This window comes from Sarcophilus harrisii, chromosome 3 (genome assembly GCF_902635505.1).
Source record: "Sarcophilus harrisii chromosome 3, mSarHar1.11, whole genome shotgun sequence".
In the NCBI taxonomy this organism is placed as follows: Eukaryota; Metazoa; Chordata; class Mammalia; order Dasyuromorphia; family Dasyuridae; genus Sarcophilus; species Sarcophilus harrisii.
The window spans coordinates 38,104,869-38,249,047 of NC_045428.1; the positions used below are offsets into that span (position 1 = coordinate 38,104,869).

Genomic DNA, 144,179 nt, shown 5'->3' on the forward strand with positions numbered 1-144,179 from the left:
TTCTAAATTGTTTTGGGTAAAATGTCTCACTCTGATCATTTCTTGACTCTGCTACTCAAGCATTTGATTTGAGGTGCTATTTTACAATTGTTTGGAGGGAAATGTTGGGAGGGTTCTGCTGAATTACTGTCTGTACTCCACCATCTTATGAGTAGAATTTCTCCTATCTTTGATATGCACATCATTTCTTAAAATGCAGTTATATTCCCTTATCTTCATGTACCATGATTTGTTTAACTATATCATTTGATGGGCATGTACTTTATTTCCAATTCTCAGCTAAAATAAAAAGTGCTGCTATAAATATTTTGGAGTCTATGGGGATTTTAGTAATGGAGTCTCTAGTTCAAAAGGTATGGTCATTTTAGTTACTTTAATTGCAAAATTCAAAACTAATTTTCAAAATTGTTGTATCTTTTCACAGCTCATCAACAATGTATTAGTGTGGCTTTCTTCCCACATCCCCTCCAGTATTAATTGTTGTTATATTTTCTCATTTTTGCCAATTTATAAAATATAAAGTGAAATCTCAAGAGTTGTTTTTATTTCTCTTATTATTAGGTATTTAGAGCATTGTTCCTGTTGTTTTGAATACTTTGCAGCTCTTTTAAAAACTATTTTTAAAAATATTTTTAACCATTTATTTATTAGAAAATGACAAGTTGTTTAGTTGGTTCAATCACGTTCAATTCTTTTTGATCCCATTTGGAGGCTTTGGGCAAAGATACTGCTTTGCTTTTTCTTTCTCCAGTTCATTTTAAAGAGAAGGAAACTAAGGCAAACAGGGTTAAGTGACTTGTTCGGCATCATACAGTTGCCACATAAGGCCAAATTAAACTAAGAAAGCTGAGTATCCCTAACTCTAAGCCCACTACTCTAACCACTGTACAACCTAGCTGTCCCTTAATGCTTAATAGTCATATGTATTTATTTATTGTTTATACATCTTAGATGCTAAACTTTTATCAGAAAAATATGATGCAAAGATTTTCCCCATTTCTTCCTCTCACTTTCAGCAATTCTTCAAGACTGTAGCACAGTTGAGAAACTGATAAACAGGTAAGAGTAAATCTTTGGCTCATCAATATTTCAAAGACATCTTCCAAATGCAAAATAGGTACAAATTTCTCCAGAATACTCCTCTTCCCCCTTGATTGTCACCATTCTCCCTCTAGTACTTTCTTCCTTTTCTTCTCCTTCTCCAGTTTCTTCTTGTTACTTACTCACCCATCAATGTGTACATCTCTTCGTAGACACACTTCCCCCTGCCCCCATTTCCTCAAACAGGAGAAAAAAGAATAAAAGGAAAGGAGGAACTAGCTTAAAGCATAGATCTTACAAAGTCACTTCCAGGATCAAAAAGCTTCAGTGACTCTTTGAAGTCCTTCAGAATTTGGTTCCAGCTTTCCTTTTCAGATTTTCAAGCTACATAGTACCAGAAATTGTCAATTACCATTTTCCCTACATGTTCCTCATTAACATTGTGCTTTAAGTTTAAATCTCTTCTTCCCATAGAAGTTACATGCACCACAGTTTTATGAGGGGAATGTTTTATAACAAGAGTTGTTACTAAACAGCTTAATAAATGCTTTTGCTAAAAAACTAATTAAGCCTAGAGGCTGGTTGTTAATGGGAAGAACATGGGTTGGAGCTAATGAGTTAAAGTAATAAGAATAATTACTAATCGCTAAAACCTAAGATAACAATCCAAGATAGTCTCTGTGGAACCAACCTGTAATTATATTTATTGTCAAAGTTCAATATGAATAATTGCTAAGTTTTAGCTATTCTTGATCCTTATGCCTGACAAAATGCCAGATATTATTGTAATAAAGTTTTCACAACTACAGAAAAGTTGGAAAATTGTTAATTATGTTACCAAACAAAGAGTCTATAAATTTAAGGTTTTGTCATGCTTCTGCTTAGTCATATTGATGTTGGTTGGGTTATTTGGCCTGAATCTCAGTTTCCTTATCTGTAAAATGAGTAAGTTGACTTAAATGATGCCCAAGTTTCTTTCCAGGTTGTAAAACTCACAATTCTCTGCTTACACTTTTCTTGTCAGTTTTCACAAATGTTATCGTTCCTGCTTTTATCAGAGTAGGTACAATCTATCAGTAAATTATAATGTGTCTTAATTCCCACAAGCATGTTTCAGTTTTGCACATGTTCTATTTTCAATTTGAGTGCAGGATCAGTCAATATCTTTCTATGTTGACAGCTATGCTAAAGTAATGGTTTCTTGCTTAGCTCCATAATAGAAGTCAAAATAGATTTCTGATTCACTAATTTGTGAGTTATGCTCTCTTCTTTTAAAATCCTATTTGGATCTTTGCTATAATCCAATCCTAATTCATAGGTTCATAGGACTGAAATTAATCTTGAGAGATTATCTTCTTGAACCCTTAAACTTCAGGCAAGTAAATGACTGACTACACAACATGACAGAATTTTTCTAGTCATTTACTGAAGTTCTCCATGGATCATAGCATAATGGGAGGAATTGTCAAAGAGAACTCAGTCCTTAGAGAACGAGTCTAACCCTGATGAGAATGAAAAACCCTAAAAGAGCAAATACCCTGTCGATTTCCTATCCATATGGAGGCTTGATGACTCTGCTTCTGGGTATTTGTAAAACAGAGGGTCATTTCCCCCATTTCAGAGCATACACAGGTATCACTTGACTGTACTTTTAAAAGTGTGCATATAGATGTGTGCATATAAAATATTCGAGCATATGATCTTTCCTTTGCCCTTGCAAAAACAAGGTAGATATGCAATGAACTGGAGGGAATTTACTTTTGTATCTGGTGGCCATGGGCTCATGAATGCATGGTACCTCTGTTGCTTTTGGCTATTGTGTTTATTCTTTCTACTTTCTACTTTCATTTATGTACTTAGGCACATGAGTATGTGGAAATGAGGCTAATCAGCTTATGAGTTTGTAAACTTTAGAAAGTTGAGAAAAACTATCAGACATCCAGCAACTAGAGTAACAAAAGTCTCCCAGTAGTTATAGCAATCAAGTCCAGTTAGATGTCAGCCCTCAAGAATCACCTGTTTGACCAGCTGAGCAAAGAGAGGAAGGGACCCATCTATCTGCTATGCCATACGCAAGTAAACTTTGAAGTTTTGCCAAGGGAAAAAATGACTCCTGGGGACAGGTGAGGATTGTTTTGTAGAATGCATTACAAATTTGAGTCATCTCTCCACTGGGACCAAGTAGATATTTAGAGGGAATAATGTATCCTCCCTATTTGGGAGGATATTGTTGTACTTCATTCACTCATATACTTTTTCAGTAAATGTTCTTTTTTAAAAAATGAATTGATCACATGAAATTACAAAGGTTTTGAACATGAGAGGATCCAAATTAGTTTCAATTGATCAGTGATGAATAGAACCAGCTACACCCAACGAAAGAACACTAGGAAATGAGTGTGGACCACAACATAGCATTTGCACTCGTTCTGTTGTTCTCTGCTTGCATTTTTGTTTCTCTTCCCAGGTTATTTTTACCATCTTTCTAAATCTGATTTTTCATGTGCAATGAGAAAACTGTATAAATATGTATATATATATATATATATATATATATATATTGTATTTAACATATACTTTAACATGTTTAACATGTATGGGACTGCCTGCCATCTAGGGGAAAGGGTAGAGGGGAAGGAAGGAAGAAAAAAGTTGGAACAGAAGTTTTTGCGAGGGTCAATGTTGAAAAATTACTCATGCATATGTGTTGTCAATAAAAAGCTATAATAATAACAATAAACACCTGGTATAAGAAAGTTAAGTATCTCAAAAAATAAAAAAAATTAAAAATAAAATAAAAAGGGTTTGCACAAATAAAGTCAATGTAGCCAAAATTAGAAGGAAAATAGGAAACTGGGAGGATATTTTTACATTAAATTTCTCATTTCTCAAAGATATAAGGAACTAAGCCAAATGTATAAATATAAGATCCATTCCTTAGGAGACAAATTGTCAAAGGATATAAACAGGAAATTCTCAGAAGAGATTGAAACTATCTATGCCCATATGAAAAGGTCCTGTAAGTCAATAGTGATTAGAGAAATGCAAATTAAAGCAAGATACCTTCTCATAGCTGTCATATTTACTAACACGACAAAAAAGGAAAATGTCAAATGTTACTGGGGTATATAGAAAAATTGGACACTAATGCACCATTGATGGAGACATGAAGTAATCTGATCATTCTAGAAAAGAATTTGGATATATGCCCAAAGGGTTATAAAACTGTTCATCCCCGATAGTGTCTATATTCCAAAGAGATCAAAGAAAAGGGGAAAAGACCTAAAAGTACAAAAATATTTATAATCACTCTTTTTGTATTGGCAAAGAATTAGAAACTGAGGGATGCCCATCAACTGGGAGAATAGCTAAACAAGGTGTGGTATATTATTGTGATGGAATGCTCTTGAGCTATAAGAAAGCAGGATGATCTCAGAAAAGATTGGGAAGGCATATATGAAATCATGCAAAGCAAAATGAACAAAACCAGGAGAACCTTGTACACAATAACAGCAATATTGTATAATGATCCACTGTGAATAATTTAACTATACTAATGATGATAATGACCAAGACAATTCCAAAAGACCCACAACAAAAAATGCTATCTATCTCCAGAGATAGAACTGATAAAGTCAAAATGAAATTTGAAGCATATTTTACTCTATTTTTATTGTTTTATTTTTCTGTATTTTTTTCAATACAGCTAATATGGAAGTATGTTTTCCATGACTTCACATGTTTAATTGGTGTAAAGTTGCCTTCTCAAAGAGAAGAGGGGAAGGGGAAAAGAGAATTTGGAACTCAAAAAAAATTTTAAAGATGTACCTTTTGTACATGCAAATGAGAAATATTTAATTAAATAAAAATATTTTTTAAAAACTAATTTATTTTAATTTGTTAGGTGATATTAGTAAAGATTAGTTGGTTGAAATTACTTAGAAGAAAATACCAGATGAAAGTTCATAATTTGAGAGACATGGAGAGAAAGAGGGAGGGGAAGGAAGAAAGGAGAGAGAAAGAAGAAGAAGGAAAGGGAGAGAGAGGGAGGGAGAGAAACAACACAAGCAAGCAAGATAGTCCCTGCCCTCAAGAAGCTTACATTCTAATAAGTGTAAAAATGTTTAAAGGAGTGCTAGAAAGCAGAAAGGGAAGTAACCCAGAAGGAACATAGAGGGAATGCTGGGAAATGGTGGAGAAGCCTGAGCTCAGGCAGCATATGACAAAAGCTCACCCATCAGAGGTAAGGAACCCAGGGATGGAATCCAAGTTTCTGTTGGAGTGGAGATGTAAGGGACATGGTAAGGAAATGGCTGGGAAATATGAGATCTGCAGCTATCTAATAGTGTTGTATCTATATCAAAACAAGCAGACATCTTATTCATTTTCTTTGCATGATTCTATTGTTTTCCAAAATTACTGAATCACTTTTATAAACTCCCAAGAACTTGAAGGGGTTTTGGAAGTAACTTAAGATCATGGACTTAGAATAGGAAAGAATGTCTACAACTTCCTCATTTTACAGATGAGGAAACTGAAGTCCAGAAAAGGGAAGTTATTTTTCCTAATTCACATTGGTAGTGATATCTCTAGGATCCAAAAATGGGGCTTCTGACTCCAAAGCCAATCCTCTGTCCAACATAGTTCTCATAACAAGTTACATAATTTTGTAAAATCCCTAGCCCAATTCAAGCACAATTTCAGTGCTATCTTCTATAGGAGACCTTTCCTGATCACTACATGCCTTATAATGTTGTCAGTTCACTGCCTTTTGATAAAACTTTTTATGATTTGGTGATCTCTCTCCAACACCAAAAATATACCATCTGAGTGCTCCCTCTTTTGTGAAATGACTTTGCGTTTTGTGGCAATTATTCTTCTGAGTTCATCCTGTATTTCTCCTAGTAATAAGTATGCTCTTAAAAGGCTTGGACTATTTGTTATTGTTGTTCTTGTCTCCCTTTTGTCTAAATCCTTCTGCGGAGTGCATATTTAATAAATGTTTGTAGAACAGGAAAGGATAAGATAGGATTTCTTCAGTGGATTATGTATACAATAGTACATATATGTACAGTAAGGGGGGAGAGCATCAATGAACCAACTGAAGATGGTGGAAGAGATACTGAAATTTGATGATAGTAGAAGTAACAGAATAAGAATGAGGAAGCAAGATCCCTTTTCCCAAAAAGAAACGGCAGGTGATTCTAAAAAGAGTGACTCATCTTTCCCCTTCCCCCTTTACCTCTCACTCAGCTTAGTGCAGACAGTTTGAAATTGGCTGCCTATGAAATGACAAGTGAACAGCTCCTTCTCCTTCAAGATATAACTGGCCTATCACCTTCCCTCAGTTCTACCGCCTCCCCATCTCTAGCTCTTTCTTCTTCCCCCCAAGATGTGCCAAAAAATATTTCCACCAGTTGTTTTGTCTGTGGGAGTTGGGTAAGACATATTCTCTCATGGTCCAATTTTTTCACAAATTCATTTTTTTTCTTTTCAGCAGATTCTTTATGAAATAACAATATGATTTTTTTCAAGTTCAAAAACTTTGCTTGTGGTAGTCTAGATTTTTTTTCTCCTCAGAAATATAACTGCTCTGAGTAGGTCTGATCATTTACCTCATTAGCATGAAATACGAATGAAATTGCTACATTAAAATTCTATGCCATGTGGTGATATATATATGTGTGTGTGTGTACACATATATATGAAAACATATATATATACATATGTATATGAAAACATATATATAATATATGTATATATATATATATATTAAAGCTACCCTCCAGTTCCCTCCTGCTTCTCAAACTCAGTAAGCTTTTTAGAGGGCAATGAGAACTATTTCTTTCAAAGAAATAAAAGACAGAGAGACAGAGAGACAGAAACAGACAGGAAGAGAAAGACACACACATAGAGAGAGAGAAACATAGAAAGAGGTAATCTTCAAGGATGATTAATATCAGTCAAGGTTAAGGGAGCACATAATAAGAATAAAAAACCATAAATGGATAGCCTTAGTGTTACAATGGTACTCCCAAGATATTAAAACACCTAATTATAGATAAAAGGATGTTTTTTTTTTTAAATCCCCAAGATAGTAAGAAAAAACTCAACAATATTAAGTGAATTCCCTCAAAATATTTACTGAAAAACATGGATGGATTATCCAGGATGGAAAGATTGGATTTCTGCATCATGGGTAAGAACCCATGTCACTGAGAATACAGAAAATTAATTGCCTCCAAATCAAAGTAGATAACAACTCTTGTCAGGTTTTATTTGGCATAGTTTGTTCAGCTTCAGACACCACATTTTTAGGGGGAACATTGATATTTGGCAGTGAATCTACAGTAAGCTGACTCACTCAGCCCTCTTCCTGGAACTCTTCAAAAACTGGGGGTGTTTAGAAAAGAAGACTTTAAATGGTAGTTATCATCAAATGCCTTAAAAGTTATTATATGAAAGAGGGTAGGACTTATCCTAAGTGACTTCAGATGGCAGGACTGGAAACCAAAGGTGGAAGTCACAGGGAGACAGATTTCAACTTCACAGAAGGAAGATTTTTCTAACAACTAGAGCTAAGAATGGAAAAAATGAAATGAACTACACCATGGAGTCCCCATCATTTCCTTTGCTTTGTAACAATGTTATACCAGAAATTCCTGCACTGGACAATAGATTAGACTCTCATTAGGAGATATTATGAAAGATCTAATAGTTGTAAGTGAGCAGGAGCGCATGAGGAAGCGAGCGGAAGCGCGTGGAGGTGTGAATGGAAGCATGTGGGGGAGATAGGAAGGGAAGTAGGGAGCGAGGAAGAAAGCAAGGTAGAAATGAAGGGAGGAAGCGAGATGGAGGGAGGGAGGGAGGGAGAGAGAGATGGGGGAGCGAGATAGAGAGAGAAACAAAGGGAGAGAGAGAGGGAGAGAGAGGAGAGCAAGGGAGGGACTGAGGGAGAGAGCAAGGGGAGATAAATGGAGGGAGGGATAGAGCAAGAGAGCGAAGGAGGGAGGGAGAGAGAAATGCAGTGAAGGAGAAAGGGATTGAGGGAGAGAGAGAGGTAGGGAGGGAGCAAAAAGGGTAGCGTGCAGGCAAGCGAGCAGGAGCATGAGAGGAAACGAGCAGAAACATGTGGGGAAGCGAGCAGAAGCACGTGGGGTGCGAACGGACGCGTGGGGGGTAGATAGGAAAGGAGGTAGGGAGCGAGGGAGGGAGGGAGGAAGAAAGCAAGGCAGGGAGCGAGGGAAAGAGTGAAGGAGGGAGCAAGGGAGAGCGAGGGAGGGACTAAGGGAGGGAGCAAGGGGGAGGCAAGGAAGGAAGGAAGGGAGAGATAGACGGATGGAGGGATAGAGCAAGAGAGGAGGGAGCAAGGGAGGGAACAAGGAAGAGCAAGGGAGAAAGGGAGGGAGAGAGAGATGGAGGGAGGGATAGTGGAAGAGAGGAAGGGGAAAAGCAAGGAAGGGAACGAGAGAGAGCAAGGGAAGGAGCTAGGGAGGGAGGGAGGGAACGAGGGAGAATGTGAGATAGAGAAAAAGAAAGGGAGGGAGAGAGACAGAGGGAGGGAGGGAGGGAGAGAAGGGGGAGCAAGAGAGGCAGAAAGGGCAGAGAGAAGGAGGTAGGAAACAAGAGAGGGAGAGCAAGGGAAAAAGCAAAAGAGGGAGGGAGGGAGGGAGGGAGGGAGAGAGGGTGAGAGGGTGAGAGAATGAGACGGAGAGAGGAGGAAAGGCAGAGAGGGGGAGAGGGGGAGAGGGCGAGAGAGAGAGGGAACAAAGGAGGGAGCAAGGGAGGGAGCGAAGGAGGGAGGGAGAGAGAAATGGAGGGAGGGAGAGAGGGATTGAGGGAGAGAGAGAGAGGTAGGAAAAAAGCAAAAAGGGTAGCATGCAGGCAAGCGAGCGGGAGCGAGCAGAAGTGTGCAGGGGAGCAGACGGAAGCCTGCGGGGAAGATAGGAAGGGAGGTAGGGAGTGAGGAAGAGAGCGAGGCAGGGAGGAGGGAAAGGGTGAAAGAGGGAGGAAGGGAGAGGGAGGAACCGAGGGAGGGAGCAAGGGGGAATGAGGGAGGAAGGAAGGGAGAGATAGACGGAGGGAGGGATAGAGCAAGAGAGGGCGGGAGGGAGCAAGGGAGGAAATGAGGGAGCAAGTGAGGGAGGAAGCGAGGGAGTGGGGAGGGAGCAAGGGAGAAAGCAAGGTAGAGATGAAGGAAGGGAGGGAGAGAGACGGAGGGAGAGAGGGAGAGAGAGAAGGGGGAACGAAAGAGGGAGAAAGAGGAGAGAGAGGGAGGAAGGGAACAAGAGAGGGAGAGCAAGGGAAAAAGTGAAAGCGGGAGTGAGAGGGAGGGAGGGAGCAAGGTGGAGAGAAGGAAAGGTAAAGAGGAGGAAAGACAGAGACAGGGAGAGGGCGAGAGAGAGAGAGAGAGAGAGAGAGAGAGAGAGAGAGAGAGAGAAGCAGCAAGGAAGAGAGCGGGGGAGGGAGGGAGAGAGAAACGGAGGGAAGGAGAGAGGGATTGAGGGAGAGAGAGGTAGGAAAAAAGCAAAAAGGGTAGCATGCAGGCAAGCGAGCGGTAGCATGCGGGGAAGCGAGCAGAAGTGTGCAGGGGAGCAGATGGAAGCATGCGGGGAGATAGGAAGGGAGGTAGGGAGCGAGGGAGGGGACAAGGAAGAGAGCAAGGCAGGGAGCGAGGAAAAGAGCGAAGGAGAGAGCAAGGGAGAGTGAGGGAGGAAGGAAGGGAGAGATAGATAGAGGGAGAAATAGAGCAAGAGAGGGAGGGAAGGAGCAAGGGAAGGAATGAGGGAGAATGAGAGGAAGATATGAAGGAAGGGAGGGAGAGAGAGAAGATCTTGTTTAAGGTCACTCAAAGATTTCCTCCAACAGTAAGATTTTTGAATCTATAAAATAGAACAAGTATGTACATGGGAGTAGGTTGAAAAGAGAAAGAAAAATTTTATTATATGAAAATTATAATTAGTTCTAAAATTAAAAACCCCCAAACTACCCCCAAGTGAAATTTTTACTACCATTCCATCTCACTGTCTCTATCTTCAAAGTTTTACCTCTATTATTCTAGCTGGTCCTCTTCTTTTCAAAAATAAAAAAGGCTGCCTAGTCCTTTAACACACAGAGGCTTAGAGACTATTTGAAGGCTATAAGAACATCACTGAACAACAGCATATACTCAGCACCCATTTGTACATCCCTGGAAAAGATGATTATCAGCAATTCACTATCAAGCAATTTAAAGAAAATGAAATGAGCGTTCTATACCCCTTTAATCTATCTTTCCCCTCAATGTCTCACTGCAACAACCATGCTGACTTCCCAATGCATACAATAAAATTGAAATGATATTCCTTAAGTTGGCTAATTTCTAAGTTCAGCTATTAAGATTGAAATGCATTAGCAGTTCATTTTCAAAACAGAATGAAGGACAATGATTTCTTTTTTCTTGTTAACAAGGTCTTATGCATCGAATTTCCAAAGAATCAATTGAGAGATGTACCCTTTTCTGACCTTCTACAGAAATTGCCTGTATAAAAAATATATAAATTTTAAAACACTTAGTAGCACATGGATGACATTTCCTGTGACTCTGACAAGAAAACGGATAACTCAAGCAGATGTGCTCACCATTGATCCTTTACCTTGAGAAGTAAAGTGACAGGACATTATTTTGGAGCCCAAGAATTGAAGTCATATGAACAGAATTGAACATGTGGGTAGGCATCCCAGCTCTGACACTAGGACCCTGTAAATTTAGGCAAGTCATTTTCACCTCTGTGCCTAAGTTTTCTCATCTATGAAATATGACTGATACAAAGAAAGTATATTACTTTTTCACAATATTGCTGTAAGGATTGAATGAAATATTGTATAAAACACTTTTTATATGGTAAAGTACTTGAAAAGGGCAGCTGGGTGGTAAAATAGATAGAATACTGGGTCTGGAATCAGGAAGATATGAATTCAAATCCGAATTCACACTTTTGCTAACTGTATGGCCCTAGGCAAGTCACAACCTTTTTGCCTCAGTTTCCTCAACTATAAAATGAGCTGAAGAAGGAAATGACAAATCACTCCAGTATCTTCATCAAGAAAACTCCAAATGGGGTCACAAAGAGTCAGACACGACTGGAATGACTAAGCAATAATAACATAGCATGAGAAGTAATGTTAAGTAATGGAAACAGGCTTTGGAGTCAGGAAGTCCTGGATTCAAATCCTGTTTCTGACTCCAAATTGACATGTAACTTTGGGCAGGCCTCTTAATCTTTCAGTGCAATTCTATAAGAATATAATTTGTATTATTATCTGTTTTCTCCATCATCATCATTATAATCCCCTAAAACAACCATCTATTCTTATTATTTTAATAAAACAAAAAATGGTTCAAATATTGCAGAAATATGAACTTCCCCCCCTTAATTATTCCTTTCCCCTAATTTATATGTGCATTTTGAGGGCACCACATCCTTACAGTCAACAAATCCCCAATTCAAGTCTCGTCAAATATGATACTGTTGAGAGAGACAGACTTTGGATTAAAAAGACCTAGATTCCAATAGCAAGAGATACATCGAGAAATTTCATTTAAAATAACTGTCGATAGTATAAAATATTTGGGAATCCATCTGCCAAAGGAAAGTCAGGAACTTTCCTGACTTTCCTGAGCAAAACTACAAAACACTTTCCACACAAAGTCAGATCTAAACAATTGGAAAAATATTAAGTGCTCATGGATAAGTTGAAGGAATATAATAAAGATGACAATACTATATAAACGAATCTATTTATTTAATGCTACATCAATCAAACTCCCAAGGAACTATTTTACTGACCTAGAAAAAATAACAACAAAGTTCATCTGGAAGAACAAAAGGTCAAGAATTTCAAGGGAACTAATGAAAAAAAATCAAAAGCAGCAGTTACCAAAACTATTTGGTATTGGCTAAGAAAAAAATTAGTTGATCAGTGGAATAGATTAGGTTCACAAGACAAAATAGTTAATAACTATAGCAATCTAATGTTTGACAAACCCAAAGACCCAAGATTTGGGGATAAGAATTCACTATTTGACAAAAACTTCTGGGAAAATTAGAAACTAGTATGGCAGAAACTAGGCACTGCCCCACACTTAACACTATATACCAAGATAAGGTCAAAATGGGTTCATGATCTAGACATAAAGAATGAGATTATAAATAAATTAGAAAAACATAGAACAGTTTACCTCTCAGATTTGTGGAGGAGGACGGAATTTGTGACCAAAGAAGAACTAGAGATCATTATTGATCGCAAAATAGATAATTTTGATTATATTAAGTTAAAATGTTTTTGTACAAACAAAACTAATGCAGACAAGATCAGAAGGGAAGCAATAAACTGGGAAAACATTTTTTATTTTCAGAGGTTCTGATAAAAGCTTCATTTCCAAAATATATAGAGAATTTATTCAAATTTATAAGAAATCAAGCCATTGTCCAATTGATAAATGGTCAAAGGATATGAACAATTTTCAGATTAAGAAATTGAAACTATTTCTAGTCATATGAAAAGGTGCTCCAAATCATTATTGATCAGAGAAATGCAAATTAAAACAACTCTGAGATACTACTACACACCCCTCAGATTGACTAGGATGACAGGAAATAATGACAAATGTTGGAGGGAATGTGGGAAAACTGGAACACTGATACATTGGTGGTGGAATTGTGAACAGATCCAACTATTCTGGAGAGCAATCTGGAATTATATTCACAAAGTTATCACACTGTGCATACCCTTTAATCCAACAGTGTTACTACTCAGCTTATATCCCAAAGAGATCTCAAAAAAGGAAAAGGGACCTGTATGTGCAAAAATGTTTGTGGCAGCTCTTTTTGTAGTGGCTAGAAACTGGAAATTGAATGGATGGCCATCAATTGGAGAATAGCTGAATAAATTGTGGTATATGAATGTGGTGGGATATTATTGTTCTGTAAGAAATGACCAACAGGATTTCAGAGAGGCCTGGAGAGACTTACACAAACTGATGCTAAGTGGAGTGAGCAGAACCAGAAGATCATCATACATGGCAACTACAACTACACCCAGAGAGAGAACTATGGGAAATGAGTGTGGACCACAACATTGTATTTCCACTCTTTCTGTTATTGTTTGCTTGCATTTTTGTTTTCCTTCTCAGGTTTTTTTCTTTATTTCTAGATCCAATTTATCTTATAAATAAGAGTATAAATATGTATACATATATTGGTTTTAACATATACTTTAACATATTCACTATATATTGGACTACCTGCCAACTAGAGGAAGGGGTAAGGGGAAGGAGGGGAAAAGTTGGAACAGAAGGTCATTGTTGAAAAATTACCCATGCATATATATGTTTTGTAAATAAAAAATTATAATAATAATAAAAATTAAAATAAGATTTAAAAGACCTGGATTCAAATTTTTCTTCTGATTTATACTCTAACTGTGTGAATCCACCTCTTTTCGCTCCTCTCAAACCTTTCCCCTCCTCTCCATTTGTATAGACATTCTATGTCAGGCCTTCATCCCTTCTCGTAGTCATAGCCTACTAATTAGTCTCCCTGCTTTAATTCTCTCTCCAATCCAATCCATTTTCCATAGTATAACTATATTAAGACTACAAGAATAGAAGTATAATTTAATAAATCTGGGAAGCTAGGCTGAAGTCAGATTGTGAAGGGCTTCAAATGGCATAAGACATTGCATTTGACTCTGGGAGCAATAGGAAGCCAATGAAGCTTTTTAAGCAAGGGGAGTGACATGAGTGAACTAATTCTTTAAGAAAATCACTTGTTACTTTGTTGAGGATGACTTAGAGTGATAGGAGATTGAAGATATGGAAAACAATTAGGAGACTTGCAAAATATTAAGCAACAAAGGGAAGAAGGTCTTGATTTCTATGGTGGTCAAAAGAGTGGAGAGAAATAGATGGACAAATTCTCTTGTTTGTCATTTAAAACGAATCACATGAGCCAAATGTCTTTAACAAATGTTTTCTCTTCTTGCCATTTTTCCTTTTTAGAAGATTTTTTTTGTAATATATGGGATGGTTCTTAGGAAAGAGAAATAGGAGAGAGGCAGAAGAAATTTCTGACGTTAAAAAATTTAAAAAATAATAAAGCCTATCATAATGTGACTCTGGTCTACCTTTCAAGCTAATTATATTTAACCCCTCTATCACAAACTCCACATTATAACTATACGGTCAATTTTCTGTTTCCCAATAGACATCCATATATCTCATAGAATCATAGGTTTAGAGCTGGGAGGGAACTTGGAGGCGACCTAGACCAATACCCATTGCATTACATATTAGGGACCTGAGGCTTTGAGGGGAGAGGAGATGACTTGTCTAACATTATATAGAGAGAGAGCCAAGATTTGAACCTCAGACATTGGATTCCAAATACAACACTCTCTCCACTCTTGTCCCCACAACAGTTGTTTAAGGACCCCATCTCCCCAACATGTACCAGAAAGGTAGTTGTTCAGTCATTTCTCATTCATCAGCAACCCTTGATGACCCTATTTGGCATTTTTTGGGTAAAGACACTGGAGCAGTTTGCCAGTTCCTTCTCCATCTCATAAAGAAACTGAGGCAAACAAAGTTATGTGACTTATCTAGGGTCATACAGCTACTAAGTGTCTGAGGTCAGATTTGAACTCAGAAAGATGAAAATTCCTGACTCCAGATCCAGAGCTCTATCCATTGTGCCACCAAGTCATCTCCACCAGGAATCCATTTTGTATTTATTTTTCATATATCCTGTGTTACGTCTGTGAACACTTTGTATTCCCAGCCCCATCATCATCCTAGAGAATGTAAACTTCTTACAGGGCAAGAACTATCTCACTTTTGTCTTTTATCCTTAAGACCTAGTATTGTGCTTAGCCCTTAATAATTATGTGTAGTTTTATTGATTGGTCGGCTAGTTCATAATAAACTTAACTACAAAGAGAGTCAGAATAGTGAGGACATAAGAAAGTTTATGAAATTAATTTTAATTACTATGAAAGCTATGATTTCTTCCATCAAACCTTACTCATTTGGAACAATTGGTCAAAGCAAGCCTGATTTAATAACAGATGTGGGTACAAAGCCAGTACTAGTGGGAAAAAGAAGGTTTTGGCTTCCTGTCACCCAGATGTCTCTTAAGTTTTTTTTTATTCCTTCTTTATGGGCACTTCATAATAATGAATTTAGATGCTGGATCTTCCCAGTGGAATATGAATTTCTGAAGGAATGACAATGGTTCATTTTTTTTCTTCATATATCCCCAGTATTTATCACACTATCAATGTCTATTAAACTGAACTGAATTGAATTCCAGACCATTCTCCTCCTCTCCGCCCCCTGTTTTCTCCCCCATGCTGCTGCCCCAGCTACAATATTCTTTTTCTGGTCAGTTCCCCAAATCCAGATGTGATTCTCCTTTTTCTCTCTTTTTTTAAAAAAAATTAATGTTTTTCCACAATTTGATGAAAAAAATTTACTAACTTTTTCATATTTTGAGATGGAATACTTTTAAGTAAAGGATTATTATCACTTTCAAGTTAAGTAAAGGCTGGCAAACAGGCTCGTACTGGAACTGCTTCATTAAATAAAGACCATTTGTAATTGGCACATTCTGTCATTCTGTTTGGGGAATATACTAAAAGGTTCTCAAAAAGATTTTCTCTCAAAGGAGGTTAAACATTTCCCTTGCAATCTGATTTACATTGCCCATAGGACATACATAAAGAAGGGATCTTAGAGATTATGTGGTATAATTCCTTCACTTTACAAATGAGCAAACTGAACCCTAAGGAAGAAATGGTTTGCCCCAAATCACACAGGTCTTAAATAGAGGAGTTTAAATTTGAGCTTCATCCCAGCCCTTGTCCAAATTATCACAAACTCTGAATTAATTAATGATGTTCTCTGGCATGAAATGAGTTGCTAGGCTCAGACTCATCCTCAGGAAGGTATTTCAAATCACTAAATTGTCCCAAATTAATGCCGTTTGAAACAGTCACAGCTGAAAGAGCTGGGTCTGAGTGGGTCACCTTTCTCAGAGATCTGGGACAGGCAATACTTTCATCACAGATGACAAAGCCTGACTAGAGATGACTCTGACAGAAGCCCAGGATACAAAGCCAGCCCTGGGAAAAATAGTGAAAGAAACAAGGTTTTGGCTTCCTGTCACCCAGATCCCTCTTAAGTTCTTTTATTCCTCCTTTATAGGCACTTCATATTTATTTAGATGCTGGATCTCCCCAGTGGAATATGAATTTCTGGAGGGATGACGCTGGTTCATTTTTTTCTTCATATCCCCAGTATGTGCTACATTATTAATGTCTATCAAACTGAATTGGACTGGATTCCAAACCACTCTCCTCCCCTCTGGCCCCTGTTATCTCCCCAGTGCTGTTGCCCTAGCTACAATACTCTTTTCTAGCCAACCATTCCCCAAATCTTACCTCCACTAAAACATACCTGCCCTATATCCCATTTGTAAGACCATTTATTTAAATATTCAGGTATTTCAATGCATTTGTGATTTTATGAGTCCAATGCAGATGTGCCCTATAATGACACACAGGAGGAAGCTTGTCAAATCCTTTGAAACTCTCATTTATGTTTTATCATGAATTTCCTCAGGGAAAATAAAATTCATATTTGTTTGTTTTTTAGATCCCACAGTTCACTTACTGGATTGAGGATGAGTCCATTTGATGCCAGTGGAGACCTGCAGATTTTCTAGAATGGCCATCTGGTGTTGGGCAAGTTGAAGGTTGATGCACATGACCCCACACAGACATAGCCATTTCTGAACTCTGTATCCCCAAACTGATTTGGATATGGGAGAGAATGTGGGGCTACTCCTCTCCTTCCAGAACTGCACTACAGAGATACCACACCTGTTCCAGAGCCTTGGGAAGCAGTGACCATTAGCACTAACAATTTCCCCGCTGGTCTAACTTAAGTACTTGTTTTTCTTAGCTTTCTTGGAGGATTGTTTTGAAGAATGGCTGGATTGATTTCTGGAAGGAGAATGAAAGCTAGGGAGAGTTTAATGTGACAAAGAGACAAGATTGCTTTCTTCAGTTTTGCTGGGCTCAGATGCACTGATTGAAAACGTTTATGCTTTCTTTATTCTTCGGGAGCCTGGTTGACTCAGAGAACACCCTATTTTTCATTTGTTCTGATTTTTTAGGTCTCACAGTTTATTTATTGATATAACATTGGTTAGTCAACAATAAATTTAAGATATGGCTGATAGTCTAAGGTTCTTATTTTTCCCCCCAGGAATCAGCAGAGCCATGGAGGTGACCTTTCTTCCTTCCTCTTTACAACCTGAAAATATCAATGGTAGACACAGGCTATCTTTTGCCCTTGGTTATCCCCCCCATCTTGTTTACCACCATTTCTTTGATGAGATTCTTTACTATGATCCTTCTTTGAAGTTCCATAATTGGTAAATATTAAAGACTTTGTTGCTTTCTGGATAATACTTAGTTACGATTTTTTAGAAACTGAAAATCATGGAAGATAGTTTTTAGCTTCAAAATCCTGTGATCCTGCAACAGCAAAACATTACTGTTGGTAATCCCCTCCTTTCGCCTTCAAACTCATCTGCTGACTTTAGCCACCTAGGACCAGTCCTGCCTGTGTGAATATGATCTCTGGCTCTCCAGTCAAATTGAGCATGAGATTGTGCAGTCTGATAGAAAATATTCTAGATGTTACTTTTGCAATTAGTTAATTGTATGATCAATTATGTAATGATAGCTGACATTTCTTTTGCACTTGAAGATTTATAAAATATTTTACATACCTGACCCCATTTGAGACTCATGACAATCTTAGGAGGTAAGTGCTATTATTGTCCCCATTTCACAGGGAGCCAGAGAAATGAAGAGATTTGCCCAGTAGTACATAGCAAGTGAATATCTGAGGTAGAAATTGAGTTCAAATCCAGCTCTCTATTCATTATTTCACGCTACATACATACATAGGTATATGTTTGTATATAATCCTCTCGATTTTCAGTTTTTACCATAGGCAATAATAATTATGATGTTACTATTGAGTCATGTGTCTAACTCTTTGTCATCCCATTTGGAATTTGTTGGCAGAGATGCTAAAGTGGTACACCATTTCCTTTACCAGTTCATTTTGCAGAGGAGGAAACTGAGGCAAAAAAGGTTAAATGACTTGTCCAGGGTCACCCAGATAATGTGTGAAGCTGAATTTGGACTCCAGTCCTCCTGACTCCAGGGGTGATCCACTGCACCAATTGCCCTCAGTGAAGATGATAATGATAATAATAGCAATAAGGTGATTACTTGGCAAGAATGGAATACTGATCTCTGTTTTATTTTATTTTTTCCACCTCTAAGGGCAGTGTCTGACATACAGCAGGAGTTTGATAAATATATGGTGACTTGACTTGACCTTGTTTAATTAAAGAAGTTACACAGGAGAAATAATAGTGATTCTGGTGTCAGAGGTGCTTGGTTCAAATGCTACCTTTTATACTTCCTACCTGGATGATCTTAGGCACTTAACATTTCTAGTTCTATTTTCTCATCTCTAAAATAAGGCAAAATTGGTCCAGATGGCCCCCAAGATCCCTTCAAACTTTAGATCTATGGTCCTTGAGGGTTGATAAATAAACCTAAAAAATGATCATAGACAAATTATATTATGAAGCAGTAATCAGGTAATCTATTTGGTACTGATTGGGAAGTAGAAAAGTAAGTCAGTGGAATAGATTAACCAAGCAAGCATCAAAATCATTAAGCAAAATACTCCAGTATTTAATAAACCCAAACATAAAGTTCTTTGAGAAGAACTAATTATTTAAAAAGAATTTTCTGAGGATACTGCAAAGCAAGTTAACAGAGGTTTCAACTACCATAATAGGGGCAGCTAGGTGATACAATGGCTAGTGCTCTAGACCTGGAGTGAGGAAAACTTGAGTTCAAATCCAGCCTGAAACACTAGCTATGTGACCCTGAGCAAGCCACATCACTTCTGTTTGCCTTGCTTTCCTTACCTTGCTTTTCCCTATGATTTCCCATAAAAAATGGTAATAATAATAGGACCTGTCTCCCTGGATTGTTGTGAGGATTAAATGAGATAATTGTAAAGTGTTTAGCATGGTGTCTGGAACACAGTAAGCACTATATCAATGTTAGATATCATTACTACTAATTCGATTCCACATGTCACAAAATGGATGGCAAAAATCCCTGAATTTGAAAGGACATGCCATAAAATGATTAGATGAGAACTGAGTTACCTTTTACAACTATGACTTGAGGAAAGATTTTTAAATTCAATGGAGGATAAAGATAAGGAGATAACTCAAGTTACCAAACAACTGAAAAACAGTTTCAACAATTAGAATAAAAAGAGAACCTATCAACTGGAGAAAAGCTTTGCATCAAATATCTCTAATGAGGGTTAGATAGCCAAGATATATAGGGAATTAACACAAATATATAAAAGTGAAACTTACTGTCCAATGGATAAGTGATCAAAAGATATGAACAAATAGTTCTTCAAAAACAATTATTTTGTATTTCATAAATATATAACATATAAATAGTATATATAACATAATATATATTAAACATTATTATTAAAGATTCTTCAGGATCACCAATAATACAAAAAATACAGATTAAAACATTTCTGAATATTTCCTTGGCATCCAGGAACTGATTACAAATAAAGATAGGAATAGTCAATGTTAGTGAGGCTATGAAGACACAGTTACACTACTCCATTTTTGGTAGAACTGTGAATTGTCTCATTCAATCTGAAAGGCATTTGAAAATTACATTGTCCAAGAAAAAAATTGACAAAGTTGATTAAAAAGGAAAGGAAATTGTCAAATGTTGGGGGTAGAAGGTGCTGCTATGGAGACTAGGGCACACTGATGAACCATTCATTGGTGAACATGTGAAATTTGGAAATACAGACCTAAATAATTGGAAAAATATAGGCATAAGCCAATATAATTAAAATGACAACACTACCTACATGAATTTACTTACTCAGTGCCATATCAGTCAAACTTCTATCAATGGGACAGATTAGGTATACAACTTAGAGAAGAAAATTATCTTGATAGCCTAATTTTCAATAAACTCAAATACCTTAGCTACAGAGATAAGGACTCACTAACAAAAATTGATGGGAAAACAACAGGAATTTGGTTGAAATTAGGTATAGACCAATACCTCTCACCAAAAGATTCCAAATGAATATGTAACATGGGATATAAAAGATCATATTACAAACAAATTAGAGGAACAAGGACCATGCATTTGGTTACTAAGTCTTTGTTTTTCTTTTTCTTTTTTTTTTTTTTTTTACCATTAGGGATGAGTAGTATAGAAGGAAGGGAAAAACAGGTTTTGGTTAATTAGGAAAAAATGGAATTAGGAATTAGATGTGATTATAATATGACATCAATAAAAAAAGAAAATTGAGAGAGACAGAGAAGGGGAGAGAGAAAAGACAGAAGGAGAGCGAGAGAAGCACCATTGGTAACTTTGGAAAGAAAAGTTTCAAATAAGTAATGAGGTCAGAAGACAGACCCCAAAAAAAAAAAAAAAAAAGATTGAAGAATGAGAGAAAAGTGAGTGGAGGTAATATACTATAAATGGCTTTTTCCAGGAATTTGCCTGAGTAGGAGAGGAGATATGGGGCAGATAAGTTAAAGTGAGAGAACATCTTAACAAAAAGAACTATAGATTGCAGAAAAAGTAGCTAGAAAAAAGTTGACTCTCCTGCCTGCACTGGACAGCTCATCAGTTTCTCCTTCTTCCTTCACTGCTCAGATCACTAAGCTCTATTTATAGAGTTAAGAACTATCAGAGTTCCAACAGATGTCAGAGGACAAATGGTATAACTTGTAAATAAAGGGATTATTACTCTACACAACATCAGCAATACTTAAAGGTCTCCATTGATGAACATCTCACAAGGAGAGCTCTTCCACCTTGGGATAACTCTAGATACTAGCAATTCCCACTTCTGGCACGGTTCACAGTCAAGCTACACATGTCCCTACTCTCCTGGGTACTTGATAGATGATATGCACCAAGTACTATGAGATCTCTTAGGGAGAAAGAGAAAAAATAAGGTTTGTAATACAGAAATTCCCCCACAGCTTCCATCACTTCATGATAATATGGTATTTTTATTCTCATTCCAGTACACAGAATGGGTATAGTAAGGCCTGCTATATTTTTTGTTTTCAGCTCACAAAAGGCTTCTCACACTTCTCTATCTGTATCATATTCATTTTCTTAAATTTCCTTAACATTCATGTTCTTTATTCATTCCCCAATTGGTGAACATCTACTCGATTTTCAATTCTTTTCTTCTAAAAAAAGTTATTGTATGAATATTTTAGAGAATACCAACCTTTCTTTTAAATCACTAACTTTCTTTTGATAAATACCTGGCACCAGAATCTCAAGATCAAAGGGAATTCATATTTTAGTCACATTCTTTGCCTCATTCCAAATTTATTTTCATAATGATAGGATCAATTTACAACTCCCCCACCCTACATTTTAATATTTAAGTATATTATGAAAAAGGTTTCTAAAAAACAAATCAGAAAATTCTTGGATCACTGTTCAGTAGTCAAAAGCAGCTGAAAAAATCTTTATCTAATTAACCTCAGCACTTCTAACATTTTCTCTAGGGAAGAAAACATTCGAATGAGTCTTGTTTTAAACTGTTTTATTAAGGAGAGCATTAAAGTGGTTTTGGCAAAAAAAAAAAAAATTAAGCAAAACAAGGTGATAGAATGGCAATTACCTTAGGGAAATGTATCTGCTCTCCCTCAACCAAATGTTCAGTAGTTGTTCGGTTCTAATTGCTCTTTAGTGACTATTTATTGAGTACATTACATGAGCTGCGTTTCAGAATTGCTGACTCAAGGAAAAATGGAAAACAACAAACCACCAAGAAGGATGTTCACCAGGCCAAGAAAACCCTTAAATCCTTAATTATTTTGGATGAATTTCTGAGAAGTTGGCAGTGTGAATCTAAGTCCATGTCTTTTCCATTCTTTCTGGTTTTCAGAAATGTGCTCAGGGGTCGAAAATATAGCATTCAATTCAATTCAACAAGCACTTATTAAGTGCCTATTATTTAGATCCAGCACCCAGTATATTTCTGGGTACATGGTAGGTACTGAACATTTACTTGCTTGATTACAAAGTGCTATGTTATAGTCTAAGTACATAAAATAATCCTCATTATTATCATAATAATCCCTAATATCAAAAGGTTTACATTGAAATATAGAATGAAGTAAATTTAAACTAATTTCTAAAAGTGAAGTATAATAATATGGGGAATGGGACTGAGCAGTCAAGAAAGATATTGCGTAGAAGATGGCACTTAAATTATGCTTTGACTGATATTAATCATATAATTTAGAGCTGTAAAGGACCTTAGTAACCATTGGATTCAACCTCTAATTTTCCAGTAAAAGAAACTGAGACTCAGAGAAAAGCTATAGCTTGTCCATGATCAAAAAGATAGTAAATTAGCAAAGTTAAGATTGCAGTTTAGACTTTCCCACCCCAAATTGATTGTTCTTTCTACTATAACATTCTGCCTGCCTAAATTTGCAAAGTTAGGATGGAAGTTTATCCTTTAATCCTTTTTGAAACACTGAAACAAATGCCTGAGAAAATGATCTTTTATTTTTGAATACCTAGCCCAGGCCTTTGCAAGTTAAATTAATAATAAGTTAATAATCATTTATGAGTACTACCCTAACTACCGGGGATGCAAAGAAAGGGGAAAACATTCTCTATTGAAGACAGCTCAAAATCTGGGGAGACAGGGGAGACAATATGCAAGCAAAATATTGACATAATAAATTGGAAATTATCTTGAGGGGAAGGAACTGACAAGATTTAGGAGATTCAGGAAGGACTTCTGGAAGAAGACGAGATTTTAGATGAGACTGGAAGGAAGCTAGGAAATGCAGGCAGCAGAAGTTAGGAAGGAAAGAATATCAGGAATGGGAGACATCCAGCAAAAATGTATAGAGTTGGGAGCTAGAGTAGAAGTATCATTGAATCATACAATATGTGTAAGTTGTAAAAGTCTGGAAAGAAAGAAAGGGGACAGATGATGAAGGGCTTAAATGTCTTACAGAGGATTTTATACCTAATCCTGGACATTATCAAGAGCCACTGGAGTTGGAGAGAGGGAGGAGAGGAAAGGGGGCAGGGAAAAGAGCTAAAGAGTGACTTGGTCAGATTGATGTTGTAGGAAGAATAATCTGATAAGTTGGGTGAAGGATGTTCTAGAATGGGGAAAGACTTGAGCCAGGGAGATAAGCCAGAAGGCAATTTAAAATTGCAAGTATGAGGCAATGAGGTTCTATACTGAACAGATAGCATTCTCAAAGTAGAGATAGGGGCACATTCAATGTATGGAACATGGTTAACATAATTTTACTGAACTGAATTAATTGAAAAATCTGATGCTTATTATCCTAAAGAAATTGTATATCTATGTTTGTGTGTTAACATACATTTTAGGATAAGGGAAGAGGAGAAAAGATATAAACTATAAAAGGAAGACAGGTTAGAAACAATAGATATGTGTATATATGCATACATACGAATATATAATACAACACACACACACACATAAGATGTCCAAAAAGTACAGTTTGAAGAAGGAAGAGGAGGAAGAGGAGAAAAAAGAGGAAGAGGAGAGGGAGGGAGGGAGGCAGAAAGAGAAGGGGAGGGGGGGAAGAAGAGCGGGGAAGGAGAGAGAGAACGTGTGTGTGTGTGTGTGTGTGTGTGTGTGTGTGTGTGTGTGTGTGTTGCTTTTTGGCTATATGAGAGAGCTTAGGAGAGAAGAGATCCTTGTTATCCTGGCTTCTAACTTCAAGAAAAAAAACACATTTGGTTTCAAATTCTTTCAGGAAGTCATCACTATAGGAAGAGATGATGACTCTGAGAAGCCAACACATAAAGCAGTTGTCTTGATCTCTGTCCCTAGTTTACCATACTAGAAATTTCTCCCTGGGTGAGAATGAAGATGTTCTTTCTTACATGAGCTGAGACATTTCATTCCAAGAGGGAAAACTCATTCACTTTTTGTATAGTTCAGCATATTCTAATCTGTATAACTTCTTTGATTTCTACTTGCTATCATCTTGGATAGACGAGTTTATTTGTTGATCACTATATGTGATTATCATTGTGTATCTGGCATTTAGTGGGAAAGAAGCAACACTTTCAGATACCTTCTCCCATGAAAAAAATAAGGATCAGGATAATAGCTTGAAGAAAAAAAATTATTTCTCATAGTCTAACAATGTTGGGGAGTTGGGAATAGATATCTTGGAATAGATATCTTTCCAGCCTAGTAATTCCTCTCTGAAAAGAACAGAATGGCTGCCCTCATGTTACCATTCTTCTCCTGGCAGGAATCAAGTATCTCTTGGAAAAAAGTTGGCAGAGCAGACTCTAGAGATACTATTTATGCTTCCCAATGAACCATATCTAAACAGACTTATGTGGATACACTAAACTGCAAGGGCTATACTCATACTTCTCTCTCTCTCTCTCTCTTTCTCTTTGTCTATCTGTCTGTCTGTCTCTCTTTCCCCCATATTCAATTCAAATCAATTAAATAAATATTTGAGAGTCATTGGATGAGGAACAGGGATTATTATAAGAACAAAAATGAAATTAATTATTCCCTAAAGGAAATCATTTTATGGTGGAATGCATATGTACAGAAAAATAATTCCATGCATATATACAGAAAAATAAACTCAAGTTATTTTCAAAGTAATTCTTGGGGAATAGACACAGAAAAAACCTTTAAAGGCACTTGAATAGGTCCTTAAAGAGAGCTGGAGATTGATTCCAAGACATAAAGTTGAAAAGCCAAAGCATCTCAGGAATGATGAATACTCTATCTTATGTAAAGGCACAGAACAAAGATAGAATGTTGTGTATAGAGAAAATAAGAAAGCCCTTATAGCTGTTTTGTAAAGTGCATGAGGATGGATAAGGTGAAAGGCCCAGGAAGATATTTTGATATTAGATTGTGAAGGCCTAAGTAAAAGTAATAGGGGAAAACTTAAGCTTCTTAAATAGGGGGAATATATCTTGACAAGACAATTCAAATGAACAATGAAAGGGGATAAGAACCGAACACAAGCTAAGTGTTCTTGTTAGTACTTAAAGAGTTATCCACATGGCAAGTGTTCCTCAAATACTTGTGGAGTGAATGAATAAATAAATGAAAGGATGATTGGCTATTTGGAAAAGTTCTGGAGAGTTTAGTAGACTGCAAACTCAATATGAGTCAGCAATGTGAATAGCAGCCAAAAAAAACTAATGCAATATTAAGTTTCATTAAGGGAGAGAGAGTTCTCCAACACAAGAATGGTGTCAATCTCATTTTATATTGCCTTTTTCAGACCGTCCCCAAATTGTTGTGTTCTGTTCTGGGACCAGTGTTTAAGGAAGGATAGCGATCAGTTAACATGATTCAAAGGAGGACAACCAGGATAAGAAGAGGACTAAAGACCATTACATGAGGATAAATTAGAGATTTGGATACCACTTCTCAGCCTTTCCTTATTGTCTGATCCAATATTCTCTCCTCCCTTTTCAAATAATTTTTAATTCACTAATCTATAGAATATAAGCTCCTCAAAGAAAAGAACTGTTTTTGTTTTACTAATGTTTAACAGAAAACCTTATATAAAGTGTTTAATAAATATTTGTGAAATAGAATGGAATCAATGAGATAACAGGGATTATTAAGCCAGGAGAAAAAAAACTAGTGGGAAAGGAAGGAAGAAAGGAAGGAAGGAAGGAAGGAAGGAAGGAAGGAAGGAAGGAAGGAAGGAAGGAAGGAAGGAAGGATGATAGATGTCTTCAAGAGTGTCAAAAACTGTCCTATGAAAAGGGGAGTATATTTGTTCTGTTCTGTCCCCCCCCCCAAATGGCCAAAGTAGGAACTTCTAATACTCAATTTTTTATGCAACCTCATTTGGGCTCTCCTAACAATGTGGAGGGTCATAAAATTATGATTTTTTTGATTTTTATACCTATTGTATACCCATATACTAGGGATCACAAAAATTTCTCGAGTGAAAAGGAGTCACAAGTAGAAAAAAGTTTAAAGAACTCTGTATCTAGTAGATAAAAGTTTCAGAGGCAAATTTGACTTAATGTGAATAACAAAAAGAGCTATTCCCAGGCAGAATATGTTGTCATCTCATTATCATGAGGTTTGCCCACATTAGAGATCTTCAAGTCAAAGCTGGATGAACAATTCTCAGATACATCATAAGGAATTTCTGTTCAGTTCGAAATTAGATTAAATGTGCTCTCGCCTTCCAAATCTGATTCAATAAATGAACTAATTGAGTAGATGAAGGAATGAATCAATGAATGAATGGGAAAAATGAATGTCTTACTAAAAGATCATATAAAAAAACAATTATAGTCCTTCAATTACTTGACCTTTGCACAGAATAAAGATTTCTAATATACTCAGGGCTTCTGTTTTTTCTTATTTTCCTTTTGTTCCAATGTATTCTTATGGCAATAGTTCTCTTAAGCCCTTATGAACTAACACTCCTGATTTTTGAGTTATTATTTAGTTCTTTGCTATCTTTTCCCTTTGTTGAGATGGAGAAAGCTTAGCTGCAAATCCCTCATCCTCAGTCTAAATAGGATGCTTGCTATCTTTTTCTTTCTCTCTTATACTTCTCTATTATGCATGCTGGTGTTCTGTTGCATATGGATTGGTTCCAGGTCACTGGTCGGCAAACCTGTACTCCTGGGTTGCGGAGTGATATTTCACTCTCAGACTTCACTGTCTGTTGAGCAAGTGTGTTATTTGTGTGGGCACAGAAAAAGAATAAATATCAATTCCACAGAACTTTTGCCTGGGAATGTTTTTGTGCTTCAAGGAAACCATATCATTAGACCTGTTTTACAAGTAGATGATTGAGGACAATAAACTGTATGTGTCCAAGATGTTGCAATGAAGAGGCAGCTGCTCTGGGAATAACCCACCAGTTCCTATTCCCCAAATTAAAATCCAAGCTTCCTCAGACTAAAGTAACACAGCTAGAGTTGTTACTGCAGTAGTTTTCCTCTATTTACTTCACTAACCATGGCTGACTCCAACAAGAGAAGGAAGAAACAGAGAAACTTAGTTCAACCTCTTCCAGTTGAGTGTAACTCAGTGCAATATTGGATGGGGGTGAGGAGTGAAGAGGAAAGGGAAATGATGGATCTAGTGGAATGTGCTTTTTCCAAGAAAATAAAGACTCTTCAGCAAAATTTCAGAGATTTCATGAAGCCTCACTGCTCTGTGAATAAAAATACAATTTTAAAAAATAAATTTGTATTGATCACTTTTGTTTTAATATCACCTAGGCAGTGTTATCTTTTTAAATAAGTAAAGGGAAATGGAAAAAGCAATTCAGCAAAATTAACCAACATATCAAAAAAAAAAAAAAAAAAAGCATTATATGTGTAATCTGAGTGTCCCGGAGACCCAGAGAAATTCATGATAGGAGTTAAAGTTCCATAGGTCAGAACAGAAGATTTGCTTTTCAATCATGATATTCTATTACAATATCCATAAATGTATCTTTCATCATTCATTTCTCCTTGTCCCACGAGTTACATAAGCAATGATTTATGCCCAATTGTACCCAGAATACTGCAAAGATGTGGGGGAAGGTGATTTCTCATATCTTTTCTTGGAGCCAAGATTGATAATCACAATTTCTCAATGTTCAGTTTCAACTATTCTGTTATTTTTTCTATTTGTATTACAATCATTGTGTGACTCAATTTCTTGATTTCTGTTTCCTTCCCTTTTGTATTAGTTCCTATATTGTCTTATGTTTCTTCTCTTTATTCATCTTATTGTTCAATGATTTCAACACAGAAATATTCCATTATTTGACTTGCCACAATCTGTTTAACCATTTACCCATTAATGGACACCTGTTTTATTTACAATTCTTTGGAACTACAAGAAAAACCCATTATAAATAAGTTTGCTTATATCGGACCTTTCTTTTGTCACTGATCTTCCTGGATAAATGCCTTTCAATGAAATCTCTAGCTTTTCACATATTTCCAATTTGTTTTCCAGAATGATTGGACCAATTCATACTATTGATAGCCCATTAGGGAGCCTGACTTTCCCCAAACCGTCCAATATTAACCATATATTTTAACAACCTTCTCAATTTCCTGAGTTTGAGATCCAAGTTTTTAATTTGAAATTTGCTATGGAGCATTGTAAGAAGAAGGCAGCATACACATTTTATTATTACAAATCATTGTTATTACAAGTGCTTTATTTTTATTTTCTTTGTACTTTCCAGAAAATAGTATATTCCTCCCAAAGGACCAACTTTATCTATGGGTGGAGTTGTCTACATGGGTGAGGTCATTTCTGAAGCATAAAGAAGGCCAGATGCCAGCCCTCTTCTCTTTTTTACATGAGGGACTCAGCTTCTATTTCACCAGCAAAGATAAAGCTTAAGATCAAGAGGATGTACATAGTATAATGGCTAGAGTGTTAGACTTGGAGTAAAAAGACTAGGATTCCAATATTATCTCTGACACTAATTGGGTGATTTTGGGAAAGTCACTTTACCCTTTGAATTTCCATTCCTTCTCTATAAAAAGGATGAAATGACTTGTACCACCTTTTGTAGTTCTAATCCTATAATTCCATAATCGCTGAAAAATGACAGTCACTTAAATTCACGCTAAGGAGTAAATGGTTCATGTATGAGTTTATCAGCAATTAAGGAAAGATCCCAATGGGATGGAGGACAAAGGAGACTCTGGACTATTCTAAAACTACAGCTGAGCTGAATATAGTATGGGGGAAGTTAGCAGGGAGAAAGTTTTGTCTTTGGCAGAGACTAAGAACCATAGGGATTTGAGAACAGAATTTGGAGTTTAGTGGCAGTTGACTGGGGTTATTAATGGAGACTTTGGTCCAGAGTTGTACTGCCAGCTTTTTTAGGCGATCACTCCAAACCCTACAAAGCAGGGGATGAGTTGGAAGGGACTACCACTTAGATGCTTAAGTCAGTAAATAAATTCCCCAGAGCTGTTGGAAAAGAACTCTCAGTGATTTCATGCACTGAACCCACTCCACATGTCAGGAGATGAAGCACAACCAAGTAAGTATTTAATAAATATTTGTGGAATAGAATGGAATCAATGAGGTAATGGAGTATTGAGCCAAGAGAAAAAAAATCTGGTGGGTTTTAGAAGAAAAGATTCCCAGTTATCCTGCATTCTACTCTAAATGTTACTTTATGGCAATCCAAATGGACAAATATGTCATTCCCCATTATCACTTGGAACCTCCTGACTCTCTCCATTTTGAAATTCTATCCCACTCCTGGAAGACATACACTCCCCATCTCTTCCTGCTTAAATCTGCCTTTTCCTTCAAGCCCTATCTCATGAGTTACTATTGCCTTTGTGAAGTTTTTCCCAGAATCCCAGCTAAAAATGTTTTGCCTCAAATTCTCCTGGATAACTTTTTATTTTGTCAACAAGAATTTGTTAATGCTAAGCCTCAGTCACCTTTTCACCCTGAAACATCTTCCTACCCTAGGTCCTACCCACTTATTGGAGAGTTCCTCCCATCATACTGCTCTCTACCCTTCCTGAAAGGTTAGCAAAACAATATAACTTTTTCTCCTTAAGAAGATAGAATCCATCAATTTTGGTAGGTTTGGTTTTTTAATATTCCAAAGTTATCTTTAGCTCTATTGTGATCAATTCCCTAGACAACTACACTCAGTCAATCAGGTAGAGAACAACTTAAGCATTTTAAATTTAGTGTGTCCTTTTAATTTCTTTTCTTCTTGGGGCAGGAAAATGAGAGTTAAAAATATACCTCAGATACTTACTAGCTATAGGACCTTTAACAAGTCCTATAACTTGTGTCTACCTCATTTTCCTCACCTAAAATGGGCCTGGTAATAGCATTATATAGCCTGCATCTCAGGCCTATTGTAGAAATCAAATGAAATAAGATTTTTAAAGCACTCAGCACAATGCCCAGCACATAGTAGGCACTTAGTAAATGCTTATCTCCTTGTTTCCTTTCTTTACTACTACTGACATTTAGAGAATTTTAATCTAAACATCAATAATACATGTAGTAATACCTAGCATTTTAATATAAACATCAATAATACATGTAGTAAGACCTAGCATTTACCTAGTGCTTTCAAGTTTCCACAAGGCTTTGCTAATTTTTTTTTCATTTCATTCTCACAAAAATCCTAGGGATTTATTATTTATTTATTTATTTATTATTCTCATCATTTATTTATTTATTATTATCCCTATTTTATAAATGAGGTTATATAATTCACCCATATAATAGACACCCAATTATTAAATGTCTAAGGCCAGAACTAGCTGCCTTTTATTCAAGTTATGCTGAAAAATTCCTTTTAACACTTATCATATTCTGGATTTTCCCCCCTTTCCCTTCAAGTCACTCCTGACACTCTAATGAGTAAAACAAAAAATGAGCTGGGTAGAATTAGAGTCAGGAGATTACGAATCCCCTAAAACACACCCAAATACCACCTGGTTACCATGGAACAAGATTTAAAACAGCCACATAAGGTTGGTAAACTTTGTCTTATTTCCCCCTAGCAACCAAAATGCAAACTTCCTGCATAACCTGGTCTGCTTAATGATAATAATGTGGGGTAGTAATTTAAAAGCATGGAATCAAAAAGTTTTGTTAACCTCCTTTTGTACTGAGAAAAGCTGAGCTCAGGAAAACATGGATGGCTTATATAAGCTCACTCAGCATGTCAGCAGTAGAAGAATGAACAGGACTCAAATGGTGTTCTTTGACATCCTTGTACCTCAGCCAGCCTACCACCCAAGCTTGAGGGACTCCTTGCCATTATAATGAACTCTTCCAGAATCTCTCTATAAAAGGCCACTTTATGGCCCCCAATTGCTTTGTTTTCCAAATCACATGGATCACCCATAGATTTCTGTCTCTTACTATTAAAAACCTTTCAATTTAATTCCCATGACTGTTTCAAGAACATATGCAAGTCTCCATCCTCCAATCTCCTCAATCTTTTTTCCATAGAAAACAAAAGAAAGAAGGAAAGAAGAAGGAAGGAAGGAAGGAAGGAAGGAAGGAAGGAAGGAAGGAAGGAAGGAAGGAAGGAAGGAAGGAAGGAAGGAAGGAAGGGGGAGAAAGAAAGAAAGAGAGAGAAAGGGAGGGAGGGAGGGAGGGAGGGAGAGAAGAAAAGAAAAGAGAAAAGAAGAGATGGAGGAAGGGGGGGAGAGAGAGAGAGAGAGAGAGAGAGAGAGAGAGAGAGAGAGAGAGAGAGAAAAGGAATGAAGGAGAGAGAAGGAAGCAGAGAGAAAGGGAGAGAAGGAGGGAAGCAGAGAGAGAGGGACAGAAGGAGGAAGCTGGGAAGCAAGGGAGAAAGGGAGAGAAGGAAAGAACTTAATCATCCCATCTCCTCCAAGTTAACAGAGTAGACAATTTATTTTTAGCTATGCTTTTTTACCTTCTCTCTCCATATCATACCTGTGTATTCGATTGGAAAATTGCTTGCCTAAGCAAAGCACATTAACATTTCACAAATCTTCCAGTTGTTTCTGTGTTTATTTTTCTGTAGAAATGAAAAGTTTCCAAAATTAGCCAGTGCCAAATTGGCCGTGAGATAAGCTGGCTACTGTAAAGACTGGAGGGAAGATGACCTTCTCCTTTTCCATATCCACACAAGCTTGGAGATGAAGGATGCTTCTATTTATGTGCAGGCAAATGTAGCTAACACTTAGGAACTCTCCACATTCTTGTTGAGATCCTGCCATGGAGGTATATTGGACTTAGGTGGGCCTAAGAAATAGGTAGTATTCACTATCTTCTAAACCTTGCGTCTCACATTTATTAGCTATTTGATGCTAGGCAAGTCAGTTACCTCTCTTTGCTGCAGTTTTTTCTTATGTAAAATTAGGAAGGGATAATCAATGACTTCTTGGGTTCCTTTCAACTATAATTCTATGACAATTAAAAAGTTATAATTTCTTCAATCCTATGACTATTAAAAGTTATAGTTTCTTTATCCATAAATTATAGTAGCTATCTCACAGTGTTGTTGTGAAGTTCAAATAAGATAATGGATGGAAAATATTTTGCAAACATTAAAGTATATAAGCATCAGTTAATTACTACAACATTGTATGTTATACAATCAATCTGTAAATATCTCAGGATGTGATTTTGCAACAGCCTCAAATTCTCTCAAGCACATTCTCTGATACTGAAAGAAGAGGAGTAAAATGAATCCTGGGGTCATGAGATTCTGAGCCAGCCATTTTTTTTACTTTTTTATTTTTTTATTAGAGCTTTTTATTTACAAAATATATGCATGGGTAATTTTTCAGATTGACCCTTGCAAACCCTCTTTTTCAGCTTTTTCCCTCCTTCCCCCCATCCCCTCCCCTAGATGGCAGGCAGACCCATACATGTTAAATATGTTAAAGTATACGTTAAATACAATATATGTATACATATCCATAGTTATTTTGTTACACAAGAAAAATCAGACTTAGAAATAAGGTAAAAATACCTGAGAAGGAAATCAAAAATACAAGCAGACAAAAACAGAGAAAGTAGAAATGCCATGTTGTGGTTCATATTCATTTCCCGTAATTCTTTCGCTGGATGTAGCTGGTTCTCTTCATTGTTGAACAAATGGAACTGATTTGGTTCATCTCATTGTTGAAGAGGGTCATGTCCATCAGAATTGATCATCATATAGTATTGTTGTTGAAGTATATAATGATCTCCTTGTCCTTGAGCCAGCCATTTTAATCAACAAACTTCTACTTCAATCCCATTTTACAGATGAAGAAACTGAAGTTCAAAGAGTTTAAGTGATTGTCCAAGGTCACAAAGTCAATAAGCAGTGATTCAGGTTCTATCATCTTTGTGACTCCAAATCAAATGTTCTTCCTACTAGTCCACATGACTTCATGCTCACTAAGCTATGACTTCTAAGAAGTTAATATAACTTACTGCTGATTTCAAACATCATTCTGCATTTATCTTGCATGACTTTGTCTATTTTCTCCCCCTTTATAAGATCAGTTCTTTAGGGCAGGGATGATCTTTGCCTTTCTTTGCATGATCACATTTCACTGGCTCTTATATTCACACACATACACGTAGACATTGTCTATATGTCTCTATGATGGATGCATGGTTGGATAGATAGATACACAGATACATACATAGATGATAGATAGATGAAAGAGAGATGGATATTTTCTACTGCACAAGTCAACTCATGAATACTTCACAAGAATACCTGACATTGTGAGAGGCCAGAAAGACATCCAGCTCCAAGCAAATGTCATTTTCCCCTACCAAATTGTAAAGGAAAATGAATAAAATAGGATATAATAATGAATAATAGGATATAAGTCTACAAACAAATGACAGGCAATAACTGAGTCATCTTCTGGGGATTGGGAAGCAAGAGCTTAATCACCCAGATGTCTGAATCAAAAGCTCTGTTTTATGATGTCAGCTCATGACTCATTGTTGCCTCATTTAGCAGCCCTCCTATTGGGGCTAGTCCCCAGGATTTCAGTGAAAATTATGTATAGTCAATCAGCACAGATCATCCCAAACTTGGTGTGCAAAGTCTTCATGTTGTCTCCCCTTTGCCTTTTACAAAATTCAACACAGTGCCTGGAGTATGGGGCGGGGGGGGGAGGAGGAGGCTTGATAAATGTTTATTAATTAACACAGTGCAGAAACTATTAGATTGAGATAGATACAAAGACAAATATTGGCTCTACCACTTGCTATGTGACCTTGGATAAGTTTGTCAATATCCTTGGGTCTCAGTTTCCTTATCTATAAAATGAAGATAACATTTACCCATATCTACTTCACAGGGCCCATTGGAGTCATCAGACTGCCACAGGGATCCATGACATAAAAAAGGGTTAAGAACCTTTGTTTCATATATGGGAGGAGAGTATCAGCGTTTTCATCAGTATAAGGATATCCTAACATATAAACTATCCACAGATGCAATTTTGCAATGCATTTGCAATTAATAATCTTGGAAAGCTGCCCCAAAAGGTTGCATCTTGGCAATGATCACAGAGCTAATATGCATCAAAGACTGATTTTTGTTTCTTAAAGGTCAGCTATCTATCCAGTACTACTTTGTCTCTCTCAAGGGGTGTGTGTGTGTTTATGTACATATATACAAATATTCACATAATTGCATGTGCATATGTGTGGTTATGTGTGTGCATATTGTATATGCATGTATACATATGCATATAAATTCATATGTAATATAATTTTGTGGATGTTATTTATCTAATATAAACAGGTATAGTACATAAATGGAATGGATAGATATTTGATCTAGGATGTAGACCATCTGCTTCCAAGGGAGGTGGCAATTTTTGCCTTGATGGGAGCAAAAAAACAAGTCTAAATATTTGCTCTTGTACTCTCCTATCTTCAAGAAGGATTAGAATCATGGCTGTCTGTGACACATCAAGTATTGGTAGTGTAAGTAAGAGGTTTTCAAAGTATAATCCAGAGAATCTTGGGAGTCTCTCAAACCCTTTTGGAAAGTCTATAAATTTAAAAGAAATAGTTTTTATTTCTAAAATGAAAAATGTCTGTAAATAAAACTCACATAAACAAAAACTCTGAACAACTCCTTAATAATTTTAAAAGTATAAAGGGATAATGAGAACAACAATTTGATAACTGCTGGTCTAGAATATGATTCTTTTGAGATTCAAGATAAATGTCATTTTTCCCTGATCACATTCAAGATTTCCCTGATACTTTCAAGAGGAACATAGTAGCTTATTCTCACCAACTTATTTTCCTTCCACAGAACACAAAGCAATCTCAGAAAATGACCAAACCCATTTTATCCAAACAAATAGTAAATAGAATTAAGAGAAGTATATAAAATACACAAAAATGAATGGATTTTTCAATTTGGGAATGAGATTGACCAAAGGGGAAATGATCTCACTTGGTAAATACATGCTTAGCAGTATCTAAGATTCAAAAGCAATACCTTACTGGCAGCTCAAGAAAAGAAACATGCAATTTACAAGTAAAACACTTAAACTCTCTCTCTCTCTCTCTCTCTCTCTCTCTCTCTCTCTCTCTCTCTCTCTCTCTCTTTCTCTCTTTGCATTGGTAAGGAGCTATTGATATGGAATGTTACATATTTTGTGAGAGTTATTGTGTTAATTTTGCTGAACTGCTCTTCTCTTTCTAAACTCTGCTACAAGGCATGGCTTGATGAGTAGGAGAAAGGTGTGTAATCATAAATAAAGATAATGTGAGCACAAACTATATCAATAAAGATTTTTAATATAGCATTTGAGATCAAAACAATTGCTTTTTTAAAGTGAAAAAACTATTTCATATGCCACTCAGGAGATTAAGGTCTAAATTTCAGACAAATGAGAAGGAGTTTGAGGGGATTAAAATCCCTGGAAACTCATAATCTTTTGGATTGCAAGTTTTTGTCTCAAACTGAAGATTTGAAAGTTCATTCATTTCTTCATTACTTGCCAATTTTTCACTAACTGAGACATAGCAAAAAGTATTCTTTCCATCTACTTGATTTGCTATTCAACAATAGAGTTATGCTCTATAGCAGGACTAATTCCAGGGCAGACACTATTTTCTGTCTTCAAGTACAGAAAGTTTCTTTCTCTAGGACCAGAAAACCTTGGGCATAGCCCACAATACAGTCATTCCTACTCAATAGAATCACACCCCACAAACTCATATTCAACTCTAAATCCTCAGCAGCTTAGGAAAAAACCAGATTTACTGAATAACACTTCTAGTCACTTTTCCTCCTCTCTATCTCCTCTGTCCATGATAAAAATTTCCTGCATCCAGGCATGAACATGTCAAATAATTTAACTCCTAGGAACTTCAAAAAGGTTCATCTTTAAGACACAGAACTTATAGCAAATGTAGTACTATCATTTATGCAGGTCTATTATTTCTATATTGAGTCAAAATATACCTCCCAGAAACTTGTATTCATTATCTCTAGTTCTACTATATAGAGCAACATAGAATAAGCTTGGATGAATCTCAGAGAGAATATAATGACACTGAAGAGCAATTTCAAATAGCACAATGTATCTGCATTCTTTTGGGAAATATCAATAGCAGAGTAGCATTGCATAGAGCAATCATACACGATGATACCATTTTAAGGAAAACTTATAGAGAATGACAGAGATAAAGTAAAAGGAACTGTCCATGGTGCTGTACCTTAAAACTATGTTGCACATTAGAGAAAAAACTGGTAATCCGTTTCATTTTTTTTCCACCTTTCACGTGTATCATAAAATCATCATTAGTGATGTAATCTTGGAAAATAAAAGACAACAATCAGATAGATGATTTATCAGAATATTAAAGGTATAGTTTTCCTGGGTGGAAGTGGCCCAGACTTGCCCACAGTCTTGATGATTAGCATCTGTTTAAGAACATAAAATAAGATTACTACCACTTAAAGGTAGCAGCCTTGAGAATCCATTAAGCTTATATCTTTATTGTTTTCTCATGAAATCATAGATTTATAAACCATTTAATCCAATTCCTTCATTTTATAAATGAAACTAAGACCCAGAAAATGTGTGACTTCCTAAAGAGAGAATATATTGGAATGTGTATCTTTATAATATCAAAAAAGGTTTGGGGAGCAAAATTTTTAAAAGTATTTCAATGCAAAACCTTGGAGAAATTTAAAATTTGAGAAAATCAACCTTAAAATGCTGGGGCTTGGAAGCCTAACATTTAGTCACATCAGCAAGAAAACTATGAAACTTGACAAAGATGTGATGGAAATGAAACCTAGGAAAATCATTTCATGACATCTCAGCAAACTAAGGAGAAAGTAAGCAAACACAGTTATCATTTAGATGATGTATTGGATAGAATATCAGACTTGGGGATCAAAAAAAAAACCCTGACTTTAAATACTGATTTGAACACTTATTAGTTATTTGACCCTTCTTTCTTTCTGAACCTCAATTTCTTCATCTACAAAATGGAGATAATAATCTTATCTTCCACATAGGTCAGTGTAAGGATAAAATAAAATAACATGTAGAATCCTTTGCAAACTTTAAAGCACTATATGAATTTTAGTTGTGATCATTATTATTATTTTCTCTCAGGAAAGGCCTTGGTGCAATGAACATCCCTCTGGCACTCCACAAGGGGTACATCTCACAATTCATGAAGGAATAAAGGAGACATATAGAACATTCTGTAAAGGATCCCCATTCCTCCACCTCCTTAAAAACCTTCAGTGTCTCCCTATTGTTTTTACAATAAAATACACACTTCCTAGTGTGGCATTTAAAATCCATTTAAAATCCTTCCCAATCTGGCTTCCACTTACCTTTCCAATTTTTAAAATATAATTCTCCTTTATATATGATACATTTCAGACATTGTTCCTAATATTTTTAAGTAGGTGAATGACAATTTTTTTAGGAAGCTTGACTTGACATGTGTATGGAGAATAGATTAGAAAGGAGAGAGACTGATTGATTAAAAGTCTATTTCAATAATCCAGACAAGAACCTGTGTCCAAACAGCTCTCAGAGCTCTCTGCCTCCTGAAATTAATTGATATTTACTTGTCTATATACACATGGTATCTCCCAAGTGGAATATAAGCTCCCAGCAGACAGGAAAATTTTCATTTTTGTCTTGATATCCCTAGTATCTGGCACAAAATATTCATTACACATAAATGTTTGTTGAATTGAATTCTATTTGCATCTCTGGCCACTTATCCATCAAAGAATAAATAGGCCTTAGCCAAGGTAATGATGTTGTGAATAGAGAGGGGAACTAATGCAAGAGATAATGACATTTGTCCCTGATCCACATAACTCTCAAATGCTCTGTCTTCCTTTTTAAATGCCAGTGAAACTTACTTCATGCTTTGCTATATCACATTTTCCTTTTGTTTCATTTGTTGTTATTTTTTTTAATTTATCAGGATTGTTGGTTATCTTCCCCTTATTAAAGACTTTGGCGAAGTCACAACCTTCATGGGCCTCAATTAATGCAATTGTAAAATGAAAATATTGAACTAGATCATAGCTATCAAACTCAAATAGAAACATGTCCGTATGGGTTGCACATGAACTTTAAAAAACATAAATTAATATTCTTTTTATTGTATTTTTTAAACATGTTCCCATTACATTGTATTCTGTCCACACAGCTTGCAGTCTGCAGGTCACGAGTTTGAAAACTCTGGTCTAGATAACTTTTAAGGTTCATCTCTTCCACATTTAGATCCATAATCCTGTGATATAAATAAAGAACGGATTGTGAACATATTAGTTTGAAATCCTACTGTATCACCTCCTTCAGGACCACTTTTCAAACTCCCAATAACATTGATAAGTTAGGTCCCCAGAGGGTCTCCTTATTCTTACCACAAACCGAATTGGGTCTCTTGATTAATTAGTTAAAGTGAGGGGTGTCAAACCCTTCCTTATATTACCATCAACCCTGACTTCATATGCATGTATATACACACAGAAAACATAAACACATATTACTCTTTTCATTCCCCAAATAATATTTTCCATCAGGCTTTTTAAAAACCTTCACCAATTATCTTCCTCTTATTCTATCCTCTTCTTTTTTTTATTTTCCTACATTCACCTCTCTTTTCTCATCAACTTAAGTTTTGAACAGACCTCTGCATCCCATCTCAGAAGAGATTTCCTCCTCCTGTCCACCATACTACAATAAAAAGTAGGATCTTCTTTGTCAAGTATCTCCTCTTGATAACAATGCCAGACAAACACTGGTTATCCAAGGCTAGTTAAAAAATAGTATGGTGTCTTTTGATTCATGTGTAAACTGGATTTAAGTGAGCCAGAGTTGCATGAAGTCATCTGTCTCACTCTCTCTTCTAAAGTCATCACTGTCCAGTGGCAGGATGGGATCAAAACTCAAGATGCAGTGGATGACTTTGATGTCTTGGATGTCCAACCAAGCTCTAAGCACTCCACGACACCTTCTGCACCTGCCTTCATGACCATTGGGACAAATTATTCTCATCCATCATTCCACCAAGGAAAGTCTTTGCATGCTTGGAGTAGACACCCTCTAACTCACTGTACAGTTTGCCTTCAACCTGGTTTAGCCAATCGGCCAAAACAATTTACCGGAGCGTGGCTGGTATGCATTCTGCAGCTTCTTGGAGCCATAGGTGAGAGTTAGATGGATTAGATGGACTTCAAAGGTGGAAAGCAGCCCTATAAAGAATTCAACAGACTTCACACCAGAGGTACAAGTCTTCCCTGAACACACCCCACACCCCAAGTCTAGGATAATTTGTCATCCCTACCAATCTAACCACTTCAAGCTGAGTAGGTCCCCGTTATGATCTTAAAGAATCAGAATCTGAGTTGGAAAGGACCTCCCAGGACATTTAGCCTAAAAAGTATCTGAAATAAAAGTTCTTTCTGCAATATTGCCAACAAATAGTCTGAAAGGCTCTATCTACTCCCGTAATTAATTTACTACCTACAGAGGCAGCTTATTCCACTTTGTTAGGATATTTTTGTTGTGTTGAGCTAAAATATGCCTCTGCAACTTCAGTTGATTGCTTCTAGTTCTACTCTGTGAGGTCAACCAAAAAAAAAAATCTAATTTTTTTCCAAGTACTAGACTTTCTAATACTTGGAGGCAAGTGTACCCTATTGCACCCAAATCTTCCTTTTTTTCAAGTTAAATATCTCCAATGTCTTCAACAAACTAAGTTGAGGTTTTCAACTACTAAACTCAAAATCAAAAGACCTGAGTTCAAGTATACTTCTGTCTAACACTTATTAACTTTGTGATCGTGAGCAAATCAAAATTTCTACAAGCTCCAAAATACAAACATTAAGAGGAATGCAAATTAAAATCTAAGATCTTGCCTCACAATCATGAAATTGGTAATAATAATTAATAATAACAACACTAATAATAATAAAAGTTAAAAAGAGACAAGGCCAGAGGGGCTGTTAGAAGATAAGATGTTTTATATTCTGTTGAAAGAGCTATCTAAATTGGCACAAACATTCTGGAAAATATTTTGAGTCATTGAAAAAATGTCACTATATTGTTCATATGGCTTGACTCAGAAATCCTACCATTGGGTACATTCCCCAAAGAAGTCCCATATATACCAAAGTATTCATAGAAGCAATCTTTGCAGCAACAAATGATGATGATGATGATGGAAATAAAGTGAAAGCCCGTCAACTTGGGCATCATTATGTCTATGTCTATGAATGTGATGGGATATTATTTTTTAATATCAAATACAAATGACGACTTCAGAGAATCCAGATGCCCCAGTGCCATTTTTCCGAGTTTTTGGTGATGATCAGTTATTCAGTCTGTTCCCTAATATGTCTTGGATGAAAATGTAATTTATTCTTTATGCCCAAATAGTTCATATTTGGTTTCTCCACCTATGAAGCCAAAAATAATTACTCAAAGGCAGTTCAGAGCTGCTTATAGTCATTTGAACAACAATGAACCCAGAATCATTGGTAAGAGATAGGAGACAGCAAAATACAGAGGAAGAATATGGGCTCTGAAATAAAAGAAATTTGTTTCAAGTTTCACTTCTGGTACCTACTAGCTGTGTGACTTTGGCAAGTCACTTCCCCAGTCACCAGTTTCTTTACCTCTAAAATGAGGGGGTTAAACTAGAATGTCTTTGAGGTCCCTTTCATCTCAAACTCTGTGATATCACGAATTAATTTTTATTGAGGCTAATCTGACAGATAACCTCATTTGTACCTATTTTTGTATGTTTTAGCTTAGTTTGAAGTTCTAAGCTATTACTAATTAGCTGATAATCTAAAATTTATGTGGATGTTTATCATTGTGTGGATATTTATCATTTTTTTGGTCAAGACCATGTGATTTCATGTATCAAACCTACTGTATAAAAGTTGTACCAACAATGATAAGCAATTATCAGTCTTAGAGAACTGTTTGAGTCACTGAAGGAAGTTAAGTGATCTATCCAGAGTCACACATTCATTTTGTCAGAGGCAAGACTTTGAAATCAGGATTTCCTGACTTGGAGACCAGATTTCTATCCATTGCCATTCTTTGTGAGATCAAGCCTTTTAAATATGAAGGTGATAACATTAGTCCATTCTTTATCAGTTAAAGCATCTGCTTTCTATTGCTTTTTCCAAGAATGATAATTAGGTTTGCTCTGTACCAGTCCACATTCCGTTACCTAATCATCCTTGTAACTAATGGCAACTGCATGAAAGATGTCTGAAATAGGATTGCTGTCTAATCAGAGCTAACTAGCCCACTCCAGTATTGGAGCTGATAATCATGGAACCACAGAATCACAGGAATAGACGAGACTCAGAGGTAATCCTATGCAACCTATGTCTAAACAAGTCTCTGACAAATAAACCAGCCTCTTCTTGATGGCCTTCACTAATAGGGAATTCATTATCATTCAGACCAGTCTATTCCACTTTGGGACAACACTCACTGTTAAAGAAGTTTTTCCTGATATCAAGTCTAAATTTACCTATTTATAACTTCCACTCATTTTTTCTACTTCTGTTTTCTGGAGTTACCTAGTTCCTTTGTATCATTACAGTAATATGCTGGAGCCAGCTGTTGACAATTTATGAAAGCTAATTGTTAAATTTTCATTTCAAGCATTTATTTGTACCTCAGAAATAGGCAAACACTATAAATGAGACTTGGTTTATTACTTTCTTGATTGTCTAGACTTAAGAAACTGATGGAGAAAATGGTAATGATGCAGATTAAACTTAAAATGTTTTTTTTCAGTTATGTGTTAATCATTTACCAACATACCACAGACTCCAATCCATTAAGCTAAATATCCCAAGATTAAAACATTGTGAAACTATACATGTATACACACTCATACACTTATGTGGGGGTGGGTATAAATAGATGTTTACATATAATTATTTCTTTTTAGATATCTCAGTATTTTATAACCCCTCTTCTAGACTGGTTAGCAAGAGATGTTATATAAATGATATCTGGTCTAGAAGAAGAAATAAATGTGTTCTGCTTGGCCCCAGGAAGTAGAACGAAGAGGAATAAGTAGAAATTGTAAAGAGGCAGATTTACACTTAACACTAGGAAATACTTCCCCATAGTTGTCCAAAAGTGGAATGGGCTGTCTCAGGAGACAGTGTTTTCCTTGTCAGTGACAGTCTTCGTGCAGAGATTATATGACTACTTATCTTGAATGATTTAGAGAAGAATTTCTTTCAGATATGGAAAAGGTTGGATGGATTACCTCTAAGTTCTCTTTCACCATTGAGATTCTGTGAGTCTAAAATCACTGGCTCTGTTCCTAGTGTGGCCCAATTAGCTTTAGAATAGGCAGCAAACTAGTTCAGAAAATATGAAAGCTCAGAGGATCTCTCTCCAGAGTTAAAAGATAAAGAAAGTTTTCAGTGACAAACTTTTGTTTCTAAAATAATTCCACATTATAGATAGTGAATTCACCACTGCTGTCCATTTCCACCTTAATCCAAAAAACTACACAATTATTTGTAAATGGGTAGAGTTGGGAAATCTGTGGTCTACAACGATCTTAGAGCACCCTCTAATGGACTAAAAGGAAATTCATAGACTATTGAAAGAAGCCAAGTTGACCTTTTGTTTTGGGGGAAGAGAGAAGAGATACCATTTAATAATATAAATAAAAGAAACCTTCAATATCATCTAGTCCAATCTTTACCTAAATCAGGAATCTCCTCTACAACATCCCTCATAAGCAGTATAGTCAAATAGACTATAGTCCAGATTTGGATGAAATAGTATAGTCAAGATTTGGATGAAAACCTAGGTTTCAATCCTCTATAAATTGTTTAGACTTTTAACAAGTCCTTTTAAATACACAGCAAGACATCTCAGAGAACAGAAAGTTCAGGAACACTTGCTTAGGTTAAGAGGTAGGGAAGATCTCAGGAACAAACTTCTGGGTCTCAGGTTCATTTTTATTATATGTTTTAGTTTGATTAGATGATCTTCAAGAACTTTTCTAACTCCAAAGCCTACAATTCTAAATGGTCATCCAGGCTCTCTATAAAGACCTTAAGAAATAAGGCAGATCCACTTCTTTTTTTATTTAATAGCCTTTTATTTACAGGTTATATGCATGGGTAACTTTACAGCATTAACAATTGCCAAACCTCTTGTTCCAATTTTTCACCTCTTACCCCCTACCCTCTCCCCCAGATGGCAGGATGACCAGTAGATGTTAAATATATTAAAATATAAATTAGATACACAATAAGTATACATGACCAAAACGTTATTTTGCTGTACAAAAAGAACCAGACTCTGAAATATTGTACAATTAGCTTGTGAAGGAAATCAAAACTGCAGGTGGGCAAAAATATAGGGATTGGGAATTCAATGTAATGGTTTTTAGTCATCTCCCAGAGTTCTTTTTCTGGGTATAGCTAGTTCAGTTCATTACTGCTCCATTAGAAATGATTTGGTTGATCTCGTTGCTGAGGATGGCCAGGTCCATCAGAACTGGTCATCATATAGTATTGTTGTTGAAGTATATAATGATCTCCTGGTCCTGCTCATTTCACTCAGCATCAGTTCGTGTAAGTCTCTCCAGGCCTTTCTGAAATCATCCTGTTGGTCATTTCTTACAGAACAATAATATTCCATAATATTCATATACCACAATTTATTCAGCCATTCTCCAACTGATGGGTATCCACTCAGTTTCCAGTTTCTGGCCACCACAAAGAGGGCTGCCACAAACATTCGTGCACATACAGGTCCCTTTCCCTTCTTTATGAGGAAGATCCACTTCTTAAGGCCATCTTAATCTAATTGTTATCAAAGATTTCTTTATATGGAGCCATAAGAATCTTTCCCCTGGATTCTACTTATTGGCTCTAGTTGTACCTTCTAGAATTATGAAGAAGCCTAATTGTTCTTTTCATGAGAATCTTTCAGATTTCTTGGAAAGAATATCATATCCCTTCATAAGTCTTCTCTGTCCTGGGCTCAATAGTCATACATCCTTCAAGTGATCTTTAAGCTTCCTTGTTATCTGTGTTGGAAATATTTATATATGGAAATATACAGGGTACACGGATTCCTTAAAATAAAAGTGAAAAGAAAATCCCAGACACAAATAATGAGACATATTCGCTCCCTTTCAATAGGAAGAACTACTAGAACAAAATATTGTATACATTATGAGGTGCAATCTTTTGTGTCCATTACTTTTGCTCTTTTATATTTGTCATTCTGGAAAGGGAGATGAAAATATGTCATGTCTAAAGATGTAAATGCATTAATAAAACTTTTTTTAATTAATGCAAATAGAATTTGGGGGAAATCAAGCTCCTGCAGCCTTCTTGGAATAAGAGGAATTGGAAAGATAGACAGATAGAGGCTGAGAAAGAAGAGACAGAGATTATCATTCTAGAACTTATTTGGTACAATAAAACTAAAAATCTGTCACCAAGCAAAGTGATTTCTGTCCCACCTAATTAGAGCTCCAAAGAGGGGGTGTGGCTGGGACAACGTGGAACCACTATCTGGAAAAGGATAAAGTGTTTAATTTTTGCTCTTCCCAGTTGGGACTTGAATAGCTGGCATTTACTCCAAGATTTTTTTATTTCTATAAGTTGCTCATAATTTCTGATTTTTGTAGTAATTTAAAGCCTTCTTTCTCATCCTTGATATAAAATTTCTAGCATTCATAATTTTATGTGAATTGTATATGCATTTTATTGCAAAAGGTTAAGCTATAACAGAACAAGCTAGTGAATGATTTTTAATATTAATAAGAGGAGAAGCAAAGAATAAATACTTTGTCTGGATTGCTGAGTGGAGAAAAATTTTCTGTACACCTAACTTAGGGACTGAGCAATTCAAAAAAAACCCTTAAAAGTTCTGTTGGTTTTTTTTTTAATTAATAAAGCTTATAAATACAATACTATCCTCTTCAGATATGAACAATTGAATTGCCAAAAATGGACCTCCCAAAAGGAAATTTACATAAAGAAAACTAACAAAATCAGCTTGTGAAGAAAAAATCTCTCAGAGAGATACAGATAATTCTAAGGAGCAGATAAAGAAATGTCTCTTGGATGAACATACTGAGAGGATTTGTTTGAAGGCAGAGCAATGACTGAGATGATAGCTGCTGAGCATTGTGGTCCATCAGTTTATTTGTATTGGCTGATTTTAGAGATTCAAAAATTATTATAACTGACAATCATAAATCAAGTAACTTTAGGGGAGCTTATATGGAAATTATATAAGGACTATTGAGTTTATACCTGACATAAAGGTAGATTTCTTAAATTTTATTTTATAAATGTCACTGACTACCAGGAAGATCTTATTTGAGATATCAGAAGGTATACAAAGCCAAAAAAGAAACTATGTGAAGTCTTATAAGAATTGAAAGGGGAAAAGAGGAAAAATTAGAGGAAAAAGGGGGGGGGGGAAGAAAACTGAGCACAGGAAAAGTCACAAGGAACTTGAAACAAAAGACAAATTCATGATACAGACTAATTGCTTTACTGCTAAAGTGATTCTTCAATTTTTAGGAGAATGTCATTCTGACAGAGAAAGATCTTAGTTGTTGATACAAGAGTTGGAGTCAAGAAACTATGTGAACTCTTCATAAATTGGAGGAATGAATTGGCTGAAAGTAGTTCGAGACTAAGTACACTAGGAATCTGAAAATAAGACATAAACATAGATAAAGATTTAAAAATTGCTTGTACTGATACAGTGATTTCTCTCAAATTTGGAGTTTCATTTGGAGAGCTGTGTTGTCTGGAAGAATACTATTTATGTCAATTACATAAAGTCTTCATATTGAGAAAGCTGAATTTTTATGCTAAATTTCTAGTCAAGATAAGTCAGCTCAGAATTAACAAACATAAGATCTCAAATTCCATGACTGTTACTCGATTTTTTCTCACAAATAGAAGTATCCTCATTGGAGCTTCTAGAGATAGACTGGTCAGATTTAGCAAAGTATATACTTATTTCTTGTCTATCTAATTAAGAGTAACTATCTCTCTCACTGCTTTTAGTTTTACATGATAGTTACATTCTGTCTAGCATTAAAATAAGAAGATTTAAAAATCATGTTTACTGATTTTCCTCTAAATTTCATTTTTCATTCCTAACATTATTACATTTATCTTCTTTTTTCCTTCTATTATAACCATTCTTTCTTTTTCACTTTTCTTTTACATGGTCATCTTCTTTGCATCTAGAATACTTTAAAAATTTCTTTTCTTTTCCTTTTTTTCTTTCCTTTTTTCTTTTCTTTTTTTTCTCTTTTCTTTTTTTTTCCTTTTTCTTTTTCCTTTTTTTCTTTTTCTTTCTTTTTCTTTTTTTCCTCTTTTTTTCTTTTTCTTTTTTTCCTCTTTTTTCTTTTTTTTTTTTCTTTTTTCTTTTTTTCCTCTTTTTTTCTTTTTCTTTTTTCCCTCTTTTTTCTTATTTTTTTCCTTTTTCTTTTTTTCCTTTTTTTCTTTTTCTTTTTTTTCCTTTTTTTCTTTTTCTTTTTTTTTCCTTTTTCTTTTTTTCTTTTTCTTTTTTCTTTTTTTTTTCCTCTTTTTCCTTTTTCTTTTTTTTCCTCTTTTCTTTTTCTTTTTTTTCCTTTTTCTTTTTTTCCTCTTTTTTCTTTTTCTTTTTTTTTTCCTCTTTTTTTTCTTTTTTTTCTTTTCCTTTTTTCTTTTTTTCTTTTTCTTTTTTTCCTCTTTTTCCTTTTTTTCTTTTTCTTTTTTTCCTCTTTTTTTTCTTTTTCTTTTTTTCCTTTTTCTTTTTTTTCCTCTTTTTTTCTTTTTCTTTTTTCTTTTTTTTTTTCTTTTTTTTCTTTTTTCTTTTTCTTCTTCTTTTTTTCTTTTCTTTTTTCCTCTTTTTCTTTTTTTCCTTTTTTTTTTCTTTTTTCTTTTTCTTTTTTCCTTTTTTCTTTTTTTCCTCTTTTTTTTTTCCTTTTTCTTTTTTTCCTTTTTCTTTTTTTCTTTTTTTTCTTTTTTTCTTTTTTCTTTTTCTTTTTTCCTTTTTCTTTTTTTTTTTTTCTTTTTCTTTTTTTTCCTTTTTTTTCTCTTTTTCTTCTTCTTTTTTCTTTTCTTTTTTCCTCTTTTCTTTCTTTTCTCTTTTTCTTTTTTTTTCCTTTTTCTTTCTTTTTTTCCCTCTTTTTTTCTTTTTCTTTTTTTCCTTTTTCTTTTTCTCTTTTTCCTTTTCTTTTTTCTTTTTCTCTTTTTTCTTTTTCTTTTTCTTCCTCTTTTTTTCTTTTTCTTTTTTTCCTTTTTCTTTTTTTTCCTCTTTTTTCTCTTTTTCTTTTTTCTTTTCTTTTTTCCTTTTTCTTTTTTTCCTTTTTTTTCCTTTTTTTTTCCTCTTTTTTCTTTTTCTTTTTTTTTTTATCATAGTAACTTTTTATTGACAGAACCCATGCCAGGGTAACTTTTTACAACATTATCCCTTGCACTCACTTTCTGTTCCCATTTTTCCCTCCCTCCCTCCACTCCCTCCCCTAGATGGCAAGCACTCCTATACATGTTAAATATGTCACAGTATACCCTAGATACAATGCATGTGTGCAGAACCGAACAGTTAAAAGCCACTAGAGTACGGTTCTGCTATAAAAATGTCACTGCTGAATGGCGATCAGACATCTTCATCATATTCTGGAACAGTGTGGAACAGAAGGGAGAAAATCAGGAAACTTGCCCTTCCCGCTTCCCTCTTCCGCCCCAACTTAATTTCCCCTTAAATGTGTTTCCTAATCCGTTAAAAAACAGGCCGAAGACGAGGGAAGGACTAAACCAGCCTTTATTAAGCGCTTTACTGTCTGTATCTCATGTCTTTTCTTTAAATATTTTTTTAAATTTTAAATAAACACAAAATGGGAAGGGGCAAAAAAAAAAAAAAATGCCGCGTGCCCGGCGGAACGTGAGAGGGTGCGGAATCACGCGATGCGTTTCCGCTTCGGGAAGACGTACATAAGGAACGCCGCGCGTTGTTTCAAAGCCGTCGGGCTGCTATTTCCTTTGTTGCTTTCGTTCCCCTCCTCCCCCGTTAGCAGCACCCACTTCACGCCCACACTCTCCCCGGGAGGCAGGTGCTTCGCTGTCTCATCGTACACGTAAAGGAAACTGAGGCAGGCAGAGGCTGCGACTTGCGCAGAGTCCTCAGCTCGGAGGGATCTGGGCTAGGTGGGAACTCGGGATTTCCTGAATTTTCCTTTTTTTTCTTTTGCCCTCCCTGCTTCCTGCATTCTTCCCTCTTCCTCCCCCCCTCGCCCTTTCTTTTCCTCCCCCCCTCCCGCTTCTTCCTTTCGCCGATTCCTCTCCCTTCCCTCCTCCCCAGCCTAGCCTCCGAGCGGCCTCGAGGTAGGGCCCTCACGGGCTTCCGTCGCCCTGCGTAAGCTGCAGAGTGAGCGAGGGTTCGCGACAGGGGGCGGAGCCTCCGCTCTCCCCCCGGAGGGGCGGTGTCTCCTTTGCGCTTCCGGAAGACTTCCGGCCACTTCCGCTGCTGGCAGGCCGGCCGGCGCAGAGGCGGCCGCCGCGCCGGGAGAAGGAAAGTGAGAAGGGGCGTGAGGAGAGCTCGGCGGGGCCGGGGCCTGGCCCGGGGCCCGGGCGGCTCCGCGCCATGGACCGCGACCTCCTGCGGCAGTCGCTGGGCTGCCACGGGCCCTCTCTCCTGTCCCTGCTCCGCAGCGAGCAGCAGGACAACCCGCACTTCCGGGGCCTCCTGGGCCCTGCCGCCGACCCTGCCCGCGGGGCGCCGCCGCTGCAGGCCAGGTAATGGCGGCGGGCCCGGAACGGCCCGCGCTCGGTGGGGATCGGAGGGAAACCAACGCGTGCTCCGCGGCGGGGCGGGCCGGGCCGGGGGAAGCACTAGAAGCGCGCACTCGCTGCGGGGAGGTGAAGGCACGCTAATGCATGGGGGGGCGGGGGGGGAGCCCCTTAGTTCTCCCATCTCCGTCTCTTAGCGCCGTAGCTGAGTCCCGGGCTGGGGACCCGGACTCCCCCTCCCTCCTTCCCGGGGGGATGGGCCCGAGAGTGACCTTGGATCCGTCACTGTCCCAGTAGCCCATGGGCGCCTGAAACCCTGCGGAACCCTCGGGTGCGCCTCTGTGTTAGTCACTCCACTTCTCTCGGATCCGGGATGGAAGCTTCCCGCCTGCCCTGCTTCCCTGCACCTCTTCTCTCCGGCCCACACCTTTCCCTGAGTCACCTTTCCCAGATACCCTTTATTCCCCTCCCGCCAATCTTTTCTCACCCTGGAGTTCTTAGAATACCTTGTCCCCGGATCTCGCCCGAGAGGAGAGTCAGACTGGGACTCCTCACCTCTGAACTTAGGCCGCCGCTTCCCTGTTGCGCAAAAAGTTTTGCGAGCGTTTGCAAAAATCGCCCTGTGGCGTTTTTATGTCTTTTGTGCCAGGTGGTGCATCCTGAAACTTTTGTAGATTGATTGATTTATTAAAACTACTCTTCAAGGTAGGGGATGTTTCTATTTTCTAGGTGTGGAAACTGAGGTTCAGAGTTTTAAGTGACCTCTGAAAGGTGCCAAGGGAAGGTTGGGTGACCTTGCATCCGGGACCCGTGTAATCAGAGTTCAAAGAAGGGGTTTTATTTTCCCTTTTAGGAAAGAGAGGAGAAGTGACAACCTTGAAATTCAAAAGTTTATTTCCAGAAAAGCGGATCTTCTTTTTGCTGTTTCATGGAAACAGAATATACCCACAGTTTCTGAAATCAATGAAGAAAATGAAGGTAATTTCTCTAGGAATACATATGGCCCAAGAAGGCATGCTGCTTTGTGACTTTGGGGAAGGAAGTGTTCAGAAGCAAAACTGCTGCTAATCTGTTCTCCTTTCTCAATTCTTGACTCTAGACTATTACGCTGTTATGCCACCTTTGGAACAGTTCATGGATGTCCCCAGTATGGACAGGAGAGAGCTTTTTTTCCGAGATGTTGAACGTGGTGATGTTGTAATCGGTCGAATCAGTTCCATCCGTGAATTTGGATTCTTTATGGTGTTAATATGTTTAGGCAGTGGCATCATACGGGATATATCCCACTTAGAAATTACAGTAAGTTTCTTTTCTCCTTTATTCCTTTACAATTTAGTCTCATTTCTCTCCCTCTCCCCCAAGATCTTAAAATTGAAAGCTAGAACAAAGTAAAAGCAGTTATTTAGGTCACCTCATTATTACAAAGTAAGTATCCAGAATTTAAGGATAAACTTGAATTCCTTAATTACTCTGAATTTATGGGTCATCTGAATGCACAGTTTGTGTCTTTGTTATATATTCCTGCTTTATGATACATATATTCTAACAAACATTTTATGTTTAGGAAATGTTAATTAGTTATAAACATTAAAAATTAGCTGTCACTCAATTGATAACTGTGAGTACTAGGGCCACTTCATAAATATTGAACAAAAAGGAAATAAATTTATATATGAGAAGATCCCTTTATCGATTTTTTTTCTTTTTTCTTTCTTTTTTTTTGGGGGGGGGGGCGTTGAGGCAATTGGGGTTAAGTGACTTACCCAGGTTCACACAGCTAGGAAATATTAAGCATCTGAGACCAGATTTGAATTCAGGTCCTTCTGGCTTCAGGGCCAGTGCTCTATCCACTGTGCCATCTAGCTGTCCCTTTTTCTGTTTCGTTCACTTGTTTTTTTTGTTTTTTTTTTAAACATTCTTTTGGCTCTAATTATCCAATTTGTATTTTTTACATAATCTCTTTGGGAAACAAAAGGAAGCTTGCTTTGGCCTTTTAAAATATAGTCAAATGTCAGTAGTAGCCAATAAGGTAAACTGTATTTTAGGCTGACTTAGCTCTAGGTACCCTTTTAAAGATTTGCTAATGACATTAAATGAACATTCCTCCTAGTGTATGTTTAGGGAAAATTTGGGGAGCCCTCCTAGTGAGATATTTTACATATATCCTCTTTTGTTTTAAAAAATGTAGCTTAAAATGCTTTTGATGGTTATTGACATCAAGGTTTTAATGAATGTACAATGCTTTTGTCTACAAGGGGCCTTGCCAAGACCACATTCCTTTAATATAAAAGATTCTCTGAGAAGTGTACTTAAGATGAAAATGTCACAAACTGATGTAAATTTGTCCTTTGACTCTGAAAGAAAAAATGTAGAATGTAAGTTTTGTGTTACAGTGGCACTGTCTTACATGATACCAAGACATTCATACAATCTCTCTTTTTCTTGGTGACTACTTTAATGTCTCATATGTGCATGTTCAACTTTAATGTCTCATACATGCATGTTCAGAATACTAGAGCTCAAAGCATAACAACAACTGTCCAGCATTTCACAACCCAGATTATAGCATAGGACCAGTAAGAGATCTAAATTCTTCACCTTGAACTCTTTTGCCTTTTTTAGCCTCAGCAGAACACCTTGTGGGGCATTGATTGGGTGCCTGAAGGTAGGAGGAAGAGGATGCAAGGGAAAAGAAAGCCAGTCCTTTCATTTATATATTATAAGCAGCAAGTATTTTTTGTAGTAAAAGTTTGGTGGTAAAAATGAAATATATGTAAAATACTTTGAAGACTGAAATGCTATATTATTGTCAGTTGTTAATTTGTGAACCAGAGCTTAAAGAGCAGTGATCCACACTTGCAGTGGTTATGGAATTTAGACATAAAGGATAGCATGAAACCATTAGCCATATACTTTTAGTTGAAATCAATTCCTCTCTAATCTTTTCCTCTAACTAAAAATGTTTTAATGCCAAGAGGTTCCTCTTAGGCACAGTACCTGCTACTGATTCTATTCCAACTGAAACTTATGAGGCATGGGGTCCATTGCACATGCAAAAGCTTATTCCAAATCTTCGAGGTTATTTGATAGCAAAAGGAGATTATCCCCCAGGAGTTCAAGGATATTTTCATTGTCCTTCTGTGTAAAGAAAAAGGAATTTAGGCTGTCCACTGACCATCACAGGGTGATTTCTTTTAGTCACAGAATTTTTGCCAGAAGCCTCCTTATAAGGCAGATCCTTCCACCTGAAAGATGGCCGTCTACCCAAAAGCCAGTACGGCTTTAGAAAGAGTTAAGAAATAGTTGATAATGATGTTTACCACCTAACAACTCCAGAAGAAAAATGCAAGGAGCAGAACCGAGGTCTGCATGATGTTCTGACCAAAACCTTTGATACTGTCAGTTGTGAGGGCTCATGGAAGCTTATGGCAGAATCTGGCTGCCAGGAGAAATGTGGCAACACTGTATGCCAGTTCCACTGGCACACTGATTCTGGATGATCAGTGGTGCTCTTGAACATTCCCTGTCACCAGTGGAGTGAAACAGGACTGTGCTTTTGCTCCCATGTTTTTTAGTATGCTGTTTTTAATTTTGTCAGATTCCTTCCAACAACAAAAGCTTATTACGTTGACAAAGATGCAAGCCAAGACTAAACTGGAGAGAAAATTGGTGAGTGACGTTGTTTGCAAATTGTATACTCAGTGCAGCCTCTGGGGCTGAGATGCCATAAAATATGCATCAGTTCTCTACTGCTTGTGCTAATTTTAGTCTGACAACATCAAGAAAACAGAGGTCTCCAGGAGCCAGCACCAAACCAGTCACACATGTAACCATCAGATGAACATATATGGAGAAGTGCTGAATATGTTCACCTATCCAAACAGTAGATGTTCCATGGATATCCATATAGAAGATGAAGTTGACGCTCACATTGTCAGAACTAGCTCAGTGTTTGGGAGACTGAAGGAAAGTGTGACAGAGGAGAAAGGTGTCGGACTGCCTTACAAGAGCCATTGTGCTGACTTTACTCTTTTATGCCTGTGAAAACTGCACTGCGCTGTCTGAGGAGACTGAATTGTTTCCATCTGAATTGTCTTGGGAGGATTCTGAAGAGAAAGTACCCAGACAATGAAATCCTTTCTCAAACTGAACTGCCAGGAATTCAGACTCTCCGGCAAAGAGCACAACTCCGATGGACTAACCATGTTGTTCAAATGGCAAATGAACATTTGTCTAAAAGACTAAAGAGACTCTCATAAAGCAAGCATTCACATGGAGGTCAGAAGAAGTGATAAAGGATACTTTGAAGGTTTTGCTAAAGAATTTTGGAATTGGTGAGACTTAGAGACAATTGGCATAATACCATCCAGTATGGTGGGCCTGCATCAAGGAAGGCACTGGGCTCTATGAGCAAAGCGGAATCACTGTAATTCCCAAAAAAAGAAAGAGAGAGAGATGCGCAAATCTAGGGACATCGCCACTCCAAATGTCCATGTGAACTATTTGAGCCTGACATGTAGTAGAGCCTTCTGGCCCAATTGTGATCTGATCATCCATATTTAGACACACTCTGTTCTTGAGATTGAAGGACAACCGACCGTTTTGTTTCTGCTTAAGAGATCTTTGGATGTGCTATTAACCCCCAACCTAGAATGCCCCCTTCGCTCTTCTCTGCTATTCCACATTTTGAATTCTCTTTAAAATATAGCATTCCTTCAGATATTTAAAAAGAGAGCTTTTCTGTCATCTTCCAAGTGATATCATCTCCAGTGCTCAAAAAAGATGAATAATTTCTATAGCCTATTCTCATTTAACATAGTTTCTAGACCTATCAACCTTCTATAATTTGTTATTGTCCCTCTCAAAACATAGCACTTGGATTTGAACTCAGCATGGCAAGTGTTGTCTCACCAGAGCAGAAAATCTAACCCTAATCTCTTTTTAGTTGGACACTTTGCTTCTATTAATACTCTACTGATCACATTGGCTTTTTTGGCACTACTGAGTTTGCAAGTCTTTGAAAATGCTGAATCTCTGACAAGAACTGCTGCTAGCCAAATTTCCCCTATTTTGAATTTGTCAAGTTAATTTTGATCTAAATATAAGGCTCTACATTTTTCATTTTTTCATTTTATCTCACTATTTGGAGTCCATTCTTTCATTCTCTCCAGATTGCTCTGAATCTTGACTTTGAATCTCAACAATCCTTTGCATTTGCAGATTAGGGAAGCTGCCATCTGTCTTATAAGACTTGATAGATGTTGAATAAAATATAACCTTGCAAGCAGACCACCATAAAAGTCAATCTTTTGGGTGTAGTTCATCCAGCTGCAAATCTATCTAATTATACAGTCTTCTAGCCTACATTTTTCCCTTTTGTCCAAAGAAATATTTAAAGACTTTGTCAACTACTTAGCCTAAATCCAAATCCAATGCCTGTGGCATTCTCAACATCTACCACTCATTTGTTGTAGAAATTTCTTTTGTTTGGTACGGCTTTAACCCTAGTAATCTTTAAGTGATCATAGTTTTAGGGCATTACAAATTTGGTGGTAAAAGGTTTTTGTCAGGAATGACTGTGAGGAATCAAGTGGTCGTGAAGTGACCAAACTTGCTGGACCATAAAAGGATGTTGTAATGGGCAGTAAGGATATTAAGGAGATTAAAGTGACCAGATTATAGAGAACCTTGAATGTTAAAAATTGATCTTGTAGACAGTGTGGAGGTTATCTACTGTGGAGTAATATTACAACACGATTGAGCCCTGAGCTGCAGGCAGGAGATTCAGGACAAAACAGTAATTGGAAGGCTCTTCTGATAAACTGGGCACGTATTAACAAAGACTTGAGATGCTAGAATGTTAGCAATTTAAGTAAAAAAGGAAGGGGACATGCTAGTAGATGAGCAGGACTATTAGAAGGTCGGTAGCAAGAAGGAGAAAAGCTGAAGGCATTCCCAGATTGGATTGTTCTAAACTTTGGGAAGTTGATGTTGGTTGCCTCATATTTTAATGGCTCTCTCTTATTTTTAATTATTACAAAGAATTGTTCTTATATTATAAAGCTTTTGTTTCATTACCTCATAATTTTAAATACTTTACTACTTTGGCTAAATGGAAAATTCTTTTTTATGAGATTCTTATTTTCAAAATGGACCAGCCAGTGTAGTTTAATACAGAAATTTTATTTTAATAAAATTCACCACACAGAAATTTTAATTTAATAATTAAGCTCTTTTAAAATTAGAATTGTTTACTTTTTAAGTGCTTATATTAACTTTTTGGCAGTTATTTTTAGTAATTGGGTAGAGAAATAACACTGATTTTTCAAATGATCAAATTTTTGTCCAACTTTTTTTGTCTCTACTGTAGGCTCTTTGTCCATTAAGAGATGTGCCTTCTCACAGTAACCATGGTGATCCTTTGTCTTATTATCAAACGGGTGACCTCATAAGAGGTAATCATTTCTGTTTAATAGAGGTGAGAGTAACATTTTTTTAAGCAAATTTATAAAATTTTTCCTAATATTTTCAGCTCGTGTTTTTCATATTTTTTAGCTGGAATTAAAGATATTGACCGCTACCATGAGAAGCTTGTTGTATCCTTATACAACTCTTCTCTTCCACCTCAACTATCTGATATGAAATTAGGTGTAATTAGCTCTGAAGATCTCCCTTTACACTACAGGTAATAATAATTATAGATAACTCATTGACATTTCAATTTGTGGCATATTATCATTAACTGATAGTTTTAATATCAACAGAGTTCCTCAAAAAAAATCTAATATTTCAATATTTATTTCACTGATTAGATTGTTTATTTTCTTTTTGTAATTCTAAAAGAAGGAAAAGTTCTTTTTTATTCCGTGTTTAAAGAAATGGATTCCATTTTGTACAACAAGGAAACCTTTTTTAAACTGCAGGCTTTCTATTTGGGGTGATAGAGAAAATACTAAATCTTCCTATAGACATTAACTATTGAATTACAAAGTTACAGAATATTTTCTGTTATATAGCTAGCCTATTGTGCTATCATTTTTTCCTTATAAGTGAGGAAACAGGCCCAAAGAAGTTAAGCCACTACTCCGGGTCATACATCCCATGCACATCAGAGACCAGACTGGAACTTGGGTCTTGACATTCAAATCCAAGGCTCTTTGCACTGTTTTGTGCTGTTTCTCTATCTTAAAATATATACATATCATTAAGCTTAGGAGATGCATACTAAAGTTTGAGAAGTACATGCTGTGTAAAACTCATATTTTTCTCTGTTTTGTTTTCTTTAAGGAGGAGTGTTGAATTAAATAGTAATTCTTTAGAGTCCTATGAAAATGTCATGCAGAATTCCATGGGATTTATGAATCCAGGAGTGGTTGAATTTCTACTAGGAAAACTAGGAATAAGTGAATCCGATCCGCCATCCTTAATGAGAGGCCTCCAGAGGTAATACAGGAACTGCCTCTTACTTTGGGAGGGGGAAGGGAGGAAGAATGGGGTTGAAAAGTCCTAGCATGCATCATAGACTTGGGCAGTGTAGCCTGTCAGAGGCTTAGAGGAAAATAAATGGCCATTAATTAGGTAAGAGGAACATCTAGGTCGATGAGGGCTGAGCTTAATATAGTGCTCTGGCTACGCCTTCTTTCTTTCCTTGAGATTTTCTGCTGTTCTAAGGCAAGCAGGAGCCACTGTTCCATGAGGGAGGAGTCCCAACTTCCTTAATCAGCTCCAGGCTATCTTGGTTTTTGCTGAGAGAAATACTCAGGGTAGGAAAAGCACTCAGTACAGTGGGAAAAACTAGAGTTTAACCAGGATATTTCAAGAGTCTCTATATGGCTGGAGGGGCCTGGACACTGCAGAATTAATTCCAGGGCACCGTGGGAATGATGCAGAATAGCTAGTAAGTACGTGACACAACTTAGCCTAACATGCAGTCATCATGGCTCTATTCAAATCCAGTGATTCCCTTATCTTGGGGGACAATTCAAAAGCATGAATTCATTAAGTATTTTTCGAACTCCTGTTGTGTGCCAGGCACTGTGCTTGGATGTTTAGAAGACAAAAACAAAACATTTTCTGTCATATGCTGCTCTGCATTCATATAAAAAGAGAAAAACTAGGAGCAAACAAAAAGGTGGAAAAAAATTTTTTAAAGACATCTTTGGAATGTGGTGTTTTAATAATATGAGAATTCTTATGTTATCATTGACGAGTTAACAATGACAATTCTTGATTTCCAGCCCTGTCACACTACATGAGTGTGTTAGCAAAGACTAAGGGACAAATTTTATGCAAATATCAAATATATAGGGTTCTGATTGTATTTTGTTTCTATTCTATAGGACAAATTTCTCTGAAGAAGATTTTGCTTTAACATTAAGGAAGAAACAGTCTGCTTCCTGGGCTTTAAAATGGTATGACAATTTTTTTTTTTCCTTTTCTCTGAAATATTGTAAAGAAAAGCTAAAATTTACAGATGGAAGGCATTTTTCTAATGTTACTGAAACCTGTTTGCCAATTCGGGATTGTAAAATCTTTAGAGGTATCTCTTCATAGATAAGACCTAAGGGAAACAATGTTAAATGAACCATAATAGTTTAATATTAAGTTAAAGGCACAGCTTCTCAAACATAGACTGGTTGACAACTTCAGAATAGAGAGGACAGTGTCCCAAGCTTCAAGGGATTTTTTTGCAACTTTTCTGAGATAATTTTGGGGACCTTTCTAAGTTTTTGGTTCTTCCAAGGTGCTATGATCTAGGAGTGGTGAGTCACCACAGTCATCTTTTTCCACCCTGGAACTGTGATCAAGGGTGTAGCTTTACAAGCTCAGGTGTGCTGGTAGAGTTCCTCCTTGCCCTGGGACTAAGACCTGGGTATTGATCCAAGTACGGGCAATGGAACAGAGTCCTGGCCCAAGTGCCGACAAGGGACTCCTGTAGTCTTCTGGCCAGTTGTGTGACCTCTTTATCATGTGGGCTGAGAGCTCTAGAAACCCCTACTGCTGCCCACTGTTCAGTCACCCCCCCCAAGGCCTACTGCTGGCTAGCTAGAGTGTGTCACCTACAGTGAATTATGCTGCACTCTCATGCCAGTGCAATGCGCTTTTCCTGCCAATCTGCTAAGTTGTCTCAGGCTGGAAAATTGTTTCACACCATTCTTTTGTGTGTTCTTCCATTCCAGGATTTGTTTGTGGGCACTATTTAAGGTTTGGAGGGGTTTGGGGAAGAACTTAGGGAGTCTGCATTTTTCCTACCACCTTTGTTCTGCCTCCCAAGATCTAAATATTTCTAAACAGAAAAGATTCTTGATGAGAATACTACTTGATAAACAGCTGGATGACAATTACGAATTATATAAGCAAGTTATTCTTATTGTGCATTTTGTGGCAAGTGGAGTTGAGAGGATAGTATGGTACATCCTATATTTTTAATTGTAAAACTTGAACTGTTATTAAATTGTGGTTCAGTTTTCTAAGTTCAGAGAAGGATCGTTAAGATTGTCCATGGCTGATGAATACGTTTTTGGACATAGCAATGTTAACCATCTCCTAAATTTTGGAGGCATTGCAGTCTGAGTAGAAAGAATAACCTTACCAGAATAACCAAAATCCCTGGAAGTACTAAAAAAATTTATTGATAAAATTAATTTTTTAAAATTAGGAAGTTATTACTACTGCTATAAATTTGGTTTAATAGTAATTATAGAAAATGTGACTTTTTTTCTAGTGTGAAGATTGGGGTTGATTATTTTAAAGTTGGCCGCCATGTGGATGCTATGAATGAATACAACAAGGCCCTGGAAATAGATAAACAGAATGTGGAAGCTTTGGTAGCACGTGGAGCATTGTAAGTGACCTTTCTGTGGACTGTGACTTTTAGGAAATATTATAGCATAAATGGCATTGTTTTTAGTATATGAAGTATTTACTGTATATTTGTAATTTTTGTACATTTGTGTCACTCTAGATATGCAACAAAAGGAAGTTTAAATAAAGCCATTGAAGATTTTGAGGTGGCCTTGGAAACCTGTCCAACCCACAGAAATGCAAGGAAGTACCTTTGCCAGACTCTTGTAGAAAGAGGTGGCCAGTAAGTGTTGCATTCTTTTTCTATAAACAGCTGTAGATCTAAGATGACCCTTTACAGTGAAACTTTTATAATTAGAATGATTAGGGAATCGAGTATTTCAGTAAATTTGTTATTGGACAACAAATCCTTGTTGTCTTCAACTTCTTGGAAAATTTTTCTAAAACTCTTAGAAGCTATTGTCTAAGCCATAAAAAAGGACAATATATTGAATATAACTGAATGTTTATTTTTTGATTCAGGATTACCATTCTTGATTGTGCAATATATACTTAGAAGATAATGGACTGTGCCCTTCAAAAGTTGGTCTTTGGGGTTGTTTTTAATCTTCTCTCTGATAAAAGTTTTATGTTGCTACCATCTTTTTAATCTTTCTCATAAAAATAGTTCTTAATTTCCTAATCAAGGTTAACTGTATTCTTTTAATCCATTTGCCATGTATATTCGATCAAATGGCTGTATTATATAGTAAAAATGTATTCATTCAGACTAACCGGAGAAAACTCCAGCCCAAGTTGTAGAGTGTCCGTGAGAGAAGAGAAGGGATGAAGAAATAATGGACAGAGATCTGGCCTCAGAGCCATAACTCTGGGTTCTAGAACTGTGTCTGGCCTATACTTGCCATTTGACCACTCTGAACCACATCATTTAACTTCTTAGGGCTCTGGATTATACATTGTTATATAAGTGCTAATCTACAGTGCTAAAGTCAGAGCCCTCAGTATCAGTGAAATAGGTCCAGTTCCTATAGCCTATCAAGCAAATAGAAATAGTTTCATTTTTATACTTTTGATCAAAGATACAGTACAGCCATATGGATTTAGAACAGGAGGTCCCTAATGTTGTGTCACAGTGGATAGAGCACTAAGCCTAGAATCAGAAGTACTTTTCCTAAATTTAAATCTGACCTCAGACACTTAGCTTGTGTGGCTCTGGGTACATCATTTAACCATGTTTGTCCCAGTTTCTCCTCTGTAAAATGAGCTAAAGAAGGAAATGACAGACCCTTCCAGTGTCTCTGCCAAGAAAATCCCAAACAGGGTCACAAAGAATCAGACAAGACTGAAAAAGCACTGAATGACAAAAGTTAATGTGTTTTGGAATGAGTCCGTAAGGGACTGCCTTGGAGATGTATGCCTTGTTAACCTTCCCCCTCTTGTCCTGTCATTGTTCTTCCTTTGCCAAACCCTAGTCTGGCATTACTCCATCAATCTACCTGTTCACTAGCTGCTGAATGGAGTTTGAGGAAGTCATCCAACCATCTAGATTGGGTACAATGTACATTCAGGTTATCCTACCTAAGTTGGACTCTCACTGCAGTAAGGCAATCCTTTCATCCCTTATTAATAGGTTTCCTTATCTCTTCCAAAGAAACTATTCCAAATCTTCTCTCTTAAAATCTCTCATATCTCCCCTTCTTATCTTCACACAAGAGAATCTCTCTCTTTATTGAGATAATTCAGGATGAGCTCCCTAATTCATTTCAGCTTCGTCTCAGATCCCTTGACATGTCACCCTTTTCTCTCTATTCATACAGCCTGTCGTAAGCCCTTACCGCTTCTGCCTTTGATTGTGGCAGCAGCCTTCCAAGAGGTCTCCCTGTCTCAAGCCTCTCACCGCTTATGCATTCTCTATGTGCTGCTGAAGTGATTTTTTTTTCCTTATGCATATTATGTGTAACCATGTTATTTCCCTATTCAGCCAGCTCCTTTGTTGAACTTTTGAAAGCATTTTATAAACTTCGCCCAACCTGTCTTCAGCCTCCTCCTATCTTCCTCCCCTTCCCATGCTGGCCTGATTCTTCCTCAGACACAATGCTCTTATTCCTTCTCTTTTCTAAATTCTTCCACTGCTAATAGCTTCCTTCTCGATTACCCTCTTGAAGGCTGGGTATCATTTTGGGGAGGCGAACCCTTGCTTAGTTTCATGTCAGATCCCAGCATCACAGAAGTTTCCAAGGAGTTGTCATGTTGATTGAGCCCCTGATTCCATAAAGCAATCTTAACATTATTCAGGTATGCCAATAATTCTCCATTTGATAATCATAAATATGAATGTTATTGTCAGAGCACAACTAATTTTAGTTCTTTTAGCATTTGTCTCCTCAAAAAAGAGGTGGGGGGATTTTAGGGTCTGTTTTTCCTTGCCTTCTCATCCCCACAACAGACTCCTGGAAAATAAACAGCTAATTTCCATATATCTATAGAGGAAAATATTCCTTTTTACAAACCTTTTCTAAACTTAGGCTAGAAGAAGAAGAAAAACTATTAAATGCTGAAAGTTACTACAAGAAAGCTTTGACTTTGGATGAGACTTTTAAAGAAGCAGAGGATGCATTATCGAAGCTTCACAGACATATGCAGGTGATTCTTTATTTTCCCTTAAACACTTAGTAACAGTAATAAACTTAAAAAACAAATTTTTGATTATTAAATTTCCTTCTAGGGAAAAATGAGTTTAGAAAATGAGACTATTCCCAAAACTGTTGCTTCTTTCTCACAAATTTTACTGTTTTAAGTTCTGTCCCTTTTTGTAGTATGAAATTAAATTGATATTGACTTGAGGTTACCTTATTTTCAGTGTTCAGAACAAAAAGAATTTTAATTTGCATTCACAAATTGAGAATTCAGATTGCCCAAATGTATTACGGAGTTTTGAAACTATTAGTGCTTATTTATAAAATAAGTTGATAAACAATAGCCCTCTCATTACCAATGATGCTATTATAGTTACTTTAATGATATGTAGTTAAGATTGTGTTTTCCTGTAATACTGATGATGATGTTTTCTCATATGCATTTTCTTCTGAATTGGACCGTTGCTGCTGTGTCTGTGACATCTGGTGCTGCTCATCCCCAACCACTAACTGGAAAATGATTTCTTATGTAAATCATGCATCCAACTGGGCTGCGATATTTTTTAAAATGGTTTGTATCCAAACATGGCAAATCCACCTTAAATACGTTTTTGTTGGATTCCCTTTATTTGGATTATTTGTAAAATGCATGTAACTCAATTTAATTCAACTTTTTTTCTTTTTTGATTATTTTTCTTGTCTTTTCTCATCTATTCTATTTGGTCTTCCTGTTTCACTGCCCTGGGTCATGGGTACCAATGCAATGGTTTCCCTTTTTTAATGGAATACCAACTGCAATATGGCCTTCAATCCTCTACTGGTCATCCTGATGATTAATGCCAAATACCTCTGTGATAAATTTTCATATGTTTAAAAAATCCACTTATTTGATGTTGGAAATATGGTGATGTTGGTATGTTACTTTTGGTAATGGTGGGGGGCTGATCTTGTGAAACACTGGGGTTCATATATTCTGCTATGTTTAATGTGTGGTTTTTTTTGATATCTGGGTTCTAAAAGAAATCTTTGGAATTAAGAGAAAAACAAGCTGAAAAAGAAGAAAAGCAGAAATCAAAGAAAATAGAAACAAGTGCAGAAAAATTGCGTAAGCTCTTAAAAGAGGAAAAAAGGTAAACCCATAACATTCCGTTTATTTCAATTAAAGTGTCTACTCAGTTGAGTTCAAACACCATGTAGCAATAAAGTAAGTAAACAAATGCAACCTTCAGTAACTAACAAGTTACTGGAGTTTCTGCTAATTGCAGAACTATATGGTATAATTAATTGCCTTCCCTTAGAGTATGGTGACATATGTCCTTCCCAAATGGTGTCATAAATAGTAAGCACTAAGTTGTTCATTAGGACACCTTTCTCTTTTATTATACACCAAATCTTAAGTTAAAATCTTAAGTTGCTTAATCACTAGGAATATATAAAATGGGCTTACTATAGTGTAAAGAGTATGCTTAGAACTCATCTAATATGTATTAGGAGAGAGTCATTTTAAGAAACTTTAATTTATGGGGGCTAGGGCAATAAAGTTTTAAAATTAAGCTAAGCACATCTTACTTTATGGTTCTAGAGTAGAATGCAGAACTGAAAATTTTGCAGAATTGAAACAGAAGAGGCAGTTATTTTAATTATATAATTGTTTTAGCCCCCCCTCCCCCCCAAAAAAAAAAAAATTGTAATTTTGTTTTCCATACAGAACTCTGGGTACCCCGACAGTGTGAGATGTCATGGGTGGATAAGCAATTATCTTGACTGTTGGGCATGACAAAAGATAGTTTTAAGCCAGAAGTGGAAATGTAGGTTGTCTAATTATTAATGGGGCTTCATGAACTAACTACATTTTTTTAGGTTAAAGAAGAAAAGAAAAAGATCTACTTCTTCCTCTTCAAGTATTTCTTCAACTGACCAGGTGGTTTCTTCTTCATCATCCTCTTCCTCTTCTGGTCACAAAAAGCATAAGAAAAGGAAGAGAAACCGTTCAGAGTCCTCTCGAAATTCCAAAAGACATTCCTCCAAGGTTTCTTCGCATCCAGATCAGAATAGGAAGGAGGAAAGCTACCCGCTTCCAGCCAATACCTCAGCATCCTTTCTTAACCAAAAACAAGAGATGGAAAAACTGCTAGAAAATCAGGGTAGAGTAAAAGAGAGAGAAAGAGGGAACATTCACTCTTCATCTGCTGAAATTCCGGATAATTTTGGAGGTAGGTCTGAAGATTCAAGGGATTTTTATAATAGCTCTAGAACTCAGGCAAGTAGTAGCAAAACTGAAAAGCCATATAAGCCAGATAGATATTATTCCAGTAGACGAGATTTCTCTGGCTCATTCAGTAAAAATTCAGATGAAAAAACTAAAAATTTGAATAGAAAATTTGAAAAGGGAACAGAGGGAAGAAAAGAACATTATAGAAAATGGGAGCCAGGTTCAATGAGATATTCTACTTCTCCAGCAGGATTGGACTGTTCATGGAAATCCTTTGAAAAAAGCAAAAAATATGCAAATACTGGATTACATGATTTTAATAGAAATGATGAAGAGCAAAGATCACAGTTAAATACCAATCAAAAGAAAGAATCTGAAAATAGGGAAGAAAATTATGGGGATGAGATAGCAGAGAATCTTGAAGAAGATACATTAAATGGTAAAGAGCGATCAGAAAGCAATGTTAAGAAAAATCTGCCTCAAAATTTGCTCACTATATTTAATCAGATTGCTGAATTTGAAAAAGAAAAAGGAAATAAGCAGAAAAACTGAGTAGGTGCCAAAGAAATAGTCTCATATTACTAAAGGCCATTAAAGTGTTTTTTATCTCCACTGTCCTTTGGACATTTATGCAGACTTCAGAGAACAAACACACTTGCATTTTTCTATTTAAACTGTACTGACTTCTCTGTAGCACCTTTTTCCTAGCCAGGTTATTGATCATAAGCAGGATTTTAATTTGTAACGGATATACAAACATCATTTTTTAGAAAAGAACAAAGTGATTGAGTTAAATTTGTTTACTTGAAGATGTTCCCATATGATCAGAATTGATCTTTTTGTATGATTTTACCATATCTCTTTGCTAACCTCCTAACAAAAGTAGCCTTTTGGTTAGGTTGAGAGAAAATTAGATTTGCACTTTAAAGATTCAGGCCATGTTTACTAAAAACTAATGATTCCATTGTCATTTTTCTATTGTTAAATGGAATTGAGCCTTGAGCTTCTGAAAGGGTTTATAGAGTGGAACATCTTGGATGTGCCATTCTGTATCTGTAAAGAATTGTTTTAACATTAAATTTTATTAAAAACTCAAATAGCTTCATTTATATTGGCAGGGCATTGGTCTCTTGTTTCTATCTCCATTTAAGTGCACCTATTGGGGAAGGAAAAAAAAAAAGGTTTCTTGGAATCACCTTTATGAGCAAAAGCCATGTGACATTTTAATGGGCTATACCAGAATGATTCTGGTTATTTATCATACTGTTTCAGGGTTCTTTAATAGTTTTGTGTTTTGTGGGTTTTTTTTTTTTTTTTTTTTTTTTTTTAATCTAAAGCCTATACAACTCGATCATCTGATCATCCAATTTCCTAACCAGACTTGTCTCTGGATGACTCTTGTCTATTTACTCTTAGAGGTTTTCTATCCTTGAGGATCTTGAAAAGATTAAGCTTATAATGTTCCACAGTAGTGGAATAAGGCAACTCCTTCATTGGAATGTGTTAACAGCAGAGACGTATAGGTCAAAAAGTAAAGATCTTTATTCTTAGTTATACTTCATTTACTGATTTTTCAAAAACGCAGAGATTAATGCTGATTCACAGATTATATGCCATAATAAGAATTAACCAAGAAAATCTTTATTGAATCTGACATTTCTTCTCCCCTCACAGCATCCAAGGTTTTACATTTTTCCATCTTACCTTTATAAAAAGTTTTTTACTCTCCTGAAAATGTGAAATTTCACAAGTATAGGACAAATTAAATTAGGTATTTTTGCCAGAAAATTCCCCATCCTGTTTGGTATATGATCACTAACTAACACTACACTCTTTTAGTCAAATTCTTTTTGTTTTCTTCTCGTTACAGTACAATATCAATTTTTCTTTTCAGATGTGACATTGCAATTTTCCCTCTCATTGAGATTGCTAAAAATTGCAATGTTAAACAGCCTATGTGTCTTTTCAAAATAAATTTAAAAACTTGAGATTCATTTAAAAGATTGAGTTTCAGCCCTTCAGTTACTAGAGCACATTGAATAACTGGGAAATTTATTAAGAGTTAGAAAATGAATTTTTAAAATGGTTTAACATTTCCCCCCCCCCCCCATGCCACCACCACTATATCCTTAAAGTAAAGTATAGTATGCCATTTGCTTATAATTGAGAAGTTCGTTTAACAAGTAATACTTGGGTTATCACTTGCTGCAGAATAGGAAGATGGAAGCTCAAGCATGGGGTGTCCCAAAAGTCGAAGGCTTTTGATCCTTAAAGCCATTGAGGGTTAAAACTGCTCTGAGATTTTCAGAGTTTGAGAAATCTTTTGATTCGTAGTAGCTTGAATGATTAGTCTTAAAACACATCATCTTCATAGTTTGCATCCAAAAGAATTATTTCACAATGAACATGACCTGTTCTAATGCAACTCCTGCTGTATCAAAGTAAGGTAAGAGACAGTAAATTGCTTACAAAATACAACCTTACTGAGAATACAAAGTTTCTAGGACAAAGTAAGGGGGAAAAAAAACACTAAAAGAAAAATGGTTTGTTTTTTACTTGAGTGATTATTGTTCATTTTTATTATATATTTTCCCAAGTAAAACTGAGTAATTTAAATTTCCAACAGTAACATTTTATATATATATATATATAGTAGACTAATATACAATATCTAAGTACAGATTTCACCTACATTTTCTTTAGTATTCAAAAACATTATTAAATATGAATTCATCCTGGGGCTAAAACAAGTCACTTTGGGCTTTTACTACTACTACTACTACTTGTACTACCACTGATTGAACTGCCTGGTGAAGATGGCAAATCCAACTGCACGACTTTGGGTGAAAGTGCAAGTCCAGCACTCTTCGGTGACCTAGGAGAGAAATCAGAATTAATGAAAAGTAACTTTAATTAGTACAAATGCCTTATCGGGACCTAAGAATAGTCATTTGAGAATCCTTCATTTATTTAAAAGTCAGATTCCAAATAAAATCAAGTACAGAACCAGCCTACAGTAAGGAACCTTTAGGCAATGAAAAAAAAAAAAACAATACACAAAAGGATCCTGTGGCCTAAAATCATACAGAAGTCAGTCCAGGATAAAAGGAAGCTTTGAAAAAGGAACTTCTGAAAACAAGAATGATTCTGATGAATAGTAGTGGGATTGTCTTAGAGAGCATGCACAGGGTCAGCTGATCAAGGTGTGCAGGAGATGGAATAGAGGATGTCAAATGAAGGCTACTTCCAAAGACAGGTCACGTTCTGCCCGGGATAGTGTCAGGCCCTGTTAGGAAAGCCAAGGGCCCCAAGCAAGGCAGGTGTGTTAACGACTGCCTTCCATGCTAGGGAGAAGCTTAACCCGAAAGAACAGAAGGAGAACGGGACTCATGAACCCAGACACAAAATCCATCAGCATGTAGCAAAGACAAACCTGACTGGCCAGAAGGGGTTAACTTTTAGAGAAAGAAGGAACAACAGATGGGATCAAAGGATAAAAGGACAAACTTCCAAAAAAGTAATAGTTCACATCCCTCATGGCTAGAGTACATTCCTACTTTGCTACTCATGTAAAGCCTTTCCTAACCCCCCAGCTTCTGGTGCTTCCCCACCCCTGCTGCTTTCACACATGTCTATACTGTTTTACTTGAGCCTTTACATTCTTCAGTGTCTATAGAATAGCACAATCCCTAAACATGAGTTTTGAGGGCCCTTGGGTTGGGACAATCCCAAGGAACCATGACCGTCCATTCTGTCAAGAAATAGTCTGTCAACACGAGTCATCCGTGGTAAACTGTACCTGGGCCATTACCAGCAGGCCTTCTGCATCCCACCAGCTTGCTTGCTTATCCGCTTCCTTTGTGACCAATGAGAAGCCAAAGGTGCTTTCTAATAGGCTGCTTGAACTCTTGGCTTCCAGCAATCTTTTGTGATTAGCAGGAGGCAACATTTCTGCTGACCATTCTCACACACAGTCCTCCACCTCTCAACCTTTGCTTGTCACTGGCTGGCCCAAAGCTGGAATGCTCTCCTTCCCTGCTTTCATCTTCTGGCTCCCTTAAAGATCAGTGCTAATCCTCCCTTTTGCAACATTCCTCTCCAAGGAGTCTCCCTCCATCCACCTACTGCTAGTCCCCACTAAAGATTACCTCCTCTTTACACTGTATGTGTTTTGTAATAATTGTTGGGATTTCTCTCCCCCATTGGATAATGAACTCTCTTTAAGGGCCAGTACTATCTTCTGCCTTTCTTTGTATCCTCAGCTCTTAGCACTTAATAGAAAGAATTTAATAAATGTTTTTTGATTGACTGATCAACTCTCCTGGATTCAACTATCATTTCTGTACAAAACTCCTAGAATCATGCCCAACTATAGCTCACTATGTTCAAAAGGGAACTCTATCCTACTCATTTCACATTCCCCCTAAAACCTTCCCCTTCTCCACATTCTTTTCTCTCTTGGGTTACTTGATTTACAACTTTGTACATTGATACTAGCTAGATACCTAGATTTACAACCTTGGACTTCATAGCTCTCCTCCATAACCAATCTCTTGCGAGTTTTGTCAGTTATGCCTCCATACTATCTTTTCAATCCGTCCTTTTCTTCATTCACACCTGTTATTCTAGTTCAGTACACGTCTCAGATTACTATATTAGCCTTCCTCATTGGGAATTCAGCTTCCTTAGAAATGCTGAAATAATTTCCTTGCCCAGTAACTTTCAGGGTCTATTTAAAGAATAAAAGTACTGTTTAAAGAATAAAATACAAGCTTTTTAAGTGTGGCACTTAAAGTCATTAATAATCTGACACCAATCTCCCTAAGTTTATTTCAAATGATTGCTCTTCACATACATGATACTCTTTCCCCTGGTCAGCATTCCATCTGGATACTGTTTTTCTGCCTGGTCTCAAAAGACTGATTTCAGAAGTACAAATATGGGGAAAGGGGGTTAGACAGCAGTCTAACCTGGGAAAGATCTAGGAATTTTGTTGTACTGCAAATTCAACAATGTGACGTGGCAGCCAAAAGAGCTAATCATATTTTTGGCTACATGGACAGTTTCTAAGTAATGACTCCAGGCGTACCCTACCTGGATCTATCTTTAAAGTTAGACCTGTGTCCATTAGGCAGAAAATGACTGAAGAAGTATATAAAAATATAATGGAAATGCTGTTTTAGAAGTAATAAAGGGGATGTGTTTAGGAAAACCTGGAAAAACTTGTGCTTATTGAAGCAAAGTGAGCAGAACCAGAGAACATTGTACATACACTGAATGGTAACAGCAATATTGTGTCATGACCAACTGGGAAAAACTTGGCTACAATGATCTAAGACCTTTCCAAAGGACCCGGGATGAAAAATGGCACCTACCTCTACAGAGCGCTAATGAATGGACTCGGTACAAACTGACACCATTTCTTTTGGTTAATGGGGAAATTTGTTTTACATGATTTGATATTTGCAATGAGTTTTGTATTTCTTGCTTTCTCAAGGGTGTGTAGTGAGGGGAAGAATCTGGAATTGAAAATAAAATTAAATGAGAAGGGGGAGGTCCTGGAGAGAAGTTCCGAGCACCACAGTTTAGGAACGATAATGACAAAATGGAGCACATCCAAAAGATCGTTACTTTTGATGATGGATTTCTAATCCATGACAAATGAGAGAAACTGACATCACTGAGGATGTTTAGCCTGACGAGGAGGGAAGATCTTCAATTATTTTATGGGCTATCATGTAAGAGAAGAATGAACTTGTCTTGCTTGGCCCCAGGAAGTAGTAGGAATAATGGGCAGTAGCTGCAAATAAGCAGATTTAGGTCCATCCCAAAAGGGAATAGGCAACCCTGCAAGGCTGGGAGGTAGCACAATGATGGAGAACCATGACTGCTGTGGTCCAACCTAGTCGATGATAAAGTCATTAAGGAGACTGATGAATTGAAAAGTTACCTCAAGTGAGGCGACATATCAGTGGAGGTCTGCAAAGACACAGAAAAAGCAGGAGGCAGGTGTGGAAGCAAAGACCACAGGCTCAAGTCCTGGGCTTTAAAAGTCTAGAGGATAACTGGAAATGTCATGGTAACAAGCTTCTAGGTTGTATGATACAAGCGGATGGAGTGTACTTTATAGGAAGAAAAGTAAGGAACGGAGAGTGAGATTCAAGAAGCATGATTTTTTTTTTCCCCAAGTGTCAGCATATGTTAGGAAGGAGAGACAAGCCATAGGCTAAGTGCTGGAGATATATTTCAGAAACTAGTTATTTGTTCCTCTCAATGAGCTTACTAGAACTTAGAAGAGCAAGGCACCTAGCTAGTGGACAATGGGAGTATTCTTTGAGCTGGATTTGAAATGAATCTGCCAGAGAAGGTGGCCAGAGATGGGTAATCTATTAGAGAAAGTCAGGGTATAAAAGGAATGGAACAGCTCTGTGTGTGTGTGTGTTTTTAAACATACATGTATATTATTTTAGGGCAAAGTGTAGAAGGCACAATGGAACACACAGGGTGAAGACTATCTGCTGAGGGGAATAGAAATGAAGGTAGAACTAGAGGGGAATGTTTGACTTTGGCATTCAGTGATTCACTTGTAGGTGGGGAGGAGATTGATTTGAAACTTCACCTGTCAAGGTGACTGAGGATGCTATCAGTAACATTAGCCAGTGACTTGTCAGTCTGAACATGAGGGAACTGGGTCCCAGGGTGGAGAAGTCAGACAAGGAGACAAGATCTCCCCCTACCTCCTCCAGGCTGAATTCACTCACCACCAGCTCTGGTCTCCTTCTAAGGTACCCTGAAGGAGTCCAGGTACTTGGACCCTAACCTAAATCCCTGAAAGTTTTGGCTCCTTTGTGACTTCCGTCAGCATGAGGCTCAGATCTCTGGTGATTGTAACAATAAAGACACTGAGACTTAGTGACTTCAATTCAAAAGTGGTCATGGGGGGCAATGGCAAAAAACATGTTGCATAATATGATCAGGACTACTTAAAAAAAAATTCAAGCAAACCCTGAAGCTTCTCAAACATGATTACAATCAATCTTCAAGAAGAGGTTTTAAAAGCATGGGCTGGGCTAGGGGTCAGCACCAAATATCATCAAGGAATAAGGGGGTCTCCATTTCAATACAGGAAATACCCAATTAATTATGTGAGAATTGTTTCCAAATCATTTGTCTCCTCTGTGAGTCATCAGGCCAGTGAATGATCAATTAAAGCAGAATTGAAGGGGAAATTACAAGTTCCCCAGTGAATGATCTGTTAAAGCAGAATTGAAAGGGAAATTACAAGCATTCCCCATCTAACTTACTCAAATAAGCTATTGATTTGGAAAGGTGACAGATAAATGCAAAGATCTTGACACCTGTCACCACTGCCTACAGAAATTTAACATGTAAGTGATCACCACAACGGGCAAACAAAAGCTCAGAAACTGCCTCTCCCAGCCAGAGAGAGAGAACTGACCAGGCAACATGTTTTTAGACCATAAACTCATTTATAGATTATTATAAGCAACATTACCCCCAAATTAGGACAAACCAGTCTGCAATAGCCTTGGCATCAGACCCAACTGAGCCTAAGTGTCCTAGAAGCATTTCTAGATGAAAGTAAAAGCACAGACAGGAACCATTGCCCAGGTTTTTCTCTAGAGCTCCTAGCACTGATGCCGGGAAAATCACTGCTTTTGCCCAGAAAACCAAGAGCACCCGAGGAGCTACCAGAGAAGATGGAGATGGCATTCAAGCCAGAAAGATCTACCCCTGCCTACCAAGGGATTCCCATCGACATGGAATGATTTCTTAAAAGTGGAAATATTTGAGCTTGTGCCAGCATGGGGACAAGGACAATGAGTCAAAACCGAATGAGGGGGATCAAAGCGTAGGGTATGGCCCTAAGCCAGTAGAAATGACTGATGGATGAGACACTGGGGGTTCTAGATCTAACATCAGAACTACTGTATTATCTCTGGTTAGAAAAATTGGTTGCATCCCAGTTGACAGTATTCTGGGTAACTGAAGTGCACCAAGAAATAATTGCATTCAGAATATGAAGACCATTCCCTTTCCCATAAAAGAGCATCAGACATTCCGACAAAAACCTCTTTGACTCGCCATTTGTGAATCCAGGTGATATATTGTGATCTTCCCAGCCTCCGTAGCTCCAAACTGCACTCCATGTTCTACAGCCTCATTCTCCTCATCCTCTTCCCACCAGAACTTGAGAGTGTTCCTAAAAAGCCCCTTGGAGTTTGCAGAGGAAGGGAGCTTTCCCATTATTCCACTCAGAACCTCCCCAGCACTTCTCAGCCACTCCAAACTGTGCTCCTTTTGGGTGCTCCTGGTAATACCTGGTCTTTCATTCTAAGAGAAGCCCCTCGAGGGCTTGGACTGGCTTGGTTTCTTACATTTGTATTCCTAGGGCTTAGCAGAACGTCTGGCAGCCAAGTGCTTCCTACATGTTTCCCAGTAATGAACTCGTCTCAGCCCTCACCCAGCTCCCTCCCTGGACTTCTCCGCCTGCTCACCCTCGCCCTCCACCCCAGACCTGGTCTCTTGCCCCCTCACTTCCTGGCTCCTTCAGCTCACTTTCCTGACTTACGCAAACCCTGGACTGGTCCCCTTTTCTCTGCCCCATTCTCATTCTTCCCTTTCCAGATCCCCTTTGCTCTCGCTTCCCATTGGAATGTAAACTGCTTAAGAGCAAGATGGTCTCCTTTGCTTGTGTTTGTGTTCCAAGCATGAAGCTCAGTGCTTGATAAGTGCTTAATAAAGGCTTTATCATGGATGTTCATATAATTATGCGCCTGTGCAACGCACATATACATACACAAGACACACAATATTTTCATAATTTACTCTTCTGACTATGGTTACTTCTCATAATGGCTGATCCTCATCTATTAGAAAGGGAATGGTATTTGTCACCAATTGGAACACAACCAGTGCTGCCATGCTTTCTTGTGATCCTAAAAGATGCCGGCAGTGAGGTCTTTCAGAGCGGAGGCTGACCTGGAATGGGTATGGCCTAGGAGAAGCTGCTCCCCGGAGTGTCTCCCCCTCTCCTGACTGCCCCAGAGCAGACCTTTCTGCCCAGCCCAAGGTGGGAGCCTCCCTGGGCTTGCTGACCATCTCGGCAGCCCCAGCAGCCAGAGACACAGGTGGGGAGCGGCGGGAAACTCCACTGCCGTCCCCCACTCAGTGGGAGCCTAGACTGCAGCTGGCCAGCAGTCAAGAACCTGCTGGTCAACTTAAGGATAGGGGAAGAGCCCCACTCACCTGACTGATGAACTCTGAGAAGAAGACCGAGATGTGAGGTAGCTATCCCTAATCCTCGGTGGAAATTCCAAACCCACCTGGAAGAAGAGGGATATCACTCGTTATGACTGGGCTGGAGAGGATTTCATTTCCCTGAACAACAATTGCTGCATTACTGATGCTACAGAAAGTACTGTTATGCCATAGTTCTTTTTTGTTGTCCTGACTCAGTTCCCCTAATTATCCTGACTCAGTTTCCCTAAATTGTCCTGCCTCAGTTTCCCTAATTGTTCTGCCTCAGTTTATAATTGTTCTGCTTAATCCTGCAAAACCTCCCCTCCCTTTTAATCAGAATATTTGATAAGGATAAAAGATCTTATATTTTAGAATATCAGAATGACTTTCCCCATCCCAGGCTATTGGAACGTCAGATACTGTCTTATCAAGATGCCTCCCTCCATGTTGGGGTGCCTCCCCACATTATGTCATCCCATCTCCGGTGACTCACCCCACACTGTCAGAGTCCCGTTCCTGCTCTCAACACCCTGACTCAGTCTACCCCCAATATCTGAGCCACGTGTATATATGTCTTTGAGAACTCACATTATTCATGGGATTCTTGGAGACCATAGTCTCATTCAGCCCTGGGACCAAACCATGGATCCATTTGGTCCCAGTAAATCTCTCCCTTTTAAATAAAATATTAAACACTCACTAATCTCTCTCTTGTCTCAGTTTCTCCGGCATTACATTTTGGAGGCTTCCCACCGAGATGTTAGAATATGAGCAGGATTAGAGATAAGAGACTTTAGGGTCTCTGCCTTGGGCCTCAGGCGGCTGGGGATCTGAGTTCTTGGCCTGGAGAGGCCGGTCCTCTGGATGTTTTAAGACCTGTTCTGTTCTGTCTGTCTGTGCTAGCATCTGGATTCTCAGAATAATGGACTGCTGACAGGCATAAATTCTGAGAACAGGATCCTCTGGACACAGGGGAACCTACTTGGGTATCTAAGACACATCTGGTCTGTGGGACAGTTGGCACAACTCTGGGCATTCCAGAGTATAAATCTGGGTGTCTCTTTTTAAGATACCGTCTGATTCTGGGAGGGAAGTTTCCAGATGGCTCCTGGTCTGTGTGTTAAATGTTCTGACTGCGCAGTCTATGCCTGTGTGTTCTGTGTGACTTGTTTGTCCATTTTGTTAATTTAAGAGCTCTATTAAGTTTAAGAACAATGATTAAGAAATTTGGGAATTGGTTATTTCAGTGTTACAACTCTACTTAGTATGAAATTTGCTTGTGATAATTTTTAAGTATTTTAATACTGGCAATCGGGTTTTTCCTTGAAGTAGTTTAAAATTCAGGCATGCCTTGGGTTGGGCTAGCCTAGATAAGGCCCCTGGAGATCAAAAGGAGTTTATGCTAATTGCTTTGAACTCTGGCTGGAGAAAACTTTTGATTAGGAATTTTAGGATGATTCTGAAATTGTGGGAAATAATTTTACTGTTGCCTATGCAGGCTAGATCTAGTTATATCTTTAAGTATAAGATCTTAAAAGAACAATAGCTTGTTCTGTTAACTTTCCTGAAAGGGGTCACGTGCCTCTAATTAGGTAAAGAAGGGTCTGACTTTTCTAAAGGCTCCAACTCTGGCCAAAGTTGGAGCTTAGGAAAAGTCCATTGGGAATAATGGCCACGTGGGACCAGAGAGAAAAAAAAACTGTTTAGTGAAATTCATTATTTGAAATATGATAGGAAAAGCAGTTTTATATTACTGGGAATATAAAGCTGTATTTGATTGGATTTTAAGTTAAAATATAGGTTATTAAAAATAAAATGCCAGTAGCTTATCTTGGGAGGTCATGTTTGTTATCTCCCTACTTAGATGGTATGTTGCTTTCTAGAAGTATTGGGTAATTTGTAAACTATGAGTTATGCCTTAAAAATTTGTCAGCTCTGTTGGGTATATGTTTTATGAAATGTGGTTCAAAGTTATTTGTGAATTTTGAAGTTTAAAGTGTTTTTTTTAAGTGATTTAAAGACAAGGGATAAGAGAGATTGATTTGCAAAAGCAATTAATAGTTTAAATGGAGCATTTAGTGAGAAGGGTTATTGGTTTGGGAGTGTTTAAAGTATGTCAGAGAAGGTTTGAGCAAATAGGCATTGGGAGGAGAGAAACAGATGGGACAGGAAGAGATGGTATGAGGGAAGGAGGAAGAGAGAGGAAAATGGTTTTCCAGAAATAGGGAACAAAAAGGCACCCTAGTGAATTTGCCATTTGGCATGGGAAAGGAGATACCCCATGAGGTTGGGATATGTCTTTAGCGGGCAGATTGGATCCTGGGCGAAATGGCACCCTAAAAAGGTTAGCTGTGAGAAGTTGGGGATGGGAAGCATGGTGGAATGGGGGAAGGGCGACCACGTGAAAAAGGACAATCTAATCCTTCTCCCCCATTAAGATGGTAGGATTTTTTTTTTTAAATAAACTGCAGCTCCTTGCTGGTTCAAACATTAATTGCTTCTACTGTTTGAAGGATATTTTTAAGAATCTTTAAGATTCTTGTATGTGGAATTGGGTATTTTGTATAAGTCTTAGCATTGTATCCTGAGGTTATGCCCATCATTTGAAGGGCTTCTGAAAATAATACTTTTTCCTTGTCCTTTTGAAAATGTTTCTGTTAACTATGAAAGATAACTTGTGAACTTACTGAAACCAATTTACCTACTGTAATCTATATGAGGTTATGGTATTTCTAAAAGTTTAATAGTTTTAAGAAACTCTTGGATTCTTTTATCCCATATTAGGATATTCTAAGTTTTAATTGCTTGTATTGGGTCATCCTGAGGTCATTTAAAGAGCCTCTGAAAATAATATTTTTTTGTCCATTTTAAAATGTTTCTGTTATGGACAATATGTAATCTGGGATAATTATCTATGTATTGGATATTTTAAAAGCAAAATGATTTGTATGTATAATGTTCACTTGTGAAACTGCCTACTTAGATATGAAAGAGGTGAATTTACTGAGACAAATTCTTACTGTTATAAATATAAGGTTATGGTAAATATCTGTTTAAGATTTATCTGAAACTTTAGTTAATGGGATTTGTTATTGGAAGTAAAATTTCTTGGGTTTACTGTTAATGCTATTTGGAAGTTTTAAAGCTCCACCCTCTGACAGTTAGTGGGACAATTAACTGGAGTACAAATGAATTAAAGTTATTTTATCCTGTTTTGCTGAAAGTTAAGGTTTAACTACTTATGTTTCTGGTTGTGTCACTGCATTTTTTTCCTCCTGTGACTGATTTCTATGATCAGAGCAATGGTCAGTAGAAACTGTTAATGCAATTCAATGATGTCATACCTTGCTGTTTCCAATCTGGTTATATGTAATCATTATATCCTAAATACTTGGGCAAATAAATATTTAGTCTGATCATCTGTTACTGGATATTGTATCTGTATATTCAAGTTTTTTAAGGTTCCTAACTAATGAAAGGACAAAAGCCTAACTGATGTTTTATCTATTGGGACTATAGCTGACTGCCATTTGCCTGACTGTGAAGAAAACCTATTAAGCTGCTGACCAATTCATACTGGCTTCTTAACATTTTTTATCAGTCCGTTCTAACCTTTGTTTGTTAAATTTGTGGGTTTTGTTCTACATTTTGGTCAAATTACAGATATTGACCTGCTTCTGGGACCTAGATCAGCTTTGACTGTCAGTACCCCAGGCCACACCACATGTATCCCCTGCATGGACTGAGAGTCTCTGCCAGCGTCCAGCCTGAAGCAGTTTTGAATGAAGCTTTGTCCCTTTCCCCTGATAGACTGATATGGGGAATTTAGGAACCCTGACTGGGTCATCTATTACTGTGTGTTTAAAATTCGGGATGGATTTGTTAAAACAGTGTAACTATTGCTATATGTTTGAGGGATTTTTAGGAAACTTACTCTACTAGTCTGTTAAGTATAGGAATTTTGATTCACTCTTGGGATTTATACGTGGAATGGTTATTTGATAATTCCTTTCCATGAGAAAAAAAGGGAGGAAGAAACTGGTTGAAACTGGTTAGGAAATTGGGGAAACTGATGTATTTTTCTTAGGCACTTCTGCCCTGCCTCCTATCTCATTAGTTCAGATTGAGTTGGAAATTATTTAAACAGTCCTTTTACTCCTTGCTTGAAATTTACTGGATTATGATTTGCTGGTTATGTTTTAACTTTGAATTCCCTTATTCTGCTGGAATTGCCCTGGCAAACTCAGTTTTGGGGATTACTTTTTAGAAACAACCAGAAATCAGACACCTGCCCTGGGACTGGCAGTCTCTCTGATCTGTTTCTCCACTCCTGCTACCCCAGTTCCTTAATTAGTATTTCAGCATTTTGATATCAGGACTCCAATAGTTCAGGGTTACCTCCCTTGGTCTAACTGTATAATTTGCTCAGAAATCTGTTTCCTAGTAGCAGTTCCTGTTCTATCAGAGGGGACAGGTGGAGCTACTCCAGGCCCCACTTTTCCCCCCTTTGGAGTCCCTGACAGAATTGGGGTGCCCTCTTAGGGTGAGCAGCAGTTGGTTATGTTTTAATTTTGAATTCCCTTGTAGAATTCACCCAAGGTCACCTGTAGCAGCACTGAGATTTGAACCCAGGCCTCTGCCCTAAAGCTCTTTCATTACAGTACCCCAATAGAACATTTATGGGAAGTCCACTCACTAAAATTCTACACAAATGAAGTGCTTAAAAGAAGCTGTTACCTGCTGAAAATATGTTTGGAAGATTTCAAATAACTCAGGAGTTTCCTCTAAGGTCTTAACTAACAATTTGTTGATGGATTTGTTATATTCTTTGATTTCTCGAAGATTGATATCATACTCTTCTATAGTTGGTTCTTCAGTTTCCTTTGCAAGACGGATTTCTCTGATGAGTTTAGCACACTGTTTGGGGAAAAGACACCATTACCGTTTGACATAGATTAACAGTTGTGATTTTTTTTAAAAGTCATTTCGATTGTCAAATAGATTTTCTTTTAAAAAAAATAGTTATTTGTTTACCATAGGTAATTTCAGAAAATATAAATTATACGAAGACAAATTTTAAAAGATGCAAATACCTGTCTCTGGACTCTCTCTATTTTGGGCTCCTGCTCTTCCGTCTCATTGGTTAGTTCAATTGCATAAGTGCGCTTCTCTGAAAACCTTTCTTTGCAATTGTTTATTAGATTTTTCAAGACATCTAAAGTGTTCTCCATGCTCTGTAGAATACAAAGAATTAATACACCTTACACATACAGGTAGATATGTTCAGTTCTGCAAATTGCCACTTGATGAGTATCACTTCATTTCCCTTATTTTACGTATCATAAAGTGCCTGAGGAGAGAAAAGTAAAACTTTCCCAACTTCCTTCAAGACTTAGATCAGATCCTGCCTTCTGCAGGAAAGTTTCTCCAATTCACCAAGTGTTAATCCTTTCTCTCTAAAACTATCTTCCACAATTGAGTGGATATCTATCAACTGGGGAATGGCAGATAAGTTATGTTTTTGAGGGTAATGCTATATTATTGTTCTACAAGAAATGTCGAGCAGACTTTCAGAAAAGCCTGGAAAGACTTATATAAATTCTAAATGAAGTCAGTAGAATCAAGAGAACATTGTTCACAGTAATAATAAGATTATATGATCAACTATGATGGACTTGGCTCTTTTCAACTATAACGTGATTCAAGGTAATTTCAATGGAGTTTGATGGAAAAAGCCATCCACATTGAGAACTGTGGAGACTGAATGTGGCTCAAAGCAAAGTGGGCTACTAAAAAACTCATAAATTTGGGGGGTGTTTATGTGTGTGTGTGTGTGTGTGTGTGTGTTTTTACTGGATCTAGATTTCATCAATGTAGAGAGTTCCCTGGTAAGAAAATCCTCTTTACTAATTAGCATCTTCCAGCCTTTAAAGAAAGCTGTCCTGCCCAGCCATGTCAGAGATGGGACTTGACCCAGCTCTCCTTCTTACGAAGGCCAGCTCTCTATCCATTCCCCAGTGCTGCCTGCTTCTGGAAAATCCAGAATGTTTTCACTAGATATTGATAAAAAATATATATATTAAATAAACTATCATATTCAGATCTTCCTTTCAACACTCTAAACTCTAGCCAAACATCCTTCTGCTCAGCATTCTGTCCCATTCCAGGCCATTGTTCCTGAGCCAAGACTGCTCCCCACCCCCACTTCCTCCTCTTGGGGCTAGTCTTCCTCTTTCAAGCTCAATTCTAGTTCTTTCTCTTTGAAAAGGCCTTCCTAATTTATTAGGCAATTAATTATCCCCATTCCCCTGCAAAAAAAAAAAAAATCAGTTTATTTTAACTATTAAAATTTGTTGCTTATTTGTAGTGTCCTCTAAGACATAGAATACATCTCCAGTGTCTATCCTTCCACATTCTGCCATCTATACAAGAGGCATTCTCCACTAACTCACTTTTTCTTGTGTGGGCTAAATGCTTTTAAACAGCTATAGACTTCATCCTTTCTAGCTCTCAATTTATGATCCCATGTTAGAGTGAGATCAGCTGAAGCCCCAACTTGTTCTGTGCCCCCAGGGACACACACTGCCCCTGAACTTCTGCAGAGATTTCTTTGCTATGTAGTCACCCCAAAAGGCCCACCATCCCTTCCCCTGGGTGTACTGGGCCCCTCAATATCCTCGGGGACCCAATATCCCAACACACGTCCTGCCCTAACCCATGGGGACGCCTCCTCAAGAGCCATCGTGTGTGTGTAGGTTCCATGGCTGAGATGGAGCCAGGCCACAGCCCCACTTTGTTCCTTCTCTCAAGCTCCGACAGGCTGGGGAAAGGCAGCAGCAGAGTGGAGGGGAAGGGCAGTCAGGAATATCCTATTCCAATCTCCACTTGTGCTATTTATTGCACATGGGGGCTGGGCAAACCTTTTCTCCCTATAGTCCAGAGTACACTCTGAAAAATGACTGCTCAAAAAAAGAATTAAGAGAATATCAGTGACTCCAGCCCTCCTTCCTACTTCCTCGGGCTTGTAAAGTTTTTAGAGGAATGACATATATACCCATGATGCAGAATATGAAAAGGGAACCCAGAAAATAATTCACTAAAAAAGGTTACGTCTTTAGTTACATGAGAGGGACAGTGAATGAAAAATGCTGCCAAGTGCACTACTAATTGCAAAAAGACATTTCACTCAGTAAAAGGATCTCCTTCCAAGAGAGTTATTCATAGATACATTAAGATTGTATATGACTCCTTGTTAAACGAGAACCCATTCAATGACCCTCTTAACATCAAATGAAACATAAAAACAAAGCCCCAAATTCACCACAATCTTAGAATTTCTGATGCGAGTCTGAAGTGAAAGAGAGATTACAGGTGATGAAGTAAGTCCCCTAGATTTTCGTGTTTGTATGCTATCATGCTTGATACAATCAGCATGCTCCCAAACATTAATCAGGCCTCTATGATCCAAGACTGACTGAAAAAAGATTGGCCTAGAAACGTCTACAGGAAAAAATAAATGGATAAAAATGTCTTTTCCAGACTCTAGCATATAGTTGGATGCCCGTCTCATCACGTTACTTCATTAGTGTGTTTATTTGGAACAAGCTCTTTAGATGAACATGGAATGGGGCCCAGAATTAGAATTAAGGGAGAGAGTGAACTGAATACAATTTGGGAAATTGTTACTTCAGTGATTTGAACTTTTTCCCAATGTAAAACACTGCTTTTTAAAACACATGATGCTTTGAGGGTATAAATCTTGGAATAGTATAATTTCTTAAGAATAAAGTTGCAGGGGACCCAAAGGTTATGAGGAGCACGGTGGACACTCAGAGGTAGTAGTATGTTTCTAATGGTGACCAAAATGGAAAGCCCTGAAGAAATGTAAAAACTGAAGAAGGAATGGAATAAGAAGCAACACAAAAGATGGACAGCCCAAGTGCTCCACTGGAATCATGAAATGGAAACAGAATTGGAGGGAGGCCTCCAGCACGAGTGGGTCCACCATGTCAGATTAATGGACAAGAATCACAGGGTGAGAAGTCTTGGATGAATTTCATCCATAACAGAGTGCCCACATCAGTCAAATCACAAATCCATTGATCTACTGGAAAAAAAATTGCGTTGAGAGAACTGAACCCCAAGTAGAGCTGGACCAATACTTACCAGCCAAGTGACTGTAACCAAATGTCATTTAACACTTCTTAGCTTTGGTTTCCTTTTCTGTAAAACTGGAATAAAAATGCTTGTAGGGCCTATAAAACAGGGATAGTAGGTACAGGAACCAAGTCCCAAGGTTTCTGTAGAATAAAGTATCTTGCAAACCCTAAAACACTATGCAAATGTGAATCGCCATCTCCGTCCTTTACCTGAATATCCTCCTGAAGTTCCCTCATCTGTCTTCGCTTGTACCTGTATTTTTCATCCACATTTCTTTTTTGTTCTTCCAGTTTAATTTTTATTTCATATTCAGCACCTATAATTCAAAGAGTTTTTAGGTAAGATAGATAATACGCTGGTATTGGACAGAGGCTAGACAGAATACCAGACTTGATGATTAATGCCCATAAAGCATTTATTTATTTATTTTGCTGAGGCAACTGGGGTTAAGTGACTTGCCTAAAGACACACAACCAGGAAATGTTAAGTGTTTGAGGCCAGATTTGAACTCAGGTCTTCCTGACTTCAGAGCTGGTGCTCTATCCATTGTACCTCCTCGCCATAAAGTATTTAATTCCTATCCCATCCACTTACATGCAGTCTTTTTCAGAGGTATTTCTCAACATGCTGTAACCATTTCCCACCTTTCCTTGGCTCTATACTGCTTCTAGGATAAAGTACCCAGGCCTTCACTGTGTGAGGTCCACCCCAGTCTGGCTCCAGTTTATCCTTCCTGAATTAGCTCACATCACTTTGTCCTATATTCTGAATGTTGGCCAGGGCCATCTCCCGAACTCAGCATTCAGTTGCCCTGCCTGGGTTTTTTCTCAAGCTGCTTCCCCCCTCCCCCCCCCCCCCCCCCCCCCCCCCCCCCCCGGAATGTGCTCTAACTTCCACTTCTTAGAATCTTTCATTTTTGCAAGGCTTAGTTTGTGGGACACCTTCTTCCTCATAAGAAACCTTGTCTCTTCTCTAATTATTTTGCATTTACTCATCTGTTTACTCATTATACTTTAAGATCCTTTTTTGTTTTGTTTTGTTTTTTTTTTTTTTTTTTTTTATTTAATAGCCTTTTATTTACAGGATATATACATGGGTAACTTTACAGCATTAACAATTGCCAAACCTCTTGTTCCAATTTTTCACCTCTTAACCCCCACCCTCTCCCCTAGATGGCAGGATGACCAGTAGATGTTAAATATATTAAAATATAAATTAGATACACAATAAGTATACATGACCAAAACGTTATTTTGCTGTAGAAAAAGAATCAGACTCTGAAATATTGTACAATTAGCTTGTGAAGGAAATCCAAAATGCAGGTGGGCATAAATATAGGGATTGGGAATTCAATGTAATGGTTTTTAGTCATCTCCCAGAGTTCTTTTTCTGGGCATAGCTAGTTCAGTTCATTACTGCTCCATTAGAAATGATTTGGTTGATCTCGTTGCTGAGGATGGCCTGGTCCATCAGAACTGGTCATCATATATATACTTTAAGATCCTTAAGAGAATGGCTGTTCATCTATGTATCTGAACTCTGAATCCCCAAAACAATACCTTGCACATAAATAGGTGTTTAATAAATGCTTACAGAATACCATACCCAGGAAAACACAAGTTCTGTCAGGATAGGAACTACTGCATTTGATCTTTGCAGCCCCAATAGCTATAAGGCAGTAATGGCCCCTAATAGGCAAATTAAATATTTGCTGCCTGTTTTCAACACATGGAGAAGTCTCACCCAGACTTGGTGAGACCCAATGCCACATGTGAGTGCCTTAGCCATCACAGTAATCCCAAAGCGAATATACACTCCTGAGGGCTGACTAAATACTGACAAAAGATGGTTTGGGGGCTCCTTTCTGGGGTAGGTATCATTACTCAATATTCACTGACTTTTTTTCACATGTGAATGCAGTAGGTAACCACACTACATGAACAATAAGTTGCTAAAGATGTCTCAGGGCAGAATCGGCCATGAGATGATTTCAGGGAAGGAGGGAAGAAGGATCTTGGAGAAAGAGAGAAGAAGGGAGCCTGTGGGGCCTTGATAGAGGAAGAAAGGATTGAAAGTCCACTGCTGCCCTTATTTTATATTCTCTACCAGCTTTCTGACTGGAATCTTAATTCTAAATGATTCAAATGTGACCTTATTTTAATATCCACTTTTAACCCATTTTCACATTGGTAATCCATTGCTTCTCAAGAAACTCTGATTAGAAAAACTTGTTACATCATCAGAAATAAGGCATGGTTTTTGATTAGAAATTATATAACTGGGGGGAGGCGGATCAGAGGCCAGAGTCTTCACTGTAACAGTGCCATCAGATATAAATGCATTATTGGGGAGAAGGTGCCTTAAAGGTGCTAGGTCAGCTATAAAAATGCTCTGCACTAATGATTCTGTCCCTGTTGGTGGAATGGCTAAACTCGTTGGTCTGGCAATGATCCCAGCCCTCCATCTGCACATGACTGCTTAATTAGTCTCAGATTGGGTCTTTTAGCTTTCTGCTCTCCCCAGGCCTGGCTGGGGCACGGCCCTCCAGGCCGCTAGAGCTCTTTGTAAGAACGGGGAAGGACGGCGCTGCCCCACGTACTGGACGGAGTGACTTTCTTGAAGGTCTGTTTGTAGTTGGAGTTACAGGTGTGCAGCACTCGCAGGGTGTTTTCCAAAGCGTAGATCTCTTTCTCAGCCTTGTGGATCTGGTTGTCCAGACTGTCGCCTTCCCGCTGAAGCTCTTCCTTGGTCTGGGCTGCCTGTGAAATATAGAAGGAACCGATGGAGCAGCCGAAGCAAGGAAAAATGGCCTCTCTTTGAGGGCCCCTCAGAAAGAGATTAAACTTTTATGTGCTGGAGACAAATCCGCCTCTGGGGCTTAAGAGTCCCTGTTATTCTCTTTTCCTAGTGGAAATGCATCCAAACCAAGGGAACTGTCTAACAGACATTCTCCTGAGTGTTGATTGACTTGGGATGACGAAGGGACCTTTTTTTTTTAACGAAGAGTTTTCTCTCAGCTGAAGCCATGTCCTTTGGCTTTTTGCTTGGTCCTTCTCACCAGCGGCTCCACAGCAGTGCACCGTGGGGTGCACACTGACTGCCCCCCCAGATCTACAGAGCTGTGCTAGAATGGAAATCTCATCATCCCAGACAGAACTGGGACGGTACTTCTAAATCAAAGATTATTGAACACTGAACCTTTGACTCTCAATTGGAAACACTGATGTGGAATAAAAACTTACATGTGAGTAATAACTTTTATTTCAGTGTGGTCGTTCCCTGTCCAATCTTTCTAAGTAATTTTCAAACATAATAATTTCATTAAATTTAGGTCGAAATAGGGGCAAATTCCTTTGTAAAACTAAAAACTTACTTGGGGGGTGAAATGTCAATCTTTTGAGCCATCAGTGGAACTGAGGCATGAAGACTCATGATAATTAAAAGAAAAAGAAAGCCCAGGTGGGGAAAAGGAAAACAGTAATCAAGACTTTCTTGTTCTCATCTCCCCTTTGCCCAAGATGAAGGAAAACTATCTCCCCCTCCTATCTCCCCTGCCATAGCTCCATTTAGACAGGAGCAGAGGGGTAGAGTAGAACATGCTAGGAAGTAGCAGGGGATAGATACTAGGTCCTTTGTATGGGAAAGATCAAGTTCTTGCCCCAACACAGAAGGTCTGCAGATATTTTTTTACTTTCTTGTCTGTTTACATATTACTCTGCCCTCTCCCCCAAAAGAATGCAACCTTGAGAGCAGAAACTATTGAATTTTTGTCTTCCTATACCCAAAGGAAACTGATGGGAAACAATGGGCAAGAGTCACACTGTCTGGGCTGCCTTCTGCGTGACACAAAGAGACATCCCATCCCCGCTGTTATGATCCCAGAAGCCGGGGGGTACTTGAATGGGTAATCCTGAATACAGCTCCTCCAGCCATTCCCTACAGTGACCTCATCCAAACAATCAGACAGTGGAAAATAAGTCAGAAGCCCTGGATTTGAATACAGGCAAATCTCTGGACCTTGATTTTCTGGAAAATGAAGGTTTAGATGCAAGGGCCTCCAAGGTCCCTCGGATTTTATGTCTATGGACATGTTGCCAAGTCACAATTGTAATCCACATAAGACAATACCTTTATCACATAGTAGGCTTGTGATTTTTCCTCTTCCCCTTCAGGAGGCATCATGATGACTGTAAGAAGTTCGTATCTGTTCTTCAGTTTTTCAATATGACTTAGTCGGTCGTGAAATTCAGCACTGATTTAAAGAGAATTTTTAAAATAATAAAGCTGGAAAGATGCTAAATACTTGTTTTATCTATAAAAAAAAGTACTGTGGTTTGCTAAGAAAAGGCCGGAGAATCAGCATTTAATTGGAACAATCAATAGTTCTAATAAAGTACCAAGATACAAAATATCCATAAAAATTTTCAACATTTCTACATTATAAAATTCAAAAGGAAAGTGATTACAGTTAATACAAAATGCTTAAAATATGTGAGAGTCAATCTATTCTATAAAGACACACTCATAACTTTTATTAATATAATTACAAAACATTATTTGAAAAAATAATTACAAATCAATGGAGGAATATCCATGGCTTATAGTTGGGATACACCAATATAACAAAAATGACTTTATTAGTTAAAGTAATTATAGATTTATTGCTATATCGATCAAAATTTATGACCTTGTGGGAGAGACGTGAACAGAACCAGTAGAACAATTCATATAGCAACAACATTATAAAAATAAACAGCTATGAAAGACTTGAGAACTCTGATTTATGACTCAAGTACTCTAATAACTAACCACAATTCTAGAGGTTACAAATGGTGAAAGGTTAAATGTAACCAAAAAATAGAAATAAAAAACATCCATCAATAGCCTGGGAACTTGTGTGACTTAAAAATCCATTGAATACTTGCAGGCTCTCTTGACAGAAGTGATGAACTCAGGGTCCAAAATGAGACATATAAAAGTAGTCATTGTGGGAATTTTTTTTCTGTTTTACTATGTCTAGTTTTGCAAGGTTTTAAGAGAGAGGAGAGAGAATATTTTTGATTAATTGAAAAAACTAAATAAAAATAAAGACAAGAAACTGAGAAAAAAATAAAGTAAATTAAATTGGCAAAACAAAAAAGGCCAGATAGAAAAATAGACAAAAGGACAATTTGGAAAATTCTATGTTGAATTTGTTACATATTTAAAAGGAAAAACAAGCTATATGTTGTGAAGAATCATGGTTTCATGTGCAATCTACTTTGTAAATGGATATGCTCATTTTATTTGGCTTTTAAGTTCAAAAATTTGGAATTTAAATTAAATTAAATGAAAGGTTAATTTAAAAAATATGAGCAATAACCAAAGTTAGACTTGGAAAATAGTACATCAAAAGATTCATCAAAAGTATGCTTTTATTATGATTTCATGATGAACACTTAAAAAATTTGGGTCAAAACCTTATGATCTCAATGCCAATGTAAAATAAAAGACTACTGTAAAGGAAAAATTATACTGCATGCCAAAAAAAATGTTTAAAGAAACAAAAAAAAAAGTTGTCTAAGTTTTATTTTACAAATCAATACATTTAATTAACTTGCTCTGTCCCAAATAATTCACACTCTACTCTATTTTCAAAGTCTCCATCATCTTTTAGTCTCCCAGGTTCATACATCTGGCATCATCCCCAATTCCTCACTCTGGCTCACCCAACATATCCAGCCAGTTGGCCAAATCTTGTTATCACTACCTTCCCAACATCTCTTGGATGTTTCTCCACCCTGTCATGCTGCTAGTCTCTACCCATCTAAGAACTGACTTGCATGTGCTTTATATGCATTTTGCATACACTTTTTTGTGCACATGCTGTCTGTTCCTCTTGCAAACAAATCTCCATTTCCACATGGACATTATGTATGTTATTTTCTCAGTTTTGATGACCTCGCTGCATCAGTTCATATTGTTATTTCTAGATTAATCTGTATTTATCACCTTCATCATTTCTTACAGCACAGTTATATTCCAATAAAATGTGAATATCTTTTGATACAGAGAATCCATTACTGTGCTCATACCCCCAAGAAAGCCATAGATAAGAATAAACTTCCCATTTACAGCAATATATTGATAGTAGCACCTATTCTGATAGCACAGAATGGGAATGCCCATTGACTGGACTATGGCAAAACAAACTGTATTCATGAATGTAATGGAATATTATCACACTATAAGAAATGATTAATCATGGTGGGAAGGGGTAAGAGGGAAGAAGAGAATTTCAAACTTAAAATTTTTAAATGTTTAAAGATAATGTTGAAAAATGTTAACCTGCAATTGGGAAATATTTAATGAAATAAATAAAACATTGAATAAAGAAGAAATAAATGTGATGAATACAGAGAAATTTGGAAATACCTATATGAATTAATGTAGTGAATTAAAGAGAGCCAAGAAAACACCAAACACACAAAAAAAGACTATAAAAACAGAAATGGAGAGAACTACTACATACACAAAAATGAAAAGTGAATGTGGCAAAATCAAGCAAAACCCCAATGAAGAGAAACAAGATGACACCTCACTCCACTCCTTGGGGAAATGGGGGTAGGAAGTTCATAAGTACTGCTCATAGCACATCTTTTTCTTTTTCTTTTTTTTCTTTTAATATCTTTTTATTTTTCCAAATACGTGTGAAAATAATTTTCAACATTTACCTTTGCAAAATCTTATGCTCTCTACCTCCTCCCATAGACAACAAACAATCCAATATAGACTGTACAACACATTTTTTAATGTATTGGTTATATTGATCTTTTTTCAATCTAAATTACATGTTAAATGTAAATTAATTAAACTCCACATAATAAATTAAATTTCATAAAAATAAATTCTATATAAGTATTTGTTATATAGAATGACTCTCTGTTACATCAAATGGGAAAGGGAAGAAGGCAATGGGGAAAAAAAAACTATAATGATGTAAAAAGTGGGGGATATAAATGAACTTATCTTTTTTTACAGTATATGTCCCTTGAAAGGATCATTTCTTTTTTCTTCATTTTTCCAGACCTTAGGCACAGTGCCTGACATACAGTGATTATTGACTATGTGCTGACTGATTGGAGGGACTACCTGAAACATCAGTTGGGAAGAGGAAGGGAGCCCCTGCCTCTACTCCGTCCTCTCAGTCTTGAGCATCTTGAGCCCCAAAGCCTTACCTTAAAAATGCTCAACAGACTTTACTCTGGCACTGAATGGTCAGTCTAGATCTTCCAAAAAACCTCTTTGAAATTCTAATACTAGGGATGCTTCAGCACTTTGGAAGCAACCCACAGAAATTTCCACCGGGAGTCATCATCTGTTCGCCCTGATATCTACAGGCAGGAACACAACTGGTACCTGATGCCTTGCCGTTCTTGGTCAACGTATCTGATCTGGGATAACAGCATCGCCTTGTGAACCTTGATTTCCTCAGTCCGCTCTTCCATCGCAGTGTATAACTGCTGCTTTCGTTTCTCCAGGGAAAGGACTTCACCTGCTTTAGAGTAAAGCAGTTCTCGGAGTCTTTTCATTTCCAGCTTCTGAAGGTTGTAGTCGATCAATAATTGCTACCAAAAGACCCAGATTATTAGCCATTGAAAATACAAGCCCTCAAAGACAGTTTTTTTTCCTGTCTTGCTCAGCAATAATGATATTCTTGAAGAAATGTTAATACTACATACAATTAATAAAAATTTTAGGTTTTCCTAAAACATAATATAGGAAAAGTGTCCCTAAAAGAACACTGTGAAAAGTACTATACTGAGTACTGTTTTGCTCATCTATTAGTGTTTACAGGAACTTCTACTTACAAGAATGATTAGTAAAATAAAAAAAAAAGGCAATAAAATGCAGAGAAGAGAAAAAATTCAGAAGAAACACAGACAAGCAAGACACCTTTGAAAGCTACATGTTAAGCAGACACAAACTTTATGTGTTTTAATGTAGCCCTTGGGTCATTACCTGCTTCAGGTCTTTGGCTTTCTGCAATTCTTTTTCTGATCGCTCAGTGAAAAGATTGAGTTCACTTATTTTGTTCAAAAGAGTATCTTTTTCTTCTCCAGTTTTATACATTGCCTTCTTGAGAAAGAAGAGATCATTCTAATAGGAAGAAAAAAAGGAGATTTCAATGACTTTTATGTTTTGCCAAAAAAAATTATTTTATATATACTACACATTTCTAATAGCATTTTTCCAAGTTTATCTATCAGCCATAAGTATTGAAAACATGTTTTTTCCCTTTACTTTTCTAAAGAGAAAGATGACAGCTATCTTTCTCCTCCAAGTTAACAAATGATTATCCTCCTAGCTCACTGATGATAGGGAGGTTTCTTGGTTTATCTCAATCTTGTTTTTCTTAAAAGTAAACTGAGAGAGCTGGACTAAATGATGGCTGAGATCAATTAGATCTTTATTCTTTTTTAGTAAGGCTTGTTATTTTCAAAACATATTCATGGATAATTTTTCAATATTGCAAAACCTTGTGTTTCAGTTTTCCCTTCCCTAGTGATCCATCAGTTAGATCTTTAAAAGTCTTTGACCCGACAACAGGCAATCACAACTTCATGAAACTTATATGAAAATCAGGTCTATTATAAGAGAAATGAAGATGCAAGTGGAACCCAAAGAATTCATAATCCATTAAAAAATAGTTTAAATTCTTCTAACAGCAGAACAAAAGGAGGAGACAGCAGGAAAGGCTGAGGCATAGGAGGGGAAAAGGTGTAGTAAAGGTGGGAAAAGGACAAGAGGCCTCCTGAAAGGAAGGAGCAAGGTGCTTTCCCTTGGGAACTGCCAGACTATGGATACAGGAGGGTCTGCTAACCTACATGAATGCCAGCTGCACAAGCCTAGTGCAGACTCTTTATGACACCTGTCTTGACTCCCAAGGATACACAGGGGTCAAACTCAGGATGCAAACAACATACTACGTCAGCTCAAGTAGAGGGAGCGAGGTAGACGAGCTTCATTTTTGAGACTTTCAGGATGTCCCACATGCTCTAGGTCCACTGTTTCTGGAAAGTTCAGGGGAACCCCTTGAGAATCCTTAACAGATCGAAACTCTTATGTATAAATTTGCCAAACAACTCTGGAGCTAAATGAAATATCATTCAACTCAGAGAACATGGACATTCTAGTTGGGTTCCAGTTCAAACATTCTTTGTTGTCATTTCTGAATATCTAGATTCATTTCTTAATTTAAACCATTAAATTGATTCAATTAAAAAAAAAAACTCCCTCCTCTTGAAAAAGGCTGGGGAGTCTGGGGAGTCTCCCAGCCTCCTTCATGAATTCTATTTCATCCCAAACCATCCCTGAGCCCAGTAGTTTACTTGTCCACAGTATAACTTGAGGGGAACAACATAGTGAATTTTTGTAAAACTTTGTAAAACAAACTTTTACACAACACAAAATATTTTGTTTATATAAGGTGTTCCCCCAAAATCCCAATATATAAGGTAGGACTTAATACACCTTTTAATTCTAATAACTTTTAAGCTATTTTATTATATGCATACACCTATATATAATCTGTAACATATATGTGTTTGTGATTAGAAACTTATGTTCAACACCTTCCTCCAGCACCACAGGAAGAGAATCATAAGTTGGAACAAAGTTTGATAATCATAGCTAATATTACATTTCATAAATAAGTCAACTAAAAATACACCACTTAAAAATAAATGAGTAATTAACTACAATTCATGACAAGCTTTTCTAAACATAAAAGGAAATTTGAGCAAATTACTTCAAGTTTCTTGATCTGGCCTTCTAATAGTTCCGATGCACATTTTTTCTCTTCAAAAGTGTTCTTAACATCAACAAGTCTTGTTTCAAGGATCGCTTTTTCCTCCACATTAAGTTCTCCCTGGAGCCGTGACATTCGTCTCTCTATTTGCTGAATATAAAAATCCTGTTTCAAAGAGTACAAAAAAGAAGCAAATTAGCAAACAATTTTAACTAGTTATATAAAGCTTTAAAAAGCTGTAAGTGTTCTGGGTTTTTGGCTTGAGGGAGGTAATTAAATAACAACTCTCTAGCTGGGGTGACGGCGCAATAACTGGTTCCATTATCTTTCTCCTGGGCAGGTATTAGTGAGTTGCCTCCAGTGACAATTTTCCTGGGAGCCCTTGGACATTAAATCCATCATCCCTGACCCCATACACATCATCTTCTCCCCAGACAGCTTCGCACATACACCCTTGCACACACACACCCTTGTACATACACACACACTCACACTTTCACACTCTCTCTCTCTCTTTCTCTCTCTCTCTCTAGCAGCTTGCCCCTCTCACAGAGGGTCTGACATACTATTTTAAATACCCCTCATTCAACACCCTGTGTCAGATGCACGGACTCCAGACTCCCCTTTACAGGGAGTGTCTTCCCCCCTGCCAATCTCTGTTTCTGAGCCCCCCCCCCATATCCTGATCCTCCTCACAGTCCCCATGCCCTCCTCCTCCCCGCTCCAGCTGGGATCCTAGAAGTCTTCCACATCCCCAACACTAACCCTCCCTACAATATGAGCACACACGAGTTCCATCATTCTAGCCCAAGCCCCAAAGTGTTCCAGGCCTAAATTAATTAATTTGGGAACCTTTGGACACCCAGGGGAGATGTGAATTGTTCTGACATACAAATATGCATGATGAACCCCTAAATGGTCACCCGAGAAGAGCCCCCAGAAGCCTGACTCTTGGGGAGGCCATTATTTCCTGCCCCTCTCCAGTCCCAGGCTGGGCTTCGAGCTCACCGAGAGCAGACCACTGCCCGTGACTGTCCAAGGGCAGACAAAGGGGGAATGGGGCCCACTGTGAACAAATGCAATATGGAAAAGATTCCCAGCTCTGTCACTACATCATGACAAAATGGACAGTCAGACTCGGAGGTGGAAAGAACCAGGACCAAGTTCTGCCTTGTGGCCTCCAAAATAGGGATCCTGCTCTTTGATGGACAAGGGCGATGTCCCCACCCCCCCCCCAAAATGGGCCAAAATGGGCCTGTCCCAAGGGAGCAGCCTTCTTCTGCCTCCAGCATCTCCCTGCAAAGGCGGCCTGGCCTGTGTCCTCCCTCCAAGCCCATGGTTGGGCTAATGTCCCAAGCACTGATGGCCATGCACACACCTGATTATACATGATCTCTTGCTGCTTCAGGGTTTCTAGATCAAGTTTGTATAAGCGGTGATTGAGGTTTTTGATGGAGGAGCGGGTGCCCTCAATTTCGGATAGAATAGACTTCTCCTCATGCGTTGCGGCTTTCAGCTTCTCAACATTCTTGAAAAGCATATCCTTTATTTTACTCAAATGATTTTCCACATCCTGGGGAATAAAAATCAAATTACTTCACTTAGTAATGACATCCTTTCAGAGTCTCAAAAGGTGGGCAACTTCAGGACACATTAAATGGCTCACTGGGACTCAGTCCGACCCCCTGACACGTGATCAATTCTTTATCGATCCCTAGGAGGATGATGGTTTAAAACATCCTCCTTGAGACAAATTCAACATCTCAAATGCAAAGAAATCATGGGATTCGGAGTCCAGTTTTCTCATTTTGTAATTTTAAAAAATGAGGCATGTTTATCAGATTTCCTGATATCACCAGGGGAAGGATGGCAAACACTGGAAGACTGAGTCAGGAGTCAAAAAGAGCTTGACAAATTCAGAGTGTTGGGCTAAGTTTGATGCAATGAAATTCAACAGTAAAATGTAAAAGTCTTGAGTTAAAAAATTACTTCTCAGGAATTAGGAAGAGGAAGTGTGGCTAGAAAGCAGTTTGTGTGAAAAAGATCTGGTGGCTCTAGTGTACTGCAAGATAAAGAAAAATTTCCTTTCCATATTCCTAAGAAATCCTGTTACATAGTTTTCTTACCTAGCATCTTTTTAAAAATAAATTTTGATCCATTTTTTCATATCACCTTAGTTTCTCCCAGTATCCCCTTCCTCCCCCTTCCTAGACAGCCTCTAGAAAGTTTTTAAAGATAAAGAAAAGTGAAGATGAAAAAATCAGCATAAAAAAGTCTTCTTGGTTACTCTACCCCATTCATGATTCTTCTTCAGCTTGTAGTACACTAAAACCACCAGGATTTAGTCCCTGAAGTCCATGAACTGTATTACCTTAACAGTTTTTTCCTCATCTTTTAGCATCTCCTCCATTCCGGCAGCTTTCTCTTCCACACTCATAGTCTTCTCCATGACATCTTTTAGCTTTCTGTTGAGTGCATCATTCTGTTCTCGAGTTTCATTTAACCTAAACACATCATTCAGAAAAGTATAAGCAGAAAACCGAGAAGCAGCTTGTCCAGAAAAGTGGGGCCCAGGGAGCCCGAGGGAACTTCCTCCAACTCTTTGGAGTGGATTCTGAGAGTGTTCCGATTTCTCTATTGACTGAAAACAGAGTGGGGGGGAGGAAGTTTATAAAGTTTTTAAATGATTTGGCATCTGTCATTTAGAAGTTGCCCCAAATCCATACCATTTTCTAGATATCACCATAAAAATCTAGTTTTTCGAAAAGGTTTTCCTTACTTTTCACTTTTTTCCTGAATTCTTTTCTTCATACTTATCATTTCTCTCCGAATGGCTTCCAGGTCACCCGACGTTCTAGTCACCGTGGCTTTGAGAGTGTCCAGCTAAGGTTTAGGTAGTAAAGGAAAGAAAACTTTCACTGCAGAGTTGACATGGAAAAGTTTCCTGCCATTTCTGAGGCGTTCCACAGCCCACCAGCATTAAGGTTTATCCTCAGGCCTCCCAGAAGTATTTCCTATCATATATTTCCTATCATAATTGACATATTAAACAGTCTTTATCACTCTCATGCAACACACATAAAGTGGAGTGTTCATTATTTTATCAATAGAAAATTCATGTGTGTATAACTGTATTGAAGAAAAGTCTACTATCATTGTGATCACTCATACAACACACATACACCAATATTTCCCTCTCTGAAAAGTTTATTTTATATATGAACAAATCATGAAAAACACAACTTTGTAAAAACTACTTGAAAAAAATGCTTAATTTTACTAATAAACAAAAAATAGCTCATGCCTATCAAAATTTCAAGATAACAAATGCAGTGGTTGAACTATGAGAAAATGTACTTATATATTGATAGTGACCTTGCAAGCTGGTATAAATCCAGCAAGACATGAATCAAAAACATATACCTTTTACTCTTATAAATTCATTACTGTGAATAGATGTCCCCAAGGAAATAATTAAAAAGGAATAATTATAAAAATGTTTATAACTATGTTACTTGGAATTGAAAAAATGGCAAGAATTTTAATGCCCTAAAAGTAATAGCTGAACAAATGATAGCACAGCAATGTAATGGAGTAATTTAATTTCTTTTTCAAATTATTATTATTATTTTTTTTTTTGCTGAGGCACATGGGGTTAAGTGACATGCCCAGGGTCACACATCTAGGAAGTATTTAAGTGTTTCAGGTCACATTTGAACTCAGGTCCTCGACTTGAAGGCTGGTACTCTATGCCATCTAGCTGCCCCAGTCATTTAATTTTGTTAAAAATGACAAATGTGAAGAATATATCAAGACACATTAAATACAAAATAATGCAAAATTACTGGAAAATGTATGTATTAACCTACAACTATATCATAATTTTAAATTTATACTTCTATACATATGTACAGGTATCAGAGAAGAATTTATGAGTTTTTGAACTACTACTGTTAAATAGTTCTGATTATTTTTTTTCAATAATGTTATTATCCATATTTAGAATATGTCATAAGATACAAGGCAAACACAAAACTGTATTTGGGAAAAAGTTAGCAGATTATAAAATCTTTTTTTCCTGACTTTAGCTTTTTCAATGCTGTCTTTTGTTCTTTTTTTATACCCTCACTAAAAATGTGGAAAATTTATCCAAAATTGGAAACTATAGATTTTAGATGGTCTCTGAGAACACTGCGTAAAAATTACTTGTCAACAGGTAGGACTATTAATGAAACTCCCAAACTGTGAAGTCTAATTTAGTCTCTTGAGACCCGAGCCACTTTGCTTGTACATCCACTGGCCTTGCACTGGGATAAAGGTGCTAGCTAGGCTTTAGGATCTATGACATAATGATGCTTTGATTTCAGTTAAAGAAAAAAGATCTGATAGATAGGAAGCCCTCCTTTAATTAGGATCTAGCTCACTGTCTTACAAACCAAACCTTGTACCCTCAGTTCACACACACCATCATGGAATACCTCTTCCTGCAGCTGCAATCGATTTTTTTCGCAATTTTGAAAGTCCAATCGAAGTTTCAAAGCTTTTCGATCAGCAAGCGTGATTTTCTTCTCATACTCTGCATTGTTTTCTGTCTCATTCTCCAAGAACTTGATCTTTTCTTTAACCATGCTTTCTTTCGATCTTAACTCCTGTTTTGCCTTTGCTAATAACTGGCATAATAAAAAATGCATCATTTTTAGTAAAGCATACAAAAACTAATATTGAAAAAGCAAATTCATTTTCATTAGTTTGCTTATGAGTTCAGTCTATTGTAGAAATTCAGTCAAGATGATAATGCACCCTTATCTGTACGCTTGCCCAAACCCAGAATACATTTCCTTCCCCACACTGACTCTCAAGACTTTTTATCCGCCTTCCAATGTAAGCTCCCATTACACCTCCCTGAAGCCTTCCCCGATTTCCAAAGCTAGGAGGGTTCTCCCCCTCTTTTATTGTCCCTGAGGCTCCTTTCCCACCTTGTTTTATACTTTGCAGAAGCAGAGACTCCTCAGAATGTGCAAGGACCCTGCAGTCTCTCCATTCCAAAGCAGATACCAGACTGATATAACAGTTAATGGGTAGGAAGCAGGGTGCATGGGCAGAAAGGAGAACCTTGGACAGCTCCAAGTCATCTGGTCAGAGTTTCCACTATAGGGCTCCAAGGTCGGTCTCTTACTCTGTCCAGTCTGCCTTATATTTTTATTAACACCAGAATGGTGGGATCTCAGGATTGAATATCAGTCTTCTCTGCAAGGGCAGGTTCTTCTTAAATCGAGGTTCACACTTGAGTACCCAACTTTTTAATCAAATGTTTTGTTAACATCTAGATGAACTATAATATATGTACATGTAATATATATGTTTGTAATTATGTATATTTATTATATATAACATAACACATATCATTTCCCTAACCAAGCTAATAACTGGGTCACAATAGAAACTAGGTATGACAGGATCACAGAGCTGCCTCTAGGTGATCCTGGCTTCCTTTCCTTCGCTTTCATAATACAATCTGGAATGTATCTGCTAGAAAGCAATGCTAAACTATACTTCACAAAGTTCACTCTGGACAAACTGGACGACATGGGCCCTTTCTTACCCTGTTGTCCATCTATCAAAGATCACAGTAACCCTGCCGATCCTGGTATGGTTCCAGGTTCGTCAGCAGAGAAAACAAGCAGCAGAAGGGCTGAGCCCCTCAATTTCCTCCCTCAATCTGTGGCGATCCATGCTCTTCTGGGCAGAAGGGGATGGAGGGCCAAAGAATCCACCCCTCTTATCTGCTGGGCACTGGGCTAACTGTATCTCACTGGATCCTCCCACAGCCCTCCAAGGTTGAGGCTGTTCTTATTCCCATTTTACAGGTGAGGAAACTGAGGCAAACAGGTGAAGTGACTTTCAGAGGACACATGGCTGGGAAGTGCCTGTGGCTGAGCTGGTGTTTCTCTAACGTGGGCCTGTTGGTCCATTTCTCTGAATAGGAATTAATTCACTTTAGGCCTTCAGCAGCCCATCCTCAGGAGCTTCCTGGCCCTCCCGGGACACTTCCTTTCTACAAGTCAGTTCTTTTTCTAGGCCTTTAGGGACCCCTCACAGTAAGCGCACACGAGGGACCATGTGGCTCAGTGGACACAATGCTGGGCCGGAGCCAGGAAGTCCCGAAGCCAAACTGGTCTTTGGACACTCACTCACTGGGTGACCCTAAGCCAGTCCCTTCACCCTGCCTGCCTCAGTTTCCCTGACTGTAAAATGAGCCAGAGAAGGCGATGGCTAACCAGTCCAGTGTGTCTGCCAAGGAAAGCCCAAATGAGGTCACCAAGAGTCCGGCTGAAGCTCTCACTAAGAACCGCTTTTCAGTTCATCATTTCCCAGCATCTGAGGGAGATGTCTGGCTAGTCTTGTCTTTCTCCTGCCTCTTACCACAAATTCTAAAGTGAAGCGGCTCCTTTGCCTCTGGACCCTAACACCACCATTCATCAGCTTTTCTGCTTTGCACTGGGAAGGTGACCGCAGAGGTCCGGGAAACTGTGCGGGGGCTAGGCCCCTGTTTCTGACAGCCCGTCCATCTACTCCTGGGAGGTCTGATGTTTCTGTCACTTCTCTTCCTGCTTCCATTGATCTTTACCCCAAGGCTCTCTACCATGCTGTCTCAAACACCTTTTTTGATCCTGGATTTCTTCCCACATATATATTTTCTTAATATACAAAACTCTATTTCCCCTTTTTTGCATCCCATTCCTTTTTATCAGGTATAGCCCTCTAGAGTTACATTTCAGGAATGAGTCTCCTCTCCCCAACTTTCAGATCTCTAACTGGATGCATCACACACTTTGAACTCCACAGATCCGAAGTAATTTGTTGTTTATTTTCCCCCAAAGCTAGGCCTTTTCTGAAATCCCCTATTGCTACTGAGGGTGTCACCCTTCACCTAAGCTGGACATCTGTCATCTTCTCCACCTTTGACCACTCGATGTGTCCAGTCAGTCCAACATCCTCTTCCATCTCCACCATTTTTCTTCACTCAGACACCCCCCACCTCAGGGCTCTCACCCAGACTACTGTCCCTTAAATTCTCCCCTCTCTATCCTCCAGCCAATAAAGAGATTTCCCCAAAAGCAAAGGTCCAGCCGTGTTACTGCCATGGTCAACACATTTCAGGAGCTCCCACTCGCCTCCAGAATCCCATCTAGACTCTCTCTTGGTAGTTTAAAGTCTTTTCCTACCATTCCAGACCTCTTCCCTAGTGACCCGTCCATGTGTTACTGTCCAGCCATACCGGCCTACTCTTTGTCCCTCATAAACCAAGGCTTCCTCTCCTCCCTCCAAGCCTTTGCCCTGGTTGTGCCTGATGCCTCCTGGGATTCCTGGTCTCTGATCAGCTGCCACACTGTATGTGAAGCCTCCCATGTTGCAGGTGCTGGGGTCCCCCTCCCCCACTGTTAGGCAACAGCTGTTGCCTAACAGTTCAGTTTGTCTTTCTCTTAATCATCTGATCATTTTAAGGGTCTCTTTGTAATCTAATTAGCATATAATCAAAGTTATTTGTAGTGGCTTCTGGGAGAACTGCCATAATAAATTACTTGAGGCGACCTGCAGCTCCACAGCCATCACTTCTTCTCTTTAGTTTCTTTTTAACTTGTTAACGCTTTCACTGATACATCCATCTTTTTAACAGCCAAGATCTGAAGGGACCCGTTTTCATTTTGGATCCTTCCAGTAAATATAAGCCCCTTGAGGGTAAGACCAATTTTGTTTTTGCTTTTATATGCCAGAAACTTGCATGGTATTTGGCACAAAGGCCAGATTTTATTTATTCAATGAACTGAACTAAACTGACCAAAATGATTGAATCTATCTAAAAGGTAACTTCTTAAAATAATTTTTTATAGTTTGAAGTAAATGAGTCAAACACAAGAGATCAATAAAAGTTAAGGACTAAGCAAGAGATTTACCAAAGCACAATGGTCGATGTCTTTATCTCTTTTTTGCATCTGCTCTATTGTATTTTCCCACTGTCTGATGAGCTCTTGTCTTTCCCTGTGAACCCTTTGAAAATCTTGTGCTGCTTTATCTAGCTCAATCTGCAAAATATTAGAACAAAAGCACATTTCTAAGTTTTAAATCTTGTTACAAACAGTATACTCAAGTCAATAAAAAGTCAACTCAACAAGCATTTTTGAATTAATAACTGGGCCAGAAATTGGGCTAAGGAGTCAGGGTAGAGAAAGGCAAAAATGGGTTCTGCTCTCAAGGAGAAGAAGAGGAGGGGGGGAATAGGAATAAGAAAAGGAGGAGGAACTGGGAGAGAAGGAAGAGGAGGAGGAGGAGGAGGAGGAGGAGGAAATGGAGGAAAAAGAGGAGAAAAAGGAAAAGGAAGAGAAGAGGAAGAGAAGGAAGAGAGGGAGAAGGAAAGGCAAAAAGGAGGAAGAAGAAAAGGAAGAGAAAAAGAAAAAAGAAAAGAGGAAAAGGAAGATGAAGAGAGGGAAGAGAAAGAAGAAGAGGAAAAAAAGAAGAGGAAGAGAAGGAAGAGCATTTTACCAAGAGTATCCCAGTTGATGCTCCCAACCACCTTGGAGGCAGGAAGCTCTTATGAGGCATACATTCTAGTACAGGGGTCCTCAAACTACGGCCCGCGGGCCAGATGCGGCAGCTGAGGATAATTATTCCCCTCACCCAGGGCTATGAAGTTTCTTTATTTAAAGGCCCGCAAAACAAAGTTTTTGTTTTTACTACAGTCCAACAGTCTGAGGGACAGTGAACTGACCCCCTATTTCAAAAGTCTGAGGACCCCTGTTCTATTGGGAGCACCAACAAGAGGTGCTGGTGGCCCCTCCAGCTGTACCAACCTGGGCAGACATGGTCTCAGTAAGTTCACTGTCGAGTGCCTTTCGTTTCTCGTTGCACTCTAATGTCAGCCTCTCGATTTGTAGGATTAGGGTCTGCATACACAAATGGGAACAATCAATCATTCACTGCCTAAAAACTCAGATCCTCGGTCACATAAAGTATCATCTAGTACATTTATTGAGAATAACAAAAACTAAAGATAGATGGATATTCTCACCCTAAATATATTTTCTCTAAATGACAAAACTAATGATCAGTCTCTCTGTACATAGAATGTGGCCCAAGGAAAAAATTTCTATACCAATGAGAATTCATTTTTTCTCTGTTAAAATATATTTTAGTTCTGTCACATCATTTTTGTTCATTCTTTTCTCAAGAAAAAGCATTTGTGATCTATAGGTGAGAGTTTTCTTTGAAATAAGAGGCCTTCTTATTCATGAACTAGGTTTTCCTCCATAGTTCTCACTATCTTTCCCTATGTCCAACTTTGCATTGAAGTCCCCAAGTTTCAGAATATAGATGTTGTCTTAATTTGGATGGTCTTAGCCAATTCATCATAGAATTTCTCTACCTCCTCAGATTCTGCACGAATCACTCTCAGAATCCCAGAATCTCTGGATAAAAGGGACCTCAGCAACCATCCAGTGTAATTTATACTCAAAAAAAAAAATCCCTATTTTGAGGGTAGCAAGGTGGCAGAGTGAATAGAACACCAGGCTTGGAGCCAAGAAACTTCATCTTCCTGAGTTCAGATTTAGTTTCAGACATTTACTAGCTGCGTGACCCTGGACCAGTCCCTTCACCCTGTCTGCCTCAGCTTCCTTGTCTGTGAAATGGGCTGGAGAAGGAAATAGTGAACACTCCAGCATCTTTGCAAAGAAAATCCCAATGGGGTCAGGAAGAGTATACATGACTGAACAAGAAACAACAAGCTCTGAAACGTCAAACAGAAGGCTTCTCCTCCAAAGGAGGGAGTCCCCTGTGTCTCGGCAGCCCACGCCATTCTCAGAATTCTGGTTGTGAAGACTCTTTTGCCTTGGCAATGTCAAGATACCGCCAGTAGCTGCCTTGTGGGGCCCCTTCCATGTAGCGGAGTTTCAGCACCCTGAAGTCGGCTGTCATCCCCATCCCTCCCAGTCACCTCCCGAGATGCTCTGGCTTATCAGCCATCCCCCAATGACAACAAAGAAGGAGCCAGTACTTCAGACATTGCCGGGCCGCGGCCGGGAGCAACCCATTGGTCGTCTCCCCTCCCAACGTCGCCCAAGTCTGTGTTAGCTCTGGGGGCTGCTCCCCAACCTGCTGGCTTGTGACAAACTTGGGGTGACCGAAGCCCCATTTCTGTTGGACCAGCCACTCCTCCCTTACCTTGTGCTTGTGAACCCCAAGTGCAGGACATCACCTGTTAGATCTGACCCCAGGCTCTGAACTTCCCCTCAGCCCTCAGTGCGTAGGCTGTCCTTCCTAGAGCTACGTTAGCAGCAAATCTGACAAAAAAGGCCATCGAGGCCTGTGTCCACATTGCTGATCCAGGTGTTAAACGGCCCAGGGAGCTTCGATGGCCCGGAACTTGCACCCGCGTTCATGATGGCCACACTATGACTATTTTCTGTAATCGCTTCAATTCAAGACAACCATTTCACAAAATTATGTTTCTTGTTGCCTTTCTTTAAGTCATAAAACCAGTGCCACCGACTCCTTCACAACAAGCTACAAACCATTCTCTGTAGTCCTAGTGCTCTTGGTCTTTCCTTCCACTTCCATCGCTACCGAGGCGAGAGGCCAAGACACAGGACTGAGGCCATTCAGCCAACCTGCTGGTGATGAGTTGCTCTATACCTAGGCTGGACCTTGGAAAACAAGTCTAGTCACGATAGTATAAGAAAAGGAGTTATCCACAGAAGGTCTTTTGGTTGGTTTCACTATTGATTTCCAGTTATAATAACTTCCATTTTGAAGATTTGTTAAAAAATTATTATCAAAGCAGCTTCTTTGAGCAATTTTATTATTTTTCAATTAGCCCAGCTATACAATTAAGTTGACTTGGACAGTACTATTTCACTCAAAATTTTAAAATAGTATAATTAGTACTATCTGAAAAACTGGTGGCAGTTCTGATTTCAAAACAGCAATGTTATGTTTAAACTAACTGTAAACAAACACTGTTAACATCTGTGAATGTACCAGCTATGAAATTTCCTGTTTTCCTGAATATTTTTTATTAGCTTTATTTAAATATTGATTAAATAGATTCTCATTTTCTAACTACTACTACAAAACATTTAAGGGTATGTAAAAATGACTTTTGATAATTTACCTTGATTTTGTTGTCATCCTGTTGTGTGTACTTTTGGAGGGCAAATGCGTCACTGTCTTTATGAGCTGATTCCTCTAACCAAGCCTCCAGAGCTTGCTGATCCCAGTTCATCTGACTCCTTAAATACTCCAGTTTTTGAGAGGTCCTGAATATGTCATTCTAATTCCCCCCAAATTAAAATGAAATGTGTTAATTTCACCAAAAAAGCTGAATTAAGAAGCTTTCAAAATATCTCTATTTGGTAATATATATATGCACATGTATTTAAATATCTCTGTTATTAAGATATACGCACAGAAAGCTATCAATAAGAAAAAAACTCCAAAATAGTTATAGTATCACTTTTTTTGATAACTAAGAATTAAAAACAAAGTAGTTGCCCATCAACTGGGGAACGGCTAAACAAATTGTAGTTCCTGAATATAATGGACTACTTCTGTTCTATAAGAACTGATGATATGTACATGATGAATACAGATAAATCTGGAAAGGTTATACAGAGTGAAGTAAGCAGAACCAAGAATAATATACATGACTGCAATAATGTAAATGGAAAGAACCCCACACCAACAAATCAAAAGTAAATGTAACAAAATCATAAAGATCAAATGGGACTTGACTGAAGAGCTACGAGAAGATACCCCCAATTCCCTGCCCTTTGTAAAGGTGGGATGTTCCTATATGTATATACTTTAGAACTTTTTCAATATATTGATCAGAGGTACTGATTCTTTTTCTTCTCTAAAAATACTACTTGTTAAGTAAGATGGCTTTCTGAGAGAGGAGAAGAAGAAATAGAAATATCAATAAAAACCTATTTTTTAAAAAAGATTTATTTTAAATTTCAATAGGAAAAAGGGGAGGAAGAAAGGGAGAAAGAAAAGAGAGGAGAGAGTGGAGAGAGGGAGAGAGAGAGAGAGAGAGAACACAAGGTTCCTGCTTCCCTGCAGGGTATAATCTTCTATGCTTAGTTTCAGAGAACAGTTTTGTCATGTCTTTGCTGTTCACAAAAAAAAAAAAAAAAAAAAGCCAAAAAAACTAACAGCTCTTCTTCTTCCATTGGGAAAATGAGTATTGGTTCATTTTGTTTGCAAAGATTGGGATAAAGGTCTTAACAGAAAATTATCAACAGAATAAAATGTTAAATAAGATTAGACCACATACTTCCCTTTCAGCTTTCTTTTCTCTCAATGAAGTCATTTCTTTTTCCATTCGGTTTAACTCAGCACCTACTCGTCCTATTTCTCTCATAGCAACAGCCTTTAAGTGTTTTTCTGTTTCAATCTCATTTTTTCTGGCTCTGAGAAGAGACTGTGGAATAAAATGATTTGTGATAATACCTAAGTATTGCTGACCAACTCCTTATCCCTCTCAATTCTGTTCCAGCTCAGACTTTGTCATTAGGGATCATTTGAGCACTACCCAATCAGCCGTGTAGTCTTCTACCTCTGAAGCAAAATCACAAGGAAATATAGATGGCCAGAATTTTCTGCTGTTGCGTTAGTCAAGAAGCAACATGTTGTGGTAGAGAGGGGACCAGACTGGAATCCAAAGTCACACACCCTTCTCCATGTTCCCTACAATTGCCTAAGCCTCTAAGCTGCGTTCAGTATTGGGACTCAGAAGTTCCTTCAACAGGCGTTTCCAACATTAACAAAATCACAGTTCTAGACCAAAAACTCTGGTCAAGAGCAAACTAAAAAAATTAACTAGAAAATCAGTTATAAATGACTGATTTAAAATAAAATTTCCCTGCTCTGTACTTCCCCTAACCCAATTCTGTAAAGTTCTTCCACAAAAGCAAATTTAAAGGGGTTCTGACCAGACAGACTCATCTGGTAAAGACCACAAGGTCCAAGGCGGCATCTTCTTGACCTCTGAGTCAGCCAGTCTCCAATGGCCCCACTCCTGGGTCAGCCTGCTCTCCCCAACCCCCTTTAAATGCCAGTGATCTGTGGCAATGGCTCAGACCACTCAGACACTGGCCCCAGTTTTCATGACCCTGGTTCGATAATGGCGCTCATGTTTCTTGGTGATTCTGGCTTAAACCTGTTTTCTTACCTTTTGTCACAACCAGGTGCACCCGGGGACTTTCCTAGAGATACTCCCTCCACCACAGATACTCTGTAGACCCCAGACCCATGCCGAGGACCTGAGCTCCTCCAGCAGGGGAGGGACTGTGAAGGTCAGGTAAAAAACCAAGGATAAAGAGCTGAATGACTCTCCCAGGTTCTCAGGGCCAGGAAGCGTCTGAGGCAGGACGTTACAGAACCAAACCCATGGCTGCCACGTGCCACGTCATACTGCCTCCTTCCCTCTTGGCTGATCCAATATGAAGAATGCTGCAATCACCAGCAAAGAGGAAGAGGGAGGTGAGTGAAGTGGGAGGAACTGGGGGCATCAGTGGACACTTGTTCTCCTTCAGGAGCACAGAACAGTGGAAAGCACCCTGGCCTTGGGGGCCAAGATCCTAAGTTCAAAACTCACCTCTGCTAACCTAGCTCAAATCACTGCCCCAGGGACCCAGGGTCTGGCAGGCAGTTGGTCTGCCAGAGAAAAAAAGATCCTGGGGGAGATCCAGAAAGATTTTGTAAAAATAAGAACCTCACCAAACCCAAGATAACCACTGAGGGGGCTGGACAGCAGCCAGGGCCAGGCAGGGTCCAGCAATGGGAGCTCACTTACCTGAGTGAACGAAAACTCCTGATTGACATTTTTTAAATGCGCCTTCATGGCATTAATTCTCTCCTCATAGTCACAAAGCTGATCTTGCAGAGATGTTCTCTCATTGTACATCTTCATCAGCTGTAAGCAAAGGCCATGATCAGAAAGAATCCCACTTACTTTAGAACCACAAGGACTCAGATCTCAGGAGGACCCAAAAGTTTTTTCTACATTTGGACTTCTAGAACTCATTCTTTTTGTTATTATTAGTATTTTGAGGCAGAACTATGTGATTTTACAACAAGTGGGGAAAAACCAAGGTAGCAGATAGGATAGAAACCAATTACATGTATGTAGGCTCAGAGTATCCTTTGCTAACAGGTATTTTTCTCAGTGAAAAACTCACTCTCAAAAACTAAAAAAAAAAAAAAAAAAAAATCATTCCCAAATGAAACTACATGAGGATTTTCAGTAAGGAAGGTAAATCTAAAGTCACTTTCAGCCACAGAAGAAATTCAGTAAGTTCCTATAACAGGATGTTACTTCAAGTTTCCCTTTCCTTGCCTCCAGTTCAAAGACAAGATTATACCTGGGATGCAGCAAGCAGAAGAGGACAACCAAGCATTTACAGTACGCTGACAATTTGTTTCTGAATCTATTCTAAGTCACTAGAAACAAGGGTGGAGGAAAGTATTTGAGAAAGGAAGTTTGCATCATTTGACTTTTCTTTAACCATAAAAAAAAAAAAATGTCCTCAGAAAATGGTTTGACACTTCCCCAAGTTCCCACTCAATTCTGGGGGGCACTAAAAATTATACTTCCTCTTATCATATGATGATACTGTGATGATCAAGCTTAGCTCCAAGAGATGAGAAAATGCACCTGCCTCAATTCCTTGCTTAGGAGCTATGAGTGTAGAGCATGTGCTATGAATCCTGATAAAAGTTTTACTAAACTGCTCTCTGTCTCCGTCTCTGTCTCTCTCTTGTCTCTGCCTCTGTCTCTTCCCCCCATCTCCCTACTTCCTTCTCCCTGCCTCTCACCTCTGTCTCTTTATGCTGTGTCTTTCTCTTTCTTTGTCTCTTCTCTCTCCTCTCTGTGTCTGTCTCTTTCTCTCCTGTCTCTGTGTCTCTTTCTGTATCTTCTCTCCCTCTAAATTTGTGTCTGTCTCTGTCTTTTTGTCTCTGTCTCTCTCTGTCTCTCTCTGTCTCTCTCTTTCTCTCTGTCTCTCTCTGTCTCTCTCTGTCTCTCTCTTTCTCTCTCTCTCTCTCTGTCTCTTTTTCTCTCTCTTTCTTTCTCTCTCTGTCTCTCTCTCTCTGTCTGTCTGTCTCCCTCCTTCCTTCCCTACCTCCCTGTCTCTCTTCTCTTTCTCTCTGTCTTTCCATTCTATATGTGTCTCTCCTTTCTCTCTGTCTCTCTGTCCTGTCTCTCTTGGTCTCAATCTCTCTCTTCTGTCTCTCTCTGCCTCTGTCTCTGTCTCTCTCACACACACAATACATACACACACATATCTCTGTAATGGGCTGAGGCTTGAGTTGATGTACTGAGGTCCCAAGCATGTGAGGCTAAATAGCAATTGGACTATACTCTATTAATATACATGATTGGATAAAGAATGGCCCCGCCCACTCTCCGTGCAAGTCCCGATAGGAAATGATGATTTTGGCGGGTGAAGGCAGAGAAGCACGAAGAGAGGCTGGGAGAGATTGGCCTGGGTTCCATACTTCTAGCTGCTGGTCGTGTGGTTGCTGGTCTAGGTAGCTTCTTGACTCAGCTGCACACATTGCTATCGCCCATTCTCTTCCACCTCCAATCTTTCTTCACTGAGAATAAAGACTGACGATTTTCCCCTAACCTGAATTCCTGACTTCTGCTGATTTTAAAATGCGGTCTTCACATATCTCTATCAAAAAGGATAGCTGACTGGGGAAGGCAAAAGATACAAATGAACTTGGAAATGAAGGTTGTATAAAAACATCAGTTTAAAAACTGCATCCCTTGCATTGTTGATGGAGTTGTGAACGAATCCAACCATTCTGGAGAGTAGTTTGGAACTATGCTCAAAAAGTTATCAAACTGTGCATACCCTTTGATCCAGCAGTGTTTCTACTGGGCTTATATCCCAAAGAGATCATAAAGAAGGGAAAGGGACCTGTATGTGCACGAATGTTTGTGGCAGCCCTCTTTGTAGTGGCCAGAACCTGGAAACTGAGTGGATGCCCATCAGTTGGAGAATGGCTGAATAAATTGTGGTATATGAATATTATGGAATATTATTGTTCTGTAAGAAATGATTTCAGAAAGGCCTGGAGAGACTTACATGAACTGATGCTGAGTGAAATGAGCAGGACCAGGAGATCATTATATACTTCAACAACAATACTCATTTCCAATGGAGCAGTAATGAACTGAACCAGCTACGCCCAGAGAAAGAACTCTGGGAGATGACTAAAAACCATTACATTGAACTCCCAATCCCTATATTTATGCCCACCTGCATTTTTGATTTCCTTCACAAGCTAATTGTACAATATTTCAGAGTCTGATTCTTTTTCTACAGCAAAATAACAGTTTGGTCATGTATACTTATTGTGTATCTAATTTATATTTTAATATATTTAACATCTACTGGTCATCCTGCCATCTAGGGGGGGGTGGGGGGTAAGAGGTGAAAAATTGGAACAAGAGGTTTGGCAATTGTTAATGCTGTAAGGTTACCCATGCATATAACCTGTAAATAAAAGGCTATTAGATTTTAAAAAAAGAAAAAAGAAAAACTGCATCCCTAGAGTTCTTCCAACTTTTCCCCTTCCTCCAGTTTCTAGACCCTTTTTCAGTCTGATCCCTTCTATTGTCACTAACTCATATCTTTCTCAGGGAACACAAAATCAGAAATGAAATCAATCCTGAAGATTGTGTATGTAAGTACAGAGAAAACAGGTGCAAAAGAAGTACCTAAATGCAAGACAATTGGGCAGGGACAGAACAAAGTGGTTAAAAAAAAAAAAAAAAAAAAAGATGTTGTGGAAGGAAGCCAGGGATTCTCCAGCTCACACTAGGATGGGACAAGCAGAGAAAAGGGCATCATTAAACAGGAAGTGATCCTCACTTGGGAAGGAGATCAAGTACATTACAGCCTTTATATTCAGTGAATGTTCCCGTGGCCCAGGAAGCGTTTATGGAGTCTGAGATAAGAATCATTTGTGGCTACTTCAGACGGATCTGTTCACATTAAACAAACATGTTCAAGTAAAACTAGACAGTCACTTTCCCCATCACTTCCTTATCATCAGTTTTCTGGAAATGACTTTTTTTTAACTAAAAAAAATAGAACTTTCTAGTTTATTCCCATCACGTTTATTTTATTGATTTGTTATAAATCTAAGCATGAGGAGGCTTCCCCAGCTCCCTAACATCAAGCCTAAATTAGCCTCGCTCCCGGTTCTGCCCTCTGCTGTTCCTAGTCCTAAAACGGATCTCCCAAATTTAATCGCCCCGCCGCCTTCTCCGACGGAATTACCTTTTCTCTCTTTCTCTATACTTACACGGGAACCACACACAGCGGCGACAAACTGACATGGGAATAGGTTCCCTGGGGGGCGCATCGCCTTAGAAAACCACCGCGTGACCCGTTAGCGCGTAAGCATTTTACTAATTAATTAGAAGTTTATTCATCTTGTCAAACATTTCTCGGTTACATTTTGATCCGGTTTCGGGAACAACGCCAGAGTTTTGCAGCGGGGAATCACAGACGCGTGGGGTTTGGTGGGGACAAGCGCAGCTTGGGACTGAGCATCTCCCAGCGTCGCAGGGCACGCGCGGGGGACAAGGACCCAAACTTTCCTGTTACAGAGCTCTCTCTCCGGCCCACGTCCCCCCGGCGTCCGGCCCACGTCCCCCCGGGGTCCGGCCCACGTCCCCCGGGGTCCGGCCCACGTCCCCCCGGCTCCGGCCCACGTCCCCCGCGGGCGCACGCGCCGTTGCTAGGGATGATGGGAAACTCCTCTAGAGCTGTGTAACAAACACGGAGGCGGACAAAAAGGAAACTAGCGGCCCCGTCCTCCCCCCTCACCCCGTCGGATCTGAATACTGCTAGGAGGTGGCTGGTTCGACGTTTAAAAGGCCGCAAGGAGGCGGGCGGAGAGGGCCATCCGGGCTTCTCCCTCCCCCGCCCCGCCTCCTCGGTCTCGGGCCCCAAGATGCTGATCCCTGGCCCCGGGGCCCCAGCCTCGGCCCCCCGGGGCGCCTGCGCCCTTGGGCCTCCCTCGGCCCTTCGGCCGGTTCCGGACCCCCCGACTCTGGATTTCAGACCCAGGCCTTCCACACCCCCTTCCTCCTCCTCCTCCTCCTCCCACCCTAGGAGCCCAGGCCTTCCGCTCGGCCCTCGGACGGACGAAGCCTAACTCGAGTCCATGGGCTCACCTTATTCTCCAGCTCCTTGTTAGACTCATCGGCCACGGGGATGGCGAAGCCATCCTCCCAGGGCAAATCCGCCAGGAAGTCGTTGCTCATGCTGGCGGCGGCGGGAGACCCCAAACAAGGATATTCAACTCCCCCAAGTCCCAGCTCCGCCGGCTGCTCAGCAACCCTAGCAACCTCTCGGCGCCCTTGGTTACCAAACAGGAAGTACCTCGGGAGAAAGGAGGGACTTCCGGCAAGCTGGGGTCGGCCCCTCAGGCCGAGGACTCGGAAGCCTGGAGCCTGATTGGCCGACCCGTTCCCTGTACACAAGGACGCAGAGACATCCTGCCCCTTGTGAATCCCAAAGGATTCAAAACACCGCAGGGCCGGGAAGGAAGGGGCGGAGCCAGCGCCCTGATTGGTGCATCATGGAAGCACGTGCGGCGTGGTTCACCAATGGCTGACCGTATTAAGGCGGCCTGAACTTATGTTTAGAAACTGCGTGCGTCTATAACCCTAGGCCGGGGCTGCTGCACGTAGTGACACGGGCCCGAGAGGCCCGCTTATCTCTGTCTTCCTTCCCTCCTCGGAGGCTGTTGACCGCCTCTCCCAGCCGGTCCGAAGGCCTCGGCGCTCTCCTGGTCCCCCCCTCCTTGGGCCGGCCACGTGTCTGGAGGAGCGCAGATTAAACCCCCTTCCGCTTGGCGCTGACGGCTCTTCGTCCCCTCCCCACCCTCCGGGGTCCCGCCGTGCCGGCCCCCGCGCTCCTGCTCCAGCATGGAACGCCGCCGTCTCCCATCTCCACGCCTTTGCCCAGGCTGTCCCCTCCCCCAGCCTCCTCCGAGACTGGGCCCAGGGCCTCTCGCAGCAACCCCTCTGCAGTCACCGAGTGCCCGCTCTGTACGCTTGTTGCACACACCCATTAAGCCCCTTGGGGCCTAGCCTGGCCAGCGCTAAAACTGTATTACATAGCGCTGGTCCTGGCTAAGAAACGGAACGGGGATCGGTGGAACAGAGGGGGCACACAAGATACAGTGACCAATGAGCATCGTAGTAACTTCCTGTTTGATAAGCCCCGAGATTCCAGCTTCTGGGGCAAGAACTCGCTATTTGACAAAAAATAATTCGGAATAATGGAAAATACATTTCACATTATACTAAGAAAAGGTAAAAATGGATTCTCGATTTAGACATAAAAGTTAGGAGATCAAGCAGTAGTTTGCCTCTCAGATCTGCGGAGAAGGGAGGAATTGATAGCCAAAGAAGAACGAGAGAACATAATGAAGTGCAAAATGGACCCTTTGGGTTACATTAAAGTAAAAGGGTTTTGCACAAACAAACCAATCAAGCAAGATTAGAAGAGAAGCGGAAAGTTGGGAAAAAATTGTTTTATAGCCAGTGTTTCTGATAAAGGCCGCATTACTAAAATATATAGAGAATTGGCTCAAATTTATAAGAATACAAGTCATTCCCCGGATATGAACACATAATTTTCAGATAAAGAAATTAAAAGCATTTCTAGTTATATAAAATGATGCTCTAGATCAATAGTGATCTATTGCAATTTAATGCAATAGAGAAATGCAAATTAAAACAATTCTGAAGTACCACTTCACGCCTATCAGATGGGCTAAGATGTCAGGAAAAGATAATGATCTATTTTGAAGAGGATATAGGAAAACTAGGACACTAATGTATTGTTGGTGAATTTGTGAACTGAGAAGTCATTAATGGAGAACAATTTGGAACTATGCCCAAAAGGCTATAAAACTGTTCCTATCTTTCAATCCAGCGGTTTGATTTCTGGATTTGTATCCCAAAGAGATCACAAAAGAGGGGAAAGGACCCACCTCTAACCAAATGTTTGTAGCAGTTCTTTTTGTAGTAGGGAGGAATTGGAAAATGAGTGCATGCCCATCAATTGGAGGATGGCTGAATAAGTTATGGAATATGACAGAATAGTATTGTTCTATAAGAAATAATCAAGATGATTTCAGAAAGGCCTGGAGAGACTTGCATGAACTGATGCTAACTGAAGTGAGTAGACCCAAGAGTGCATTGTACACAGCAACAAGATTATGTGATGATCCGTTCTGATAGATATGGCTTTTTTCAACAATGAGGTAATTCAGATCAATTCCAAAATGAAGAGAGCCATTTACATTCAGAAACTTTTGATCCCAACTTGCATCAAATATGATATTTGATGATGATTTTATGTAAAATATATAGAGAATTAACACAATACATAAGACCAATTTCTCCAAAGGATAAATATTATGTGTATATTAACTTTCTCTTATTTTTCACATCCAACTCTTTGGGACCTCATTTGGGATTTTCTTGGTAAAGATACTGGTGGAATGGTTTGCTATTTCCTTCTGCTCATTTTACAGATGAGGAAACTGAGGTAAACAGAGTTAAGTGACTTACCCAGAGTCACAGTTAGTAAGTGTCTAAGACTACTTTTGAACTCAGAGGGATGAGTCTTCCTGACTCCAGACCTAGCACTCTATCCACTACACCATCTAGTGGCTCTATATATGAATTAACAATTCTTTTTAAAAATCTTGCAAAGTTTTAAAAATGTAATTGCTCCAAATGTTTAAAAATAATAAAAATGCAAAACAAAACATTCTGAAGTTTTGCCTCACATGCAAAAAATTGGGAAATATAGTTAATATGGGAGGGTAAAGTTGAAAGCTTAATACACTATTGGTGGAAGTATAATTTGTCTAAGCATTCATTATGGAAAGTAATTTGGATTTTTTTTTAAACTAGAATGACCATGCCCTCTGACACAGCAAAGATCTCACCGTTAGGCATTTATCTCAAGCAAGTCAAAGACAGAAAGAAATATGCACCAAAATATTGAAGCAGCATTTTGGGGGTAATAACTGGAAAAAAGTATATGCTCATCAACTGGGGAAAGAGCTCAACAAATTATGGCATATCACTTATAGAATTTTATAACACAAGAAGAAATGAAAATTATGAAGAATTCAGCAAAGCAAGAGCTGAACTAATGCTAAGTGAAGTAAGAAAAAGCAGAAAAACTAATTACAAGAATGACTACAAAAGTATAAATAAAAAAGAACAACAAAAACAAAATCTTGAATGCTATGTGATTATAATAACCAAGTATGACCCTTTAGAAAACTTGAGAAAATGCACCTTCTTTTTTTCTTTGAAAAAGCGGGGGACTATGGGTGTGAAATATTGCATACTGTCAGATGAATAGGATTCATATGCTAGCTGATTTTGCTGAACTACATTTTTTAAAATTCCTCTTTAAATCTTTGTTACAAGAGATAGTTCCAAGTATAGAAGAGGAGGAAGGGGTAGATTTGGAAATGAGGTTGATGTTAAAAAAAAAAAAAACTAAATATGAATTTCTAAAAAAAAAAAATTATAAATGGGAGAGTATTCCAGGAAAAGGAAATTACATCAACAAAATATATGAAAGAGGCAAAATGGAAAGTGTGGAATGTAGGGAACAGCCAAGTGGCACAGTGGATAAAATAGAGACCAAAAGACCTGAGTTCACATCTTCTCTCACAGAAGTATTAGTTTGGGACATTTGAGTTAAGTCAACCTCTCTCAGCCTGTTTCCTCAAAAGTCTGTAAAATGAGAAGGTTAGACTCCACTGCCTCTAAGAATTCTTTCAATTCTAAATCTATAATTCCATGAGCAGTTTGTGTTTACTGTAGTTTATGAGATAAAGATTAAAAATAAAATGGCATCATATCGTGTAGAGAATAAATGCCAAAATAGAGTTTAAAATTTAATCACGAGGCATCAGAGTTCTGCTCCCTCCCATGTAATCTCATAGGATTATGGATTTACAGTGAAAATGGACCAGAGAGAGCACAGAAGCAAACTCCATCATTTTACATATTTAAAAAACCTGGGACATAGAAATGTTTAAGTGAGCTGTCCAAGGTCAGACAGTTAATAAGGGTCTGAGATCAAGGAATCACCTTGTGGGTGAAATCTATTTTATTGCTGTGTTTGTATCCCTGTCCTCCAACAGAGTACCTAGTATCAAATAGTTGGATTTATAAATGTTTATTGAATTGCATTGATCAAAATAGTGATGAGTCCAAACATACAAAGGCAGACTGGAAGAAGGAGAGAAAAGTGAGACTTATTGGGAAGGTATTGTAATAATCAAGAAGACTAGTAATGAGCATCTATTTTAGGATGATGATAAAGGGAAGAGATACAATATTCCAAAAGACAAAAGAGATAGACTTACATACCTTGCAAAACTGGGAATATTAAGAGGAAATAATGGACCTTTAATGGAACAGAATACTTTTTAACTGTTTCTGATGAAAAGATCAGAACTGAATAGACATTTTGAAATGAAAATACAATAATCAAGAGACACTCAGAAAAGCAAATTTATTTGAGCAACTGGAAGGGACTTATAATGATATAATACTAATACCCTAATAGGGGGAAAGAAAACAGTGAACCTTCAGAAGCTTAATCTCTGCAAAAAGTATTGAGGGAGTAAAAAAAGAAAAGTGGAGGTTTTAGGGGGCAGATTCGTTCTTTTCCAAGGGTCTGAATGGGATTAAAGATAATGGAGGGTAAAAAGAATACATTGGTGTAAAGGAGGAATAATCATTGCGGACCTTGCTATTTCTCATAATTAGGTGCAATGAGAAGAAGAATATACAAAATGAAGAAATGGATAAGTGGGTATGAGAGGAAACTCTCTGAAATGAACAAAGGAGAATTAAACACACACACACTCACAGAGAATTTGGTGTAGAAATGCCTCAAACTCAACAGGGAAACCAGTTGGTGATAGGCAGGATGAGGCTAATGGGGAAGACAATACAAGAAAGGAAATAACTTCAAAAAAAATCCTTTGAGAATGTCAAAGAGAAAAATGGAAAAGAGAAGGGAAGAACCAGAATTTAAAGAGGTATGAAATACTACCTCCTAGACATTTTGGGGTATGACTGAATACATTGTTGCATAGCAATATAATGGAATATTATTGTGCTAAAACAGAGAACTAAAACAAGGACAATAATATTGTAAAGAGAAACAACTTTGAAAGTTGAACTGACCAATGTAACGGCCAACTTCATTTCCAAAGGACCTCAGATGAATATTTCTCTATCTCCTGATAAAGAGGCAAAGTTTCACTGTAGAGAAAGAGACATGCTTTTGGACATGGATACAGCACGAATTAACTTTGTTTATGTTTATTTTTTACAATATTGTTGTTTTCTGAAGGAAACCTGGTTTTAAAAATAAATAAAAGGTAACAAAGTTCAGAGAACTTTGAAGTTTCAGAGAAGCAGGATAGTTTTGAAAGAAACATGGAATTATTAGAAACTTTTTGTAAAAGTAAGTAGTATGAGAGGGAAATTCAGTTTTATATAATACAATCTTTTTGTATTCTGCTATGAATATAGAAATGTTCTTTTCTGTGTTTAAGTTCAGAACAAAAAATAAAAATAAATTAATGACATTCACCCCATCTCACCCACCCTACCCCCACCCTCATAAAGAAAAGGAAAGAAGGAGAAGAGATTTAAGAAGGTGGAAGTGAGGAAGTGGGCATTCCAGGCATGGAGAATCAGCTTGCAAAGATATGGAAATAGGAGATGGGATATATGGAGGCGTATAGAAGAAGAATAAAATCTTCAAGTCTCCATCCAAGATTCATTACAATTGTGCCCCAGCTGTGTAATCCCAGCTGAATGCCTTCAGGTCTAATTTCTAGAAATAGTGTCAAAATTTTCCCTGTGATCATAAGATACTCAGTCACAAATAACTATGGCAGACATGACCTGTTCACTCTCTTCCTCCAAAGCCAATGGGCTGTTAGGAAGTAGACTTAACTTTAGCTGGCCCAGCTGTCACTGAGGCTGAAATTGAGGCACAGAAAAGTGTCACGGAAATTACTTGCTGAACTCTAAATAAAGCAATGCATGATTAGAGTCATAGAGTCGTTGATCATTAGGCCTGGAAGGGAACTATAATAAGCACAGATGCTGATGGCTTCATGCCTCCACTGTGGGAAACCCATTTCTCCCTGAAAGAATCCTCCTTTGAATGTATACGGGTTGGAAAGACGCAGCAAATAGACAATAAGCTAGGTGTCTAATTGACAAAGAGAAGGAGTTTGGAGTAAGATAGTTTTGGGGAAAGACTACAGTGCTTTTACTGGTCCTGAATCAATTCACTTCTATTCAATGCAACAAGCATTTTTACGTCCCCTGCTCCAGATCTGTACCAGATATAGACAAATTTAGACAATCTCTGTTTATTTCATAGAGTTTTGATTCTCCTGGGAAGTTATTGGAGTAGTACAAGTGAATAGTGATATGGGGTAGAACTAAGGTAGATGTTGTACGAGTGGAGAAAAGTGGATAATTACAAGCAATGGAGACAGAATCAGAGATACAACAACTGATTAAAAAAACGCACAGATTTATGACAGAAAAGCCTTATTTTCTTAGCCTACTATTTACCTGAATTTTCAGAAATCTTAGCTGAGCACAAGCTCAATAAACTAATAGTGTGACATGATTAAAAAATCCTATCTTAAGCTACGTTAAGAGAAGTGCATGTTCAAAAAGAAAGCCCAGTCCCACTCTACATGGAGTATTGGGTTATGTTTGGGACATCAGTCTGCAAGGTAACAAGTGGAAGAGCATTCAGGAGGGAAACTGGCAAGAGCCTCGAAACAGTTGATATTTGTCATGAAGATAGGGAGACCAGAGATGTGGGGATAGGAGGAATGGGAGGAGAAGTGGACCATGATGGCTATATTCATTTATTTAGAGTTATCACATGAAGAAAGATTCCTCCAGCATCACTCCAGAGAAAGTGGATACTAACTCAAGGACAATAGTCAGAATTATATGGGAATTATATTGAGTTTCAATCTTACAAAGACAAAAGAAATAAAGTTCAAGCCCAGATCTAATGACTCTAAATCGAATATTTCTCCACAGTCTCTCTGAATGCCTTCTCCATGAGATAGGTATTCCATTGTCAAGGTGAAGAAATTATAACATGGTGGAGAAAACAATTGATTTGGAGTCTACAGGTCTGAACAAAAAGCTCATCTCACTTGTGTCAGTAATACTCCTGTTACAAAGAATGTCTTCCTCCTTTTACCAAGGAGACCAAATAGGAAGGAAGGAATATGGGTAATGATGTCTTTTTCTGCAAGGAACACCAACAATTCACATAAAAGACCTTCTTGTCTCTATCTGGGAGAGACTGGTGCTGCCCTCAAGTCAAGAAGTCTTACATTCAAGTTTTTTGATACCCACTGGCTATGTAAAACTAGGCAAGTCACTTAACTTACTGCCTAAAACATGAGACCTCAATAACTCCTTCCCCTCCCCAACACAAAAATAATCCATTAGATTGATGCAGATGCTGTCTAATAGGAAAAGCTGGTGGATAAGTAAGCTCTAATTTTTAAAAAGAATGCTCGGCTTTTGGAGATAAGCAGGTTTAAAAAAAAAAAGCTGAGAATCTTCTGGGAGAAAATCCCAGACCTCTCTGCACATTAGCCAAGGAGCATATTTACCCAATATAAAATATCCTTCAAATCCTATAAAATAAACTAGACCACTTAGAAAAAACCAGCCCCAATGGTTTCCCGCCTTTATTTTGGAAGGGTTATTTCATTTTTATTTTTCTCCAATTACATGTGAAAATAATTTTTAACATTTGCCCTTAAAGCTTTGAGTTTCAAATTCTTTCCCTTCCTTTCTCCCTACTCCACTGAAAAGGCAAGCAATTTGATATGTTATAGTCATGCAAAATATTTCCATATTAGTCCTGTTTTGAAAGAAAACATAGACCCCCCCAAAAAAATCCTAAAGAAAAATAAAGTAAAAAATATATATACTTCAATCTGAAGTTAAAAATCGTCAATTCTTTGTGGGATGATGAAGAGCATTTTTCATCATAAATCCAGAGTAGTCTTGGATCATTGTATTGCCGAGAATAGCTAAGTCATTCCCAGCTGAACATCTTACAAAATTGCTATTACTTTGTACCCAGTACATTTCCCTTTGCATCATGGCTCCCCACTCTGGACCAGTGAAGAGGAAAGGTTTCTTTCCCTGCAGCCATCCGATGCACAATCATCCAGCAGATGGTGCTGTGTGTCTATCTAGGTCAAGAACCAGTAATGGAAGCTTTCCACCAGAGCCCTCATCAAGGTCTCCTATTATAATGAAGATCATTATTCCCGTGTTCCAAGCCAAATCTCAGGATGAGGCATTAGAGACATACTTGAGGAGAAAACACCCAGAAATAATTGTGGAGTAAATAAGAACATAACCACCTATTGACGAGAATGTTTCCCTGCTCATTCTGGCTCTCCAATGACTGAGCCTCTGAGTTAGATCTATTACCAATTCACAGATGCAAAATTACAGTTGCGTTTGTTTTTCTAAAGCCTGTTAGTTGCTATTGTTGTGGAGCTGTGAAATAATGACAATAATTAACAATGAGAGCGTGAATGCAGAATTCTCCTGAGTTTGATCAACATTTAAGTGATTCGTGCACTTGAGAATCCCTAGATGCATTTAAAAAAAAAAAAAAATGAAAACACTTAGGTGAATGTAAATTTTGCAAATAAAGTTTTTTTTGAAAAGGAAAGTGATTTGGGTCACAGATTGTTTTGTTTTTATGTATTTACTTTCTTGGGAATGTGGTAAGTGTTCCTGGAAGGTAAGTCCCCTGAGAGCAAATGGAATATGTTATCAGAAAATGGGTTTTAATTACTGTTCTGTCACTTATTACTGTATTTGTGTGACTTTGTGCAATAATAAATTAATAATTAGCATTTAATAATAATAGTCATTATTAATAACTAGCATTTGTACAGTGCTAAAAGGTTTGCAAAGTGCTTTTACAAATATTATCTCATTTGTACATGGATAGCCTGTATCAGGATTATTTGCTGTCTTGGGGAAGGGGAGGGAAAGGTGAGAAGAAGAAAAAACTTGGAACTAAAATCTTACAAAAATGAATGTTGAAAACTATCTTTACATGCAATTGGGAAAAAATAAAATACTATAAAATGGGGGGGGGATACTATTTTATTTAACTCTCACTGTAGGCTGGAAAATAGATGTTATTTTGATAATAATAAATAATGATAGCTAGCATTTGAATAGTATTGTAAGATTTGCAAAGCATTATGACAAAAATATTATTTCATTTAATTCCCAGTCCTGAGAAATAGGTGCTATTATTATCTCAATTTAACAAGTAAGGAAACTGAGGTCAACTAAAGTTGAAGGGATTACCCATGTCACATAGCTAGTTAGCTATTAAGGTAGCTTTTGAATACAGGTCTTCCTGACTCTTGGTCTAGAGCACCAACTACAGTACCACCAGATTATTTGAATTCTCTGGCTTTCTGTGTCTACAGAATAAGTGTCTTTTCCTAGATAGTCTCTGAGATGTCTTCCAACCCCCAAATCTTTGATGCTTCCAACTCAACCTGTTAGGTTTTGCATCTATATCCCCAAGCTCTGTCTGGCACTGGCCTTAAACAGAAGTACTTAGTAGGAGCTAGAAGCTAGAAGAGTAGGCTCTCAGAGATGATCTCCAACCCCTTCAAATTACAGATAAAAAAACAGAGAGCCAAAGAGGTTACTAAATACTTGTTGAGCTAAATTAAACTGGCCATGTTAATTTATGTGTACCTTTCAGAATTGCATTAGACAAGAAGGAAAGATTTAGAACATCAGAGACTAGGATCTAGGGTCAATTTTGTTGTGTTGGCCATAGAAATTGGAAGGGACCTTCAATTTCTTTGGTATAGGAAATTCCTGAAAAAGAAACTTTTTGCTTTCTCTTAATGCTGGTGTATTCCATCTATTGATTATCCCCAATTTATCACCTCTATTGCTGCTTGCATTGATATTGATCTCCCTATTAGACTGAGAGATTCATGGGCAAGGATTACCTTTTGCATTGTTTATATACCAACTGTGCATAGTACATAAGAGGTGAATAATAAATATTCACTGACTGACATCTACCAATGGAGAGGAGTTCTACCAAGGGAGATGAACATACACACATACACACATAGGTGTGTATGTAGTAGTCAAATACATGGTAGAAAAGAGAGGGCTTGGACAGCTTCCTAAAGGAAAGAGAGTCCCTATCAATCAGAGATAAGGTAGAACTGGCTGTTAGGCAGGAGCACAGTCAATGCAAAGGCCCAGGGGCAGGAGATAGTGTTACCAGTGTGAAACACTTATAACTCTTATCAGAAGCCAGTTTGTTTGAATCTCCAGGGTATGGGAGGGGGGATAATGTCTAATGAGGCTAGAAAGACATGTTAAGATCGTGTTATATAAGGTTTTAAAGATTAATCTGATTCTAGGGGCAGGAAGTCACTTCTGGGCAATTTTTGTCCATGTCTGTCAATACATTCTTAGCAATCTTCAAGGATTTAGTGCTCCTGAAGTAGTCATTTATTCAGTCAATAACCACTTATTAACAGACTAGTACTTACAAAGAACTAGAGTAAAAGTGGAGGGGAAGAGGGAAGGAAAAAAGAGGGAAGATAATCCTTTTATATTCATAATAATTAAAACTGGACTGCTATCTAGAGAAGTCCATAATACTGAGCTGAAATAATCACTCTTGCCTTCTCTAGACTGGCAAAATTGGAAAGCATTCTGTTAGTTGCCAGCACAAAGCCTTTGGAAAATGGAAGAGTGCTGCTAATTGGGATTGCTATTGACTTCAAACGGTAACCTACAAATCGGGGCATGTTATTTACAGTATTCATTTACTATATGAAATCTGGATTGAGTTAAATGGAATGCGGCAATCTCTCTAATGCCTTTTCATGGTCTTTGAAAATTCTCCTGCTGTTTCGTTCTCTGAAAGGAAGGCACTCTAATAATCTGAGCATAATATTGTGTACATCATAGGCACTCATCGATAAATACTTGTTGAGTTAATGAATTGATTGATTGGTAACTGGCACCCTTTTTGAGGACCAATTTCTCGTTCTGATTTTCCAAGCACATCTCCATCTGACAGGCCTAAATTTTTGTTTCAAGTACTTTTGTTATTGTTTTAAAGGGTTCTCTGCTTATGGTTGACTGACAGCCCATGTGGAAAAAACACATTCTGGGCTTAAAACTCTGTGGATTCAAACCACTGCTCTACTAGATGCTGAGTAAATCGGTTCCCTCATTTGTGAAACAAGTTGTTATTCAGTCAAGTCCAACTCCATTTGGAGTTTTCTTGGCATAGATACTGCCATTTCCTTCTTCAGCCTATTTTATAGATGAGGAAACTGAGGCACACAGAGTTAAGTGTCTTGCCTAGGGTCACACAGCTAATAAGTGGCTAAGGCCAGATTTAAACTCATGAAGAAAAGCCCTTCTGATTTCAAGCCTAGTGAGCTGTCCGTTGTACTACTTAGCTGTCCATAGAATGAAAAGATTGGTCTAGATCAAAGCTTCTTCGATATGGGAAACTGATTGTGGTGATCACAAAATTATGATTTATTATCAGCAAATGTTTGATGCATATTTTTGCATACCTATAAGCCCTGGGTCATGTAAAAACTTCTCAAGCAAAAAGGGATTGCAACTGGAAAAAGTTTAAGAAGCCCTGATCTAACTTGATCTATCTCTAAGGTCCAGGATTATATATATAATATCACCATAAAACAGGACAATGGGAGAAAAATGAAGAGGTAGGTGACCCAAACTTCAGAGTTCGGTGCCATCTTAGAGCTCATGTGGTGCAAGGTTTTCAATTTACACATGAAAAACCTGAGACCAAGATAGCACATATGATTTGCCAAATATCACAGAGAGAGTAAATTAGTCCTCCATAATCTATTTCCCGCAAACTTTCCATTTCACCAAAATTTAGAATTCCAGACAGAGCCCAGTGAAAAAGAAAGGAGAAGTCGGTAGTGACTTGAGAAGGACTAGAATCTAATTCATTACTACTGGGAAGGGAAAGGAGCAGCAGTGATTACTGGAGCCATCAGTGAGTTCCTTCCCTGCTAATCCCCCCACTTTTGGTCCTGTACTGATATCAGAAATGAGTGCATTTCCCCAGGCCAAATAGGTCACCAGAGTGGAAATTGGAGTGAGAGTGGGCAGAGGTACAACCTTTCCCTGTTCTAAGCTATAAATCATCAACAATATGTGCTAGAGACTTTAAGTTTAATCTGCATTAATAAACATTTTCTCTTTCAATTCATTAAATCTAAACAATAATGGGCAGCGAGGTGATAAAGTGCTAGACCTGAAATCAGGAAGATTCAGCTTCTTGAATTGAAATCTGGTCTCAGACACTTACAAGATGTGTGATCCTGGACAAGCCACTTAACCCTTTTTGCCTCAGTTTCCTCATCAGTATAATGAGCTGGAGAAGAAAACGACAAATCACTCCAATATTTTTGCCAAGAAAACCCCAAATGGGGATCACCAAGAGTTGGTCACTGCAAAGACTGAACAACCACAAAAAAATAAATCACTAAAACAATAAAGTAAGACCTGATTTGTAGTTTGCTGATTTCCAAGGTGTAAATGCTTACACTAAAAATTAACAATTTAGGGTACAAATACTTATATTAAAAATTTATCAATCAACCCTATTTAAACCCAAGGTGTAGATGCTTTTGCTAAAATTTTATCAGCCCTACTTGGACCCAGGGTGTAAATGTTTACACTAAAAATTTAACAACCAGCTCTATTCAAATCCAAGATATAAATGTTTACACTAAAAAGTTAATAAACAGCACTATTTAGAACCAAGGTATGGATGCTTACATTAAAAATTTATCAACCCTACTCAGCCTAATAGAACTAGCTCTAGCTCAACCTTGCATGGATATGATGACTATAGGAGCTTGCTGGGAAACAGGAGCTGATATGGGGGAAAGGAATGGCATTCTGGAGGCCAAGAGAAGAAGAAAGCTGGTCATTGGGAGGAAGGGGGACGTAAAGAGTGGAGACAGAAGTTAAAGAAAGGCAAGCTGTTCAATCCAGAGGCAGCAAGATAGGTCCTTTGTCCAACATTTGGCATCAAAGTCCATGCATCTCCCCCCAAAAGTTAAAACTGATTCTTCTTTGAAATGACCAAGTGATCTAGTCCAAACCTTTAATTTTTCAGATGAAAAAACTGAGCTTATAAAGCAGACAAGATGCCTACTTAAGATAAAAGTAGAATAAGAGAACAGGAGCAGAATTTAAACCCAACCTTTCACTACCAACTGTATTCCCTTCTGTATTTGAGATCCTATGATTTTATGATTGGGACAGTTCAGTGGTACAGTGGATAGAGCACTGAGTCTGGCATCAGGAAGCTCTGAGTTTAAATCTAACCTCAAATACTTACTAGTTGTATGACCCTAGCAAATCACTTTAACCCTTTTTGCTTCAGTTTCCTCATCTGTAAAATGAGCTGGAGAATAAATTGGAAACCACTTAGTCTCTTTGCCAAGTAAACTCCCAGTGGGATCGTGAAGAGTCAGACATGATTGAACAACAACAATTTTGTGATTCTGTGATAACCTAGGTTAGGGATTCTTAAACATTTTTTACTACTGACCCTGTTTTGCCTAAGAAATTTTATCTGATCCCTGGTTTATAAGTATATAAAATAGGTATGCAAATCAAACATTTACTGATAATAACTCATAATTTCACAATCCCCACATTCAGTTATGCGACCCCATATAGGGTTGAAACCATAGTTTAAGAAGCTTTGATTTAGGGAAAGAGATTTAGGAAAACTATTCTAATCATTTAAAAGATGATTGGGGGAAAATTGATTTATATAAAAGCAGCAGAGGGTTGACATCTCTCCAGTGGGTATCCAGAATAAGGGAACTAGAATAAGGAAGGGCATATATGTAAGAATTCATTGCAAGAATTGGGTATTAGTCTGAAGAGAAGACTCAGGAGGAGCCCCAGTAGCTGTTTTCAAGTATTTGAAAGACTGTTCTATGGAAGAAGGATTAGATTTAGCCTGCTTGTCCCCAGGATGAAGAACCACATTACAGAGACAGATTTAGGCTTGATGTAGGGCAGAATTCCCTAACAAACAGCCCCATTCATGAAGGAATGGACTGCCTTGAGAGCTGGTGGGCTGCTTTTCACTAGAGGTCTCAAAGCAGAGAGTTAAAGTGAAAGACTGACAACTTGTCAGATAGGTAGCAGTAGGTATTCTTCTTCTGGTATCAATTGGGCTAGAGAGCTATCCAAATACCTTCCAACTCTTAAATTCTATGATTCTTTTATTCTGTGATTTTTAAAATGTCACATTTAACCAGCTTATTTGGTGCTGATTATGTATTGGGTAACCATGGGTTATTCTTTAAAAATACTTCCCTTTATTCATTGTCCAGTGCTTAATATTGTATCTGACATAGAATAAGCACTTAAGAAATATTTATTGACTATATATCCCAATTAGAATGTAAGCTCCTTAAGGGAAGGGATAATTTCACTTTTGTCTTTATATCCCCAGCATCTAATACTGTACCTAGTATAGTAGGTACTTAATAAATGTTCATTCATTCATTCATTTATATATATAATTACATCAACAAAGAAGAAAAATACAGGGAAGGAAGGAAAGAAGGAAGGAGAAGAAGGAGAAGGAAGAAGAAAAGGAGGGAGGGAGGGAGGGAAGAAGGGAGGAAAGGAGGAGAGGAAGGAAGGAGGGAGAAAGAAAAAAAAAACCATAAATCAGTCATACAAGCTCTGAGAAGCTTGATCCCTTTCTTTCTGCTAGCACTTTAGAAATTTGAGGAGTAGCCTGCCTTCCCCCGATCCACATGAGCTACATCTCTGCAAGTAATATATGGATAAGTTTACTCAAAGCCCTTTTTAACATCTGTCAATTTATTTCCCAGTTTGCATTTGGCTGCAATTCAGGTGGCAGAGCAGGAGGCCTGGATTACTCCCCCCAGCCTCAGCCCTGGGGAAACTAATTGTTACCTATTCCTTTAGTGAACTGTGCATGAAAATAATTGCTGCTTTGGATTTGCTCAGCAGAGTTATTCCATTCAGCCGCCAAAGCCAAATGTGAAACAGGTCAATTCAGATTCAAACTTCTGGCCTCGATGGAAGGGACTGATGGTGATATTGGTAGATTTGGATGACTGAAGGTTGGTGTTTCCAAAGCTCTGACAGTACTAGCTTTAGAATCAAGAAAACCTGGGTTCAAGGCTCATATTTGATGTATATTGTCTAGGTGAACCTCTCTGTGCCCTGGGCATCTTTCTACAGCTGTAAGAGCCTTGAAGCTCTTGGTAGAGGGATTTCCCAAAATGGGATTTCCATATGCTATTATAATTATAGCTGGTATTTCTATTGCTCCTATTATTTACAAGGAAGATGAAATGAAATAAAGGATTTTTAAAAGTATCAATCACTTCATAAATGTTAGTCATTATTATTATTATTATTATTAATACCCTTCTTTCCAGTGATTCTCCAATTACTTTAAATTAATAATAGCTCACATTTAAATAGAGATAGAGCAAAGTTGCTTTACATTTAGCATACCATTCAAACTTTTAAAAATTCTGTGAAAATCAATGCTATTATTACCCTAATTTTATACAAATGAGGAAACTGAGAGATTTTAATTGGTCCTAGGATTACACAATTAAGAAGTGTTTGAATTTGAGCTTGAACTCGGGTTTTCCTGACATTCCAAGTTCAAGACTCTGCCTTTTATGTTTTGTATAAATTTGTATAAATTCATGTTATCTTCACTGACAGAATGCAAGTTGTGGAAGGACACTCTTGTCTTCTATGTCCAGATATTAGTATAGTACCTTGCACACAATAAGTACCTAATAAATGCTTGCCGAGTGATTGATTGGTTCCTCCTTAAGTCTGCTCAGAGCATTCTGTACCATCTTACCGGAGACTAAGAGAAAGAGAGTTCTCCTTACTTCTCTTCCCTGACAATTTCCTCCTTATCTTTTGTGACTCCCCCATCATCGTTTTCTCTGCTATTCCTTTTTGTTGTTATTATTTGGGTTACCCAAGCCTCAGTTGTAGCTTCTGAAGACTTGGAAAAAATATTTCATCCTCTTCATTTCTTGTTTTATTTGGTATCTATCTCTTACTCAGTCTCCTTGAAAACATGCTTGTTCTAATCATTGAGAAAGAGAGAAAGAGACAGAAACAGAGACAGGCAGAGACAGACACAGATAGAAACAGAAAAACACAGAGTTGTGAATTTACACACACACACACACACACACACACACACACACACTCCAGTAGCTTTCCTTGATAAAGAAGGAAATCGGGCCTCTTCTCCCAGCATATGAGAAACCTAAGAACCTCCATCCCTTGTTGTCAAGGCAACAACTTTTTCTTGGATAGTGGCAATGGAAAAGGATACAGGAGCTCTCTCCACAGGATCAAGTCTTTTATTACAAAATCATAGGACCACAAAAAGAAGGCCTTGAGAGTCCATTTAATCCATTCTTCTCCTTTTGGAAGGAGTCCACTCCTCTTTTGCTTCCTCCTTTCCTTCCTGCTCTTTCTCTTTCTTCCCCTCCCCCTTCCCTTCCTCTTCTTTTATTCCTCCTTTGCTCCTTTCGCCTTTTCCTTCCTCCTTCTTCTCATTTGTTCCTCCCCTCCCCCTCTTCTTCTTACCCCTTCTTCTTCTTCTCTTCCTTCTCCTCTTCTCCATTTTCCTCCTTCTCTCTTCCTCCTCCTCCTCTGCTTCCTCTTATTTCTTTTCCTTTTCCATCAAGAGCAATTTGATACATCCCCAAAATGAGGTGTATTTTAACAGATGGAGGGAGTGACTTGGTGCCAGGAAGACCCGAGTTTGAATCTTACTCTAGATATTTTCTCAGCATGTGACTTGACCTCTTTGAGACTCAATTTCCTCATCTGTAAAATGAGATGGGGAGAGTTTAACTTAATAGTCAGTATACTTGTTGTTTTTTAAATGCTTTATCATCTATGATTCTGTGAAAATTTCTCCTGTCTTCAAAGATTTCACCAGGTGTAATCCATTGACTGTTTAACAATTCTCTTTGTCAAAAGAATCTTTTTTTACAAATGACATAGATCTGCCATCCTGCAGTAGCATCAAGGTAATTTACTACATCCGTGACCTCATTCTAGTTGATGAACAATCAACTGCTGTGTTAAGAGTCTTTTGTGAACTTAAAGACCATTCTGCAGTTATCTGGTACTCTTTACTTCCTTCAAGTTAAGAATCTGAATTCAGATTTTCCAGTCTTTCATTGCCTTCTTTTATTTCTTCTGAATACTCTCTAAAACTTCCACATCCTTCATAACTGTAGAATTCAGTACAAACTAAAACTATATAAAGATGGTTCATTTTGTCTTTGCAATCTCACTGTCTAATAATTTACACAGTAGGTGTTTATTATTATTATTAATGATAGGTAGCATTTATTCAGCACCTACTATGTGTGCCAGGCACTATTTCATAATAGTGCTTGTTGAATTGCATTTTAACTAATTTAAGCAATAAGGGTCTGACAACAACAAGACAAAATTATCATTCCCATTGTTGCTTTCTTTCATTTATATACCATGTTTCTTCTTCCACACTAGCTACAGTATTGTCGTTGCTCATTCAGGATCGATTTATTGTCTGCTCTAACCCCAGATCTTTCTCTGCCCTGCTGAAACATGTTATCACTCATTGCTGTTCCTGAGATTTTAGAATCTCTATACATATGTATGTGTTTCTCTCTGTTTGTGTGTGTCTACTTCTCTCTGTCTCTATCTCTCTCTCTTTCTCTCCCTCCCCCATCTCTCTCCCTCTGTCTGTCTTGTCTCTGTCTCTCTTCCCTTCTTTCTCTCTGTCTTTCTCTTTATGTCTCTGCCTCTTTCTCTCTGTGTCTGTCTCCTTGTCTCTGTCTCTTCTCTCTGTCTCTGTTTGTCTCTTCCTCTCTGTATCTTTGTCTCTCTGTTTCTCTGTCTCTGTCTTTCTGTGTGTCTCTCTCTGTCTCTATCTCTCTCTTGATGTCTGTCTCTATCTCTGTCTCTTTTTGTATGTGTCTCTGTCTCCCTCCCTCTCTTCTTCCCTTTCTCACCTGACATACCATTATTCTTCAAGAACTTCATTCTCACTATCCAGACCTCCAAAATGCTATCTGCTCCACTACCCCAGATTTCAAGATTAATCATTGTGGCTATTTCATCTTTCCAAATTGGATTGCCCTTAGAAGTTCTCATTATATGTTATACTGGTGTTTCTCAAATTTTTGGCTTCAAGACCCTTTTATATTCTTAAAAATTACTGAGTATCCCAAACATCTTTTGTTTTGTGGGTAATATCTATTGATATTTACAATATTAGAAATTAAAACATCTTGGTCTAATTGTGAAAATAATTTTGACCTTGAGGATTCCCCTGGGTCCCTGGCCCACACATTAATGAATAGTGATTGAACTTACCTTAGAGAAATGATAATTTAATGGACAAAATGTTGGACTTGGAATCAGTAAGAGCTGGATTTGAATTTTGCCTCATATAATGGGCTGTATGACAGATAACTCTGTCATAGATTATTTCCTAACCTGTAAAATGAGAATGCTAATGGCTATCAGGGCTACTTCATGGGTTGTTTTGAGGTTCAAAAAAGCCCATGTATAAAGTATTTGGCAAACCTTGATGCACTATATAAAGACTGGTTATTATTATTTTGGAACTAAATACTTCCTATGTGGATTGTTCAATAAACATTTTTCCAGTGCTGATGAAACCTCATTAAACAGAATAGAAAGAACAAATGTGTTCTCTGAGCTATCTAATATCTATTTAGAATTAAATATGAGATGGATTACACTTTTTAATTCTCTTTGATCTAGAGTGGGTCTGTCTGGGTCTGTGAAAGAAAATGCTCGTGGAAGAATGAGCAGACTTATGCCATTGGCAATATGATGAATTACATATCAGAGAGTCCTTTCTATTAATCAATCAATAGATATTTATTAAGCACCTATTATGTGCCAGGTGTTGTGCAAGGTGTTGATAATGCAAAGGCAAAAATTATAATAGACCTGCCCATAGAAGACTTTAATTCTACTAAGGAAAAAAATGATACATGCAAAAATAAATAAGCATAAAATAATTATGAAGAGAAAATCACTAGCAATAGAAAAGGAGGTGGTTAGCAAAGACTTCATTTAGAAGATGGTATTTGAGGACAATTAAGTGGCTCAGTGCATAGAGTGCTGGGCTTGGAATTAGGAAAAGCTCAGTTCAAATATAGCTTCATATACTCACTAGACATATAACTCTAAGCAAGTCACTTAATCTCTGCTTTCCTAATCTACTGTAGAAAGAAATGGCAAACCACTCCAGCATCTTTGCCAAGAAAAGTACACACAGGATCATAAAGAGTCAGACTCAACAACAACTGTGAGTTGAATTCTAGAGGAAATTAGGAATTCTAAGAATTGAAAGTGAGAAAAAGAGTTCTAGTGATAGCCAGGAGAAAGGCAAGGGAAAGGGAGTTGGAAAAACATATACAGAGGAGCAAGAAGGAAAGTATGGCTAGATCAGAGTGAATGAAGGGGAGTAACAGATATACATCCTGGAAATGTAATTTGGGGCTAGGGTATGAACTTCTTTAATGTCCAGCAGAGGAGTCCATCTTTGATTAATGAATCAATCCTCAGAGTACTACTGAGTAAGGGCAATACCAGACTTGTGATTTAGGAAAATCACCTTGGTAGCTAAATGGAGGAGGGGTTGAAATGGAGCATAAATAGGCAGACCTAGTCAAAAGGATATTTTAATAGTCCAGGTGAAAGGCAATAGGAACTGAACAAGGTCAGTGTGTGTATGAACAGAGAAAGGGATGAATGCTATAGATGTTGCAGATGTAGAAATGGTATGATTTGGCAAGTCCTAGCAGCTAAGCTAGGAAGAGAGAAAAAATCTTCTGTGCCTTGAAGCTCCCCTGGAAAACTGAGTGTGATATTAATTGTTACCATTTCCTGCTAATGAAAAAGAGACTTTGAGAGTCTTTGCTGAAAGCCATTGTGTGAATCCAAAGCAAAATGACAAAAATTAAGACACTGGAATTTTGTTGTCTATAACTGTACAAAATAATTCTGGAATTTTATAGGAAATTCTTTAAGAATTTTTTTTACAAATGAAATTAAAGAATTAGAAGGAAAAATGAAATAGAATAGGAACTTTAGAAGAAAGAATTTTTAAAATTTAGTTCTTAGAACAAGAGGTAAAAAACTTTGTCCAAGCAACATACTTCCTGAAAATTAGAATGGGATGAATAGAACACAATGATTCCATGAGACAACAAGAAATATTTAAAATAAAGTCAAGAGACTTTAAAAATAGAAGAAAATGTAAGATACTTACACCAAAAACAACTTATCCAAATTGAGTTGAGAGAATTTAGGGAAGGAAGGAAGGAAGGAAGGAAGGAAGGAAGGAAGGAAGGAAGGAAGGAAGGAAGGAAGAAAAGAAGGAAGGGAGAGAGAAAGAGAGAGAGAGAAAGAGAGAGAGAGAGAGAGAGAGAGAGAAAGGAAGGAAGGGAGGGAGGAAAATTAGACATTACATTTCAAGAATATCATAAAAGAAAATATGACAGATCTCTTAGAACCAGAAGACAAATTAAAAATGGAAAAAACCTACTAATCCCCTCCTAAAAGAAGTACCAAAATGAAAACTCCCAGGGACATTTATATTCAAAATTCAAATCTTACAAGTCAAACAAAAAATAAAAAATACTGCAAGTATCCAGAAAGAAAAAAAAATCAAGTTTTTAGAAGCCACAGTAAGAATCATATATAATTTATCAGCCACCAACATAAAGGAGCAGAAAATTTAGAATATAGTGTCCCAGAAAAATCAAGGGATATAAACTTACAACCAAGAATAGCTACCCACAAAACCAAGTATAATCCTACAAAAGAAAAAATATACCTCTAATTAAATAGTAAACTTCCAAGAATTCCTGATAAAAAGACAAGAGTGAATAAAGACTTTAAAGTGTAAACACATCAGTGAAAAGAAACATAAAAACAGTCATTTTTTGAGTGACAAAGAGTTGGAAATTGATAGTCACCCATCCATCAAATGGAGATTGAACAAGATGCTGTATATAAATATGATAGAATAGAGGGTTCTTGATGAAACACAATACTCATCTCCTAAAACAGGGTACCTTCTGCACACAGAGTGCAAAATGAGACTTTTTTTGGATGTAGTCAATGCAGAAATTTGTTTTATTTGACTATACATGTTTGTAATACACGTATTCTTTCTGCTTTCTCAAATAAAGGGAGACAAAAGAAAAAGGTGGCTTTTGGCAGTTAAAAGATAATAAAATTCAGTTTTAAAAATTTAACAAAAGACAAGCATAGACAAGACAAAATATTTGTAATAGCACTGCTTCTAGTAGCAAAGAATTAGACACAAAGTGGGTGTCTATCACTTTGGGAATGACTGACTGGAATATAATATTATTGTACTATAAAAATGAATATAAGGAATACAGAAAAACATGAGAAGATTTATATGAACTAATGCAGAGTAAATGAAACAGAGAAGAAAGTACAATATACACACCAACCTTAACAATGTAAATAGAAACAATGCTGAAAGCCAACTGAACCCAGATTAATTACAAAAATCAACTTGGTCCCAGGGACCAAATAAAGAAATACACTTCCACTAAATCTTACTGAGCCTCGATTTTTTCATCTGATAAACAAGATAATAGACTAAATAATGAAAAAGGATCCATCCAGACAGATAATAAATTCTTGTTGAAATGAAAAAGAAAGAAACATGCTACCTGAGAGGCAGTATGGTTCAGGAAAGACTTGATTAAGAGTCAAAGGACAAGGTTTCAAATCCTAATTTTGCTATTTATTGTATGATTTTTTTTTGTGATTTTGGAGAAGTTGCTAAATACTTCTTTGGATTTCAAGTTACTCATCTATAAAATGAAAGTTTTGGGGTTTTGTTTTGTTCTTGTGAGGCAATTGGGATTATGTGACTCTAGTAATTATTTGGTGCCTGGGGCTGGATTAACATCTAGCTATCCAAGAAGTAGGGATTTTTAAAAGATCTTTCTCTTTGATCTGATTTTTCTTGTGTAGAATGATAAATCTGGAAATATATATTGAAAAATTACATGTTTAACATATATTGGATTACTTACTGTCTAGGGGAGGGAGTTGAGGGAAAGGAGGGAGAAAAATTTGGAACATAAGGTTTTGCAAGGGTAAATGTTGAAAACTATCTTTGCATATATTTTAAAAATAAAAAGCTATTATTCAATTTAAAAAATAAAAAAGATCCCTCTCATCTCTACAACTATGATCCTATGGTCTTTGTAAAGAAGTCAGAAACTATGGGAGCAGATCTTGCATACAGTCATTTTGTCAATTATTTTCATGTAACAAGAGAAGAATGAGTGGAGGACAGATATTTTGGAATATGACTTGTTTAAAAACAAACAAACAAAATGTCAATAGAACTTAAAAGTTTTAAACCCAGGCCAGAAATGTTGGCACACATGAGCATCTTCCATTGGGATCCTCAGAATGAGATTTCCAAAGCCTCTTGCTGTTCTGATCCAGTAGAGTTCTACCAAGATGGAATTGAGGATGGGAGAGGAGAGGAGGGTCTGTTGTCAGCCCATTTACTCCCACTCCTCTCTGCCAGCATTAGTTGAGCCTCAACACTCTTCCCTGTAATCCTTCCCCAGCCCACTCCAATACTATTTGGGCTCACTGCTTCTACAACTAATGCCCTCCAAACACAATGAGGGAACATCAGGGGCAGGTGGGATAGGTATCAGATAAAGCTGACGTTAACTTGGCAAACTTGCTTCTTTTTCGAGAGGTACATTATGAACTGGCCAAGTGAGAAATAAAGGTCATTATTCTTTCTTATGTAGGAACTAGTGGGGCACAGCCTCTGTCATGGGAAAGTTCTTGGCTTGTTACCACTTTTGAAATACCCTACATTCTTCCCAAGCCTGCCTTCCCTCTTTCCCAGAAGCTAATTTGGTTCTACAATGGGTTTCAAGCCAGCCCAGTGAGAACAGCATATCTCTGAGTGATCCCTGAGCCAAAGATCTCCAAGAAAACCATTCCAAATATGGGGCTAATGGACACTGAAGAGCCAGTGGCATCCATCCAAAATGGATCCCAATCCCTGGACCACTTTGAGGGGCGAGACTGAACCAGCCTTTTCTACAGAACTTCTTAGATATTACTTAGCAGTAACCTTGCTGCCAATGAGAAGCTCCATCAACTGGTCCTATAAGAGCTGTGTTTGGTGAGACAGTTGTAGTCTTATCTGAAGGTAAGGTCAGTGATCAGACCCAAGATTCTCAAACCTGAGAGTGTAAGCTCCTTGAGGGCAGGGACTTTTATTTTTGTATTTATAACCTTCCTAGTACACAGGAGGCAGTGTCCCAGGCCCCTAAAGCTGCTAATGCTTTCCCTTCTCACACTGCCTTCCATCTATTCTGTATGTGCCTTGTATGTTCTTAGTTATATACATGTTGTAAGACACTTTATCCTTTGCATCAATATCACTTAGTAAACAATTAGTATTATTGTTGACTGACAAATAGATACTTGTTGAATAAACAAAAATCCTGAAAACTAACTATTCCTCAAAGAGAATTTGTTCCTCTTCTCCTATCCTCATCCTAAAATACAGTTATTAATAAGATCATAGATTTAGAGCTAGAAAAGTCCACAGGGATCATTTAGTCCAATACCAGAGTATAAGTACTTTGAGGGAAAGATGTAATGCAAAACTTATAGACTTGAGTTCAAAACACCTGGGTTTGGTTCCTGGGTTTGTTGTCTGCTACCTTTGTGACCTAATTTTATAGTTGAATAGAAGTTTCTCATAGGAGAGCTTGCTCAGTGTTTCTGGGATCTATCAGCTCCCCTTTTCCTCTGCCCCAATCTTAGGGCAAAACCCTATTTCCAATTCCCTGCATTATTTCCATGACTTCCCAACTGGTGCTTCCATCTTTCATCTCTTCCCATTCAATCTTTCTTCAAATAATTTCCAGTTATGTTCCTAATGAATGATTTTCTCCTCCTAAAGGATTTTCAGCAGCAATCTGTAGCCTCCTGGATAAAATTTAGATTCTTTAGACTAGAATTTAAGTCCTTGCATGAGTTAGCTCAGTCCCGTATCTCCAAACTCATCTCTCTCAGATGCTCACACTATGAGAGAAAAGATGGAAAAAGAATCCAAGAGAGTTCACATGGAGAAGAGGACTAAACATAATGTCCGGGGAGTTCTAAGTGGGGGCAAAGAACTGAACTGAAGTGGAAGCAGGGATTGATGTCTGAGCTCAGAGAGGTGAGGCAAGTGAGTTGCCAAAATGTCTGTAGTCATTTATTGGTCTACGTAGACCCACAGCTGGAGGGAGGAAAAAGCAGCTGCAATAATCTAATTCTGTTTTCTCCAGTTTATAGATTGAGGGTGAGAACTGGGATAAGAGCTTTTCCTCTCAGGAGTGTTCTGGAAGGACTTCCAATTAAGGGGATGGTAGCTGAGAATATATATAAGGTTTTGTTTTCTTAATTTGCTTTTCTAATCTAATTAAATAGTTTTGTTAATTCTATATTGTTGTACACCCAGATTTCTATAAACTTTGAATATCAAGATGTGATTTGATTTAAGAGTCTTCAAGTTCATGTTGAGGCAAGGATCAAGTCCCATGACTGTATTCCAGATATGTAAGTACACTTGGGTTCTTGCAGCAATGAGCTAGATGGTTTCTATGGTCCCCTTGACTCTGAGATTCCATGATTTTTCTCATCTCCATAGTTAACATTTCCATTTTCTTTAACAAGTTCTTAAGTAGCATGTCCTTAATTTAATTCAAGAACCTTTAATTAACTACTTCCTCTCTGCTGGGGCCTATGTTAAGCATCAAGAATACAAACACAAAACGAAAAATCTCTGCCTACAAGGAGATTACATTCTACTGAGGGGAGAGTATAATATCCATACAGAATTTTTTTTAAAAAGTAATTTTAGCAAGAAATTTTTAGCAACTGAGGAGTCAAGAAGAGGCTTCTTGGAGAAAAAGGTACCTGAACAGTGCCTTGAAGGAAAACAAAAGGATTCTGAAAGATAGAAATGAGGAATGAGAGCATTCCATGTAGGAGATGGAGTTTATAAGAATTTAGAGAGGCAGGAAAAGGAAAATCAAGTCCAAGAGTCCACTTTGGCTGGAACAAGAAGTAGAGGGAGAAGAATAATAGAAAATAGGAATAAACCAAGATGCTAGGGTGTGCACTTCATTCTAAAACATCTCATTTTGACCCAATGAAGTCTTCTCACTAGAAAAAACATGTCAGATCTGTGATTTAGAAAGGTTATTTTGGTATCTGAGTGGAGATTGGAGTAGAAAGGCAGAGAGACTGGCAGGGAGCTGAATTAGGAGCTCATTACAAAAGTCCATGTAAGATGATATGTCCACATGAATACAAAGAAATGAATGGATGTGGACTTTCATAATTCTGATTGCCTTCCTCTGGACATTTTCCAGCTTATCACTGAAATTCAGCACCCACAACTGAACACTTTATTCCAGACAGGATCTAATCAGGGCCGAATCCAGAGGAAATATTATCTTCTGGACATTATTCCTTTCTTAAGAAACAATGGAGTGTAGTGAAGAGGATGAGATTTGTGTTACAAGTCTCCTTAAATGGTCCCCTGGAAGATACCCTGAGTTATATGCTATGTAGATAAAGGTGAACAGAACTCCTGATTGGCTGAAAGCATGATGAACATGTAGGGGACTTCAACTGGTTCAACAGACACTTTGAGAGGGGATCTCAAGGTAGAATTTTGAGAGAAATATCAACTTTTGAATGGTGAACTGTAACCCTTGGAAGAGTAGACATGGGTGGGAATCCATGTTCCCTGACCTCCAGGGCTTTCAGTTCTAAAAACTGCTGAATGGGTTTCCATAGATAGCATCATTCTCTCCTGGTCTGAAAAAAAACCATTAATGCATTAATGGAGCTGCCCAATGCAATGTCTCTAGTTTTACTGCCATATTCTCCCAGGTATAGATCTTTTTGGTATCCTGACTCACTATGGTTCAAAGTTATAAATTTTATTATATTATATTATTATTTTATATATATAACATACAATTATTTTAAAATAACAAATATTATATATTTCTCACAGTTCTGAGTCATCTGCCAATTTCTCAAGTATACCAGCTATGCCTTTATTCAAGTTATTGACAAAATAATAATGATAGTAACAATGAGTAAATAAATAATATAAGACTGAGCACTAACTAGTCTTGCTTACTAGTGAACATCAAATCACTAAATAACAATGAGTCTGAACAATGAATCTGACCATCCAAACAATTCTCAATATAATATTGTAGAGTCTGTGCATAATCTAAAAATCACATAATTACAGAGCCAGAAGGGAACTCTCTGGTCCAAATAATAGGCCAAAAGAATGCTCCTATTACATACTTAATAAGTGAGTATTCCATTTATCTTAGATTTCCAAGGGGAAAAATTCTAGAAGTTCCCAAAGCAGCTCACTCCACTTTGGGATCGTTCTTCATTTAGTTTTGAGGCTATTTTACAAGCACTTTTTGTGGTTGCAAAGAACTAGAATCAAAGGAGATGCAGAAATGGCTAAACAAACTGTGGCACATAAATATAATGGAATATAACTATGCTGAAAGAAATAATGAATACAGAGAATCTTGATAAGATTTATATGAACTGATGCAAAATGAAGTAACTAGAACAAGGAAAACAATACATCCAGTTATGCCAATAATATCAATGGAAAGAAAAATAAACCAGAAACTTCTGAATATCATATGATAAAAAGGGTCAAGCCTGGCCATTAGAAGAGATGAGACACCCCTATTCCTTCACAGTGGAGGCAGGGTACAACAGGTGTGAAACAGTATGAGTACTGCCAAATTTGCTTCTCAGATGCTTTTCTTTTATTCTTTATTACAGGTATTATCTCTCCATATAGGGGAAGAAGGCAGCATATATTTTGAAATGAAGGTGATATAAAAACAAAAGATTCCCATTTTTTTACTTCTAGGAAAACAAAATTAGGGACTGAATTAAGGTTGGAATTGGAATAAAAGCTGGGGAACAGATATGAGGGATATTAGGTTGATAGAATCAAATAGACTTAGCAACTGATTGAATGTTGGTGGTTGAACCAATGAGAAAAAAGGAAGAGTCAAACATTTCAAAGCTTTAAACCAGCCCAAACCAGATTAAGATGTAAAAGGGAAATATTTAACAAAATAAATAAAAATAGAACAGAATGTAAAAAATACTAAAAAGTAATTTTGCTGAATTAGTATGCAGGGATAGCTATCCTTATGACTCTGAAGTGGCTCCCATTTCAATTTGAATTTGACACCCTTGAGGTAATACAGCTCTCAATATTACAAGAAGCAGCAGTAAGATCAGCCCAGACAGTGCAGGAGAGTACAGTCCGACTTTAACAAAAAATTTGAAGTCAGAAAGTAAACTAGAGAAACAAACAAAAAAAAATACACTATAAAAAGTTACTGTGGTGACAGAAGTACTCAAAACCCAAACCTAAAAGAAGGGAATAAGTCCAAACCATTTGTAAGTATACTCAAAGGTACGAAGCTTTGTACCTCAAAGCTTAGGTACAAATTCCCTAGGCTTGCTAGGAGAAATGAAGCAAGATTTTAAAAATAATAATGTTTTTATAAATTAGAGTGCTAGAAGGGAAAATTGGAACAGAAATAGGAGTTTGGGAAGAAAGTATTGGAAAGAGAATTAAGAGCTTGGCATAAGAAGTACAAAAGTTAAGCCAGGCGACAAACGCTGAAAATAGAAGGGACAAAAAATTAAGATAAAAACTCTACGAGACAACAAGAAATATTAAAACAAAGTTAAAAGACTGGGAAAAAATTAAATAGAAGGTATTTCAGCAAAAATAACTCAATATGGAAATAAATGGACAAATTACAGTCTAAGAATCACTACCTGAAAGTCATGACCACAAAAAAGAGTCTACATATCATATTTCAAGAAATCATTAAAGAAAATTATCTGAAGTTCTTACAGCCAGAAGGCAAATGGAAATAGAAAGAATCCACCAGTCATTTCTTGACTGACTTCAGATATGTGAAAATTAAAACTCCCAGGAGCATCACACCCAAAATCTAGAACTTTCATATCAAATTAAAAATAGTAGCAACCATCCAGAAAGAATTCTCATACTGAGAAGCCACTGTTAGGATCACACAATCCTTGGCACAATAAAAGAGCAGAAAGCTCTGCATGCCATATCTCAAAAAACAAAGGATATAAGCTTGCAAGCAAGAATACTTTACCCAACAAAACTGAGTATAATCCTACAGGATAAAAAATTGGTCTTTCATCAAATTAAAGATGTTGAAACATTTCTGATGAAAATACCAGAGTTGAATAAACATTTAAAAATGTAAATACAGGAGTCAAGAGAAATGTAACAAAGTAAACATGAAAACAATCAATTATAAGAGAGTAAATAAGTATAAACTGCTTGCATTCTAATATGGGAGCTAATACATATGTCCCCTGGGAGCCCTAACATCATCTGGGATCATAGAGAGAATTTTATTAGATAAAGGACCTACAAGTAGCTCTACTATGTCTTCATGATCTTAAAAGAAGAATAAGAAGGTAGAAGAAGAAGAATATAATAAAAGGGAATAAGGAGAAATAGACAAATTATCTCATTACTGGGGTGCACAAGTAGAAATCTATACAAATAAAGAAAAAGGGGTAAGGGGAGTAGCTGACACTTGAACCTCCCTCATATCTAGTCAAAGGAGCATACACACAAAGAGATTTTGGTACAGAAATACATTTTACTTAACAAGAAAATAGGAGGGAAATGGCAAGAAGTGGGGGGAAATAGGAAAGGAGATTAAAGAAAGGACTGGTCCTAGCAAAAGAAACTCTGAGGAGGTAAAAAAAAAATTTATGGTAGCTCTTTTTGTGGTGGCTAAGAATTGGAAACTAAGAAAATGCCAATGAACTGAAAAGTGGTTGAACAAGTTATGGCATATAAAGTGACAAAATATTATTCTGCTGTAAGAAATTATAAAAGTGATAGCTTGTGAGAAACCTAGAAAGACTTGTACAAACTGATTCAAGGCGAAGTGAGCAGAACCAGGAGAATAATTCATATCATAACTTTTTAAAGACAAACTTTGAATGATTGAGAAACTCTAATCAGTTATTCCAGTAAGGATGAAAAATGATGCTCACTTCTCAATAGAGAGGTAGAATGCAGAATGAGATACAAGTTCTGTTGAACATGACCAATGTAAAATTTATTTTCATTGTTAATGTTTTTAACCGGGGTTTTGTTTTTCTTTCTTAATTGGGGACAAGAAAAGGAAGAGGAGGCAGATTTTTGCTGATCAAAAATAATTAAATTTAATTAAAATAAATTAGTGATATTGTTTAAAAAGAAAAAAACATTGGGGTGAGAATCAGAAGATCTGGACTCAAGTAAATCACTTAACATGTTAGTTTTTCAATTTCCTCTTTGTTATAATGAAAGAGTTCTGAGTATGAAGTCAAAGGATCTGTATTTGAGTCCTCACTCCATCACTCACAATCTCTGTGACCACAGTCAAGTCACTTAATCTCTGAGGCTCAGTTCCCTTTTCTATAAATGAAGAGGTTGAACCAGATGACCTCTGAGGTCCCCACCTGCTCTACATCTGTGATTTATATCCTAAAAAATTCAGAAGTTGTGCTCAATGCTCCTGAAGTCCCTTCCAGCTCCCCAACAGCTTGGGTATACCAATGTCAAGTTGCTTAAAGGAATACTCTGAGAGTCATTTTAGAAAAGTCTATTAATTGAACTCTAATGCAAAATTTAGGATTCATGAATAAGTGATTATCCTTCATGCAAGAAGGATTTTCTTACACTTATTTGACACAACCTTCTTATTTCACACTATCCTTCTAGATCTTTAGGTGGCCATTTAGATGCCTTCAAGCTATCTGATCCCCACTGATGAAACTAAAAAAACAAACACATAAACCTGATCCTCAGGTCAAAGGTCCTAGGAAATATTTACTGTTTATGGCTAGTTTTTCCTCCTAAGAAATAGCTAAAATAAAACTAATAGTTGTCCACGTATAAAAATTCCACAAGATTAGGACCTCTGAGTTAAACTGGGAAAAAAAAGGAAAGGAGGGGAAAACCTCACATCTGCAGATGTTGCAGACACATCTGGTTGATTTTAACTCAGGAAAACTCACATGAATTGGGTTAAAAAACAATATTTGCACACATGCACAGATCATTTTATGTTCTGATATTCCCTTCCCATTCCCCCTCCCCCCGCCACGCTCCTACCATTTCTGGCTTTTGTTCCATTTCTGGTAAAAGCCTGTTTCTCTGTACTGAAATGTTCCTGCTGATCAAGAGGGGAATACTTGACAATGAACTAAAATCCATTATCAAACAAATACAGCAGCAGGCTTTTCAGAGTCATCATAGGGGATGCTGCCTTTTTCTCCGGCATGAAGTGAAATGCACTCATGCAAATAGGGCAAAGTGGTGGCTTTTTTTGTTTATTTGTTTGTTTTTTACTATGTTCTGGCCATATAAATTTGATCTGTAAATTTCCCATTTGTACTTTCTTTTGGATCCTCCTGCGATTGTCTTTAGCCTTCCCCTGGGATTTGGGAAGTGCTAAATGGTTACAGGAGGAATCTGAGCTCTGCCAAGGGCAGTCATGATAGACTACTTTGGTAATTCATGCAAAGCCGTCCTAGGATCCTGTAGCAGGGCCCCAAAACAAGTTGGAAAAACTTCAGTCTCTGATTCTTCTGAGTCCCAAGTCGGTGTTCTCAGCCAACATAAAAAGCCAAGAGGAAAAGATAAATGGACAAGGGCCAGCCTAAAACTGACAAAGCCTGGCCTGAAACTGCCAATTTCAGGGTGGCCCTGCTGCCTGTGCTGTGGGGGAAAGCAACATCTGTTTCTGGGCTTTGGACCAGAAACATCTGTTTCTGTATTCAAGTCCCCATTGCTGGAACATTTCAACTCCTCCTGAAATAACCACAGCCTTCGTGCAGAAGATTCATACAGAATGGGGAGAACTCAGAAATGGGGTTATCGGTGATGAGACTCAACGACCTAGGGGAGCAGTCATTCCCAGCCTAATCGTGCTCACCCTTCCTTGTAGGGGAAAGATATCCCCATCCCTCTGGGCTCCCCTTGACCTCCTCCTTGTGCTTTAGTTTGCTTTTTCTTCTGCTGAGACTTGACTTCAGTTTTTTGACAAAATCAGGCAGAAGGCACAAGAACTTGATCCTTCTTGCCTCAGAGCACAGAAGAAGTAGAGCAGAGGGAGCTTAGACTCTGGTATCAGCATGAAAACACACTTTTGTTTTGCTGGAATTTCAAGTCTCATTTGATAGCATTTCTAACAGTGTTATCAAAGGCTCCTTTCCTTTCTGATGTGCAACATTTTTAATGCTCTAAGTAAGATTTTCTTCATTGGGGAATTTGAAGAATATTTCCTCTAGAGAATTCTCTCTTCCTTTATCTCTCTGTCTCTGTGCATCTGTCTTTTGCTTCTTTTTTATGTTTCCCTGTCCTCTCCATTTTCCCTCTTCTCTCTCTCCTCTTTCATTCCTTTTTTATCTGTCTCGCCTCTATAGCTCTTCTTTCTGCTTTTATTTGTCTGCCTCTGTTTCTCTATCCATCTCCCTCTCTTTCTCCCTCTTTTTCTCTTTTCTCTCCTCTTTCCCTCTCTTCTTCTGTCTTTCTTTCCTTCTTTGGTCTCTGCATCTCTTCTTTTGTTTCTCTGTTCCTGTCTCTCTCTCTCTCTCTCTTTTTCTTTTTCTTTATTTCTCTCTCTCCTTTCTCTCTTTGCTTTCCTCTTTCCTTCTTTCCCTCTCTCTTTTCCTCTACTTTTTCTGTTCTCTATTCTCTTCTCTCTGTCACTCTCTCTCTGCATCTCTCTCTGTTTCTCTCTAGTTTTTATATCTCTCTTTATCTGTGTTTGTGTCTCTGTTAGTTTTATATTTTGTGTTTTTCAGAGCTCAACCAAGACAGTAGTTAGTTACTGTGTGTGTGTGTGTGTGTGTGTGTGTGTGTTGGGGAAGGGAAAAGAATTTTGCAACACCTGTTTCCAATTTTCACTCATTCTAATGTTTGAAGTGTGCCATTTATCCTTCACAGTAATGGGAGATTGAAATGAGATGGTTTATACTCTAGGCCTCTGAGTTGTTAGGAAGAAAGGCATAATAGACATTGCAGGTATTAATATTATTATTAGTCCTTGTACCTTATCGCTCAGAAAAACAATTGTAATGGATAAGAAATGCCTGCCACTTGTTTCCAAACACTATAAAATGAATATTTTGTCAAGGCTACCTCTTAAGCAGACATTTCTTCCTGATTTTGAAAGCATATGTGCTATCTGAAAGAAAACACTTGAAAATCCAAGTAGTTGTTTGAACAGTTTTAAAGTTCAGGTTTTTTCTAAGTATTTTCAACATTAACTCTCAAAGGCAAAGGTTAAAGCCAGCTAAATTTTGTTCTGGTTTCTATTTCATGATTTAGAAGCAAACATCAATAAAATCTGTCTAGTGTCTCCATGTCTCACCCTCCCCCACTCCAAATTGTCATTTACCATTTTTTATACTTGAGAATTGCAAATAAAAACAAGTCACCTAAAAGCAGTTCATGTGTATCAAGTTAATAAAATGGACTTTGAGATCTCTTTTGAATCTATTACAAAAATGTTAACATCATTTTTTATTCTTGCCCTGATCTCAAAGGAAAACACATTTCTCCAAATACATTTTAAATCATTTTAAACATGCAATGAATACACTGACATAAACCATTAATACTCAGCCAGTGAGGAGAATGACTCTTTCTGCTCACATTAATTTTCACTATTCTTAATTAGACCCTGAAAAGTCAAGGATTTAATGCAAATCCTGGTTGACTTTTAATTAAAGCAATCCGGCACTTAATATTACAAGATGTCCTTTACTAAGTTCATAGGATGTATACAAGAAATATGCTAGAAGAAATAGACTAGGGGGAGAATGCTTATGATTAGGTGGTATAGAGAGAGGGAAGTTGAAGAGTGAATAGAGAGCCAGAATCACGATAAATTGGGTTCAAGTCCCACTTTTGACATTTACTGGATATGTAACACTCATCTAGTCTCTTAACTCAGTCCAACAGTCAACTCCAAGACTTTATGTTATAATACAATAGCTGATCTGCATTGATCGAGGGAATTTCTTCATTGGGAGCTCTTGACATGAATAAAATCACAAATCTGGATCAAAACACAAATCTTGCATTATAATAATGTGAGAGGCAGCCTGGAGTAGGGGAATGGTGATCAACTCAAGTAGAAGTGGAGGCTACTAAAGTACATAAGAATCCCTACTAGCCATATATTGACCTGGAAAGTAATATATTAATATTATCTATGTTCTATTGTATTTTATTTATTTTATTAACTATTTCTCAATTATATTTTAATCTGTTTTTCCATATTGGGAGTGTCAAACATGTTTGATATTTCTTGGATTTGTAATAAGACTACTTGGTTTTCTATCTCAGACTCTTACTAGCTATGTGACACTGAGCAAATCACTTCACATTTCTGAGTTTTAGTTTCTTTGTCCATAAAATGGGAGTAATAACATGTACAAAAATATTTATAGCAGCTCCTTTTTGGTGGCAAAGAATTGGACATTGAGGGGATGCCCATCAATTGGGGAACATCTGAACAAATCGTGGTATATGAATATAATAAAATATAATTGTTCTATAAGAAATGAAGAGAAGGCAGATTTCAGAAAAACCTATAAAGACTTATATGAACTGATACTGGAGTGAAGGGAGCAGAAACAGAACATTGTATACAATAATAGCAACAATGATTTACTTTGATAGATTCAGGGGTCCTCAACAATACAGTGATCTAAGACAATCATCCCAAAAAACTCATGATGTAAAATTCTATTCATATCCAGAGTCTGAATGTAGATTGAAACATTCAATTTTCACTTTTTTTGCTTTTTCTTTTTCCTGGTTTTTCCCTTTTGTTCTGTTTCTTCTTTTACAACATGACTAATAGAGGAATGTGCTAATATGATTTTACATGTATACTGTATCAGATGGCTTGACATCTTGAGGAAGGGGAACAAAAAGAGAAAGGAAAAAAATTGGAATTCAGTGTATTATAAAAGTGAATGTTGAAAACCATCTTTCCATGCAATTGGGAAAAAATAAAATACTATTAATGGGAGGGGGAGAAAATAAATAAATTAAATAATAATAATAATATCTATCTTCTATGCCTGTTGTCAGGATCAAACAAGAAAATGTTTTAAAGCATTAAATTTATCGGTCATAATTATAATAGGAATATGGTTTAAATTACCATTATGCCACAGTGCTGAGTAGATATCTTCTAAGGTTCAAAGAGATGAGATGGAACCTGAATAATTTCAGGTATTTCAATTGATTGCCACCCAAATAAGAGAGTACAAAAGGCTAAAAGAACATACAGAGAAATAACTTATATTGTGCAATTTTCTTATTGGTCAGAGAGCAATAGACTTGATCCTGCTGATAACTTGGACTCTTGAGAATTTTCTTAGTCTGCACTATTAGAATAATATAGCTCTATATGAAGAGAAATATATTACTTCTTCCCTTGCCTCACCTAACCCCAAGCTAAGAATTCTAATACCCAGATGAATGAGAAGTGGGGTGAAGTAGAAAGGACCTTCTGCCCTACGATCATTCCATGACACTTCTCATGTTTACTTTTTCTGATTCACTCAACTTCCAAGAGGAGGAAAATGAGGAATCACAAGAAGGCAATCTATAAGAAAGAAGTGCCACAATATAAGACATCACAGACATTGGTCCAGGACCAAACAAAGGATGTAGAGGTGGCCTTAT

The 144,179-nt window shown here is 37.9% G+C and overlaps 2 protein-coding genes and 1 long non-coding RNA gene across 4 annotated transcripts; 2 read left to right on the forward strand and 1 right to left on the reverse strand.

The window, feature by feature from the left end:
- Positions 1-112: 112 nt before the first annotated feature.
- LOC116422990 lies at positions 113-17,312 on the forward strand. The gene is made up of 3 exons (XR_004233480.1): positions 113-353; positions 1,017-1,059; positions 16,736-17,312. It is a non-coding gene; the product is annotated as an uncharacterized LOC116422990 (long non-coding RNA).
- Positions 17,313-48,280: 30,968 nt separating this feature from the next.
- TTC14 (tetratricopeptide repeat domain 14) lies at positions 48,281-64,795 on the forward strand. 2 transcript variants are annotated; one of them, XM_031957720.1, is made up of 12 exons: positions 48,281-48,464; positions 49,900-50,024; positions 50,146-50,345; positions 55,417-55,501; positions 55,602-55,731; positions 56,334-56,489; positions 57,386-57,457; positions 58,771-58,890; positions 59,011-59,133; positions 61,376-61,493; positions 62,507-62,616; positions 63,347-64,795. In XM_031957720.1, the coding sequence occupies exons 3-12, from the start codon at positions 50,160-50,162 to the stop codon at positions 64,248-64,250; spliced, it is 2,004 nt and encodes a 667-aa protein (XP_031813580.1). In that variant the 5' UTR covers positions 48,281-48,464; positions 49,900-50,024; positions 50,146-50,159; the 3' UTR covers positions 64,251-64,795. The 2 variants fall into 2 exon arrangements, with proteins under 2 accessions (XP_031813580.1, XP_031813579.1); XM_031957719.1 differs by lacking the exon at positions 48,281-48,464 and adding an exon at positions 48,727-49,052.
- Positions 64,796-65,317: 522 nt separating this feature from the next.
- On the reverse strand, positions 65,318-109,521 carry CCDC39 (coiled-coil domain containing 39). The gene is made up of 20 exons (XM_003766050.3): positions 109,166-109,521; positions 104,765-104,884; positions 103,244-103,390; positions 102,080-102,238; positions 99,762-99,854; positions 98,868-98,996; positions 95,391-95,582; positions 93,692-93,795; positions 93,284-93,416; positions 92,291-92,485; positions 90,913-91,077; positions 89,124-89,261; positions 88,521-88,729; positions 85,251-85,374; positions 83,722-83,881; positions 81,332-81,438; positions 78,056-78,196; positions 77,700-77,879; positions 72,969-73,045; positions 65,318-66,573 (listed from the first exon to the last, which is right to left on the reverse strand). Exons 1-20 carry the CDS (start codon positions 109,253-109,255, stop codon positions 66,450-66,452), a joined length of 2,787 nt encoding a protein of 928 aa, XP_003766098.1. The 5' UTR covers positions 109,256-109,521; the 3' UTR covers positions 65,318-66,449.
- Between the last annotated feature and the right edge of the window lie 34,658 nt (positions 109,522-144,179).

Coding starts and splice junctions, on each gene's coding strand:
- TTC14 (XM_031957719.1), top strand. CDS start 48,901: ATGGACCGCGACCTCCTGCGGCAGTCGCTGGGCTGCCACGGGCCCTCT. Junction 55,732..56,333: donor GATCTCCCTTTACACTACAG/GTAATAATAATT, acceptor GTTTTCTTTAAG/GAGGAGTGTTGAATTAAATA. Junction 61,494..62,506: donor AGCTTCACAGACATATGCAG/GTGATTCTTTAT, acceptor GGGTTCTAAAAG/AAATCTTTGGAATTAAGAGA.
- CCDC39 (XM_003766050.3), bottom strand. CDS start 109,255: ATGAGCAACGACTTCCTGGCGGATTTGCCCTGGGAGGATGGCTTCGCC. Junction 93,417..93,691: donor ATTCAGGAAAAAAGTGAAAA/GTAAGGAAAACC, acceptor TGATGTGTTTAG/GTTAAATGAAACTCGAGAAC. Junction 89,262..90,912: donor GCCAGATCAAGAAACTTGAA/GTAATTTGCTCA, acceptor TCTTCCTATTAG/AATGATCTCTTCTTTCTCAA.